A 142,835-nucleotide genomic window follows, 5' to 3' on the forward strand; every position below is an offset into this window, starting at 1 on the left:
GAAAGCTGCAGAAGGGCAGGATGGTACATTAGTAGGCTTCGTGTCAAAATTTATGTATCGCATGGGCAAGGAGATTATTATTCTTTTTCGTTTAAAGTATGATTTCTTCCTATCTCTTGAAGGCACTGGAAGAAATTGATAACATTGATTGCAGAGGGGAACTGGATGGTTGAAGAGGGTGTTCTTTCCCCTCAACATACTTTTAGTTCCTTGCACAAATATTACCAAATGTTAAAAATTAAAAACAAAATTAAATTTCAATAGGGCATATGTAGAGCTCTAGGACTTTTTAGGGGACAGAGTTTAAAAGTCGCACTCTAATATTTGCTTTTATAAATGAGAAGTAACTTAGCAAAGCCACACAGATCATGAATCATAAGATGCCACAAATTTCCCTTCTAGTTCCTGGGTGGAAGAGAGAGGTTCTGTCACCTCCATTTGTCTCCCCTGCCATTTCCTCTTCATTTTGAGATTAACATTTCTTTGATCAGAGACATACTTGGGTTCAAGAAATAAAATCTCCGGTTATTTTTATGCTGGAACCTGCTAGGACTGATACTATCACTTTTTTGTTGCTATTTTTAAGAATGAAGTTGAAACACTTGTTCAAGTCATTTTTCATCTCCACTGACTTATGGACCAGGAAAAGTCTGTGTGCATAGTGAACAACAGCTGGGATAAAGGGGCATTCTTGTGGCTCATGTTTGAATTTAAAAACACCCTGCTCCCCACTTTAGTTGAATAAACTAAATTTTACTAACAGAGGACCAATCTACATTATACACATCACCACCAGTGAAATATTCTTGCCAAAAATGTTTAATTCAAAGCTAGTCAAGCCTTTAGATCTAACTTCCGGTTTACAGGAAATAAAGGAACAAGTTAATAGACACCATGGTGAAACAGTCAGATAGATCCAGAATGTGAAATATATGCTGCATGACATCTAATTTGATCTCTTCAAAAAGTCAATGTTATTTTAAAAAACACACAAGAGAGAGAGAGACGGTGAGACTGTTTTGGATTTAAAATCAAATACAGTGTATGAAACTTGACTAAATCCTGGCTTGAAAAAACATCTATATAACACATTTTGGGGACATTTGGTAGACAGTCTGAATACATGTTAAATATTAGGTCATAGTAGAAGTGATAATGGTATGTAGTTATATAATGAACTATTTAGGGGTGAAGTGCTATGATGTCTGCAATTTCATCTCAAATGTTCAGTAAAAAAGATACACACAAAGCATACATGGCAATGTTTATTTTTGATAATATGGTAGGCACATTGATGTTATTTTATTATTCTTTCTGCTTTTCTATGTTATGAAATTTTCATAGAAGTTGGGGTAAAAAAATACATTCTTGCCACTAACCATTCATGGATGAAGGGCAAAAGCCTGCTGACCCCTGCAGCAGCACAAGTTTTGCCTCCTCCACAGCACCTTCTTGGGTTGGGAAACTGTGGTGAAGAAGTGGATTAGTAGGCAGGCTGTCAGTCTCTTCCCCACCTAGGCCTCCCTAGGCCTCAGCTATCCCTTTGGAAAGTAAAGTTAGATTAGATTCAGTTAGAGCCAAAAAATTCCAAGATCGTAGGTATTTTTATTCTAGTTATCTATTGCAAATTACATAACAAATTACTCCAAATCAGTGGCTTAAAATTGCCATTTTATTATATTTTGGATTCTTTGAGTCAAGAACTCAGAAAGGACACAGCAGGGATGGCTTGTCTCTGCTCCTTGGTGTCTGGGCCTCAGTTGGGATGACTTAAAGGCCAGGGTGCCCTTAGGGCTGGAGCCAGGAATCATTTGGAAGGTATCATGTTTGTCAGGTGATGCTGGTATAGGTTGGGACCTCTGGCTATTGGCCAGAACACCTATATGTGGCTTATCCATGTGGCCTCGGATTTCTTACATGGAGGCTTGTGCTCTAAATGAATGTCCCTAGAGAACCAGGCAGAAGCTGTATGGCCTGTTATGACCTAGCCTCAGAAGTCACATGGGCCCGATTCAGAGGGTGGGAACAGAGACCCCACCTCTCTCCATGGGAGGAACATCAAACCCACAGTGTAAGAGAAGAGCTATGGGTTGGGAGACAATTGTTGAATACTTTGTGGGAATGTATTCTGAACACACTGCCACAGCACTCCCCGGTGCTTTTCTGCAGCTGCTTGTCTCCCAGCTGAGACAGATGAGATTAGAGCCCCCAGACTTTGCCCTCTGAGCAAAGTGGCTCCCCCTTCCATCTTTACAACAGCACTTTAGTCCACATCCTTGTTACTTCCTCTTGGGTTTATATCATACTTTCCCCTAAATGGCCTTCCTTCCCATCTTTATAGAACCGTCCAGCTAAACTACTCCCACTGTGCCACATCCTTTGCACACCTTCAGTGGCTCTGCAACCTTCTGTTTGGCGTTCAGGGTTCCCCAAAGCTGGTTTCCGGTGTATTCCAGTACACTGTTGTGCATTTCCATCAACTGCCCCATTCAGGCAGGTGCAGTCTCTCCCACTGTCCCATGACAACACTGTCTAGCCTCTTTGGGACAGATGATCACATTTTGCCCTGCATTGTAACCCAAAATGATGGCAGAATTGAGGGCTTCAGGAGGTCAGAAGAGCAGAGGAAAGTGTGAGTGGAGATTACGGCTTCTAAATGGTTATGTCCTGTGGGCAGCTGGGAGATGAAGGGGTGAATGGTCTATGTAAGGAAGGTATCTACCTACTATTTTATCTTTTTCCTTAGGTGCAGTGGGGCAAACAGACTGCGGGTTAAGTTTGTTTTGTATCCTTCTGAACTAGTCCAGAAAGCTGTACAGTATTTACAACAAGCTAGAGAGTTATTTATGCCTTTGATAAAAAGAGACTCAAATCCAGAACTAGAGGTGTAAAAAAAAAAAGACTTCAGTGAAAGACTGTTTCATAAATTATAAAAGTACAAATTCAACATAGATTTAATTAAAAAATGGAGCATATCTTACATAAGGATAGTTTGTAAATTAGGTATCTTATACCTATCTAGGTACTACAGAAAATGCACAGACCTTCCACAGCTCATAGAGGAAAGATAAGCAGTTGAGGAAGAATTCAAAAATAGATTATAAAGAGAAGAGTCAGGAGGCAGAAAATGCTTCAAGAGGCACAGTCTTCAGAAATTGTTCTGGAATGCCATTTCGCTCATATCAATGTCATGTTCCTGGATAACAAAATAAGACATAGAATATTTTAGTACAAAGCCTGAATCACGAACTCTGGTTTTTTGGACTTTAATTAGAGATTTCAAATCATCATTAATTGGGACATACAGGTAACTTCTAGCTTTAGGGCTGAATCCAACCCAAGGATCAAATTATCACTACCAGGACAGGGCTTCTGACCACTGCCCATCACCCACTATGAGTGAATAACAAATACAGTTGAAGGCACTGGTGGGAAGACCACACCAAACTTCATACTGTGGCCTTGGGGGCCTGTGCTGCCATGTCACCAGGGTGAGGACTGTTGGGAATCTACCTGAGCCCCCATCCTACATTTCACTGCTGAGCAGCCACATCAATAACCTCGCATCTGGGTTCCCTTCATGGCACTTAGAGCACTATAAATCCTCTCTCCCACTGCACATGGCTCTGAATGAGACAGCCAGGACTGCACTCATCTTGTTCACTGCTATGGCCCCAGCCTCTAGCACCATGCCTGGCATGTATAAGGTGTGCAGTAAAGCACTGCCAAATGAGTACCCAGCAGCTCCAGCCTCCTTCCACTAGAGGCACAGATCCTAACGGGTCTTTCTACTCACATCTAAAATCCTAAGCTTATGTTCTGCCTGCTTAAATTTTTTTTGTTGTTTTAGAGACAGTCTTGCTGTGTCGCCCCAGGTAGAGTGCAGTGGCATCATCATAGCTCACTGCAACGTCAAACTCCTGGGCTGAAGCGATCCTCCTGCCTCAGCCTCCGGAGTAGCTGGGACTACAGGCACATGCCATCATGCCCAGCTAATTTTTATATTTTTGGTAGAGATGGGGGTCTCGCTCTTGCTCAGACTGGTCTCAAACTCCTGAGCTCAAGCAATATCCCCGCCTCAGCCTCCCAGAGTGCTAGGATTACAGGCATGAGCCACCGCGCCCGGCCTCTGCCTGCTTACATTAAAAAATAAAACGCTCTTTTTTCCTACAAAGTAACATATTCTTTATAGAAATTTTTCTACAGAGGGAAAATAAAAATCAAACACTATACATGAGCATAAATATCTTTATGTTCTTTTTTACTATGCAAAATGGATATGTGTATTTTAAAAAGAAAAAGGGAATACCTCTATATATTGCTTTATGGCCCTCTCCCCACCTTACTGTATTGTGAATGTATTCCCAAGTCCTTAAACATTCTTTTAAAACATTTTTAATCTTAAGAATGTACCCTTGGATATTTAACCAGTTCCCTATTGATGAAGATTTTTCTTCTATTAAAACAGTGCTGCACTGAGCATCCTAGTTGATAAATTTGCACATATTGAGGATTTTATTATTAAAACAGATTCTGAAGATTAGAACTGCCAGGTCAAAGGTATATACATATTTTAGGGCTTTTGAAGAGTATTTTAAAAATATCCCCAGAAAAGTAGAACCAATTTATTCTCCTATGAGTAGAGTATGAATGCCTATTTACCAATACTGCTTGGGCATTTAGTTTTAGAAATCCTGTCAAGGGATGGAAAAAAGGAAGGCCGAGCATCATTTTCAAGTTCTTGGTCCTCAGTCTGAGAAAGATGATTTCTACCATGAAGTGCTGACCTCATGTCCTGCTGCTCTATCCTTCGCTCAGTTCTCTCCAGCCACACTGGCATCACTGCTGTTCCTCAAACATGCCAGGCACAGCCCAACCTTAGGGACTTTGCACAGGTTTCCCCTCTGCCTGGGACATTCCTTCCCCAGCTATCTGCATGGCTTCCCACCACACGTTCAAGTCTTTGGTTCAAAACAACTTTGCGGTGAGGCCTGCCCTGAGCACCCTGTTTAACACTCACCAGTCACCACAGCCACACTCAACACACGTGATCCCTCTGGCCCAGCTCCACTTTTATACCACAGTGCTTTTCATCTCCTAGCATACTATATGACTTGCTTACACATTATGTTTATTGTTTACTGTCTGTATCCTCTAGCTAGAATCTAGGTTCTGTGAGAACAGGGACCATTGGCTGTTTTGTTCCCATAGGAGACACTTAATAAATACTTGCAGATTGAATGAATGTCATAAAACACGAGAAGCACAGTTTATGGATGATACCACCACTGGAGGGGCTCCCACTTCAGTGGCCTTCTAGGCTCTGTACCTGGTTCAATTTCTTGAACTCCACCACTTGGAAGAAGATGTGCTCAAGGATATGTTTGGCATCTTGTTGGTCCTTTGGTAGTTTACTGGTTACTCCAAGAATGTCACCACACTTCCTCACATAGAATTCCAGATCTTCTTCAGTACCTAAGCACAGTTTGGATGGTTAGATTAACCCATAACTTCTGCCCTTCCCAAAGTACAGACTTAGTGTGTTTTAGGTATTTCCTATCAAGTTTTTATATCTCTTAAGATCATTCACCTCTTCCTAGGGTAGTGTGACCACAGGACTTCAACAGTGACACACTCTAGAGATCTCTAATGTGCAGCTTTTGTGAATTAGGACAAAAGTGTGACACACTTAACCAGAATAAAGGTGGACTGGTTCTGGCTTTCTTATTCCCCAAATCTGTCATTCCCACATTACAAACAATAAGAGCAATCAGCAGGAAAAACCAAATTACCATTCTCTGAACGCAACAACGATCACTATGAGAAAGGAATATGGGTATTTTAAAACAGCATTTATCATAATAATATTATAGAAAGAAAATTAAAGAAGAAAAATATCCCATAATTCCATCAATAACGTATCTCAGTAAAGCCATTCCCAGCAGCCCTACATAGCATGGGCAGCCATTACTGCCTTTCACACAGTATACTGCAATTTCACCCTTCTGTTTGCATTTTTAAAAATTGTAATAGAAAGTAAGTTTTTTTATTAAGATAGTCAAACATACAGCTGTAACACTCTCATCCTAGCTCTATGCCCACCAATACTACCTAGAACAGTTATTGTTAGATATGCTGCTGTGTGTAAATAGAAGTTTTCACAAAAATAAGATGAAATTATAATAGTTTTATAAGTTGCCTTCATCATTTAATGATTGTGGACATTCCATGTCAAAGCTCATGCTCTACATTTTTCTTTTACCAGATATGTAATTTTCTACTTTATTTAATAATCTTTTTAAACAACCCCTACTGATACATGAACCATTACACTGTTCCCAATTTTCTGAGTGCTATAATATCTATACAGCTGTAACTTTCCCCACCCCCCACCCCCCAACCCCCCTCACCCCCAACACAGGGTCTTGCAATGTCATCCAGGCCGGATTTGAACTCCTGGGCTCAAGTGATCGTCCTGTCTCAGCCTCCTGTGTAGCTGGGACTACAGGCGCACACCAACACACTTGGCTATAGCTATATTTTTCTGTTTTGCATTTCTATGAGGATTTTTGTGGGACAATTGGCTGGAAACAGAAATGCTGAGTCAAAGCATCTGATTCTTCACAGGTCTAATCACTATGCCTTGCTAATTTTTGATTGCCCAGCACCTATCATAAAGCCTGGCATGGAACAGAGATGCAGTGAAGGTGTTTTATTTACATTGAACTACTTCCATTCTTGCATCCTCCTTTCTGGTCTTTGGGCACATACAGATGTTGTTCACAGAGTTGTTATCCTATTGTATGTGCAGTTTTATATCTTGCTTTCTTCATTTAGGTATTCTCTCTTAAATTCGTTCAGTGTCACTCCCTGGCCTTTGTAAACCTCTTTCATAATGACTACATATTGTCCTACTGAATAAGTATGACACAATTCCCCTATTAGTGGACATTAAAGCTATTCCCAAATTTATTGTACTTTTTAGATGTTTTTTAGCTTTCTGCTTTTTTTTTAGAGATAGCGTCTCACTCTGTGTCCCAGACTGGAGTGTAGCGCCACAATCATAGCTCACTGCAGCCATGAACTCCTAGGCTCAAGTGATCCTCCCACCTCAGCCTCCTGAGCAGCTGGGATTACAGGTGCAAGCCACCACGCTCTACTGGAGGCAGTTCATGTCAGAAGGAGTGCAGGGCCAAGAGTCAGGAGGATCATTCACCATGGAGCTATGTCCCCTGGGGCCTCATTTTCTATCCACATGTCAAGGTGGGCACACTTAGCTCTCTGGGATCCTGTCCAATTTGAAGTCTCTAAGATTCTTTTGGCCCCAACTCAATTTCCTTATTTAACTGCTCCTATGACCACTGACCTAGATTTGCTAGGTGGCAGCCAGGGTCACCCTATGGTCACTCAATAGGTCAGAACTAAGGACCTATAACTCACTTAGCTAAATGGCCTCAAGAAAAACAACCATAATCATTTACATGAAATAAACAAGAATCGTAACTTTATACTCCTGTTTGTATTTTATTTTCCCTAAACAAACTCTTAAGCTTTCTCTCACAGAAAATCTCAGAAGTTCATGATTAAATAAATAAAACTCATAAAAGGAAACAAAATTTTAAAATTGGCCAAACTTACACTTATTGGTAATCTGAGCAAGCCGTGCCTTCTCAGAGGAGAATGTCTCATCTAAGTCAAACAGCTCCAGAGGAGGAGGTGGTAATTCCCTGAAACTAGGAGGGAAAACCTAAAAGGAAATAAAGTCTTTGGTGAAGAAGCTTATCCAAAGCCATAACTAACAATGATGAGTCACAGGGGAAATAAGAGGCAACTCAGCCCTTCCCTGGGGATGAACCACTCAAACTCCCATCACGCCTCCTCTACCCTTGTCCATTAGACCCGCATCAAGCCAGACGACTAGCCCACTGTAAGCAACCAAGTGGAACCAGCTCTAACCATACCATGAAACTAACCAAGCCGACACACCAGTGCCATTTAACTCAGCACAACGATGCAAATCTTGGGGCCTAGGTTTGTGTTGAACATCTGATTGTACAACTTGTTGACTGTACAACTTGTTTCTCATTCATTCATTTATTTTTGAGACAGGGTTTTGCTCCGCACCCAGGCTGGAGTGCAATGGTATGATCATAGCTCACAGTAACCTTGAACTCCTAGGCTCAAATGATTCTCCCGCCTCAGCCTCCCAGGTAGTGCGTGTGTGCCACCATGCCTGGCTAAGTTTTAAATTTTTTGTAGAGGTGGGGTCTCGCTATATTGCCCAGGCTGATCTTGAACTCCTGGGCTCAAGCAATCCTCCTGCCACAGCCTCCTAAAGTGCTGGGATTATAGATGTGAGCCACTGTGCCTGGCCCTGTTTCTCATTTAATCATGAGTTCTTCAGGGACAGAAATTATTTGGGGAAGCAGATGTAGACTAGTACAGAAAGTGCCAAACTTGGAGTCAGAATTCGTAGGTATGAGCCAATTGTGTGCTGGAAAATGTTTACTAGCTCTCAAAACAAAATGTTTAACTACTAGCTCTCACCATGGCCAATTTCAAGCTACCAAGATCAAGCCAACTGGCTTATAACATTCCAGAATGTGGTGGGACGGGACAATTTTAAAGGCAAGTTGAGTTAATGCTGGACGGAAGCCAGGCGTGGTGGCTAGTGAGGTAAGGGCCAACAGTGGGGCTCTGCAGCAGGAGCCCCCAAATACACCTACTCACCGCAGGCTGAAGGGCTGGCAGCGGTGTCTCAAACTGAGGTTGTATGAGCTGGAGGGGTTCATGTTTCACGTTTAGCTGCTCGTGAGCCCTGTGTTAATAATAAAACAAAAAAGCAAGGATCAAGATAAGATACCGTAGCAAAGCATATCTAACTGCCCACACTGTTTCACTCTCCATCAGTTTATGGTGGTTCAGTACTATTTTAGAAAAATAGGCAAATGTATTGTTATATCTAATGTAATAATCCTTTCAGGAATCTCTATTGTATCATACAGTATCATTCATTGAGAACCGAAAGGAAAAATTTCTATCGAGTATCATATCAGGTTTCTCCTAAATAGGCTTTTTTTTTTTTTTTTTTTTTTGAGACAAGGTCTTATTCTGTTGACTCAGCTACAGTGCAGTGGCATCATCACAGCTCACTGCAACTTCAAACTCCTGGGCTCAAGGGACTGAAGCCCTAAGAACTTCCACAATCTTCAATCAACACCCTTTCCCATCCACCAGCATCTGCATGCATCTTTCCCGTCTGTTACTGACAAACGAGCCATGCTCCTACCTGAAAGCTAAGACTGCTCACCAAATCCCCTTCCCCATTCTCTCCCGCTTATTCTCATTCTTCACTCCAGCCATTCTCCTTGCTCTTTCCTACGTTATACATTTTTCTCTCCACTGGAACATTCCCACCAATTTAAAAACATCCTGTGATTTCTTTCATCTAAAAAACACCTTCTTGACCTTACTTCCTCCAACTAGCTACTACCCACTGCCTCCAGCCTTGCTCTCTTCCTCTTGGCAGCAAAATACCTCCAAAGAGTTATCTATATCTGCTATCTCCAATTCCTCTGTCACTCTCTTAAACCAACTCCGAACAAGCTTTCACCCCCACATCATCAAAAATACTGTCAAGATCACCAATGACCTCCGTGTTGCTAAATCCAGTGATAAACTCTCAGCTCTCATGCTCAGACCAGAACCCATTTGTCTATCCTCTTCCTGCATTCTTAGTGTCACATAATAGCATTACCAGTTGCTCAGATCAAATGATGGCGACCACCATCTTGGTTTACTGAGTGGGTTCCTTGAACTTGGGACTCTGTGCTAAAACCAGGAAAAGTCTCAGATAAAACAGAACAAGTTTCACCCTAAATGTGTGGTACAGAGCCTGGGACACACAAGGGCTAATAACTGCTGGCAGTTCTGCGTCAACCCTGCATCCCCACCCCAGTTCCTTTATTGACCTCATCATAGATCTGAGAACATGTTTTGCATGTCACATTTGCCGTGACCCTCACTCCCATCCCCAGGCTCATGTTTTCAAACCAAACATTCTGGATGGAGTACAGTGCAGCTCAGAGAGCCACAGGTACTGACTTGATGACCTTGGGGAGGCAGGTGGTATCCAGCTGGTAAATGGACAGGTCGAAGAGGGTGGTAAAGTCCCGTGGGTTCTCATCGCCCTCCTGGAGACACACTCGAAGGCGGTCAGACAGGCTGGCTGTGTCAGGCAGCATCATGTAGTCAGAAATCTGAAAGCCACAAGAGGGTTCCTTTCAGCAGAACAGGAGCAAGAGTTTATCTGTCAAGTCTCCACTGTCTCAGGTCTAAATCTGTAACATTTACACTCTCTTGCCAAGAGATTTCACTGTTCGTGATCACTGACAACTAAACCTTAAATAAGCCACTTTATGTGGAATGAGGAACAAAACTCACTTCACTTGGCTAAACCCCAATGCTGGCTCCAATTAAGCCAGTACTCAGGCAGCTGAACACAGCTGGAGAGACACACAACCACATTGCCTGATCTCCTTTTCATTTCGTGATCTCTGATCTTGAGTGCTCAGCAAGTATATCTCCCTAATCCACTCGGTTTCCCACTCTCCCAGATGATACTTCCCTTTTGTCACTGCAACCATTCAAAACAATTTTCCCTTTCAACATTTTATCGGATGACTTTATTTTCTATTTTAGTGTAAAAATAGAGGCAATCATGAAAGAAAGTCAATAACTTCCCACTATGTGTACCTACCCACCAGCACCTGGGTCACATCCCCTGCTTTCCTCCTGTCAGATGCCTGAGCACCTGTGACACCAGCACAGACAGCCTCTCCACTGCTACATTAGATCCCAGCCCTTCTCCCCTAGCCGAGGACATCCTTCCAGCACTGCTGAGAGCTTCAGTCATGACACATGCTGTGGGTTGGTAACACTAAATGACCAGGAAAACCTAAATGTCTATCAATAGGAGACTAGTTAAATATATTACATTCAGGCTGGGCACAAGGGCTCATGCCTGTAATCCTAGGACTTTGGGAGGCCAAGGCAGGAGGATTGCTTAAGGCCAGGAATTCAAGACCAGCCTGAGCAACATAGCAAAACCCTGTCTCCACAAATAATTTTTAAAAATTAGCCAGGTGTGATGGGTGCACACCTGAAGTCCCACCTACTCATGAGGCTGAGGTGGGAGGATTACTTGATCCCAGGAATTCGAGGCTATAGTGAACTATGATGCCACTGCATTCCAGCCTGGGTGACAGAGCAAGACCCTGTCTCTAAAAAAAAAAAATAAAAAAATATATATTACATTTAAACAATGAAAATACAGTCTTAAAAATAAAACAAAGAAACCTCTATGTATGAATATGGAAAAATCTTCAAGATATATTGGTAATTTTTAAAAGGTGCTATATAGTATGTGTGTGTGTGTATATATATATATATATATACATGTATATATATATACACACACACACAGCATATATAGTACCATTTATATAAAAGAAAGGGGAAGGAGAATTTGCTCATGTAAGTATAAAATATCTCTAGTAGAACACACAAGAAACTACTAAGACTGGGCAAGAAACAATGTGCCTGGGCTGAAAGATAGAAGGAAGACTGTCACTGTGTATGCTTTTGAATTCCCAACTATGTAAATGCATTAGCGATTAAAAATAAATTCAAATTTAAATAAATGCATGCGGACAACAAAAAGTCTATTCCTAATTGCCCTCTGAACTGCATTTAGCCAACAAGGCCAACCTGGTAATAGTTTAAAAACTTGTCCTCTGAAGTCACCTGTAATATACTTTTTTCTACATTCTCTAGCTCCAGCACTGGAGGAGACATGCCTGAGCATTACAGAAATAACTGGTCAAGACAGACAGGCTCACTTTTTTCTGTAGCCCAAAGGTCAAATGTTCCCCCAATCCTCAACCTTTGTTTTAGACAAAAAACGAGAAGAGCATAAACAAATAAATATCCTTCCCAGCATCATTTGGCTGTTTTAGAGACTTCAGCCCACCAACATGACAGCGGGGTGAGGTGAGAGCAACAAGGGCACTGACTGGGCTAGAGCACACCCAGCACTCAACACAGGTCAGTAATGGGCCCAACAGTCCCAAAGATCCTGAAGTTGATTCTCTTATCTCCCTGCACAGAGCCCTTCTGCAAAATCCTAGTTCAGAAAGCCAGCAAGGCCTTAGATGTCCAGACAGAAATATAAAAGAGTGTTTCCAGGACCACTGGCTTTCATGAGTTCCTGGCAGGTTTCGGGGTTAAAATTTGTTACATACATTCTTTTAGCTCTTTTTTGAGCTACTGTTTTATTTTATTAAATACTGTTTGAAACTGAGCTATTGTCTAGGTTTGAAACCCATTCTGATGTAACATGATTTGATCTGAAATCATAGTTAGGAAATTCAGGTTTTTGGAATTTCTCAGTTTGCAATGTTATTGGATCCAGCATTTTATTTTCCAAAGCCTTACTATACAAAGTCAATTTTCTTCCAGGGCTCAAATCTAGAAGATATATGCATGGTTTTAGAGAAAGGCCTTAACAACACTACCATCTTCCACTGGCTTTCCCCTGCCACCTCCCTTCTCAACTCAGTCCAGTGTCATGTGTGGTGGACAGTGAACAACAGAGTAGAAGAAAAGTGACAGGCCCCAGAATCAGCCTCATCTGGGTGTTAATAATGGCTCAGCAAGTATTGATGTAAGTGGGGACCTTGAACAGTTTACTTACTTCAGTTTCCTCAGCTAGAAAATGATGCTGGGAATGACAGACACTTAGCAGGAGCTAAGTGGTGGCCACACAGGACAGGAACAGATGCAGCAGACCCACAACACTCTAAATAGGATTGGCAGCTGCCAAAGATGCCATCCACTCAGGGGTTGGTCCTGTGACATCTGAAAAGCGAAGTAAGTCCCTGTTGTACCCCAATTCTTTTATTTCGAGACCTTACATCACTTTTCAGGAGGAAATTAAACAAAATATTCACATGTTTAACGATTCCACATAGGGAATATTTTAGACGTGTGGCTCTAGCCATGTCCTTAGCTGAGGGAGGACACAGTCAGTGGACAGCCATCTCTGTTTTCTCACCTACCTCCTGCTGCTCACAGCCAGGAAATCATTCTCCTGACATTTCAGAGTTTAAGAAACAGAGAAGCAACTGTAGAATGAGTGGACTTTGAACTAGGAGGCCTGGTTTGGGCCCGGCGCTGCACGTGCTGCACGTGCCTACCATTTGCGTACACTGCAATCTTGCAGAGTTTCATTCAGTTTCTTCACCTGTAAAAATGGGAATAAGATCATCTCCCTCCCAGGGCTGTTGTGAGGATTAAATAAGATGATTTATGTGAAAGTAGATAACAAATAGTGCCTGACATATCATAAACACAAAAGTTAAAAAAAAAGCCTTGTAGATATATAGCACATTTTACACCTTTTAATTTAATAAGTAAATTTCCATCTATTAATTTAGGCCTCACAATCATCCTGTGAGACAGAGGGCACAGGCCTTAGAGCCCCCAATTCACAGATGAGGAAACTAGGATATGAAAAAAGGCCAGAAAGAACCTGTTTAAGGTCCAAGGGCCAGGGGCAGTGCCAGATCCAGAACGTAGGTTACTGGTTCCTATGCCAGTGCTGGTTTCACCCCCTCCCTGGTCTAACGAATATTATCATGATACCTTTAGAACTGTGATTTCTAAGGCAACAAAATTATAGTTTACAATTTAAATTCTGACGATCACTGTTTCTTCATGAAAAAATTATTTTTATATCCTTCATATTTCTGGAGGAAGAATTTTTTTACAAATGTTCATTTTGAAAGTTGGGCCGGAAAGTATATATTTTAAATTCCAATTTTTATATAAATATGTATATATATGGGCTCCCACCCCAATTAATTCTATGATTAATTATAAAATTTATTTACTAACTTTTTTTTTAATAATGTGGCCTTCATCTCCCCAAAAGCATCCCTTCTTTCCCTCTGTCTTACAGATGTGGTAAGACAGACAGACATTCCTCTGGAACTGTTAAAAGTGGTACTGAGAAGCTGGACCCATTTTTTTCCACTTCGTGTCTTTTCATGATTCACAACATCCTACCTCAGGGTCCTCAGCATCAATCTGGTTTAGGTGGATATCTTCTGTCGTGAACCACTGGAAAACAACATCCTGGGTTTAAAAAATAAATACAGAATTAGTTGAGACATCTAAGGGTCAGAATTAGATAATTAAATCAAGAAAAATGATAGAGGGGAAAAGATTAAACCTGTGATTTAAAAAAGGGTAGCTAGCCTTGTCTTGATGAAATCATATGAGAACTTAAAGGTTTTCTTCACCCTAATCCAACCTTTGTTATGAGAAATTTACAATTTATCTTAAAGCATTCTAACATCTTACCACAAGCCAAAATTTATTAAAACTTGTTCACAATTCCAAAGTAATCCCTGTTTAATGTGATGACAGTCTGAACTTACAAGTAAAACTTTTTAAAAGTAGAATATCTAGATCTCCCAGAATGTCTAGAGACACTGAAACTTCATGTAGATTCCATAGAAATAAGATCTTAATTACCTAATGTTACAATTATAAGGCTGAACGAATTTATTTCATTAATGAAAAAGCTTAGCAGCAGCTTCTCCCTCTGGCAGGTGAGTCACTGGAATCACACCAGTGCACAGCTCTGGCATGCACTGGAAACATGTTTTCTCTGTCATCCTTCATCAGACATGCTCGCTTTGCACTATTTTGACAGAGTAGTTGCAATTCCTTTACTTTATTCGCCACATGAACTGGTGACAAGTCCTGTACAGAACCCCTCCTGACTACCGTCATGCCATCAGCCCCTCGTCTCCGTTCACGCCTTCACTACCTTAAGTCACATCCTCGTCCCTTCTTGCCTGGCTGACTCCACCTGCTTCCTCCTAGCTCTAGGCTGCCTCCCCCTTTCCACCTTCCATAACAACTGACAGAGAAGTCTTTCTAAAAACACAGATCTGACTATGTCGAAGGCTGCTAAAGACCCTGCAAGGAGTCCCCAGGGCTTTTAGCATGAAGTTCAAGCTCCTTGGCCTCACACATGAAGCCCTTATGGAGCCTGCCCCTCACCACATTTCCAGGGTCGGCTCCTATCCCAATTTGGCACACTCAGAAATGTCCTTCTGGACTTACTAATTTCTCTCTCTCTTGCTCTCTCTCTCTCTCTCTATACTATAAACTTTTTCAAAGCAGGGACTATGCCTGACTCAACTTTGTATTCTTAGTGCCTGGCATATGATGGGTTCTGAATAGCTAGTTTTAAAAGAGTAAATGAACTTATCAGTATTTTCTAAATGATGTGAAAATCATACTTATACATTATACATTAATGTGGTGAAAGAAAAAGTTTACCATGATTTTGCTGTTTTCTTCTTTGTCCAAATATTGGTCACTGAACATGTGACATGAGCCAAGCACTGCCAGCTTCCCACCTTGGTTCTACTGATAACAAAGTAGTGTCAGATACTCAGATCCCAAAATGCACTGCATATATCCTAGTCCCCAAACACTTATCATTGGAATCATGTTAGCAACTGTCTCATATACCAAAAAGTACCAATTCACATCAGGATTTTAATAGTACAGTCTAGAAATACCAACTACTACACTTTAACCCGCCTCTCATTTTAGACACTTCTATATTTTTCTATTTGACTTTAACAAAAAGTAATATAAATTGATTCTAGAACATTTTCCCATTGTTAGCTATCTTATAAGTGAAGACCATAATTTTTTTTTCTTTTTTTTTTGAGACAGGGTCTCAGTCTGTCACCCAGGCTGGAGTACAGTAGTGCAATCACAGCTCACTGCAGCCTCGGACTCCTGGGCTCAGGCGATCCTCCTGCCTCAGCCTCCCCAGTAACTAGGACTACAGGCACATCCACCATGCCTGGCTGATTTTTTAAATTTTGTAGAGACAGAGTCTCACTATGTTGCTCAGGCTGGTCTTGAACTCTTGGCCCCAAGTGATCCTCCTGCCTCAGCCTCCCAAAGTGCTGGTGTGAGCCACCACACCCAGCCAAAGATCATAATTTTAAAGGAAAAAGATGACAAACCCCAAAACAATCGTACAGTTAAAGACACTTATGAGTACTAATAAAAAGTATTTAAAGCCAGGTGCAGTATGGCTCATACCTATAATCCTAAGTGTACATTAGGTATAATTCTTTTCCTAGTGCCATTATAACTGTGCCTGTTCCCTGTATGTGATATAGCCTAAGCCAGAGATGTCAAGGGATATAAATACACAAGTTCTACAAATTAAAAAAAACTGGCAAAACAAACTTTGACCTATACCATATTAAAAGTAAATGCTTCATAGGAAAAATAGCAATACTATTACTATGCCATAACCATTGAAAATAGAGAACAGGAAGTCAATTTGGTGGAAATCTAAAGAAAGAAAAGGGAAGTGACTGAAAGAACTGTGCTGTGATTTGAATTCACATACGTGAGTAAATACAGGGAAGGAAGTTAGAGTAAAAGACTTTTTTTTTCCTCCTACAACGCACAGTTAGGCTTATATTTTCTTTTCTTTATTTTCTTTTTCCTATCTTGTTTATTTCAAATAGACTATAGATTTTCTTTTAATCCTTTTATTCTTTCCTGACAGATTCTACCACTATCTTCAGCTTCCTTTTCCAGCCATTGTCTGTAATTTGTTCCAATTAAATAAAAGTATGGACCGATTTTCTCCTTCAATATTAACAAGTCTATTTAAGTAAACCAAAGACCTAGAAAGGATCATAAGCTCAAAGAAGGCAATGGCCCCGGGCAAGGAGGCAGAATCTTTGAGTGCTCGCCTGGCCCTGCTCATGGTTTCCAGGAGGATGGAGAGTAGCCCCTCTCTGGTATCACTGGTTCATCTCAGAAACTCAAGGGTGATGGACAACAATCTCTTTCAAGGACTGTGTTTATTAGGCAGGACTGAAATCCTACAAGGAGAAAATGGGCTCTAAATGGCTAGGAATGAGCAGATGATAATCTCATGAGTTCTAGATGAGTCACCACACTTAGCACAGAATTCTGCACCTGATGGATGCTCCATAAAAATCCACTGACTAAGCCAGGTAAAATCGCGATGCACACTTAAGAAATCCAATAATCACAGTTGTAGTATTAAAATACTTGAGGGCCCTTAAAATAGTGTCTCATTTACTTTTGTACCTATAAACAGTTTACATAAACTATTTCTACATCTTGAAAATAATACTTGACTCTAATTTTAAAACAGTATTTCCAGCTATTTGGAATAGGCTGTCTCAATAGCTATATGAATTTTGTTTAAATCTTTCAAACACAGTATAAACATTTACTTCTAAAAAAATGAGGTCAGAGTTTTTAAATAAGGAAGGAAAGATAATACCTAGATTCCACAAAGAAAAATAGGATTCTGAGGAGCTAGAGACATCTATCTATGTTCCTGGAAAAAAAACCTTGAAGGTCAGCTGCTGAATTCTATGTCTTGGTGGACAGAGGAAGGTAAATTCAGCAAAACGTGAATTAAAAGGCAGTGGGAAAGTGGAGTCATAAGGAGGTGGGACCACCTGTCCCCACATTTCTATGGGGTTTCCAGGATGAGAACTGGACAACTAATCCTCTGATATGCTTTCCTGGGATGAACTAAAACAACAGCAATATTATGCTGTGTAATTGTGTGTCATTTGTTAACTCCCTCTGTTCCTGAATGAATTTTCTTTACAATGAGGGTGAGAGCCATAGTCCCACATAGACAGGATGAAAAGTTATTGTAAGAGTTATAGTGTAGGTAGCCTCATGCTACAGTGGAAAAGCTTTGGATTTAGAATAATAAGAGCTAGGGTTAGGCCTTGACTACATCAACTCCTGGACGATACACTGTTTCCCCATAAGTAAAATGTAGATAACTGAAATACTGGTGTGAAAACCAGCGAGAAACATGCAAACCCTCTGGACATGGTAAGTTTTTATTATTTCAACGATAAAAACAACATCTACACGCATATCTAAGAAAGGTTGTACCTTTGAGTGATAGAAAGCTAGAATGGGTCTGTTAAGTGGGAAGCAGACAGAGCCTGTAGACAGAACAGCCACTGCTGGTTTCATGACACTCAATGTGGCACCAAAAGGATAGACAAAGGTGAGAGCCCTGTAAGAGATTAAAGAAACAGATTCAAATTTTTAAAAAATGAATACTAAATGTCTGAAAAACAATCTTAGTGTTTCTTGAGCAATGCTCTTTGATCCACCATCAAACACAAAATTTCTTCTAAGCTTTGTTTTCTTAATACAAAATTGGGACAACTCTAGCTGTAAGTTTAATAAAGCATTTTAACAAACATGGATGTAAATTAACAGAAAAGTATAAATGAGTGTAACGGGGAGAAGTAAGTAGCTTCTAATGGATGGGGGAGGAAGAAAATGGTCATCCCCATGCCCAATAATTTGAAATGCCACTTTTACTATACACAAATAACCCCCAACCTCCAAATATGTTTTAGGTCTGATTCTAATCTATATTATTTACGTTTTACTATTTCTGCTCTAGTGCTATGTTATTTTAATTACTAAAACTTTGTAACATGCTTTAGCTACATAAAAATTTCACCTTCTATGGGGTAAAATACGCCAAAGTAAAAAGGGAAGCTGGAAAAAATATTTGCAACACACAGAGGTCTTATAAATGCATAAGAAAATACAAACCATCAATAGAAAAATGGTTAAAAAGCAATGAACAGGAAATTCACAGAAATACAATCAGCCAATAGACTTTAAAGGCCATCCCATGCGCTAATAAACAAAGAAATACAAATTCAAAATAAGAGACACCAGTTTTACTAAAATACTCCATACCAGCAAGAGAGAAAAAAGGGGTATGTTTATAGGGACCGTAAGTGCTACCACCTGCCTCAAGAGTGCTTTGGCAATGTATCACATTTGGCAAACGCATCAGTGGGAAGACCCTAGACCCAGAAATTCTAGTGCTAAGAATCTATCCTACTAAAATATTAGCATGAGTGCATGAAAATCGTACTTACAAAGATGTTGCCTTGTGCTTTGTTATTTAAATATAATGACAAATATAAAATTATTTATAACAACAACATAGAGTAGAAGTTAAGAGTACAGACTCCGGAGCAGACTGCCAAAGACCAAATCTAAGTAGTCACGTGAATTTGGGCAATTACCTCTCTGTAACTCATCGCTAACCTTCCAGGGTGGTTGTGAGGATTAAATGAGGTAATAAATGTCTATCACATAGTAAATGCTTGATAAACATCAGGTGGTATTATTAAAGCAAAATATTATAAACTACCTAAATGTCCAATACTAAGGGGCCAGGTAGATAAATTTAGATATATCCAATTTAATCCAGTCATTAAAAAGGAAAAAGTACTTATCTATGACTTTATATATTAAAAAAATCTAGAAATCTAAATATACTGTTAAGGCTGATTATCTTCCGAGGGAGAGGCACAGATTTACAGTGCAGAACTCCTACTTTCTTCCCTTTGAACTGCTCAAATATTTTTTTGGTGAGAATTACTTTTGTTATCAAAAACAAAAATTCTTTTCATTTTGGAAAAAAAAAAACTCTTCAAAATGATAAACACGTCCTCCTCAGGTGGCCTCAGAAAACACACTTACTGGGCATTGTTGCCACTGCTTTCCTCGTCAATGATTCCAGGCACCGCCTTTCCTGCAGCTCGGCTAATTTCCCTTAAAGAAAAAAAATAAAATCTAGTAAACAAAAATTTTGGGAATTTCACACTGCATTCATTAATATAGTATATATGAATGAAATGCAAGAATTTTACAGACTTCGAGATACAATTTTTTTAATTAAATAAAAGTACACCCTTACCTTTTTCGGAATCTTGCAAAAGTTAACATTAAAATATTAGAATCAGTTCTCCTCTTTCTCGAGTTCTGAGGAAAGGGTCCATATTCTAAGCCCACATTCTAGACTCTATCCTCAGAGCCAGCAGAATGCCTGCCCCATAGCAAGCTCAAGCATGGAATGAATAATTTTGAACATGGGAGAAGCTCACAGAAGGCATCTGATGTTGCTCCCTCAGACATTCATTTCCTACTTCCCCCAAACCCCTGATTTGTTTTTAGGATCCAGATCTGAGAAAGCTCACTCCATCCCAGGCTCTAGGAGACAACTTTGGCATCAGGACAGTTTGGGATGGGCACTGTGGCCTAGGGCAGCTCAAAAAGAGCAAATCTCCTCACGCCTGTAATCCTAGCACTTTGGGAGGCTGAGGCGGGAGGATTGCTTGAGGCCAGGAGTTTGAGACCAGCCTGAACACACAACATAGCAAGACCCCATTTCTAAAAAAAAAAATGGAAAAATGAGCCAGGCATTGTGACACATGACTATAGTCCCAACTACACAGGAGGCTGAGGCAGGAGGATTGCTTGAGCCTAGGAGTTTGAGGTTGCAGTGATGGCACCACTGCACTGTAGCCAGGGTGACAAAGGGAGACTCTGTCTCAAACAACAAACAAATTAACAAACAAACAAAAACCAACAACAACAAAAAAACAAACAAACCAAAAAAAAGTAGATCTCAGGACTACTTTTGCTGGGAATGCTGGAACCAAGGCATGCTCTCTTGCCCCAGATGGTGTGACATACAGATACGAACTTGGGAACTATTAAAACTGTTCAGCCCACACACACAGGAGAACAGAGCCAAGAGAACTGAAGGGAAATGGAACCAGAGCCTTGATGACGTGAATCTTTCAGTCAATCCATACCCAAAGCCTGCCCCATTTCTGGGTTTTTCAAGTACGTAAATCAATAAAGTCTTTTTATTGTTTAATCCCACTTGAATAGGGTTTTCTGCCACTTGCAACTGAAAGTATCCTAATCCTAACTAACAAAAACGTGAATGTGAAGTAAGGTTTCAAAAGACGGAGGAATATAATTTGATGAATGAATAGTAGTAATAAAATAAATTAAAATAAAACAAAAAAGCAAGAAAGGAAAAAGGGACAGTGAAAAGCACGTGTGAAAAGAAATAATGGAAGATTCATGGAGGAAAGATGAGAGTCACTGGTAAGACACTACTGCTTTTCAACATGCTTACCTGTTCAGGACTCCATCAGAAACTAGAGCTTCTTTAGGATGGAAATACTTGTAATACACATTTCTAACAACAGCATCTTTAAAAGAGAAGAAGGTATATTTCAGGTTAGAAATAAGTTTGATATTATAGACTCAGATAAATTTTGACCCAAAAAGAACCCTGGAACTCTGTTCCAATCCCTCTCATTTTATAAATGGAAGAAGCCTGGGCACAGAAGGCTCAGACCACTGGTGAGACCAGAACACTGAACCATGTACCCTAAGCCCAGGGCTCTTTCCATCGTACCCCTGGGCCTAGAGGGCTATGATATGAAGAATACTATTACTGCTTCCATTTAAAATAATAATACCAATTACCATTATTAACCATGATTCCATATTCTTCTAGTAAAAAGTTGATATTGGTATCGAATCTGGATTCTCCACCTTCTCCTAGCATCACAAGGATACTGCCACCACTGTCAAGGTACTTCTTCAGGACCTCAAACTACACAAAGGAAAAAAACAACCTGTGAATATACTCAAAATACTTTTGTCCAAAATACTATAAGACCTTAAATAGCTGAAAAATAAACACTTCACATCTATAAGGCATTTAAATATAAATGTACGTAAGATAAAATTTACTCTCTACGTAGGATCTCCAAGCTTGTCTTTCAACATAAAGCTCCAAAATACTCAAAATGAACTGACAGTGTCAACATTGACTATCTGGACAGCAAACCAAAAGTGGAAAACTCAGCTAAAGGAAGCTCATACTCTCCATTCAGCAGTACCCCTGATTTCACCTACTAGATGCCAGTTGCACCTACCCTCCCTTAACAACCAAAAAATGTGTTCAGACATTGCCAAATGTCCCCTCAGGAGGACAGGAAGAAGCAGAAACACCCTTGGTTGACAACCATCAATCTAGACAATGCCTCTTCCTCGTTCCCACCAAGAATATCAGGATGAAGGCCTTCCATACCACCTCAAGGAGGAATTCTGTTCAAGGTCATCCACTGACCAAGCCATAGTGAGAAATGAATGTTGTCTGCTTATATCCTGGGAAGCTCTCTCTGGTTTTCACAAGGCTCCGGAGGGGAGAAAAATCTAGGGCTGATCTTGCTGACCCAGCCTGAAAAAACCTGGGGTGGGTGGTCCAGACCACTAGTTTCTCAATTTTCATCAAGCACTTCATCAGAAAAAAACTGAATATGCACATACATACAGCCAATGTATATATATCTGTTTACAAAGTATGCATATTTATAATTTAAAACATACTCCCCAAAAGGAAATGTTGTAAGGCTAAGGAAAATATGAATAATCAATATAATTTCGTTCTGACACTCCACTGCTTCATCACACGCATCCTACTCTGGAAACCACTGGCCCAGATTAGCTTTGCTGTACCACAACCCTCTTGCTCTTGCACACTCCCTGGAGTTCCCTCTCCCCTTCTCTTCCCCACAATATAGAAAACAAATGAATCAATTATTTCAAAATCAAGGTTTTTAAAAAATCAGTTCAAAGGCTATTTCCTCTGGGCCTTATAATCTAGTGCCTCTTTTCTGTGCTTCTGTGGAAACATGGAACTTAGAACATTGATTGTTATTGTTAGATGGTTCATTTGTTTGATTTCCCCTAGACTATGAGTTCCTTGAGAGCAGGGATCATGTACTATTAGATTTTGATTGCTGGTGTCAGTTGTAGGTCCTGGCACATAATTAGGTACAACATAGATCCTTAATAAATATTTTTGGAACAACAATGAAAAAATAAAACAAACAAGGCATAACTTCATTGATCCTGGACTCAGCACAGCAGACTGTATCTCTCCCTAGATTCCATCTGCCTTTTTCTTCCTTTTGATTTCCTATCAAACTCCTTTTCCCAGATAGCCCTACATAGTTGCTATATTCTATAACTGAGAATAGCAAGCCAGGTCTAGATTGCAATATATATATTCTCAGAATTTAGCTTTTACTTGGAAAATCCTACGGGGACTTGGTACTTATGATTTTTGTTCTGGGATTTTCCATGTTGTCTAAATGCAGTGAGTACAGAGCTGGTACTGACATCTACTGTGTCCTATTGGCCATTTGGCATTTTAAGAAAAAGCTATATGAAGGACTTATTGTATAAATAACACAGATGGGCAAAGGTTGAAGGAGTTTCCACAAATGATGACCCAGGATCCACCGATGCATCTAAGTGAGACCCTTCTAACAAAAAACAGATATTTGGCACAAATTAGAGGTTTCTTATTTCTTTATGGCAAAAACAGTAATAAAGATTAATTTTGTAGATTTAAATTTTAGAGACTGATTTCCTAACAGGAATGCATTCACACTGGTAAGTTTTACAGTATGGTGCCAAATGTGGGATATTTCATAATATTTTTGACACTGGATGATCCAGGCCTGTGGCTCTAAGTAGAGGCATTTAAACCATCTTGCAGGTATTTTGGATTGTTATAATATTAATATTTAAGGAGATTTTGTGGTGGGGTGGAGGGGCAGGGATACTAAAGGTCATGCAATGTTTAGGCCAGTTCCACATGGTGAAGAACTGTCTCACAACATTTGAATGTCTTCTCAGATAGTCATGGAGATTTAAAAAAGAAAAACAAACAAAACTTAGCCTACAATCTCACTCCAGTTTATACATAAATACTCTACAAAGTACTTCTTGCATGGTTTAACATACTGAATTCCCAGGTACACACTACCATGTAAACTGAGTGAAACTGAGGGAAGACTTTTACTCTTTTTTTTTTCTTAGACTTTACCAAGAGTTGGTCAGTATTTTGGAAACTCACATTGCCAATGGCACTGTGGCTCATGATTTGAAGGGCCAATGTAACATACCTGCATCAGCCTGCATTGGTACCTATCCCATTCATGGTGATTTCACATATTTATTAACCTTTATTTCAAAATGTCAAGCATAAAGAAGTGTTCTGGTGTATGTATGCCCAAGAATTAAAAAATTGAAATACACATATTCTTCTACTGTATATATGCCTAAGCATTTATAATTTCAAATACATATATTCTTTAAAAAATCATCTTCGTTCAATTTCTTTACATTACAGTTAGGACATTATATTGACTTACTTTTTTTATTGATGGTGGGTTATATTATCTATGCATTTCAATTCAGGATGATAAAGGTGGCACTTGCAATATAGGTGGATGCTGGCCTGAAAGGGTTGGGAAACACTGGTCTGAGCCATGAGGTTACCTGGTAGTAACTGAATCCCCCACCAAGTCAGTGTGATGAGTCAAAGTAGCTGAAGTGGGAAACAAGGGAAGACTTTTCAGCCTAATTTCTAGCCTGATACTAGCATCTAATACCAGACATAGGACGTCTGTCCTGTCACGAAGCTTCTGGAACACAGTATGAAAAAAGCATCACAGTTTTTGAGGGGTGAAGTGACCCCTTTACTTGTCCTAGAAGGCCAGCAGCAATGACAAGGAAGGCAGTGATCTTACCAGCATCAGCCCACTGAAAGAATAAAAACACAAAAGAATGCTGGTTCTTAGAACAAAGCTAAAGGCTTTTCTCCCTTTCCTTCCCACCTCACTCCAACTCTAAAGAGAAGGCATGGTGCCAGGGACTGGCCTGGTGAGAGGACATTTTATTAGACTAAAGTTCCAAAGAACTAAACCTGCCTCTCAAAGGACTTGAGTCTTTTGGAAGCCACAGCCTTCCCTCCCTGGGAGCCTGAAGTAAGGCTTGGCCTGGTGCCCATCCCCGCTTAGGAAAACGCCCAGGCTCTGACCCTTTCTCTAGGTGCCCCTGCTTTCCTGAGGCTACTTGCTCTTTGGTAAAGACCTGGTCACCTCTCTCTTTGGCTTCTCTAGGTGGAGGGGGGAAGTGGAGCCAGATCCCAAAAAGTAATAAAGTATTCCTTTGCAGGCCACTGCCATCTGTGCATGTTTCCCTCAGGGTCTCAGTGGGTAGGGACAGTTGGTCACCTCTACATTCCCAACAGTAATTCCTACTCCTCCTCTCAATTAACCTGGTCGAACAGTTATGTCTCTCTTCAAGCCCCTCCCAGGTGGAAAGTCACCTGGCAATCACATTGAGAAAAAAAGGGAAATAGAAATACTCCCCCGTGGACCTCTACCCACTGGTACCACCCAGAGTAACAGCAGGACACCCTGGCCTGCCTCAACCTAAAAGACCACACTGGCCCTGCCCTGCCTCAACCTCCCCACTCCCTATACTCTCCCTGAACACAAAGGCACTTCCTACAAGTCTCCATGAGAATGGCTCTTTCTGTATTCTGGGCTTCCTGTTTTATTAATTGTGGAAAAATACACCTAACCTAACTTGACCATCTTAACCATTTTTAAGTGTACAGTTCAGGAGTGTTAAATATACTCACACTGTTGTGTAACCAATCACTAGAACTCTTTCATCTGGCAAAACTGAAACTCTGTACCTATCAAACAATAGTTCCCCATTCTTCCCTCCCTCCAAGCCCTGGCAACCATCATTCTATTTTCTGTCTCTATAATTTTTTTTTTTTTTGAGACAGAGTCTCGCTCTGTTGCCTGGGCCAGAGTGCCGTGGCATCAGCCTAGTTCACAGCAACCTCAAACTCCTGGGCTCAAGTGATCCTCCTGCCTCAGCCTCCTGAGTAGCTGGGACTACAGGCATGCACCACCATGCCCAGCTAATTTTTTTCTATTTTTAGTTGTCCAGCTAATTTCTTTCTATTTTTAGTAGAAACGGGGTCTCACTCGGCCTCCCAGAGTGCTAGGATTACAGGCGTGACCCACCCCACCTAGCCGTGTCTATAAATTTGACTACTCTAGGTACCTCATACTTGTATAAATGGAATCATACAGTATTTGTCTTTTTGTGTCTGCCTTTTTCATTTAGCATAACGTCTCAAGGTTCATCCATGATGTAGCATGTATCAGAATTTCCTTCCTTTTGAAGATTAATTCCATTTTATGTATATACCACATTTTGTTTATCTATTCATCTGTCAATGGAAAGTTGGGCTATTTCTACCTTTTGGCTATTTCGAATAGTGCTGTTAAGAATATGGGTGTGCAAATCTCTTTGAGATGCTTTCAATTTGGGGGGACATATACCTAGAAGTGAGATTGCTAGATCATATGGTAATTCTATTTTTAACTGTTTGAGAAACTGCCATACTGTTTTTCATAGTGGTTGCACCATTTTACATTCCCACCAGCAGTGTGGAAGGGTTCCAATTTCTTCATATTCTCACCAACACCTGTAATTTGTGTTCCAGGTCTTAACATTTACCATTCTTTATTCCATGAAATAGAATTTTAAAAAACAGCTTAATGTTAAATGAAATTTTCCTATTTTCAAAGCAAAAACATGGCAAAGAATCATGGCTAATATTTAATTAGCCCACACTATGTGTTTGGCACTTAATGTGGAGTATCAGTTAATCATCACACCTCCAGGATGAAAAGAGAGATGAAGTGACCACCTTAAGGCAACACAGTAAGTGGTGAAGGTGGATTTAAATCCAGGATTTCAGAGCCCATTTTCCTAACCATCTCACCATATTTCTTCTTTATGGATAGTTCCTTACCTCAGCTGCAGTAAATTTTTCCCTTGGCCCAGCTGTAATCCACAGTTTCACCCCAATTAGCTTCTCAGATGTGATTTCATCTTTTAAGCTAGAAATATGATTTTAAAAGCAAATGTTAGATCCATAATTCAGACCAGTTTATGAATTATTTTAGCCTCTCTACTGTATGGAACCAGAGGCCACAGCAGGGAAGAGATGAAGGGACCTGGAAGTACCTGGCCCTGCCTCTCTCCCAAAGTGAGAATCCCCTCTACGGGCCTGCCCCACAGAGTCACCTGGCCTCTGTTCAAATAATTCCAGTGAGCCAAGGTGTTCAAATTAAACCAAGCTAAAGCATAAAGAAGTCCTAAACTACAGATTCAATCAGTTCTACCACTAGTTTGTATGACTACATATCCTCATGCATTAAAAAAAAAAATACATGCATATATACTTAAAGACAGAGATATTCTTATTTAATTCTCATTTTTCATTTTCCTAAAGTACTGACCCAAGTTGTTATAAAATATGGAGAAAGCTCTTAAGATCTTAAAAACTTGTATGTGTGTAACTGGAATAATTTTTTGGTTTGTGCTTTGCAGGACAACTTAGTAATATGCTGATTACCTTTTTCGAAAGAGATGCTTTAATAATTATTTATTTAATTCTGAACAATGTTTAAATTGAGCTTCTCCCACCTAAACAATCTATGTTACATAATAAAATAAAGATTTTTCGTTTTACCAGTGGGCTATCGTTATCACTTAGAAGGGAAAACAATGTACATGGTCATAGTCACCTCTGAATCTTCCAATTACTTCGAAGTTTTTTCTGCACAGATTTATAGCCATTGTTAGTGGTAAATAGCTCCTTTTTGTACGCATTAAATAGAATGGTGCTCCGAAGCTCTTTCTCCATGGTTACCTTATGGAAGAAAGATGAGATCAGAAAAACAATAAAGAATATCCCAAAAGAAAGACTCCAAAACGAATAAATAGTTGCCTTCCACTTCTAATTTATCAAGAAAGGGTATACAACTGCAACCTATCTATGAAACCCCTACAATTCTCAAAGGTTGAGAGTAAAATGCAAAATCATAGCTGCAGAAACCTATGGCCAAACAAAACCCTGCCCACCCTCAGCTTTTGTTTTCAGTCTTTTGCCCTGGCCCTCCCACCAGCCTACACCCAAGGCCCTGACCCACAATCACTCCACTCTTGTGCCCCCAGACCATGTTCCCAACCTGATTCCTCACTATTACTAAGTTTCCAAATTCTTTTTATATATATATTAACTTACAGTTTTATTTTATGAAATAGGATCTTACTATATGCACTATTCTGCAACACATTTTTTCACCTAATCTTGTATATTTGATATTTTTTCTTTTACACTTTTTTTTTGTTTTATCTACAGCTAGAGAGGCCAAGAGTATATTTGATATTGTCCCGTGTCAATACATATGGATCTACCACATTCTTTTAAACAGCTGCACAGTATTTCATTTTATGCATGTACCATAATTTATTTAACCAGTCATATACTGATTAATATCTTTTTTCAATTTTTTGCTAGTAAAACAATACTAAAAACACCATTGGTGAACATGATGCTTCCGTGCACTTTGCATATTTGTAGAATAAATTCCTACCTGTTGAATGGTTGAGTAAAGCATTTCCAAATTGGCCTCCAAAAAAATTGTACTGATTTATACATCCACTAACACTAATACATTTGTTTCCAAACAGTCCTGTCTATTTCTACTCTTTCTCATCTTTGCCAATAAAATAGGTTAAAAAATCCTCATTATTGTTTTAATCTGCCCTCTGAAATTACTGAGATTAGCACTGAATTTCTTCTGATTTTCTTGCTCGAGTACTCTACTCATTTTTCTATTGGCCTTCATATTTTTCTAATTGATCATTAAACAAACATTTTCATGAGTTTATTTGTCTCAAGACTTGGCTTCTGGTAGCTTTTTTGGTTTGGTTGAATTCTGCAGGCCATATAGATTATAAATTTTATAGAGTCAAAAGTATTAATCTTTTCCTTTAGGGCTTCTGGATTGCAGGACACATTAAGAAGAGCTTTTGTCATGCTAAGATTATAAATATACCCAACAATGCTTTCTTCCAGTACTTTCACAATGTAATTTTTTAACATTTAAATTCTGGTCCATTTGGAATGGATTTTGGTGCTAAAGTGGGCTTCAGTATTTTCTAAATTACTAGAAAGCTGCTCAACACCAATCCAACTTTTCAAGGCTGATTTGAAATACAGTACCACCTTGACTATATATAAATCCCTATAGATATATATTTTGGTCTTATTCTGATTTCTATCATGTTCTGTCTGTAAGTTTCTGCTCAGTTTCATACTAATTTAACTGCTATATTTTTGTGTTATAATATCTGGTGATGCTGGAGAGCTAATTCCCCTTATTACCTTTAATTTTTACAATTTTCCTGGCTACTTTCACATATGTATTCTTTTTTATGAACTTTAAAAATCATTTTGTCTGATTGAAAAAAAATCCCCATGATCCCATCACTTGACACAGCTACCTTTTTATGTTCTATTCCATCCATGTGCACACTTGTTGTCCCATTGTGTACATACAATATGGTATTCTGCTTTCTCCAGTTTCCTAAAAGTCTTCATGATTTAGGTTAGTGGTTGTGTGACCTACTGCCATAACGAACTCATCCACTGTCTTCATGGGCATCTTTTTAACTTTTTTCCATCACAGATAGTACTGGCATTTACATATTTCTACTTTGCCACTAATTATTTTTGCCAAAGGACAGATTCGTAGCAGCAGGACTCCCAGGAAAAGGAGAGGAACTCCTTTTGTCATTTCATGGCTCTTAAAGGGAGAGCGTAACGAAAGCTACATTTCCAGTCAACAGCTTATTGTAGCTCAGCCCCTGGGGTGAACAGCAGATCTGGGTTCCTGTACTGTCAGAATTACTCACAAATGAGTTTCCTTAAGGATAGGAAAGAAGTTAAAAACAGTAAAAATAACCAATATTTGGGTGGCGCTGTCCATCCAGTCTCTGTATTTTCCCAGATGAGCGATGGAACGAGCAAGGGTGGCAACAATGACAGGACAGAGACTAAGACCTCACGATTCCTCGTCCAGTGCTCCTTCCTACCCAGCAGGCCAACTAAAAACCCGTGCATCCCGAGGCGATGGAGACGAGGCCAGCCAGACGGCCGGGACTCCGGCCTACACCCCGACTTGGCTTTACCCCCGTGGGCCTAGGATTTTCCAGAAGACCGGCCCGGCGGCCTCGATGGGCGTGGGCGAGGCCCTCACCAGCTCCCAGGCTGCCCCAACGCCCGCGCCGGCCATCGGTCGGAGCCCTTCTTACCTGAGCCCCAGTGGCCGCCGCCTTCACCTGACGCGGTCCGGCAGCCAAGGCCGCCAGGTATCCAAGGCCGCCCGGCAACCGCGGAGGGCCGGCGCCCGGGGAGGCGTGGCCCGGGACGAGGCGCCACCTCCGGAGCGACGCGACGGCGACGCGGCGAAAGGAGCGCTTGGCAGGGGCGGGGCTCATGCCGGACCGTACCATTGCTTTGGATGAGGGGTAAATGCAAACACAACGAGGACGAACTTTTCGCCAAAATAAGCCCACTTAATTTTGTTCCTTAATAGCAGTTATTATTAAAGGCTGATACAAATGGTAGATGCCAAGGGCCCAAGCTTCGCTCCACCCCGAGGGAAGACAGTAGTGAAGGCTGCCGGCAGTGGGGGAGGACCGCCCAGCCGCGGTCCCCAGGGCGCAGGCGCAGAGCGGGGGCCGGCGGGGTCGCACAGCGGGAGCTGTTAGGTCTCGGGCTCCTGGCGACACCTGCCCGGGGGGAACGCCTGGTGGGAGAGGACTGGGAGCCCAGGGGAGACCTCCCGGGAGAGCGTGGGCAGGTTTGGTGGCAAGGATGGTGACAGGAGAGAGTTCTTTCCCTTTTATTAACCCCACATCTTCGAGCCTGGCCGCAGTGCCCGGCCTGAGCACCGGGGAACGTGGCGGTGAACCCGCCGCCCCCTAGGCGTCTTCAGGCAGGGAGTGAGGCCTTGGCCTGCCAGATCCGACAAAAATGTAAAAATATAAACTGTATTGTGGAGTTGTGAGGGGCCCGAGCTGGTCAAAAAGGAGCCCCCGTTGGGCAGAGATCTGAAAGAAAAGTATTCATTAAGGCAAGGGTGTTCCTATCAGAAGGAACTGCTTGTGCAAAAGAGCCATCACCAATACAGGTTGCCCTGCCGTCGCCTTGAAAATGGAAAATCAGATGCCTGCAAACACAAACAGCCCATGTCGCTCCCCAGGGGAGGGCTCCGTGCCTGTCCTGAGGACTGTGGGTGCGGGTACAACGCTGCAACAACCTGGGAGACTCAAACTGATGAGTGCGGAGACTTCTGACACTTTTGATTTACGTTTATGTTTGTCTTCAAAGAGTACAGTGTAGTAGGAGTTTGGGATATTAAAGTACACACACAATTGGTGTTGCCTTTTCACAATACTGTCCCTGCAAATTTAAAAAAGTGGAGAAGAGGGTGACTGAGAATTCTCTTTTGGGGGATGCTTTATTTTGGTGCAAAATTGGGTGAATACAGTCCATATTTAGGGTAAAAAGGGAAGGAGGTATTCCCAGTGGAGACAGACTAGGCTGTTCCACTTGAGGATTGGGACAAGTCTTGGGAATTTTCTGCCTGTTGTGCAGTCATTATTTGCTAAAGCATCTGCCCACAGCACTTCTCCCACCGTTGGAGGTTGTAGAAGAGCATGAGTTTTAGAATCAGCTGCCACCACATTCACCTCCACCAAGTTCAGCTGTGCCAAGTTCAGTTCCTGGATATGCCCAGTTCCTCATCAACTGGGTGACCTTGGGCAAATTGCTTAATCTCTCTGAGCAAATGTTTCCTATCTGCAAAGTGAGGTTAATAATTTCTAAGTGCTGGCTTACTGTATTGTAGATGATGCATATAAAACTTGGAATGTGCTCAATAAACGTAGGGATAGCATGATCAATTCAATAGCCTAGTTTTTCATTTTTATTTTTTATCCTGGTGAAAAATTTGTGATTTTACACCTTAGATAAAACCATTACATGTTTCACAACCAATAGCTGATTGTGTACTTTTGACAGTACTAGCATGTGTCTGACAATTACATTTTTTGCTTTGGGAAGTTGGGGGGATTTTGACCTCTCCCTCATCTTGTTCCACGTTTGTCAATTGACAAGTGCTATTAAGATGGAAATCAGAGTATTTCTTTCAGAGTTCTCAGCACATGTCAAAGCTTAATATTAATTCTTCCTGACCCAGCTTTGATCTCCAATAGGTCAGTGTCACTGGTGTTTTTTCCATGGTCTCCCAGACTTGTCCCCATAATTGCTTGGGCAGGGGACTAGATGGACAAAAATGGAAGGGAAAAAGTGAGACTGAGTTAAGAAGAAAAGGCAATAAAATCACCAGCACACACTGATCCTAAGAAAGTTCCTCCCCTTGTCCCCAAACCCAAAAGCTAATAAGGCCACCCTGAAGTAGGAACCACAGGTTTGTGAAAAATCATTGAAGTAAGGAAGTATGACCCATTCCACAAGTGCAGGGTGTCCTGAATTCATGAGGTGTTATATGCTCACGTTCTGTCCAATCGGAATTACCTTTAGAAATGACTAATCTTCAACATATGGAGCTCCATGGGTGGCCAGGAAGCTCTGGTCACCAAGTCTGCAGCAGTCTCCAGCTCTGTCCAAGGCCTGAGCTCCCCATTTGAGGTGGAGCACAGCATGAACCTGGCAGCCAGGCTCAGACCATGAACAGCATCCAGTTGAATGGCTCCTCTTAAAGACCTCATTTCTCACATCTCTCTCAGTCCAACCAATTCTTGATTTGGCTCTCATTAGAGATTTTAACAGTCATTCTACTTGGACCTAACTAACACCCAGAGTGAGGGGCAGACCAGCACAAAGGTTCAATGTGAGAGTCAAGTATGGCTCCAAGTACCAGCTCTGGCCCTTATTAGCTATTCAACCTTTAGGCAAGGAACAAGTTCTCTGACCCTGTTTCTTTATTGGTAAAAAGGGGATAGTAATAGTTCTATCTTAAGGTTGTTTGGATGAAAATTGGTAACAGCTGTTAAAAAGTCTAGCACAGAAACTGGCCAAGCTAAGGCAGGCGATCTAAAACTGATTTTGGCCAATTAAGCAAAAAAGGAGTGTGTTAAAAGCATCAAAAGCTCTTGACATTATTGGGAAAGCTAGGGAGCGAGACTTGGGGCTTCCGGGAATGACACTGCAGTGCTGGTCTGATGAGGAAACTGCTGCTGTTGCTGAAGCTAAGTACCAATTGCTACAATTTGCATTGTCGCTATTTTTATACCAGAAACTCAGCTTTGTGGGTACTCACCACAATTAACACATGAAAGACAGCTCCTAGTCCCTTCCCTGAGTTAAAGACCAGCACAGGTGCATCCCTAGGCCACATGCCTGGCCCTAGCTCAGGGGAGGGAGGCTAGGAGAGTCAGTATCTAGCATTTCTCGCTACTCTACCTGGAGGTAGTTATTGCCCTTCATGAAGGCTTATAAAGTAGGGTATTCCCTGAATATAGGAAGGGGTTCAGATACCAGGCAACCAACCTAAAACAAATACCCAGTACTACCCACAACAAAGAAAGACACCATCAATATGGAGATGTTGGCTAATACGCTATAAACCTGTTACATCTCTGTCATTTTACACAGTGAGATCGAAATCTAAACACTAGGAGCCCTTCTGGTAAAGAGTGCTTGGTTGCCTATCCAACAGTCTCCCTTTCTCTCTTAGTGTCAGCTGGGTAGTCAGGTCCCCAGCTAATGAGCCACGCAGCCCAGCCTCCAATCCAGGCAAGGGTGTGTGGTTAGTGAGATGCAAGCAATAGTCACTGGTGGGGCTTCTGGGAAAGCTTTTAAAAGTGCCGTTTTGCTCTTCTCCCTTCCTCCTTTTCCCCTGCCCAGAACACAAAAGTGGCGGCTAGAGCTCCAGTAACCGGCTTGTGATAATGTAGCAACCCTGATATTGGAAGCCATTGCCTCTGAGTGTCTGATGACCTGTCACACTCGCCCTGGACCTCCTAACACTGTTCTTTTATGTGATGGGAAAAAAATAAACTTGTTTCTCATTCAAGTCATTGTTACGTTGCATCTCTGTTCCTAGTAGCTGAAGGTAATTCCGTACTAATACCAGCTGGCCTCAGTGGTTTCACAGGTGCTCCTCTTCTAGCAATCCAAGAGGTCGTCATCCTCCTGCGCATAAGAAAATCCCAGGAATGCACTTGAGGCCCCAGAGCTGCTGGCCACAGTGTCAGGGGTGCAGCCAATGGATTTGGACACAGCTTCCTGGGTGAACTCTGGGTCAAAGTTTTTCAAGTCAGCAGGTCCTGCCTGTCAATAGAAGCCAATGATGAGAAGGGAACCCTGGGTCTGAGCTGCCAAAAGAGCACAAAGCCTCAGAGAGGGACGTCAGGCCTGTCCTCCAAGTACTTCCCAGTCACCCATACTTGGCTGTCACTTTCCCATGCATTGACAGTAATCATTTTATTCCACGTGGTTGATTCCTGGCACCCTGCTTACTCCACACCAATCTTTAGTCAGCCAGTCAACGTATACTTACTGAATGTCTGCAAGGCACCGTTCATGGCACTCCGTGCTTTCATGAAGCTTACATTATGAAGGGGATAGGAGGATTGATACTGACAATAAGCATGTATGCAGATAGATAATTTAGGGTGTTGCTAGGTCCTGTGAAGAAGATAACATAGGGCAATGTGGTAGGGAGTGCCCAGGGCAGTTTGCACTACTTTGGAGGAAGACCTGTGTGGGAGATTGCAAAAATGATCACAGATTCTCCACTTCCCATGCAGAGGTGGAGTCTGTTTCTCCATCCCTTTACTATTGGTTAGCCTTGTGACTTGCTTGGGTCAATGGGACATCCCCAAATGTGATGCAAGCAGAGGCCTGAAAAATGCACATTGGGAGTGGTTCTCTCTTGCCGTACTTGGAACCCTGAGGCCACCACACGAACGAGCCCAGACTAGCCTGCTGCGGTGTGAGAGGCCTCAGGAAGGAGAGCTCGGCTGCCCTGGCTGCCTGCCAACTCCCAGACACAGAGCGAGGCAACTCTAGATCAGCAGCAGCCGCCGTCCCGCTAGCTGACTACAGGCACGAGAGAGCCCTGCGGAGACCAGCTGGCCTGGCCCAGACTGAAAACACCACATAGAATCTGAACAAAATAAAAGACTGTTGTTTTTAAGCCCCTTAGTTTTGAGGCGGCTTGTTGTACAGCAAGAGCCAATCGATAGAGTCTCTCTCTGGACGAGGCACAGGCTATGGACATTATGCCACCTAGGTTTTACGATATCAACAGGTGACCCAGCGGAAGGGGCTGTGGAACCAAACGGTTTCCAGTTTCTCAAATAGGCCACAGGGTGCGGTGGTCCCAGCCAGAGGCTCATGCTTCTAAGACCAGATTGTGAATCATGGCTCTGGCCCTTGACCTTGTTAGTTGTGTGGCTCTAGACAAGGCGGGTATTTGTTGTTCTTTTAGAAATGAAGAAAATGATGCTAAAGAAACTTACTTAAGGTCTCCCAAGCGGTAGCTGGGAGCACCAGGAATCCACCCAGCACGCCTCGCTCTGAGATCTGTGCGCTGCTGCACTGTTCCTCACCCCTGCCTGGTACTCTGTGCATCGTTCTCTCTCCAGGGTTTATGCTTGACATGCTCTTCACTATCTTTTTAAAATCCCAAGAAAAAGAAATTTTTCAGGTGCCTGCACTGAGTGTATCCTATCTGACAACTGTTGTCGCAAATCTGGTACTCAAAGACACGTTCATGAACAGGTAAAACATGACGAACACCTGGGTTTTATAAAAATGGAGATAGCGAATCCCCACTGGCAGTGTTTCGGGTGCAGACTGCTTGGGTGGAGGGGGCTGGACGCTGCTGGACCCCGCACCTCACAGGTGGCCGAGACGACCTCACACGTCCACTGCAAATGGGGCTCCTTTCATTCACACTGCTGCTGCTAATTAATGTTTAAACACTAACCACCTTCACCATAAATCAAGGAAATATAAATTAAATCAAAACAATGAGATGCCATTTTTCCCTAACCAAATTTGCAAAGCAAACAACAATAACAACAACACAGGATGCCGCAGAGGGCGAGTAAGACGAGAGCGCTCCAGCAGGCGCCGCTGGTAGGACACACACTGCCTTCCCTCCTGCACAGTGGACAGGCAGTGCGAATCCAGAACCCAAAAACGTTCACATTCTCTGACCTGGCAATTCCCCATCTGGAATCCATCTTAAGGAAATGACCAGAACTCTGGGCAAAGATATATACTTAAAGATGTTCATCAGCACATTATGATAGAGGAAATAAAAAAGGTAACAACCCAAAATTCACAGTTAGGAGCATGGTTGAGTAAATTATGTTACCAACATAAGACTGAAATATTATGCAGCTGCTAAAAATTATATTTATAAAGTTTTCTATGAGATATGGAAATGATAACAGTTTTTAGCCAAAAAAACAGGGAAGCCAGACATGGTAGTGCACACCTATAGTCCCAGCTACTTGGGAGGCTGAGGCGGGAGGCTCACTTGAGCTTCATGAGTTCAAGGCTGCAGTGAGCTATGATGGTGTACTGCACTCCAGCCTGGGCGACAGAGTAAGACCCAGTCATTCAACTAAATAAATAAATTTAAAATGAGGGGGGGAAGACACACACACAGAGAAAGATAGGTATTAAATGTATGACCTAACTATGTGAGAAAAAAAGACACATAGGAAAAAGACTGGAAGGAAACATGCCAGTGGTTTCTCTTGGGTAGTGAGATAATAAGCATTTCCCTGATGCTGCTTTAAACTTCTCTGCTTTACACACGTTCTACAAGGAATACATATTATTTTTGTTATCAGGAAAAAGATAAAACACCTCTGTAGGGCTTGGCTCTGTCTGGGTGTGCTACATGACACAGCACTTTCAAAACCATGAAAGACCCTGTGGTGAGGGTTACTGGTGCTAACGATCAAGGGTGGCAGCTGTCACCCAGGAGTTGAGTTGGCAACCAGGACTTGTGGGTGCTAGAGCCAGTTATGCCTCAGACTTACTGTGTGGCTTTGCACAAATCCATGAGCCTCTTGGCCCCCCAGTTTTCCCATCTGCATGAAGAAAGCTGGCCCATATACCAAGCTCCCACCAGCCCTGGACACCCAGAATCTAGAATGTGGGGACCTCTTACCACATTTGGGTTGAAGGGGGGAGTTAGCCTCTTGTGGTACAAGTCGTCCCAGTTTATGGGGCTGAAGAATACATGATTCTTTATCTCGAGCTGCAGGAAGAAGGTGCTGGTTAGAAGTACCCTCCCCACAGGTGCTCCACCCCACCCCCACATCCGCCAGAGCCCCAACTCTACCAGCAACTGGCTGTCAACTGGAAAGTAACTTGCAGTTCTGGCTGGTCTCCTGGGATAGGAGATCATTCCACAGCCGGGCCTTGCCCATCATCCAGAATCCAAACCCTTCTCCCCCATAGCATCTGTTTATTCCACAGCTATTTACTGTGCACCTTCTCTGAGCTCCTACGTTGTCCTAGGTTTTGCAGGCATGTCACTGAGCAAGACAGCGGAACCTGTTCTGGGTGGGGGAGGGGGAGGGGGAACTCCCAAGGCGGGCTTGGGGACCCTCCCCCCATTCTGCCTCAGTACATCTTGAGTCTTCCAGAATGCAAACCAGAGAAATAGACCAAATCAACTCACTAAGGAAGGTTTGAGAAGTTAAAGCCCCAAGAAAACCTGTAGATTCTCAGAAACTCGGAATTTAGGAATTGGACCTGGGCACGATTCATCATTTCTTTTTGAATTAAAATCAACGTTGGCACCAACTTCTTCTCATCATAGCAGGACCTCCTCTCTATCTGTGTTTCTCAAAAAATGGTTCCCCAACTCTCTGTACCAGAACCCTGCAGTGGGCCGGTTAAAAAGCCAGATCTGAGAATAGCATGATAGATATTGGAGACTTAGAAGGGTGGGAGGGGCTTGAGGGATAACAAATTACTGAATGGGTACAACGTACACTATTTGGGTGATGGCTACACTAAAAGCCCAGGCTAGGCCTGGGTGCAGTGTGGCTCTCGCCTGTAATCCCAAAAGTTTGGGAGGCCGAAGCGGGGAGGAACACTTGAGGCCAGGAGTTCAAGACCAGCCTGGGCAATGTAGCAAGACCTCGTCTCTACAAAATATAAAAATAAATAAATAAAGGCCAGACTTCACCACTACACAGTACATCCAGTAATGAAACTGCACTTGTATCCCCTAAATCTATACTTTCAAAAAAAAGCCTGATCCAAAATATCTCCAGAAGAATTCCCAAGAAATTGGTAACATTGGTTGCCTCTGAACTGAGGGACCTGGGTGGCTGGAGAGACTTTTTCTAGATGTTCTTTTGTACCCTTTGAATTTTGGTGTATAAATATAATTTATTTTAAAAGTCACACATGTTTTTTAAGATGCAAACCTCCACTTGGAAGGAGGCGACCCATCTTCATGGAAGCCCCTGTTCTTTAAGCTGGCCAGGGATGGGCAGGCAAATGCGCTACATGTCACACTTCACAGTACATGGCCTGTAGGGCTCTTGGTAGAAACATTCGACAAGCACTTGCTGTGTGCTCAGCGCTGGTTTAGGTGCTTTGTGTATGTTAATTCATTTAATCTTCATATTATTATAGATGGGGAAACTGAAGCTCACAGAGAGAAATTAAGCAATATGCCCAAGGTCCTGCAACTAGACACTGTATCCCAGGTGTCCAGCCTGGGATCTGGCAAGGAAGAAGCGCTCAGATATTTGTAAAAAGCAAGTCCAGTCCACTGTCTGCATAGAAACTAGAGGAATCTTCTAAAAACTTACACTGGATCATGCTGCTCCCCTGCTCAAAACCCCCTAAAGCTTACCATGCTTCTCATTGCTGCCACAGGACTTTTGCATGTGCTATGCCCTGTGTCTGGGGTGCCTTTGCCCACTCTATGCATGACTGGCTCCTTCATCCTTCAAGTTTCAGCTTATTTGTCACCTCCTCAGAGAGGACCTCTCTGATCACACTGGTGTGAACTTGTCCCCCTCCCATCATTGTCTACCTCAGCTCATTGTTCATTTCCTTCCTGACATTTGTCACACTTTGTGATAAGGGTACATAATGTTTGTTTTTGTCATCCCCCACCCCCACATTTAATAAGGACAGAGACCCAGTCTATTGAATCCCTAGCACCAAGCTCTATAACCAGCACATGGTAGGTGCCCAATAAATATTGACTGACAAAAGAACTAAAGAAAGTAGTCAGCTAGCAGCAGCAGTGAATTTCCAAATGAAATAGTTAGCAGCGCCTGGTTTTTAAAGGGCAGGAGGACACATGTTAAGGTGCTTCTGAGCTGTCTCTGCAGGAAACTGAGAGTGACACGAGGGGCCAGTGCTGTGCTGGCAGGTCACCTACGAAGTCTGCTTTGGAGCCCAGCCGCTGCCTCTGGTCCTTGTGGAGAAGGCCTTCCAGGAGGTCGCAGGCGGCCACTGTCCGGCCCCCAGGGATCTGTAGCGGCTGGTGCAGAATGTTCTCATACATCTGGGACACGTCTTGGCTGTAGAAGGGTGGCTGGTGAGAGAGAGACAGAGAGAGAGAAAGAGAGAGAGCGGCTGGAGGATCACCCACAAGACAGCGGGCACAGGCTCAGGGAGACCTGGAGCAAGCTGGGCAGCTGGGAGGATTCTGCCAGCCCTGTGTCTCGTGCTGTGGCTCACGTGGTGGACGAGAGAGACAGGACCTTCAGGCTCCAGCACAGTGGAGAGGGTTGCTGGGAAGGCCAGAAGTCTCTCCCCACCAGTGTGAGGCTTGTGGACTTGCTGGGAGCATCCCCTGGCCCATCTCTCTCTCTCTCTCTCTCGCTCGCTCTCTCTCTCTCTCTCTCTCTAGCACAGAACATGCAGAGTGACCCTGGCCCATCTCTCTTAATCCAGCTTGTGCAGCAACTTCACACTTGGCCAAGTTTGCACTCTCACCATCATTTCATCCCAGTCTCATAACCGTCTTCTGAGAGAGGCTGGGATTTTTCACATGGGAAGACAAGGCTCAGAGCAACTACGTGCACACAGCTGGGAAGAGAGCCAGGCCCCAACTGTGTTCAGGGTCCACTTCTCTTTCTTGCTGCTCTTCCTCCCACTCCTCTGCCCGCTGTTCCTCCTCCCAACTCCTCCTAGCCTGCTACTTCATACGCACCAGGCTATGTGGGTGAAACTACCCAGGGTAAAGCAGTGTGGCCTGGGGGTTGGTTCCACAATTTATTGTGACATGACCTCTCTTGGCCTCAGTTTACCTCTCAGTAAACTAAAAATAACTCCGTTTCCAGCAGTGTCAACCTCCAAAGGCTATTTTGAGGCACCCAAGGTGAGACAGTGTGTTGTCAACTGTAAAGTGCTAAACTAACATTATCGAAAAAATATGTATAATCCTCAGATCACTTTGGCACCATCTCTTTTAGCCTGGAAGGAAGAGATGGCTTGTTCAGCTCCCCCAGCAGAGCTGCGTAGACCACATGCCTGAGAGACCCACCCCTAGCTCACCCCAGAGCCAGATGTCCCTTGCACATGGCTACATGCCACTCACCAGGCCATGCAGCATCTCATAGAGGACTGCCCCCAAGCACCACCAGTCCACCGCCCGGTCATACGGCTCTTTACGGAGCACTTCCGGAGCCAAGTACTGAAAGAAGGAAACACACTTGTCTGAGACAAGTTGTTCAGCCTCATTTGCCCCATCTGTAAACAAGGCACTCGGAGGAAGATCGGGGAGGGCTGATCCTGCTGTGATGTCCCCGTGGCTCTGCACGTGTTCGTTCAGCATCCATTTGTGCACGGCCCTCTGCCATGTGTTGGGGATGTGGAAGAGATCAGGCAGGAGTGCCCTGTACCAGTGTACATGTTGTGAACTACACAAAAGTACAGCCAAGGGGTAGAGGGGCCTGCAAGCCTGGCTGTGATCCACTCGCCCAGCCATAACCTTAGTTCAGAGGTAAAGGTCTATCTGGCGACTTTATTTTGTTTAGAGGGGTGCTTTTGCTAACTACTCTGCCCAGAGCAGGTGCGTTTTTCTGATTGCACAAAGGCATCCAATGGGCTCTCAGTGTCCTGGGTGCAGGAAAGCCCTGGGAGTACTCACAGTGCAGCGGGGACACTGATGGACAAAGTGTAAGCAAACGTGGCTCATACTTGTGCTGGAACCCTTAGTGACAGAGGACAGGGTCAGGAAAGGGGAGGTGACAGACTGACAGATGGATGCACACCATGTGTCTATGCCCTGCACCAGGAGAGAACCTGAGGCAGAGCTTTGATTCCTGCCAAAAAAGGACTTGATGACCTCCTAGCCTGGTGTCTCCACCCTTGGGAGAGGGGTCTCAGCCACAGGCAAAGCCACCCTGAGAGACCGTGTGGGGCTGGGGAAGGGCAGAGACACACAGCCCTGAGCCTTGTTGGTGTGTGGTCTCAGGCAGGTCTTTTAACTTCCTAGAACCTCGGTTTCCTCAGCCATGAAATGGGGATGCAGAATCCCTCCTGGGGGCTGTTTTAAGACAGGTGCTAATACAGGTGCAGGCCCTCGGACGATGGGAGCAGCCTTGTCTGCACTCCCCGGCACCGCAGCAGTGCTGAGTCATGAAAAAAGTGATGTGTTGGGGCCACATGTCTCCTACACGAGCTTGGGCTCCACATCATCTGCTCCCCAGCCCTAGCAGCACCCAGGAAAGGGACAGCTGGACTGTCAGGCAATGGGGGGCCAGCTTGGTCCAGCAAACACCCCCCCCCATATACAAACACAGACACTGGCTCCTGCTCAGAGGTGGTTCTAGGGTCCGTTGGCTACCTAGGAACAAAATGGAGGGGCCCATCAGATCCAAGACCCGGCTTTTCAAGCATATGGGGAAAAAGAGAGCAGCTGAAGACCTGCCCTGTTGCCAGGTGGGGAGGAGCTCCCCAGTCTGCAGCCTCAGCCCTCCAACCCCCACCCTGACGTCTGTCCAAGCCACCGGGGGACCCCTTCAGGTCCAAGGTCCAAGATTGGTGGGAGTTCAAGGAAAGGTTTTAACTCTAGGGTTACAGGGAAGCCTTGGCAAGACAGAGAGATGTGTGAATTACCTCTGAGACCTGCAAATTTTAACCCTCCAGGCTCTGAAAGAAGAAGGTGGACCTGTGTTTTGCACTTGCAAGCCCTGATCTTAACTCTCAGGCCAGGCCCTTCTGTTGCACATGGACTTCACCCACTAGCCACACACAGCTATCCAACACTTAAAATGTGATTGGTCCAAACTGAGATGGGCTGTAAGTATAAAATTCATGCCAGATTTCAAAGACTTAGTTAGAAAAAAAAATAATAAAATATTTCAACAATTTTATATGATTGTATGTTGAAATGAGAATATTTTGGATATACTGGATAAAGTAAAATATATCATTAAAATTAATTTCAAAGGTCAGGTTTTACTTTTTATTTATTTATTTTTTTAGAGATGGGGTCTCACGCTGTCACCCAGGCTAGAGTACATCCTTGAATGCCTGGGCTTAAGCCATCCTCCCACTTTAGTCTCCCGAGTAGTTGGAACTACAGGGTGCGCGCCATCATGCCTGGCTAATTTTTAAATTTGTTTTAGAGTCAGGGTCTTGCTATGTTGTCCAGGCTGGTCTCAAACTCCTGACCTCACGTAATCCTCCTACCTCAGCCTCCCAAAGTGCCGGGATTACGGGCATGAGCCACTGTACCTGGCCTTTTTACTTTCTAAATGTGGCTGCTGAAAAATTTTAAATTGTGTCTGTGGCTTGCGTTTCTGTTTCTGTTGGATGACAGAACTGCTGTGGAGCTTCGCTGGCAGCCAGCTGGCTGGGTCTTGGCAGCCCTAGGGCTGGTGTCCTTATTATTACACAGATGAGGAAACCAAGGCTTCGTGCACAGCCAGCTCAGGGGAAGCACTCGAGTCAAAACAGTGAGCTCCCTCAGCTGTAACCCGTTGGCTGTAATCAGGATCTGTGGTCCCAGCCACTCTGACCTGCCCTCTCCTGGCGTGCGTACGCTTACCTCGGGGGTGCCACAGAACGTGGACGTGGTCTCCTCGGGCTCGACACCTTCCTTGCAGAGGCCAAAATCCGTCAGCACCACATGTCCCTGAGGATGAGGGTGGGTAGGGACAGGAGGGTGGGCTAATCCAAGGGCATAGCCAGGCATAGCCCTAAATACCAGATGCCACACCCCAGGGCAGCAGCGGTAGGATCTGATGCCCAGGCACCGGTCGGAGGCTCCACTCAGACCCAGGGCTCCCAGGGCAGCACAGGGAACACGGCATTTCACTGTCTGCTCCCAGCTCGTCACAGTCTCAGACCCACCCCTACAACAGCGGCAGCTCCAGGATGTCCTTGCTGGACAGCAGCTCCCTTAACAGACGGCTGGGGACTCAGAAAGCAACCACACCTTGTGGCAGCCGGGCGGGAAGGTAGAGTGAATGAAGACTCCCAGGTTTTGCCCAGATCCGCTCTTCTGAGGCTGCCATGCCCATCCCCTGCTGCGAGCACACTGCCTTCACCCAAAGCCATGCCCTCTCCCCAGGAGCAATCCACATCCAGTGACTGGTCGATGTAGGGGCACGAAGGCCCAGACTCTTTGCCTCAGTGTGGGACAGTCCTAAGGAGCCATCCCAGCTCAGGCCCCGGGGAGATCAGATGAGGCCTCACTTGCAACCATGATGCACGTGAGCTTACTCCTCTACCCAATTCTGTTTTCTTCACCCCCTTAAAGGTATTTTCTCTCTTGAGAGTGTTCCCCAATTAACCTTCTGCTCTCACCTCACCATCTCAGCGTCTGTTTCCAGGGAAGCCAGTCTAAGATGAACTCCACTAGCCTCCACCTGGCTCTGCCTGCCCCACACAGACCTCGCATCCACATGTCTGCACGTCATATACACATCTACAGTCTCATGTGCACACAATGCACATACACATGTGTGTACACGTGCACGGGCACACATGCACACACGTACTTGAATGTATCCTCTACCCAGATGCATGCATGTACAATGCACATACACCCATGAGCACAGACTCATGGTCAGCACACATGTGTAGCCATGTCCACACACACACCAACCTGGCAGTCCAAGAGAATGTTCTCTGGTTTCAAGTCCCTGCAGAAAATAAGAGAAAAGAGCCCTTTGGTGTCTCAGCCATTTAGTGTGAGGAGAGTTGGAGACTCGGGGTCCTGGCAGGGGGACCATATGTGGAGGCTCCCAAGATGCAGAGGAAGAGTCCAGGGAGGCTGGGCACCGGGCTCTAGGAAAGAGGAAGCCCCCACCTTCACCCCAAACAAAGGACCAAGGTCACTGGGATTCCATCAGGATTTAGGGGTCTGTACAACCCCTGACTGTTAGAACAAGAAGAATCCAGGCTTGGCTCTGAGCCGCAGGTACGCCTCACCTGTAAATGATGTTGAGGGAGTGCAGGTAGCCAATGGCGCTGGCCACCTCTGCAGCATAGAAGCGGGCCCGGGGCTCCAGGAACCGGCGCTCCCGCTGCAGGTGGAAGAAGAGCTGGAGGGGAGGAGCGTGTGTGAGGAGCTCTGGGGGCTCCAGCTCCTAGAGTGCAGGGCAAGGCCCCCAGGACCCCACCCTGTGTAGCTGGCCACGTCCCCCTCTCTGAGCTGCCATATATTCCCTCCAAACAGAGCATGCTGGCCCCCGCCCCACACAGCTGTCCTGGCTGTCCAAAGTGTCAGCAGGAGAAGAGATTAATTAGCATCAACTAAACACCTACTGTGTTCCAGGCTCCCACTCAGGACCTTTTACATCTCTTAGCTCATTTAATCCTCACAGCAACCTTCAAGGTACAAATATCATGCCAGTTTCAAGTAAGAGGAAGCTGGCAGGGTTCAGAATGGTTAGGTGACTTGCCCAAGGTCACATAGCTTGTCATTGGCAGAGCTGAGATTTGAGCCTGGGTGGTTCAGAGATGTGCTTTTCCTCCAATCCAGGCAGTAAGATGATTATGGCCGTCAAACTGAGCCCAGGTTAGATGTACCTGTGGGCCAACCGCTTTAGTCTACTTTGCGGGCATGGAAAGCACTTCACTTAGGGATGCAGGACAAAAACTCCCTGTGGGCATCAGACTGAAAGGCATGCAGTCACTCAGGCTAAATCTGGGGTCACAGAGTGGAGCCCCCCTAGACTTTGCCATCTTGCTCAGACAGATCGAGTGAAGTCCAGGAAGGTGCCCTGCTTGTCCCAGCTGGGCTTCTGGGTCACAGGTGGCCTCGAGTCTCTGTTTACCACAGTGACCGGTCAATCCCACCCTGTGGCCTGTGGTATAAAATGGCAGCACTGGGCATCCTGACCACAGAGCTCCTCTTGGCATTGACCTTTCCCAGGTCTGTCAAAGGGAGTCTGTGGGCAGCTTGGGTGAAGGAGCCAAGAAAGCGCCAGGAGAGGCCGACAGACCTGCATCCACGTCCTGGGTCCACCAGGTATGGGCTGCGTGGTCTTGAGCAAGTGATTCACTCCCTAAGTCTCTGTTTCTTCAGCTACAAAATGTGTCTGTTGTAAGGATGAGCTGAGATCATTCCAGAACTTTCACGCAGTGGGCATGTGGTTTGGATAGCTCCCAGCCAAGAGCCGGCCCAGGGAAGCCTCCCTTCGGGCCCACTCACCTCTCCCCCATTGACATAGTCCAGCACAAAGTAGAGCTTCTCAGGCGTCTGGAAGGAGTAGCGCAGGCCCACGAGGAAGGGGTGCCGCACATTCTTCAGAAGCACACTGCGCTCTGCCATGATGTGGCCCTGCTGTGGAGTCACACAGACAGGGGGCCATGTCACAGCCCCTCACAGCTCCTGGCACAGCCCACACAGCCTTGCTGGTGGGAGTTGTCCTGCCCAAGACTTTCTCATGACCCTGCTCAAACACCCATTATGGCTCCCTACTGCCCTCAGAGCCAGGCCCAGGCTACTTGCCTAATATTCAGGGCTCAGTGTGGTCAGCCTCACCCCCAGCCTCTCCATGTGGGTGCAGCTCCAGTCCCTGGAGCCCCTGCCCCCAGGGTGAAACGCAAAGTGTATATGATAATGACATAAATGAGTCCCAAGGAAAACCTCTGAGAGAAAAGAAGCCCAGCATGATCCACATTCATGCCTTTGCTCATGCTGTTTCCCCTGCCTGGACATCCCACCCTCTTCTCAGACCATTGGAATCCTACCCTCAAGGCCAGCTGCAAGGCAGCCTTCCTCCGGGAGACCTCCTCTTCCCACCCCGATGATATCCTTGTTAGCATCAATCACTTTCTTTCCTGAGTCCCCTGACTGCACAGTCAGTCCTCTCTCTGGGCCTGCTCTGTCCTATTAATGGGGCTGGGTGTTACAGGGACTCGAGTCAACAGAGGCATCAAGCAATCCAGGATGGCCTTGGCTTGAAGAGCCTTTGGAGAGTATAGCACAGACCCCACACTGCACTGTTGGTGAGCCTGGCACCTGCAGAGGGCAGAAGACTTGTCCACTCGGGGCCCTATATCTCCCAGGGGAAGGCAGAGGCCGGGACAGGTCTTCCTGAACGCCCTGTGGGCGAGGTGGCTTAGCCTCCTGGGCATCCCCTTTCCCCCACCTGCCACTGTGACCACCTCTGCACCCAGACTCAAGGACCCTTAGAGGTGGGACCCATCTTTGGAAGCCACCCTAGGCTGGGGGTGGAGAAGCAGGAGAGGAAATGTCTGTGCCTAAGCTCTGGTACCTCCTTCTTCTTTAAGATGGATTTTTTCTGCAGCACCTTCACTGCATAGAATGTCCCGTCGGACTTGTGCTTGGCCAGCAGGACCTGAGCAGAAGCACAAATGCAAGGCCTTGTGGGTGACTTTGAACTTCCCGACGGTATAGGGCCTCCTGCTAACCCTGCTTCCTCCTGCAGGTGTGTGGCAGGCAGGGGCTGGAGGAGTCACAGCAGGGAGACCCGGCCCCCCCCCCTCCTCAAGTCATTCACCTTCCCGTAGTTCCCTTTGCCAATGACTTTGAGAAAGTCGAAGTCCGTGGGCCTGGCACTAAGGGAAGAGGGAAAACTCTGATCAGCATTGTCGAGCTCCGGAAACCTGGCACCCAAGAACAAACCCTGGCTTCTCTTTATCAGTAGAGCTGGGAAATGCAAGGAGCCTTCCAGGAGCCACGTGCCCTTGCCCCTGAAGAACGCCAGGTTCTCCCAGCCAAGAGAGGGCTTGTAAGACTCACTCCTGCCCCAGAGGAGCTCACATTCAAGTTAACAACAGGCAAGGTGGAGATAAAACCAGACGCCCTGCAGAGAAGGCAGGGATCTGCCCCCAAAACCCTGAGAAGGGCCTCAAGGGTGGGAGCTGCTAACAATGCAGACATTTGGGGGGCACTGCAGGCAGTGGGGTGGGGTCAGCAAGGGCAAAGGCTGGGGAATTTGTGGGAGGTAAAGCTGGAGGACTGTCCTGGGCCCAGATGGCAGAGGGTCTTGAACACTAGACCAGAGAACTTAGATTCTATTCTCAGGCTGGGGAGTCAGGTATGAGGGGAGCCAGGTAGGAAAGTTGCCTGAGAGACCCAAACTCACTTTGGGTTGGCTGAAGGCCCCAGGTGGACGTTCCCATTGGCCGTGGAGGGCTAAAGACAGTAAAGAAAGAGTTGACTAAGATCAGCAAGACCCTCCTCCCTGGCCCCCTCCCTCCCCCGTCCCCGGCCCGGGCCCTGATCCCTTCTCCAACAACTCTACTAGGCTTCCTTCCTTTTCTCCTTCCTTCCTTGTTCCTTTCCACCCATCTACCCACCCACCTACCACTCATCCACCCCACCGTCCACCCCACCATCCACCGTCTTACCTGCTTTGCACAACAGCCTTGGGAGGCTGCTGGCAGTTGGGCCAATTGCACAGGTGAGGATACAGGCCCAGAGAGTTGTCCAAGGTCTCACGGGCAACCAGGCTGGGATTGGGACCCAGGTGTCCTCACCACCAAGCCCATGACTTTTCTACACCATCGACTTTTTTTTTTTTACCAACCATATAATTTCAAAAGATTCAGATTCTTTTTAATATAATACTTTTTTCACAGTGCAAGCTGTCCATATCTGAATTAAATATTTGTTACTCTATTTTTTAAAGTTGTTTCTAACATTCTGATGGGATTATCCTTTAATCTAGATCCTAAGAAGTTTGAAAGAACACCTTGGTTCCTCGAAGAAAGAAGCCCATCTATTTCTTGAAGCCCTTGCTCACATCTCTTCTTTCTTCACCCTGCGAGAGGCCCAGTCCTATGTGCTCACGGTGGCCTCTGTTGGCCCCCAGTCCTGGTCTGGGACAGCCCGTGGGGCTGGCTGGTGTCTCTACAGATCCTCAGCCTTGGGAGGAAGTGGAGCCCCCTGGTGATGGGTGGGGGACCAAGAAACACTCACCTGTGGACTGGGGGCCCCGGCCAGGCTGGAGTCCATTCTGTGGCAGTGATCAGGTGGGGTCTCTGGGGGCACAGGGAACAGCAGGCATGAGAGAGCTGGTGTTGTGGGTTAATGTCACCCCTCCAGGACTTCAGGCACCACTGTCCTCTCAGTCCTCCCCAAACCCTGCACCTGCCGCAGCCTGAGCATCTCCTACCCCAGGGGCCAGCAACCCCTGCATGGATGAGACAAGGAGTGACAGCTCCTGGACCCAACCTCTCTTACCAAACATAGCAGGAGGGCTGGAGGGGCACGGCCCCTGCCAGGCTGAGTCTTTTCAAGAATTTGGGACACCCAGGGCAGCAAGACCCCTGTGAGCTGGGGCAGCTCCAGGAGTCCGGCATGGTCAGGGCTGGAAGGACCCTTGCAGGGCATAAAGTCTGACCCCTTCCCCTCACTTCACAGGTGGGGAGCCCGAGGCCTAGTAAAGGACTTTCCTAGGGCCACACAATATGTGGGGGGCAGGCTAGGCTCCCCAGACTTCCATACAGACACGTTGGCAACCCTGAATTACTGTGAACAGTCCCAGCTGGGCTCCGTGTTGACTATGACCTCTTTGCCACAAGGAATGGAAGCTGACGTGGGGGCCTTGGGCCAGAGCCACAGAGTGACCCAAGACTGGCCAGGGTCTATCTGGGGTCAAACAGTGGAGGGTGTGACCAGCTGTTCTATGCAGCCGGGAACACAGTGTCTTCCCTGCCCACTGCCCCCAACTCCAGTGGAGGAGGCCAGGGTGCCCAGACCCTGGCTCAGAGTATTTGGGGTCCCATAGCCTCATCTTTGCTTGGAAGGCCAAGGCCAAGAGCAGAGATCTCACCTGAGAGCCCAGTTACTCGCAGGGGCTGCTGGGCACTGTTCACGGGTTTGGCCCACTGTGGGGCCTGGGCTGCAGCCCACCCCCTCTGGCTAGAGACTGCCCTTCTTTACAAGGGGGTTCCTAGATGCACCCCCACATGGCTTCCTTGGGAACTGAGAAAGTGAAGGGCACGGGAAGGGATCCCCCGCTGCCAAGCCCTAAAAGAGCAAGCTGTAGAACTGCCGAATAGGGCGTGCAGCCTGGCTCCAGCCATTGCCAGCGGCCCGAGCTCCTGCACACAGCCCACCACGCTGCCACACCCTCTCCTGGGCTGACCCTGATGGGCTGCTGCCAGGCCCTGCCCTCCCTGGCCCCACGTACCTGCACAGCCTGAGAAGCCTCTGGGAGAACCAGCAGTTGGAGCAGAAGACGGGCGGTGGACAAGAGAGCCTCTCTCTGTTTTCCCAACAAGGGCCGAAGTGTCCGTGCCTGGTGCCGGCCTGGCCCCAGCACAGAGCTCGCAGCTCCCGGCTGACGTCACGCGGGATCCAGCAGCGCTTAAGATAGGACCGGAGACCTCTGTTCCCTGGGGGACGTCATCTCCCCTGAGGGGTGGGCTGGAGGGGGTGGGCAACAGCCCCAGGAGAGCCCTGGGGACGCTGGGGCTTGTTAGAATGTGTGTGACTGTGCGAGCCAGGGTGTGTGTGGTGTGCGGTGTGCGTGTGCCAGGGTTGTGTGCACAGATGTGATTCGCCGCACCAGTCTGGTGTGACAGTGTGGCCCCGTATTTCAGGTATTTATGTTGGCGTGTGAGTTTGTATGGAAGACTGCATGTATGTGTCAGTGTGACCACGTTTGTACTTTTACGTCAGTGTATGTGCACAGTGACTGTGCATCATTGTGTTTCTCAGCATATGTAGTGTGACAGACCTACACACAAACCACATTGTTTGTACACAGGCACGTCACGGTTTGTCTGTGTTCATATTGGTGTGTCTCCGTCAATCTCTGTGCGAGTGGGTGTGTGCACGTGTGTAGGGGGCCTGTCTGTAAGAAGATATGATAGGAAGGCCTGGTAAAGACCACCCGGGATGAAGATGAGGTCCCACAGACCTCGGCCACGGTGACTGAGAGCCCTCCATCGCCCAAGACCTGCAGGTGTTTCAGAGGAACCAGGAGCCTGGAGTCTGGCTGAGTCCGGCTGCCTTGGTCTCTGACTGCTGAGCACCTGGCCCTTCAGGTTTTTCCCTGTTGGCCCCTGAAGGGCTCTGGCCCCGTCCTCAGGGCAGGCCCAGTTGGCCCCCAGCTCTCCTGCGGTGTAAGAAGCAGGGTCCCAGCGGGCACCCTGACTCATGAAGGCCTTGCTGATCGGAGCAGTCACTAGGACTCACGGCGACCCTTCCTCTCCCCAGGAGCTCGAAGAGGTGGGCAGGTGTTCTAGGGAATGAAGGGTTTGATGGGCCTAACACAGCCTCTGCCCTTGTGGAACTTTCGGTGTCGCTACACCACTCCAGGCGGAGGACCCATGGGGCTGGGGCCAAGGGGGTTAGTCAGGGTGGGAATTGAGCCAAATAGCCTCAGGGGTTCTTTGCAGGCTCTGAAAGGCAGGGGACCGGGAGGTGCTGGCCAAAGGACACCTGAGTGAACAATGTCAGAGCCTTCTATCTTTCAACAAAACAGAAATGTTGACCAAAACACGATCCGCAGGATGTCATGTTGACAAAATACACACCCAGAACAAGGACATTTCTTTTCAAAAACAAGGCCCTGATGGGGCCTTCATTCAGCAGCACTACTGATAACAGCAAATGATAGTGATAACAGTCACCTGAATGTCCCACCACAGGGCACTTCAGAATATCCGAGGCTGTAACAGCCCTCCCTCGTGACCCCACACCCTGTCCAGATACTGTCCCATTCCTCTGTTCCCCTTTTCAGTTAAACTTCTTGAAAGAGTTGTCTGGACTCATCATCTCCACTCCTCTCCCTTTTCTCTTTTGAGCCCATTCCAGAGGCTTTCATCCCAACACTCCAATGAAACGGTGGACCAGTGACCTTCACGTGACAAAGCCAGTGATGCATTCTTCATCCTCATCTTACTCAGCTTCTCTAAAGGATCTGGCACACTCACTTTACCCACTTGGCCTTGCAAGCTCCTGGCTTTCCTTCTAGCTCACTGACTGCTAGCTCCACCTCTTGTGCTGGGTCTTCTCCTTTTTTAAATCGTTAAACACGGGCCTATCCCAGGGCTTGGTCCTTGGCCCTCTATCTACATTTGTCCCCTAGTTGACTGCAACCAGTTTAATGGCTTAACCAACCATACCCCACAGTTCCCAAATTTATCTCTCTAGTTCCAGTTCACTCCTGAACTCTGGACTTATATATCCAACTGCTTCCTCGACAATTCACCAGTTAGATTTCTAGTGACATCTGTCTTCACATGTCCAAAACAAAGGTTTTGTAGGCCTGGCTCGGTGGCTCACACCTGTAATCCTAGCACTCTGAGAGGCCAAGGCAGGAGGATCGCTGAAGGTCAGAAGTTCGAGACCAGCCTGAGCAAGAGCTAGACCCCCATCTCTACTAAAAACAGAAAAAATTAGCTGGGCATGGTGGTGCACACCTGTAGTCCCAGCTACTCGGGAGGCTGAGGCAGGAGGATGGCTTGAGCCTAGGAATTTGAGTTGAGCTAGGCTGATGCCACGGCACTCTGGCCTGGGCAACAGAGTGAGACTCTGTCTCAAAAAGAAAACAAAACAAAAAACAAAATAAAACAAAGGTTTTCCCTCACATTCCTTCCAGTCTGCCCCAGCCTGCTCCTCCCTCAGTCTTCTGGCTCAGTGACAGCACTACCGCCTGCCCACAAGTTCAAGTCAGCAACTTGGAATTCATTCCAGAAACCCTGTACTCTCACCCCACCTGCACTCCATTGTGAGATCCCATGCAAACCACTGATGCTCACCACCATTGCTGCCGCAGCACCCTGCCTGGGCTTCCGTCCTCACTTGCATGGATTATTGCAATAGATTTTCACTGACTCCCTGCTTCTCTATTCTCTTTTTTTAAAAAAAAATTGTTTAGAGACAGGATCTCACTATGCTGTCCAGGCTGGCCTCAAACTCCTGGACTCAAGCAATCCTCTTGCTTCAGCCTCCCGAGTAGCTGGGACTACAGGCACGAGCCACCGCACGCGGCTCCTGCTCCTATATTTACCCACTACAGTCTTTCTCCACTGAAAGCCTGGGTGAGTCTTTTAAAACGTAAATCATATCATGTGTCTTGGTAGCTCACAAACTCCAGCCTCCATCAGCCCCTTCCTGACTGCCCTCGGCCTCTCTGGCATTCTCTTACTGTCTTTTAAACACATAAAAGTGCCCTCTGGCCTCCAACTCCTCGCACTTCCTCGCCCTTCTGAGTAGAACACTCTTCCCCAGGCATCTGCATGGCTGGTTTCCACTAACATCACAGAGGTCTCTGCCTAAATGTCCCCTCTTAGAGAGGCCTGCACTGATTACAGGTGACAGGTCATCTCGGTTTGTCTGGGACTTGGGGGTTTCAGTGCTAAAACTGGCATAGTCCTGGGCAAACCAGGATGGGTAGTCACTTTACAATGCCGGTCCTGCTCATTCCACACGCATTTCTTCTGCTTTATATTTTACTTTGTAGCACTTATCAGTCTCTGATGCCTTTTATGCAACTATTTGGTTTTGTCTCAAACTAGAACGTCAGCTCCATGAGGGCTGCTATTGAATCGCCAGCACCTAGCACAGGGCCTGAAATGTAGTAGGTGCTCAGTACACATTTGACTAATGAATCAAGAAATGAATTGATAAATTTCGGTGCAAATACCAAATGAAAAATCACACAACCAAAAAAATGACATATAAACCTACACAAATCAAACAGGAACATATACATGATACAATGTCAAGCAAAAAACAAGTTTCAAAATGGTAGGTGTACTAGGAATACCAGTTCTGTAAAAGAATAAAAAGACACACATGCACATATACATTGTGTGTATAGCCACAGACACACAAAAAAGGCTAGAGGATCACACCTCCAGGCAACAGTGTGTTCTTGGGTTAGGTTATTTTTATTTCTATGATATCTTCATACTATTGTGTAAAATTTTTCAAGACATTGCTGTGCAGTTAATACTTCAGTACAAACTCCTAGTGGGAACATAGGCATGCCTGGGGCCCGTCACTACCCTCTCCCATCACCTTGACTGTGACCCCACACCTGCACAGCTCTGTTCCTGAGGCTTTCTTCTCTCTTGCACCACTGCTTTCTGATTTTTCTTGCCAGAGGCTGGGCATCAATATCTTCTCCTAACTCTTCACACCTATAGAGGCCCCTGTGAACTCCCAAGGGGGCACCCAAGCCCCTCCATAAGCCCTCAAGCCTGTCCCTCCCCTAACTTGCTGCAGCCTACACTTGTCTCTCTGTCCCATCACTGCATGGACCTGCTTACATCTCCCTGGACCTGCTGCATGGGGTGGGGAATGGTGGTGTCATGCAGTTCTCTCTCTTTGGAACATTCCCCCAACTGACCTGGTTTGCTGGGCTAACCCTTTCGTCTGATCTCATTTGCCTTCCCTGGAAGCCAGACCACCTCCTGATCCCATGAGCCCTCTTCTGTTGTTGCACCTGTCTTCACTCCACCTGCCAGCCCAGTCCAAAGTGCCAGCTTGATCTTACTTTGTTGCTACAACCCCCTGGGACAGGAACTATCATCATCCCTGTCTTGAGGAGGAGAAAACTGAGGCATGGAGATGGGAAGTGACATGATCAAGACACATAGTTAATAAATGACATAACTAGGATTTGAAACCAGGCAGCCTGACTCCAGAGCCCAAGGCCTGGAATTTCAGGAAGAAGTTAGAAAGTTAGGAAGGAATGCAGTTAGTGGAGACTGAGGATGTAAGTTGGTTAGTTAAGGAGGAAGAAATTTAGGCAGCTGAGAAAGCAGAGTTGGTTGGGAGGGAAGGAAATAAAGGAGGGAAAGGGGACAGAAGCCAGGCAGGAAGAAAGGAAGGAAAGAAAGTAGGTAGTTAGGAAAAAGGTTAGCTAGGTAACTAGTTAGTCAATTTGGCAGACCAATAGGCTAGCAGGCAGGTGTCCTGCTCACAGGTGAGCCTCTCACCTGAAAGCTCTGAGTCCAGCTAAGGTCCTGGGGACCAGCCGCAAGCACAGCTCTGCCCTCCGCTCTCTCTGCATGGTCCTCTGACCTGAAACCCAATCCTGCCGTGCACAGCAACCTTCCCAGTCAGTAGCGACCTGTCACCCATTCGTCCAGTCTCCCAAACCGGCTCAAGTTCAACCTCCCAGCCCTGCCAGCTGGGAGCTGGCTTCAGAGCCCTCTGGTTACTAATTAACCATTGGACCTGGATTACTATGCTGGCTGCACCCACTAGCTTCTGGACGGCCCTGCCCTAGGGACCCTCTGAACTTTTAAAAGCTACTGCACAATTCAAGTCATGTGACCTTGGGCAGGTGACTTCAGTTCCCCGAGCCTCCTGCGAATTGGTGATGATGGTGTGTGTTCTGCCTCGAGGGAGGGTCTCTGACGTTCCTTTCAACACTGGAATCACCCCACCCTCTCAAGGTCCAGCGCAAATGCTGACTCTTCCACACAGCCCTCCCTGATTCCACCCGCTGAATCACCTTCCCTTTCCCTTAGGACCTGGAGAGCTGGCAATCGAAGGGCCTGTCGCACACAACTCTCTCCTCCACCCCTCCCCTGATGGGGCCACCACCCTCTCTGTTTAGCCCTTTCAAGGACCCTTCCAGGGATGGGCAGCTCATTCCCTTCCAAGCCAGCCTCTGGCATCCTGTTGTGTTGGGCCAAAGGCTGCCACATCTGCTCTGGCCCTGCCCTGGGAGGAGAATCAAAGCTGAGCTGAAACCTATGCCCCACTCTGCCCTGCAGAAAGCCGGGGATCAGGGACCAGAGCTCAGCTTGCCCCTGTGAGCATGGAAGGAAGGCTTTCTCGTGGTGGACCCAAAGCTGCCCTGGGTTCTAACTCAGGGCAGAGGCAGGGCCTGGCCCACTGGACAGGTAAGAAAAGCTCTGCCCAGTGATCCCTCCTCAGTAGGCACCTCAGAGCCTGACTTTCATACTGCTGCTTCCATTGCCTTTTTAAAATTAATTAATTCAAAATATTAAGAGGGTACAAATGTTTTTGTTACGTGGACACCTTTTATAATGCTTAAGTTGGGGCTTTTAGTGTGCCTATCACCCGAATAGTGTTCACTGTACCTGGTAGGTTTTTACTCCTCCCTTCCTCTGCCCCTCCCCCTCTTGATTTCCAATGACCTTTACATCTCTTTGTGCCCATGTGTGCCCATCGATTAGCTCCCAATTATTAGAGAGCAGAGAGTAGGTGTGATGTTTGTTTTTCCATTCCTAGGATACTTCACTTAGGATAATGGTCTCTGGTTCCATCCAAGTTGCTGCAAAAGACATTATTTCAATCCATTGCCTTTTCATTGAACTGTCTACAACTTTCCAGTCATTCTAATGCCTTAAAAGCAGGTTGCTGTAATGTGCTCCAGAGGCGCCTGTATGGCCACACTCCCCACCTCCACTAACACACACGTGAGTCAGCATGTGTCTGGCTCCCACCCAGAGAGGGGAGGCAGCCCAAGTGCACAGAGCAAATCAGAGCAGCGCCCAGGCTCCTGCCCCTCTCCAGAGCTCCTGCTGCTACTGCTCCGCCAAGCTCCTCCTCACCTTCCAGCACTGGTTTTAAAAAAAACCCACACAATGGTACTGATTGCATAAACTGCAATCAAAGAATTCCAACTTACAGAACAATGTCTAGTAAAAAGTGAAAGCTGTTTTTTGCACCCTTCCTTGCTCTTTTCCTGCTACGACAATGAGTCCAGTCATCCTCTGTGGCGTATGTATCATGCTCTGTAAACCTGTATCTTGCTCTTGCCCTACAATCCTATCTTTCTCTCAATAAATCTCATTTTCCTGCAAATACTAGGCAGACACTAGGTTGGAAACACTCAAGCTGTCTCTGTACCTCACTTCCACTTTCTGTCCAGAAATAGTGCCTCCCCATGTTGGGGAATGGAGTTCTCTGAAACTATTTGGGTCTGAGGGCTGCCCAATTCTTTAATTGTACTTTTGTTCGATTAAACTCTGTTAAATTAAAAAAAAAAAAAAGCGAAAGCTTCCCCTCCAGCCCATCTTCAACCTCATTTCCAGAGGTAGCTGCTGTTAACTAAAGGGTGACAGTTCTTCCAGACGTTTGTGTATGTTCTAGTCTACATACCTGCAGATTTTTTTTCCCAGAAAACTAGCCATACTATATATATTGCTCAGCAATTCACTTTTTTCCCTCACATATATCTTTTCATGTCACATAGAAAGATTCAACTTTTTTTTTTTCTTAGCAGCTTCATCATACTGCATACATGGTGTGGGGTTAATTTCGCTATCCCTATCGCTTATTCTCTGTTCCTTTGCTGATGGACATTTAGGCTGTTACCAATTTCACAATATTTCCAACAAGACTGCAGAGAACATCTTTGTGTTAATATCCTGTGGCCCTATGCTAGTATTTCCGTCTGATAAACTCTTATTAAGGGAGAGTGCTAGGTTAATTTTGACCTATCTACCAAGTTACTACAAAAGGTTGTGCCAACTGACACGGCTACCAGCAGTGCTAGAATGTGCCGTTTCCCCTCAACGATGCTGCAGAAAACTGCCACGGCCACTCGCGCAGGAGGCCACTGCAGACCCGCGTCTCCTCCCGACTTCCTCTCTTCCCTCTTCTTTCCCCTTCCACCCTGGCTGGATTTCGTTGTCTGGGCATGAAGGTCAGACATGTCCAAGGATGAGAAGGGGGAAGCAAGAGACTGAACCAACAGGAACACACCTCCATGAATATTCCCTTCACCTTGACGTTCCTCAGCCCACTTTTCTTTTTTCTTTTTTTTTTTGAGACAGAGTTTCACTCTGTTGCCCAGGCTAGAGTGAGTGCTGTGGCATCAGCCTAGCTCACAGCAACCTCAAAGTCCTGGGCTCAAGCGATCCTCCCTCCTGCCTCAGCCTCCTGAGTAGCTAGGACTACAGGTGCACGCCACTGAGCCTAGCTAATTTTTCTATTTTTTTTTTTTAGTAGAGATGGAGTCTTACTCTTTCTCAGGCTGGTCTCCAACTCCTCAGCTCAAGCGATCCTCCTGCCTCAGCCTCCCAGAGTGCTAGGATTACAGGTGTGAGCCACTGCACCCAGCCAAAAATAAGATTCTTTAAGACCCCTAACTCACAGCAAAGAGAACAATTTAGTTTCTTCAGTAATAACACTGATAATCATTTTGTGTTTTCTGGATGTTTTACCATAAAAATAGATAAAGACACCAGCTACATATCATCCGTTGTTCAAGTTTATTTAAGTTGTTTTGATACACTGACAAATAACATAACATTTTGTTTATAACTCTCCCTCAAGAGTCAGCTTAAGCCAGAGATCCTCTTAAAGCACACACACACACATACACACACACACGTGCACACAAGAGAGGCAAGTACAAAAATGTAATCCCACCAAAGTGCATGTGAATGAAAGTGCAAAAAAGACTTCATTTTCAAACTCTGAGATCATTCTCTCTGCTTCAGAAATTAAACAGAAAGGTCTCCCCTGCCCTAAGCCGGAGCTGAGCAGGGGCAGGGCGAGGCTGCCAGGGGCCAAAATGTAAGTGGCACCTGTTGCTAGAGAGCAGGGCAGAGGGCAAAGGGCAGAGGGCAGTAGGAACTGCTGCCAACCCCCTCCCCCTCTCTGTGCTCCCAGGTCAAGATGCAATGATCTCATCTGGGGACAGAGTGGGCATGAAGGGACAGTGGGGTACACAGAAGGCAGACTTCTTTCCACGTATTAATGATTTGGTTTCTTGACAGAAAGGTTGACATCAGTGCAGAAAGTGCCGAGGCATCAAAGTCTAGGGGCCTGGGGACGACTTCTCCACTGCCCTCAGTCCATCTTGCCTTTCCCACAGACAAGCATCAGGAGCTTGGCAGATCTGCAGGGCAAAGGCTGTCCAGCCCCTCCCCGGAAGCTGTGAGGCCCCACAGCACCAGCCTTAAGTACCTGCTGCCTTCTCCTCACACCACAAAGTCAGTGCGCTTCTCTCCTTTTGTGGAGGAGCAGACTGAAGACAAGGAGCTGATGAGTTTTGCCACCACGTAGGCAACCAAGATAAAAGAGAGGTTTAGACTGGCTCCTCTGTACTCTTGGCCAAGGGGGCACCAATGCCACCTCTGTACATCCAACCTTCGCCCTGAGGAGCTCCCAGGAAGGCTGTGCTCAAAGCCACCTCTCAGGGTTGAAAGGGAAAGAACATCTGAAGCCCTGTGGGAGCTCAGCAGGGGGCTGAATGGCTGTCCTCAAAAAGCTGTCTGGCCTGTGTGAGAGAGGGGTCCCTACTGGGCCATGGCAGGAAATCAGCAGAGCTTTGGGTTTCCCACTTGTAAGGAAAAAATAAAGCTACACTTTTTAATGACAATAGCCCTTGATATTTTCCCAGCACTGAGCTTCACATCTGCACCCTGTCAAACACTTCTGAGAGTGCCACACAGACACACATCGCACACGATTGAGAAAAGGGGTCTGGGGAAGGACAGCCCCTGGCCCCACACCCTGCAGGCTCATGTCAGCACCTGGGGGCACAGGAGCTTGGCGGTGGCTCCTCACCTCCCTGTGGGGCTGGCTCCTGCCAGGGGCTCTGGCCCTTCCCCCCAGGCTGGGAAGCAGGTTTGGCAGTGGCTCAGTGGAGGCTGGGCCCCCACCCCAAGAAGTTGAAGTCCCAGAGCCCGAGCAGGAACCCAGCTGGCAGTGCAAGACAGATGGAGAGTGGCAAGGAGGGCTTAAGGGACCTAGAGAATTCAGATAGAAGAGTTCACCTTCCCAACTCCCAACTTTCAGTGGCCTTTGTAAGACTTCTCAAGAGCAAGTGGTAAACATTTAAGAGCCAGACTGAAGGTGATGTCATGTGGGGAGTGTGCTAGACAGAGTGCTATATTCTCATGGCAGGAGGCCTGGCAGGCCTGGGGCCCTCACCCCATGGGCAATACCTTGGCTGAGGCCCATGGCTGCAGAGAGGATGCTATGCCCAGCTTTGGACACCACCATGCCTACTGGAGCTGCCCCTCTGGTCAAAGACCCAAGATTGTCTGACATACCCATGGGCTGGTCTCCTGGCCAGGCTTCCTCCTCCCCAGACACAACACGGGAAGGGTGTGTCGGAAACATCAGTGGAACCTCAACCTCTGTCAGTTGTGAAACAGGCTCTGACCACCTGCTCATCTGCTGGAACTAGGACTTGACATGGGACACAAATGCCAACTAGTCCAGCACTGGGCCTGTTTAAGAAGGCCTCTTGGCTCAGAATCCCCCATTTCTGGGCAAAAGGGAGAAAGGCAGCCAGAGACTCCCAATGGATCATATGAAAACATGTTTCTGAGGTTCACACATCTAAGGGGGAAGAACTAGTGGGTTCTGGCTGGGGGTATCACCCAGGAAACCAGGAAGCAGGAATGAGGGCAGCAAAACAGGCAGATAGAAAGGGAGGAGGTGACTTCAGGTGTAAATATGTTCATGGCAGGGTCACTTCTTAGGAGGAAAGGAGCCAAGGAGAGAAAAGTGCGTGGAGATGCCAAAAAGGGGCAAGGACCTCAGATCAGAGGACTCCTGCTCTACCAGACTCCTCTTAACCATTAAGAAAAAGACCCTTTGGTGATAAAACAAGTCAGCTGGGGGTGTGGGGCTACCAGAGGCAGGGCCTCCAACCTACTCTATCAGTAACACCCCGGCCAGTCACACTCTCACTGGTGCACCTGATGGCAAATGAGCCCCAGGACCCCGGGGCCAGGATCCCACCCTCCCTGGGCTCCTCTGCTCCCATGCACCTTCTAGGAAGGACCAACCCTGGTCAGATACAGAGGGTGGGGGCACAGTGGGGTATAGGGATGCAAGTCAGGGAGGAAGTATCAGCTGGAGAGGGAGGCCCAGCAAGGAGGAGGGCCCAGCCCTGGGCCAGTCACTTTAAGGTGTCATCAGCATTTTTGAACATGAGAATGGCGTTATAGATCTTCAAGGCTGGGCCCAGCTTGACGCTCATGATCTTCACAATGTCCGCCTGTGTCAGCAAAAGGAAGGCCTCGCCGTCAATCATCTGAGGGATGGGGGAGGGAGGTGGAGAGTGGAAAAGGTGGGAGGGTCGCAGAGAAGGGGTGAAGGAAAGGTGGGGATATGCATGGGGAGTGGGGAGGGGAGGAAAATGGGCGTAAAGGAGGTGGGGGGAGGGAAAGAAGAGGGAGGAGGAAGAGGGAGGAGGAAGAGGAAGGGTGAGGAGAAAGGAGGAGGGAGGTAGAAAGGAAAAAAGGAAGACAGCAATGGGGACGGAGAAGGAAAGAAAGATAGCCACTGGTTTCCCCATGCTCTCATACACGTACTCTCTCTCTCTTTCTGCTGACTGGTCTGAGTTTCAGCATTTGTATTTGCAAAATGTCTTTTGAGTACCATGGACAGTGGCTTCGAGAAACCTGCTGCTGTCCCCATGTGACCCCATGGTCAATCTTAGTGTTGCTAACAGCAAGACAAGCAGACACTGTGTGGATTGTATGATGTAGCATGAGGTACACAGAATCATCTATGAGCAACTTGCTGAAAGCCGGGGCAAGGGAGAGGGAGAGAGAGAGAGAGAGAGAGAGAGAGAGAGAGAGAGAGAGAGAGAGACAGAGACAAAGACACAGAGAGAAATTTAATCTGAATCTAACCAAGCCTTTGGATCTAACTTTCAATTTATAGGAAATACAGGGGATAGAGGAACAATTTAAGCGACACCAAAGAAAGCAATGAGACAAGCCCAGAAAAGCACATTCTTCAAGACTTTAAAAAGTGTCATTAAAAAAGGAAGAAAAAAAGAGAGAGAGAAGGGCCTATTCTAGAATAGAAGATATTTAAGAGACCTAAAAACCAAAATGAATTATGTGGGCCTTATTTGGTTTTTGGCTCAAAAACTGCAAAAAACATTTTGAGACCACTGGGGAAATATGAATATAGACTGGGTATTGGATAATATAAAGGAGTTACTGTCAATTTGTTAGGGATAACAATATTGTGGTTATGTGAGACAGTCCTTAGTTTTTAGATGCAAGCTCAAGCACTCAGGGGTGAAACGCCATGTTGTCTATAATTGATTTAAAATCATGTCATCCAAAAATGGGTGAAGCAAGCATGGCAACTTGGCAACTGTCAATTCTAGCAGATCAGTACGTGGGTAGAGTCAGGGAGGGAAGAAGCCAGCTGAGGAGGAGGGAGTGGGATGACAAGAGCTGGGGAGGAGGATGGGGCCGAGCCAGGGGACCCCATTTTTGAGGAGGTGCCATCCTCCTATGCTCAATCCTCAAGAATCACAGCAAATGGAACACTTCTATGTTATTTCTTATGTGCCAGGCACTACTCTTAAGCACTTGTCATATATTAAGTCTAAATTTAATTCTCACAGCAACCCTACGAAGCAATATTAATATCACCCCCATTTTACAGATGAGAAGACTGAAGCAGAGAAGCTAAGGAATTTGCTCAAAACACACCTAGCTTGTAAGTGCTGTCCTGTGCTCTTAACTACCATGAATGTGGGTAGGGACTCCTAGGGACACGATTCATCCACCTCAGAGGGTGATATTCTCATGGGCCTGGCGCGGTGGCTCATGCCTGTAATCCTAGCACTCTGGGAGGCCGAGGCAGATGGATTGTTTGAGCTCAGGAGTTCGAGACCAGCCTGAGCAAGAATGAGACCCTGTCTCTACTAATAAAAATAGAAAGAAATTAGCTGGACAACTAAAAACATATATAAAAAAATTAGCCAGGCATGGTGGTGCATGCCTGTAGTCCCAGCTACTTGGGAGGCTGAGGCAGAAGGATTGCTTGAGCTCAGGAGTTTGAGGTTGCTGTGAGCTAGGCTGATGCCACGGCACTCTAGCCTGGGCAACAGAGCGAGACTCTGTCTCAAAAAAAAAAAAAAAAAGAGGGTGATATTCTCTCCAAGACTGGCCCTGCCCACAGTTCCATGTGAGCCTTCCTTACAGCCAGTATCACAGACTGGACGACAGACCCTTCCCCAATCACTGGGTGTTTTCTTCCTTGGACCTCTATGCCCCCTGGCCCCCTTCCTGGCAGGCCTTCCCACTGTCAGCATGCTGGACCCCAGTGCTTCTCCCGCCATTTGGAATTGCCCACTCCTTCCTCCTTGCCTAGAGCTCTCAGAGTTCAACAAACTCCACTGAATTGTACGAGTTTCTTCATCTGTATTCCAGGAGCACAAGAGGGCTGCTTATCTGACATGTGTGAGTGCTCAGTAAATCCTGAAAGAACAAATAAAAGGATCTCTGGGCTGTGGTGACGGCAGGCCTGTATCTCACAGAGGCTGGCAACCTTAGAGATTAAACGAGGTGGGGGGCAGCAAACTTCTTACGTCTGTCCCCCAGCAGCTCTGAGAAAAGTTACCTGGTCCTTTCCTATCCACTAACCAAGGAAGCTCTGAAAACTGGCACTTCTAATGGCTAAACACCTTCCCAAAGAATGAAAGAAAGAAAATGCCTAATAGCCAAATGCCCCTGATGAGATTATCTGCATTATGCTTCCTTTCAAACACCCTAAAATGACCAACTCAAGTGAAAAGGAGCCTCCCTGGTCTAAGATTTCTCCCTGTTCTCACAGAGTCTGCCACTCCATGTCTCTCCAGTGCTTCCTCGATGGGGAGAAGGGCCAGGATCCTGAGAGCTGTGGGGAGCACCTGCCAGCCAAGTGGCCATCCTAGGAAGCAACCCCCCTCAACCCACGGCGACCTCTCTGCTGATCCCAGGCAGATGTGTCTGCACAGAAAACACCCAGATCCAGACACCTGTGCTGGTCAGGCTCTGGGCTTCCTTCTTGATGGTCCCACTGAATCATAAAGCCTGTTCCAGGAAGATGTCAAGGCTGTCACCTGTAAGTGACTTTGACATCCTGAAGTTCAGAATATGAAGGAAAGGAACTCCAGGCAGAGTTAAGTATGGATTCTTCCATGAGTTCATTTATCATCATCCAGAGGGGTGGGGAATCTGCAGGATGTGGTCCTCCAGATCCCCAAGTAGAGCCCCTCGACCAAATCCAAACTTCACAGAACAAATCCCTTCATTAACATGTGTCCTGTAAAATTTGGATTCAGTCAAAAGGCTGCACTCAAGGATCCAGAAGGCTACATGTGGCCCCAAGGCTGCAGGTTCCCCACCCCCACTTGGCAGTTTGAGGCCACGTAAAGGGACAATGGGATCACATCAGAAAATATAAGATGTTGCATGAGTGCTGATATGTATGGGGAACTCTGAGCCATATGATCAGGAAAAAGGTTATGTTCTGACCTTGAAGATGAAGTCAACAGGAAAATGGACAAAATGAGCCAAATGCTCCATCCTAAGCAATGACCTGCAATGCTGTGGAGTCCTATCCACGGAATTTCTACAAATGGAGGTAACCTGGAGAGATCCATATGCAGAATGTTTAACATCAGCCAAGCTAAAAATCTAATCAGTACCTCCAAAATTTGATTGATGAGACTTCTCTGTTATCACAACAGAAAGGTGTGGTCCACCAGGAGCCCAAGGTAAAGGTACATTCCGGGAGCAAAAAGCAGCCAGTGTTCATCTGGCCACACAGCCAGCAGAGCCCATTGGCCCCTCAGTTCCCCTCCTCCTCTGAGCTCCTAGGACACCCCCACACACTTCTCTCAGAGCCCTCACCACACTCCACCAGAAGCAGCAATTTATAATTCTGTGCCCCCTACTATGCAGGGAACCCTAAGAACAAGGACCTCTTCTCATCTACTTTGGTATCATACCAGCTTATACTGGGGCAGGCACAGAGGTTTGCTTACATTAGATAAATACACAAAGGCCACAATAAAGATAACTAAGAGAGGAATGGACAGACTACCCTTAGGACCCTGGGTACAGACCACCTGTAAGACCATCTATCTGCTTTGCTCTAATTTCTCACTCATGAAGCAACCCTCTGATGACTGGTCTGTATTCTGGATGGAGATCATCTTGACTGGTGTCCCTGAATGTCCAAACTCAGTTAAGCCAGAGAGAGCCCGCTCCCTGGAGAACAGTCCTCCCTGGGGGTGGGCACTGATGACGTGGAACAGCCCCGGGGATGGTAATCCTCAGGCCCCACAAAGGTCCCGCTCCACTCTGAGACTCATTTGATGCTAGTGGTCCACCAGTACACCTCCCTCCTTGGCCGTTGTTTTTTTGTATCACAGACCATGCTGAACCAAGAGAAATAGCAGATGTTCCTAGAAGAGACATCCCTTGTCCCAGGAAGGGGAGAAGGCAAAGGCAAGCACAGGTTGGAGAATTAACTCTTGTGTAGTTCTACAGTTGGCTGAACAACTATGCTTAGAAAGTGTTGATTTATGACCTGTAAACCTACAGGAAGATCTCAAATGGGGTACCATATTGTTCTTTTGTCTCATTAAATGTATGGCAAAGACTTGGACAAAGATACAGAAGCCTTAGCTATTAAATGTGCAAGTTGTAGGAGGTTGGAAAGGCTTACTGTCATAGATGACGGAATCAAGATTTAAAACAATAAAGCTATGAAACCAACAAGATAACATTTAATAGGGTAGATGTAAAGTTTTATATTAGGTTAATTTTTTAAAAGCCCAGTAGTACAAGGACACACTGGAAAACTGGGTTTGACTATAGTTGACATGAAAAGCACTCGGGGACTTCGTGATACCCAAACTAGTGTGATGTGGCTGTAATAAAGCTAGTGCAGATTTAAGTTTTGCTAACAAAAATATAGGGTTTAAATCTAGGGGAAGAGAAAACAACCCAAATATTTGTTAACAGGAGAATATTCATATTCATAAAATGGAGCACTACTCAGCAATAAACAAACTATGGGTACATGTAACTAAATGGAAAAACCTTAAGAACATTACAATGGGCAAAAAGAGACAGACCCAAAGGAGTGTATGCTATATGATTCCATTTATATGAATTCAAGAACAGGCAGACTTATTAGTGGAGAAAAAAATTTTAAAAAATACATAAAAATTTCTCCTGAGGTCTTTATTGGAGAAAAAAAAAAAAAAAAATAACAGGCAAAGTTAATATACAGTGCTAGAAACCAGAACAGCGGTTGTATTTTGGGGTGGGGACTGACTAAAAGGGCCTGAGAAAACTTTCTGGTATGATGGAAATGTTTTATATCTTGATCGAAGTGTTGGGTTCACCTTCAATAAAACTTGTGTAATTGTACTTTTAAGATATGTGCATTTCACTCTACATACATTTTATCTCAATTAAAAAAAATCTAGTGCAGTGGCAGCTCAAAATGTGTTCTATGTTGCCCAGAGGGCATCAGAAACAGGCAGTTCAGCTTTGGGCACACACGTGAAGACAAGAAGATCACCAACCGAGATGGCAAGGAAGGACCTAGAATGAGGAGGAGTTTAGGACCTCCACCACACAAGGACTACATGAAGAATCTGGCTGTGCTGGGCCTAGATAAAACCCTCTTCCAGGGAAAGAGGAGCCGGCTACTTTCTTACAGGCATCTGACCTGGAGTGGGAAGCTATGGGCAGCTGAGACCAGCTTCCTGGGTAAGGGGGATGCACAGGAGGGATGTTTGTATTCTTTGGAAGGAAGCCCTAAACAAACTCAGGTCCCTTCCAGTTTCAAACTCTACAAATGAGAGTCATGATAAAGTTCTTTATTTAAGGGCAACTACGCATTAAAAGTCAGAACTACCACTTATTGTGCCCCCACTGTAGCAGGCATTCTGGTATAGTGAAATGATTTATATATTACTCCATAATATTGCTATATAATATATATACTAGTGATATACAAGTCATGTGCCACATGACGACATTTCAGTCAATGATACACCGGATTTATGACAGTAGGGAGCATATATAGAAACTTGATATGTGGCACTTGATATGGGCACTGTAGATCAAGTAGGGGAAAACTTGATATTCAGTAATGTTGGGACATTTGGTTTTCCATATCTATATCTATATAATATAAATACCATCTAGGTTTATATAAGTGTACTCTATGATATTTGCACAACAAAATTGGCTAACGATGCATTTCTTAGAACATATCTTCATCACTAAGTGATATGACTATAGTTACACTAGAAATTCTGGGATGAGATTCATTCATCATTTCCAATGCTCACAATGGCTCTGCAAGGTAGACTTCATTATACCCACTTTATCTCCATTTTACAGAGAAGAAAATACAGGCTTAGAGACAATAAACAGCTAAAATTGGCAAAACTGGGATGCAAACCCAGACTGTCTCCAAAGTTGGTGTTCCTTGTTTATCTACAACTCACTACTTTCTTTTTTTTTTTTTTTTTGAGACAGAGTCTCACCCTGTCACCCTGTCTATAGTGCAGTGGTATCATAGCTCACTGCAACCTCAGACTCCTGGGTTTAGGCAATCCTCCTGCCTCAGCCTCCCAAGTAGCTAGGTCTACAGTTGTGCACCACCACGCCCAGCTAATTTTTCTATTTTTTGTAGAGATAGGGTCTTGCTCTTGCTCAGGCTGGTCTTAAACTCCTGAGCTCAAGCAATCCTCCTGCCTCGGCCTCCCAGAGTGCTAGGATTACAGGCGTGAGCCACTGCACCCAGCCATACTTCTTATCTTTACTAAGCTCCTAGGTCTTGATTTTAAGTGTGTATTAGGATCCTTGCTGTGATAGCAATACCTGCGCCATTCAAAATATGCTTTAATTACCAGTCATACTGGATTAGAGAAAAAATATACTTTAATTTCTTGGAGCATCGCCGATGAAGCTATGTTTGGCAAACAAAGGACTGGGCAGAGGAGTAAATGGAATCCTATCTCCAGAATGTCTTTTCCTTCCTGAAGATGATCTGAACACACAGGGTCCCCAAGCTGGGCCACAGTCCATACCAGATTTTTCCCAGAGATATGGGTCACTCTGTCTAGTCTTGCCTGGTGGGGCAACAGGGGTCCCTCCCTAGCTGGGGCAGTGCTGAGGAGGGCACCTGCTTCCTGCCGTCTCAAGGACACAGTGACCCCAGCTTGATCTCCCACTCTGCACTTGCACCTCACCTCATCTTTGAAGACGCGTGCTTGGTCCTCACAACCTGTCAGGGTCTGAACAAAGCCGAAGACCTTGGAAACCAAAGAAGACACATTGACCAGGGGACAGGGTTTGGGAGTGTGGGGAGGGGCTGGCCTACACGGCCTGGGTGCCTTCTGGGCTGTGCCAGTACAGCCTTTTCTCGTCAGCCTATGAGGATCCTTGGGTCTCTCTGCAGGCAATTGTGCAAGGTGGGGCCCCTTGCTCCTGAGGCCCAGAACTGAAGCCTGCCCCTCCTGCTGGACATCTGACCGGACTAGCAGCATGGCCCCATCCCCACCCACCACGGTGGGCCTATTGGGCAGTGTCTCAGTCAGCCCTGCTGGGCAGCCAAAAGGGACAGGACAGGAAGGACATGCAGGAGGTAGTGTCAGGAGTGAGACTGGGCCCTACCTGACCAGAGCCTTTCCTGGGCCCTCCCATCAGGGCATGGTGAGAGGGAGAAGGAGGGGAGAAGGACAAGGAAGGTCCACTTGCTCCTCACCTCATCGATGGTCCATTTGGTGACTGTCGAGGCTGAGATACCTGCCACTCCTGGCAGGAGCTTGCAGTGCTGCTCCCAGCACACTGAGAGTGAGCGGTCAGGGTGGGCAGACAAGGCAGACATGAAGAGGGACTGTGGCATGACACCAGGGGTGAGTGCTGGAAAGCAGAGGCAGAGGCTGGCGGGCTGATGCTGAGAACTAACCTGGCGTCTGAAGCCTGCTCACACCCAGGCCGCTCAGGAGACTGGCTGGAAGGGCAGACAGGACCATGGGCCCCTCTGATAGTCAGCAGAGCCAAGAGGGTGAGCCACACTCCTGACTCCCCACTCGGTACTTGCTCGCTCTGGTCAAGTGGGTCCCTTACTTTATAGAAGCTCAAGTCAGCTGCTTGGAATGACCCTCAACCCCTTCTCTCTGAGGCTGTACCACTCTGGGCTCTACAAGGATGCTCCCTTGGAGCTGCTGCAGCATCTCCAAAGACATCATTCTTTAGATATCATGCATCAAAATTGTCCCCAACAGCCAAACAAGCTCAGCCCCAACGTCAGAAGTCCATTATTTGCCCTTCTTTTTCAAAATCCTTTGGGGCCCCGACCAACTCTCTCAGAGCCATGGTGATTCTGTTTCAGAATCACAGTCACCCTGACCAGTCTGAAGGCCATCCCTCCAGCCACTGCCACTGCCCCAAGCTCCAGTTCCTCCTCCCTCCTCTACCACTCTGGTCTGCACTACCACCACTCTGGCACTAGAGGGTCCCCTAGACCCACCCACCCTCAACTCCACGATGCCTGTTGCTTTGCTTCCTGATCTGCTTCTGGGATCCCTGGCTCCTGACCTCTGGCCTCAAGTGTCTCTACAAGGCTGCTGACTCAGCTCAGCTGGGCCTCGGCCTCCTCCTCCTCCTCCTCCTTAGCCAGGCCTGGCACTTGCCCGCTTGGACTTCACCCATGTCTGATTACTCTGACACTCCCAGCCCCGCCCACCTCTACCAGCCTTGCCTGGCCTTTGGCAACAGTGCCACTCTCCCATGGGGCTTGCCCAGCCTCTGCCCACAGTCCAGGAGAGCTTGTTCTTTCTTATCCTCTTAGTGCTGATTCCAGATGTTTATAAATGCAGCACCTCCAGCACCCTCTTCTCAAACACCCTCGCTGCTGGCCAGACTGTCCTGCCCTTTCCCCTTGGTGTCACACCCTTTCAGTATGGCTCTTCTGCCCCTCACACTCACCCGCAGAGCCTCTGGGATTCCATCTCCAGCCCCACTGACCACTCCTCTCCTGTGGCTCTGCCTCCCTGCTGCCCTCACTGCAGACCATCTAGCTGTAGGTCAGAAATGGCTGCTCTGTTTCCTTTCAGCAGCTGATACTCCTGGGGCCTGAAGACTAAGCCCAGCCAAACCCTGTCCTCTCCAGGCAGCCCTCCCCATGGAGCTGCTCACCCGCAAACCCCAGAGCCTAAACTGCGAAGGGCTACCCCCGGGTGCGTGACAAGCTGCCTCCAGAACAAAACCCAGAGTGACCAGTGTCCCTTCTGTGCAAGAGGTCCCTTGCTTGGGCAGAGGAGCCCTGAACAGAGTCAGAGACCTGGGTTCTGTCCCCTGCTCTGTCCTTGAAGCTCTGGGTCAGTCTTTCCTCTCCCTCTCCGGCCAAAGGCTCAGCCTCTGGCAAGTCGTAACTTCCCAAGAATTCTACGGCATAATTTTGGGATGAACACAGTAGGCAAGTGCCCTCTGATGGTCAGAACTGAGTCCTGCCGTGGAAGCTGACAAGGTGTACCAGGGGCAGGTAGAAATGCCCGCTGCAGTTTGATCCTCAGAAGTACTCACTCTGAGGGCCTGGGGGCCAGCTGAGACCCTCATCTCTCAGGCCTAAGGCTGCAGAAATTACTTCTGTTTCCACCAAGAGCAGAGAGTACCGAACAGCAAAAGGAGTCAGGCAAGAGATTCAGACTGCTAACACCAGCAGGGAGCTGTGCTAAGCACTTTCCATGGATCACCACACTGCAGCCTCTCACCACATCACAAGGTGGGTACTATGATCACATAAGGTGGGTACTATGATCATCGGCAGTTTACAGATGAGGAAGCTGAGGCTCAGAAAGTGGTATCACCTGCCTAAGGTCTCACATCCTGTACAAAAGCAGTCTGACTTCAGGGCTGTGCTTTTTTTTTTTTTTTTTTTTGAGACAGAGTCTCGCTCTGTTGCCCAGGCTAGAGTGAGTGCCATGGCATCCTCCTAGCTCACAGCAACCTCAGACTCCTGGGCTCAAGCAATCCTTCTGCCTCAGCCTCCCGAGTAGCTGGGACTACAGGCATGAGCCACCATGCCTGGCTAATTTTTTCTACATATTTTTAGTTGTCCATATAATTTCTTTCTATTTTTAGTAGAGACGGGGGTCTCGCTCTTGCTCAGGCTGGTCTCGAACTCCTGAGCTGAAAGGATCTGCCTGCCTCGGCCTCCCAAGTGCTAGGATTACAGGCGTGAGCCACCACGCCCGGCCCCCAGGGCTGTGCTTTTAATCACTAGCTTACACAATGCCCATGTTACAGAAACTGTTTCTGAAGAAGAAATGGAACAGTCTGGGTCCTGCCCAAGGGCACTGACCCAGGTGATTTCTCAAGGTCTCTTCTAGCCTTAAAACGACAAGCACTCAGTTCAACTGCGGCAAGACTGCCAGCTTCCTTGCTGTGTATCAGGCCTTATACTGGTGGCTAAAGACATGAAATAAATTTGCCACTCATCAGAGAGCTCACTCACTCTGTCCCTACCCTTGGAACATATTATGGCCTGAACTGTGTCCCCTCCTAAATTAATATGCTGAAGCCCTAAGCCCCAGTACCTCAGTATTTGAAGAAAGGGTCTTTAAAGAGGTAATTAAGTTAAAATGACGTCATTAGGATGGGCTTTAATCCAATCTGACTGGTGTCCTTATAAAAAGAGACACTTGGACGTACAATGAGATACCAGGGATGCTTGCACACAGAGCAAAAACCATGTCAGAACACAGCAAGAAGGCAGGCACCTGCAAGCCAAAAGAGGCCTCAGAAGAAACCAAACCTGCTGACAACTTGATCTTAGACTTCTAGTCTCCACAACTGTGAAAAACAAATTTCTGTTGCTTAAGCCATCCAGTCTGTGGCATTTTGTTATGGCAGCCCTAGCAAACTATTAACATAAGGGGGTTGAGGAGTGAACTGACATTTGAGTTAGTTGCTTTATGTCTATTATACCAGCAGCAGTAGAAGAAGTCAGATCAGATCAGAGTATGAATCCCAGCTCTGCCCCTCATAAGGCTAATGACCCTGGACAAATGACTTCACCCTCTGAGCCTCACATTCCTCCTCTCTCAGAAGGAGAGAACAATACCCTTATTATAGGATGCTCGTGAGCATTAGAGACAGTCCATGTAAAGCACCTGGCACAGTGCCTGGCTCACAGTAGGTGCTCAGTAAATGGTAGTAGTAACCACTATTAATTCAGGTATTGACACCTGAAAGGCAGGTTTTACCCACGGTTTCAAGTGAGGAAACTGAGGCTTAGAGATGTTATGTGACTTCCTCAAGGTCACACAGGTAGAAAGTGACAGCACTGGCCTCCTTCCCAAGAATCCTAGAATCAGGGAAGAGCACAGCCAGGGGCATCATCCTGCCTGACAGTGGAGAACCAGAGGCCCAAAGAGGCTCTGGCCTTTGCCACTGACTCTCACCAGGGGGAAATGAGACTGGAACCCACGGGCCCTTAAGGCCCCTTCCCATGCTCTTGCTACTGCTCTGTGCTTTCAAAGGACCTCAAACAGAGAGGCAGCCTTCCTTCTAGCTTCTCCCACTCTAGGCAACCCTGGAGTCTCATCCCACCAATTAGAGCACTCACTGTGAATACTTTGTGTAGGACATGGGAAGAGATGACCTGAACTTACTCTGGAAATCTTCCTGCGGAATCTTCTGAAACTTGGGAGGGCGTCCAATTCTGGAGAGAGAGGGACCAGGTCCATCACAAGGAATCTGGCCCAAGACGACACGAGGCCCCACACCCAAGAAGCCCAGGCCTTGACTCCCTGGCCTCCCTACCGGCCGTGATGGCGAGGCTTCTTCCTAGGGGACGGGCCTGAGAGATTCCTCTTGCGGGCTGAGGCCTCTGTGTCAGACAGCTCTGCTTTCAGCCGGCTCTGGTTCCTCTCGGCCAGTGGGCAGCCCGACAGGCAGTGGTGAGCTGTGAACTTGCCTGTGACATGGCCAGAGCCGTCACAACCAGGAGTGGGGCACTTCCTGGGGAAAAAGAAGGCTTAAGTTGGGCTGAATCCACTCGTCCCCACCGAGGCCTCCCCAATCCTGGCTCCATCTGGAGGAGTCTTGGTGAACCCCAACCAGCTGTGCACAACAGGTACAAAGCAGACCTTCCTTGAACAACAACGAAGGAAAACTCCTCTCAGCAGGAGCCCTTCGCTCACCGGTGGTGAAAGCTGTATTTGGAGGTCCTAGTGTTGGGCAGGTTCCGATAGCTGAGAGAGGGACAGTTCCCAGGAGAGGCAGAGCTGGACTCTCTGGGGCCTGGAAGCACAGAAAGAAAAGGGTCAGCATGAAGTCCTGGGGACAAGGAAGGGCAGGGAAGGAATGGTTTCCATGGGGGAGATCAGCACAAGGAACTAGTTCCCCAGGGATGGGGGCCCTAAGCTAGGCTGTGATACCACTTTCTGCTCCTAGATACCTGCCCCTCTTTGGGGAAGGAGGGCTTGGCTCTCATGTGCTTTGATGAAACCTATAGGCCATGCCTTCAGTCTCTGACAGGAGAATCCTCAGGAAAAAAATCAATGCAGAGATGGTGTGGGCATATTTGTCCCTTAGAAGCCACATCAGGCAGATTCATTTTATCATCAGTTCTTTTCCCTGTTTTCATCTCCAAGGATTTGGTAATTTGTTTAAGGCTCTGCTCATGCTTGGAGGAGAACATTCAAGAAGGGTCAACACCCCACGTGAGACAGATGTGGTGGCAGCAGGGAAATAAGGGGAATCCTGAGGTTGAGAATGGGTCTGAGCAGTCCAGTGACCTGAACTCTGACCCCTGCCTGTGTAAAGGACCAGAATTTTACTTAAGGAAGCCAGTATTTCCTTAGCAAACCAACGCATGCTCGGTGTAGCTCTGCTAGATGCTGAGAGAAACCAAGTATATAAATACCCCCTAAGCACTTGCAACCATGTGAGCTTGCCCCTTCACACCTCAATACCCCAAACCCAACAACTAGGGTAGCCAGAAGCACTGCTTAGTGAAGCAGACAGTCCTAGGGTGGGACAGATGGGGGATCCCGGAGCTCATGGTGGGCACCAGAGCCCTGTGTCATACCTGGGCAGGAGCGTCAGAGCCTCCTGGGCAAACTATAGGAAGGGAGGGTTGTCAGAGCTTGGGGGGAAGGGAAAAGGTCAGAGTGCCCTAGGGGTACACACGGAGAGGAGGCTGCAGGGGATGTCCTGTCTTGGAGCACCAGCCCGCAGGGTGGATGTCTGGGTGGTCAGCGTCGATCCAGAAATCATAGCCATGACTCCAGCCATCAAAATGGAGCTGGGGAGAAAGGTCCTTGGAGGTCAGGTGTTCCTCATAGAGCCCAGCTCAGCCAGGAGGTCCTCTAGGCTCCAGGAGGCTCTCCCCATCCCCAGGGCCTGTCAGAAGCAAGATTCTGGATTGAAAGAACCAGGGAGCCAACCCTACAGTAATTGGTCTTGGCCACATTTTCCAAGGGCTTCACTCATTAAGTCACTGGCATCCCCCATCAATCCTTGGGTGGGACAAGGATTATTAGACCCATTTCATAGATGAGAAGGTTAAGGTTCAGAGATAGGTCTAAGTCAGCAAAAATAAGTCACAGATGAGGTGAGAATGAGATCCAAACTCTTCAGCCTCGCCTCTGTCGTGCCATGCTCTTGACCTCTAACCAGTCTACAGGATTCCTGCCCAACTGGTCTGTCCACTCCCCTAGCCCTAGGGTCCCCAAGCCACCTTTATCCGATGGTCTTCCACATCTTCCACGCTGGCCACACGGATCAGGGCTGGGTTCCTGCGGTCCACAGCCTCCAGCTTCATGTTGACCAGGAAGCTGTGAGGGGGTCGCTGCAGGGGGACAGGTCCCTTCAGGTCAAGGCCCAGCCCAGCAGAGCTGAGGCCCTGAGAAGGGAGCCCAAGTGCTGTGCCTGGGGAATTGTGGCCTGCCCAAAGAGGGAGGCCCGGGCCCCACCCGAGCTGGCCAAGTACCCCACATCTTCCTGAGCTCAGCTCTAGGGGACAGAGTGCTGACTCACCACCTTGAAGGCCCAGGTGGGCACAGCAGAGGCCCCAGTTTCTTCCAGATATTTCTCCCAACAGAAGCTGTCAGGGTCTGGGTAGTCTGGAGGAGAGGATGAGAGCAACGCTGAGCCATCCAGGTGTACTGGGGGAGCTCCCTGCCCCTTACACAGGTCCAGGAACACAGAAGGGGCGGAGGCCCTGGGAGTAGAATCTCCCCCAACACCCCCTCAGCCAACTCCTTGCACTGGGCTCCTGAGGCAGATGGGTAGAAACATGTAAGGCGCCACCACAACAGGTGGTCTGGGGACTCTGGCTCCTGTCACCCTTGGCCTGCTGCTCCCACTCCAGCCCCACCTGAACCTTGATTGCACTCGGACCAGTGTAATACTCCGGGGAGGAAGGACACATTTCCTTCGCTTTAGGCTCCTTGCTCCCTTGCTGAGATGGTTATCTAACTTTCTTCCCCTGCACTTCAACAGAGTCAGGGTTTGACAAGACTCTATTAAAATCAAAGCTGAGGCTCCAGGGCATATCTGTCCTCTCACCCTGACCCTAAGAGCCAGCTAATGAGGCACTAGTAAGGTGTCGGGGAAGGGGACCAGGCCTGGGAGAGAGCCTTGCTCAGCCTGCAGGGTCACCTTGTGGAGGGGTAAGGGGCTTTCCTTCCTTCTGGCACCAGCCCACCGGGTGGATATAGGGGCTGCTGGGATCACACCTGAAACCCAAGAATACGTCATTGTCCCAAGAGCAACTTTAAAGCCCTGAGCCTGCTGCCCTCTGACAGCATGGCCCAGGGCCCACCCTCTTCCCATTTCTTAGTGAGAGGGAGACAGATGGCTGATGACAAAGTTAGAACATTGCAACATTAACTAAAAACTCTAACACTACCATAATATCTAAGGGAAAATCATGAATCACAGGGGTTTGCTCATCTTAACCATGGTATTTTTAGATGAAACATTTATTACTGAGCAATGTTTCTCCTGATACAGCTCAAATCCATTATCCCCCACCCCAAACAAGATCTGCATGTTGGGACTGGACCAAGTGGGCCACATGGTGCCTGAGGTGTGAAAGCAGCTGCCCCTGTCCCCCACCCCCAGGCCATTGGGCCCTCCCACTACCAGTAGTCGTAAGTATCATCCCAGTTGTCAAAGTGCACCAAGAAGCGGCTGTCCACCACGTCGGTCACACTGGCCACACAGACGAGGGACGGGTTCATGCGGTCAACAGCCTCCAGCTTCATGCCCACCTGGAAGCCCAGGGGTGGGGGGCTCTACGGGCAAGAAGAGGGGCTGCCATGGCCAGGGCTAGGCTGGCTGGCACTAGCCCAGAGCCCACTGGCAAACAAAGGAGTAGGTTCCCTAGGAGGACGGCCTCAGGCTGGGAAGTGGGGGGGGAGGAGGGAGAAATAGCTAGGAAAGGGAGTCCCTCCAATGCAGAATCGTAACCTGAGCTCTGAGCCACTCAGGAACTTCTGGCCTCCAGAGGCAGCCTGACTTGTGGCAGAAGCTGAATGCCTGGCAGGAGGTAATGCATTCACCCTGAGAATCTGGCAGGCCAAGTACAAGTCTTCCCTACCTGGACAAGCCTGGCCTAGCTTGGTCTAAGGTAGCTGTGGCAATACCGGGGTGGTTGGGGGAGGGCTGACACCTATGGCACAGAGTGGGGAGGAAACCAGCATAAACTGGACACCTGCCATGTAGCAGGCAGAAGTTCCCTTGACCTTTACAACAACCCTACTACATAGATATTGTTATTCTCATTTTAGAAATTAAATAACTTGACCTGGAACACAATGCTAGTAGTCAATGGCGGGGCCAGGATTTAAACAGTTTGACTTAAAAATCTGCATTCCCTGTCACAACAGCAGGTGGGACTCCACCTGTTCCCTAAGAACTTTCAGGTATGGACTCTGGGGCTGGAATGAGTTGGGGGAATAACTTTCTGCCTGGACAGCATGGGGGAGTCTCCAGCCCATGGGGACCCTGGACCTTCAATATGGTAATATTGTTAGTGGGGGTTCCCTATATCTCTGACCTTTTGCTTGGGGTTATGTGAGATACTTCAACTGCTGGATAAGCTGACAGCTGCCCTGAACAGAGGAAAGGACAAGGAGTAAGGTGTTGGGAATGAATGGAAGAGCCTCAATGTGTGTCAAAAGGGAGAAGAAAGAAGCTTCCAGAACAAAGGCTTTGACTTTATACCAAAGAAATCCAGAGTGAACCAAAGCAAGAATATTTGAGCAACAACATCTCAGTGCCAGGCTGAGGCACTGGGCCAGGGGCTCCAGGGGGTGTGTGCAGGAGAGGATTTCCACAGTAGGGAAGGAGGGAGGGAGATGGGGGAACACCTACAACCAGCTTCCACCCTGGGCCCTGCCCAGCTGTGCGTCTCCCATCTGATATGAGAGACCAGAACAAAGCTGAGAGAACAAGGGGACAAGTTCTCTTCTGATACATCAGGTACTCTGGGCCGGCTGTAGTAGCTCTGGCCCAGAGGGTGATGTCCACTCTCACTTGGGGGCACTCACGTGGCTCTGGCTCACAAACAGGTGCTTGGGGGCAGCCTGAGCTCTTGTGTTGCGCAGGTACTGGCTCCAGCTGAACTCCTCCTCCTTGTAACCTAGGCCCCTCGGGGGGGAAAAACAGAGCACCGTGCAGAGGCTGGGCCATGGCGAGGGCACCCCACACCGAAGCAGTAGAATCAGGCAGGCCTGAGGACCCTACAACCCTCAAGAACTTGCCCAGAGACCTCCTGCCAAAGCAGGACCTGACCTGGGTGGACACTCAAAGGCAAGGGCAAAGCAGAAGCCCTGGGGCTTCTAGCCAACTTGGCCCTGGGGGCAGAGTCGTATCAAGATGCAATAAAGAGAGGCTGGCTTTGGAACAGGGTACAGGGTGAGAAAACCCAAGAGCTAGAAGTGGGGACCCAAGCGGAAGAAGGGATGAGTCTGAGGACTCACTGCTTCACCATGACCAACCCAGCTAGGCCTTACCTTTGGGAGGCTGTAGCTTGTGCCCAGTCTTCTCAAACCAGCCAGCAGGGTGAATGTCAGGGGAGTTGGCATTGACCCAGAAGTCATGGCACTCGGAATACCCATCAAAGTGCAGACGTAGGCGGTAGCCACACACCTGGCCCCATGAGGGGAATCACAGGGACTCCAATATCAGCATTTGCCCCACACCCTGTTTCCCACCTCTCCTGGCCCAGCCTCCTGGTCTCAGGGGCTCTAATGCCAGGAGGTTCCCCAACCCCACCTTTCTTTGCCCCCAGGTTTCCCCATCCTGAACTCGGCCCCACACTCTCCATTCTGCAGTGAGGACAGTTCATGTACTCATGAGCCCTGAGTGCCGGGTGCAAGACAGGTGGACTCTATGACATCCTCCTGCCCTTTGAGCCCTGGACAGAACTTTAAGGGCACTCACCACAGCTCAGGACCCTGATGACCTGTCCTCCTCCTACTGTCCCCCACTCACACACTGTGCTTTGGTCTTGCTGAGCTAACAGCAATTCCTCGAACGTGGCGGTCTGTTCTGTGCCCCAGAGTCTCTGCTCACTTTGCTTCTTCTGCCTGGAACTCCCTCCTCATAACTCCTCTCTCAGGACTCAGCAAAGGCGGCCCTTCCTCTAAGCTTTCCCTGTCCCCTCAGGTAGAACTGACCACTCCTTCCCTGTGCCACCCTGCTCATGTCTGTCACCACCCCCGTGGCATGTCACTGACGTTTATCTGTGAGCTCCTAGAGGACAAAGACCTTGTTTGACTCATGTCAACATCCCTGGCCCTTGCATTTCCTCAAGGGCTCCCAGCATGGACGGCATATGCTCATTCAGTATCAGCACCATCCCCTAATACTTCATCTGGTTTTTGTGCTTTTTGTTAAGCTTTCTGTGTGTTCCAATTTAACCTCCTACTAGACCATGTATGCTCTGAGGGCAGGGCAGTGCCTCCCTCCCTGTCCCCAGCAGGCTCCATCACTCTACCCCGAGAGCCATCGTTAACAAGGTGGTACCATGCCCCAGCTCACCTCAGCCACGGTGAGGATGAAGTACATGGACGGGTGCTGAGGGTCAATGCCTTCCAACTTCATCCCCAGTTTGAAGCCATTCTTGTTATGAGTGACTGCCTGGGACTGTCAACGCACAGAGTGGAGAGGACCCAGCTTCCATCCAGCCTTAGCCTTGCCTAGTGGGCTTGGGGTGAAGGAGCTGCCTTTAGGCCCCACCCGCCTGGTATTACCACGGGGGCAACTTATTTGGGGATCTTTACTGCAGGGAGCCTGGGAGGGACAGAATAGCTCCCAGGTCCCTTGAAAAATGTGGGCTGAGTCAGGGCTGGACTCAAGGGCTCTCTCTTGCTCAAGTCATGGAAAGTTCAGTGCTGAATTGAGTTGAGTTGAGTTGAAGGCACCAGGATTCAACAGTCTGCAGGTCTGCAGGCCCAGTGATGGGTAAGCCTAGGTTCCATCTCCCTATTTCTTCCCACCATGGCAGCCTCTTATGGCAGGCCCTTGTCCACTCTGGGCCCTAACCAGTCTCTCCCTCTTTCATTTGGCCAGTCCATTGAGGAATGTCAGACACAGAACACATCAGAAGGTCTAAGTCTGGTGGTAAGTCCCCAGACTAGGAAGATAAGCTCTTCCTATGTGGAAATCGTCCAACTCACGTCCTGGAAGAGGCTGACTGGGGCAGTGATGGCCTTCTGCTCCTCTAAGTAGGACTCCCATGACCAGCCTTCCTTCTTCTCACCTGTCGCTGTGGAGAGGAGACAAACAAGCTGATGTATGACTTTCCTTAATTTCCCTGACCAAATTCTTTTCTTTTTATAGACAGGGTCTCACTGTGTCACCCCAGAAAGAGTACAGTGGCACAATCACAGGAGGTCTTGAACTCCTGGCCTCAAGTGATCCTCCCACCTCGGCCTTCTATCTTAACCTCCAAAACAAACCTTTGTCTTTTGTAACATGTACCCTCTGGTCCCACACAGCCATGATGGTGCCAGATATGGGGGCTCAGACCTGAGGTGAGGCTCAGTCTCAGGTGAGGCTGTCCTAAATCCTGCCCGTCCCTCCCCGAACCCTGGGCCACTGTCAGCAGTACTTTGTGGGTTTTTTTTTTTTTTTTTTTGAGACAGAGTCTCCCTCTGTTGCCCGAGCTAGAGTGCCGTGGCGTCAGCCTAGCACACAGCAACCTCAAACTCCTGGGCTCAAGCAATCCTCCTGCCTCAGCCTCCCGAGTAGCTGAAATTACAGGCATGCGCCACTATGCCCGGCTAATTTTTCCTACATATATTTTTAGTTGTCCAGCTAATTTCTTTCTATTTTTTTAGTAGAGACAGGTTCTCGCTCTTGCTCAGGCTGGTCTCGAACTCCTGAGCTCAAACGATCCTCCCGCCTCGGCCTTCCAGAGTGCTAGGATTACAGGCATGAGCCACTGTGCCCGGGCAATCAGCAGTACTTTGGATCACACAGCAACTAACTGAGATTACAAAGTCTCAGCCACAGAGAAACCCTGCTCTTTGAGATGTAACATAGGACAAAGCTGAGTGACAAGTCTGTACTGAGGACTTAATCACATTGCCACCTAAGCTCAAAAAGAAAGGAGGAAAAAGAGAAATGAGAGGGAAAACAAAGAGGAAGAAATGGAGGAGAAAAGACACAGAGAAATAAGAAAGATTTTTTTCAATTCTTCTTCCTCTGAACACTTATGGGCACATACAGAGACATAAACAAATGTACATATGTGTGCTCGGTGGGCCCCCACAGTGGACGGACTGATTGTGCAGCCCTTCCAGACATACACACGCTGTGCGCGCACACACACACACTCAGGTGCACACATTATGGTCAGGGCCTACAGCCAAGGTCCTGCCCATACCTCGGAGTCTCAGGCTCCTGGGGAGGGGAGATGGATTCCCCCCACAGAACCTTCAGTGAGCCTGAGATGAAGTCCTAGCTTCCAACACAGAAGGAAAATACCCTTTAAAGGCTAGAATAGACAGTTACATGTAAGGTATGGTGACCAGGTCAGCCTGAGATGCCTTCAACTAAAGGCCACAGATAACTAAAGAGGCAATAATTCAAAAGAATCAATGGGTATCACTCGGGTAAACAGCTCCAGCTTCTTCTGGAAACTTCTATGTCTCTACTTTGTCACCTGTAAAATGTACATAATTTCATCTACCACAGAGGGCCATTATGATGATTAAGAGATGCTGTGTATAAAAGATCCTTATGAAATACACTCGTGTTACTGGTCCTTCCTGAGTCTTCATTAAGTCTGCCTGACTTGGATTCTAGCTCCGCCTCACCCTGGTTACCCCTTGGCTACTGCCCTGGATCACTCAGGCTTAGAGTGGTTTGTCTCTCAGAAAGATGCTCTTTTCCTTTGTTGAAATCTAAGTGGCTAGAAACATCTGTCTTACAGCTACCTAAATTTCTTGCCACTGTACCAAACCTTGAGATCCCAACTACCTGATCCAGTTGGGCCAAAGCAAGTATTTTGTCCATCAGCTGATCAACTGAGCCATCAAACCCTCTCAGAGACACGCCAATCTAGTGCACATCTCTTCCGACTATCCTCTGCCCTGAGTGAAACTTGGATTGTCCCTTAGAACACATCACCTACTATGTTCCCTCAAAAAACCCTCTAGTTCTCCCATTCAGTCTTCGTCCATCCTTACTGAGCAGGGAAAAGAGAAGAGAAAGTAGACTTCAGGATGCCAGGTTAGCATCGCCTTGCTGTTTCTTCCCACTGGGATTCCACATTACCCTGCATGATACCCCTTTACTGTTTTCAAATCTCCACTATGACCAAGCCCTTCCCAATACCCATTTCTTCTTCCCTGGATGACATTCTTCTTTCCTTCACTCTTCCCAACCCATCACATAAGCTAAGGAGCTGACTACTTGCTAGAGTTCTCAGCTCAGGCACCTCTGCTACTCCTTGGTGCTTCAGTTCTGAGTTCACTTTCCCTTAGCCATACTCCAACGTGGCCAAGCTTGAGACCCCCAGGCCACAGCAGGCACCTCTGACCAGCATACCCTCTCTAGTACCATCTTTTACCCTACCACCCCCAACTTCCCTCCCTGGGCCTGTATCATCTTGATATTCTCACTAGTCATAACACATAAAAAGTATAGTCTTCACAGTTTACCATCATACACCACTTCATTTTACCTTCACCATTCCTTTTACCACTTAGTGCCAGAAACTAGGGGTATAGAGATGCCTCAGAGATTTCATACACATGTCCTCCTTTAGTCCTCACAATGCCTTGAGGTGATAGGGAGGGCTCACAGTAACCTCTTTCACAGATGGGAAAAGAGATTAAAAGTAATCTGCCGGAAATAGGTCTGACCACTAAACCCTCCAGTAATTACTAGATTCCTTTCCTGACCAAGCCCCCAGCCAACTCCAGTTTCCTGCATCCTTTTTCTAGTGGTGAACAATGGATTGTCCCCTAGGCATGTCCCCAAGCCCAAATAAGACCCAAAGCTCCTGTGCATGGTTGTGCAATTTGTGCATTGTATAGATGCCCAGCCAAGGGGGTGAACTGGGGCTGAAATCCAGCCTGGGCTTCTTGCCAAGCCATGTGGCTGAGTCTACTGTGAAGAAAGGTTGCCTTTTTCTATAATGATTGGTCTGCTCAGAAGAGGCACCTTTTTATAATTTGTACAAAGGCACCATATAGACTAGCTGTGGCACTGATCCTCTTTCAACGTCCAGAAATGCTCCTCTGATTATTCCTGCTTCCTTACACCAGATGCTCTTGGCTAGCACTTTCTTTGGAAAGCTCAGCCTGTCCAAAACCAAACTTGTAACTTCTCTGCCAAAGCCTATGGCCCCTTCATATTCTTTATCCTAGTCAATGGTACAACCATCCATTCATGCAGTTGCACAAGCCAAAAACTTGGAAGTGATCCTTTATGCCTCTTTTTTCATTCCTTAGGATCTTTCAGTCCTGCTGATTCTAACTCCTAGATAGCTCTTGAATCTACCCCTACTTCTCCACATTTACTGTCCTTGCTTTGAACCTAGTTTAAAAGTCTCTTAACTGATCTCTCTGCCTCAGATATTTATTCTATTGCCAGAATATTTCTAAATTAAAAACGTGTTTATCTTTGCTTTAAGTTCCACAGTGGCTTCTCATTTCCAACCAAAAATAAAAAATCTAAACACCTTTCTATGGCACACAAAGCCCATGGTGAACTGGCCACTCTATCACTCCAGTTTCATCATGCATTTCCATGCCCCTGTGTCTCTGGGCCTTTGCACAGACTGCTACCTCTGCTTCAAAGATCCTGAGCCCGCCTTGTCCCATCCTCCTATCTTTTTTACATTTTTTAACACTCAGTCATAGCTCCAGCACCTAGAGAAGAGGTGGTCAACAAATGTTTGTTAAATAAGGATGGATGGATAAAATTTCACCCCACTTACCCTATGAAGCCTTCCTTGACTCTAGGAGGCAGAGTTTGTTCTGTGACAGTCTCTTGTATTTATATATCCCAAACACAACACATATCATACTGTTACATAATAACTACCTGTGTACTTATCCATTTTACACCCTACACTCTGAGCTCATTAAGTGCTAGTAATGTGTTTTGTATACTCTGAACTCTTAGCATCTATTTCAGTGTCTGGTACTCTGGTACAGAGTAGGCACTTGTGATTGTTAAATAAAAGAACAATAATGAGGCCGGGCGCAGTGGCTCACGCCTGTAATCCTAGCTCTCTGGGAGGCTGAGGCGGGTGGATCGCTAGAGGTCAGGAGTTTGAGACCAGCCTGAGCGAGACCCCGTCTCTACTAAAAATAGAAATAAAAATTATCTGGACAACTAAAAAAATATATATAGAAAAAAAAAAGAAGAACAATAATGGAAATACTACATATCAAAAACTGTGAGATGCAGCAGTACCTGGAGGAAAATGACAGGTTTAAATGAACACATTAGAAAAGAAGAAAGGCTGAAATTAATAAAATTAGTCTCATGAAGTTAGAAAAAGAAAAGTGAAATCAACCCAAAGAAAATGTACGCCAGGCATGGTGGGTCATGCCTGTAATCTCAGCACTTTGGGAGGCTGAGGCAGGAGGACTGCTGGAGACCAGAAGTTCAAGACTAGCTTGGGCAATATAGTGAGACCTCATTCCTACAAAAAATAAAAAAATAAAAACTTAGCTGGGCGCGGTAGCCCATGTCTTTAGTCCCAGCTACTTGGGAGGCTGAGGCTGAAGGATTGCTTGTGCCACACATTTGAGGTTGCAGTTAACTATGATCATGCCACTGCACTCCACCCTGGGAGACAGGGCAAGACCATGTCTCAAAAAAAAAAAAAAAAAGAAAATTGAAGTAAAGAAATAAAAAAAGGAAAAGACAAATAAGATTAATAAGCATCTAAAACCAGGTGTAGTGGCATGCACTGAGTAGTCCCAGCTACTCAGGAGGCTAAGGTGGGAGGATTGTTTGAACCCAGGAGTTCAAGTCCAGCCTGGCAACACAGCAAGATCCAGTTTCTTAAAAAAAAAAAGAAAAGAAAAAGAAAAAGAATAAAGAAACAAATAAAGAAGGCATAGATAATAATAAGAAACAAAAAATATCCTGCAGACATTAAAAAAATAAAGAGAGCCAGAGAGCTAGGTATGGTGGCAGCCTGTAGTCCTAGCTACTCAGAAGGCTTAGGCAAGAGGAATGCTTGAGCCTAGGCATCTAAGGCCAGCCTGATCAACATAATGAGACCCTATTTCTAAAAAATATAATAATAACAAAAACTAAAAGAATAAGAATAAAAAGCGGATATTATTAACTTTACATTCTTTTGACAAATTCCCTTGTTAATCACCCAGTGTCATGCCTACCTCTACACACCAGGGAAATTGCTCTCTTGAATTACTAGGGTCAAAATTCAGTGGCTTTTTCTTATTCCTCAAAGGTCGCTCTCTCTTTTTTTTTTTTTTTTTTTGAGACAAGGTCTTACTCTGTCACCCAGGCTAGAGTACAGTGGTGCAATCATAACTCACCACAACCTCAAATTCCTGGGCTTAAGCGATCCTCACACCTCAGCCTCCTGAATAGCTGGGACTACAGGCACAAGCCACCACACAAAGCTATTTTTTTTTTAGAGACAGGGTCTCACTATGTTGCTCAGTCTGGTCTAGAACTCCTAGCCTCAAGCTATCCTCCCACCTTGACCTCCCAAGTACTGAGATTGCAGGTGTGAGCCGTGGTGACTGGCCTCCTTAACTCTCTTCATGGTCATCTGCTACCAACTACTCATTCCACCTTGGCACTTCTTTCTTACTACACTCTCCTAGTTCTATTCTTCTTCCTTGTCTATTTCCATTACTGGTTCTTCCCTCCCCTGCTGTAACCCTGCTCTTCAATGGTGCATCCCTAGAAATAAACACAGTAATTTCCTCCCATCTCTCTCTCCTTGCTGCTCACTCCCCTGGGAAGCTTCTTCAGCATGGTTTCAGTTATTTCAGTACAGATAATTCACCAATTAATGGTTCTAGTCAGGCCTTTCACTACAATGTCTGTAAGAGAAACAGCAAACATAAAGAGAACAGAATGCCAAGGTTCTAGAACAACTGATAACAAGCAGTAATCAGGGTAGCACCATGTACTGGGTCTTTTTGTTTTAAATATGTTACAGATATATCTTTGTATTTATCTATCTCTTATAGAGCATAGTTAGCCAATTCATAATCAGTTCACTTTAAGAGATTGAAAGTTTAATCAAAAGCCTGGTACATGTGTTTAACATGTGCCTCAAAGGGATCTATGCCTGGGAACACCAAACTGAAGACGCTAGGCTCCCTAATGCTATGGTGTATTTACCCAATCACAGCCATTAAAGTTGTCTTTAGCTTCTTTTTTTTTTTAAAGTAGAGAGTTTATTTGGGGCAAGTTTGAGGACTGTAACCCAGGACCATAGATGCAAATTGCCCTGAATATACACTACAATTAATGGAAGATACAAGTATATTTATTATTATTTTTTAATTTTATTTTTTAGAGAAGGTCTTGCTCTGTTACCCAGGCTGGAATACAGTGGCACGATCATAGCTCATTGTAACCTCAAACTCCTGAGCTCAAGTGATTCTGCCTCCTCGGCCTCCCAAAGAGCTGGGATTATAGGTTTGAGCCATCATACCCAGCCACCTTCAGTTTCTAGGAAGCATAAAAGGACCCTTTTGAAAATCTAATGAAAGCTATGGATCATCTTCCCAGAAAATGAACAATTCATAGGGTTTTGCATGTAAACATAGATTGGGGACCTCCATTAAGAAACTTGCTAAATTTAAAATAATAAAATATAAAAAAGCATTGCTGTAAGTGGTATACTGATCAGTGTTGGGTACTGAATTACATACTCATATTCTCAAGTTGTTCACCAACTCCATATGGCACTCCTTGTATTTCAATATAAAATCTGTTTTGTAAACCCAATGAAAAAATGGGCAAAGATCTGAATAGACATTTCTCCAAAGAATATATCTAAATGGCCAATAAGCATATGAAAAGATGCTCAATATCATTAGCCATCAGGGAAATACAAATTAAAACCACAATGAGATACCACTTCACACTCACTAGGATAACCATAATAAAAAAGATAGAAAATAACAAGCATTGGTGAGGATGGGGATAAATTGGAATCCTCATATACTGCTGGGGGGAATGTAAAATGGTGCAGCCACTTTGAAAAACAGTCTGATAATTCCTTAAAAGGCTAAACACAGAGTTACCATATGACCATATCTCCTCCTAGGTATACACTCAAGGAAAAACATGTCCACACAAAAATTTGTATACGAATGTTCATATTAGCATTATTCATAATAGCTCTAGAGTAGAGGCAACCTATATGTCCATCCACTTATGAATAAACAAAATGTGGCATATCTATACAACAGAATATTATTCAGCAATAAAAAGGAATGAAGTACATACATGGTAAAACATGTAAACCTTGAAAACATTGTGCTAAGTGAAAAGCCATTCGCAAAAGACCACACGTATGACTCCATTTATATGAAATGTCCAAAACAGGAATATCTAATATACAGAAAGCAGATTGGTGGTTGCCGAGGGCTGGAGGGAGTTTGGGCATTTGGGGGGATAATGGCTAATGGGTACAGGGTTTATTTTGAGGGTAATGAAAGCATTTTAAAATTGAATTGATGGTGTGGTGATGATTACAGAACTGGGTGAATATACTAAAAAACCACTGAGGTGTACACTTCAAATGGATGAAGTACATGGTATGTGGAGTTATACCTCCATAAAGCTATTAAGAACCTGTACCTTATAAAAATGTATGTATAGGCCGGGCGCGGTGGCTCACGCCTGTAATCCTAGCACTCTGGGAGGCCGAGGCGGGCAGATCGTTTGAGCTCAGGAGTTCGAGACCAGCCTGAGCAAGAGCGAGACCCCATCTCTACTAAAAAGTAAAAAAAAATTATCTGGCCAACTAAAATATATATAGAAAAAATTAGCCGGGCATGGTGGCACATGCCCGTAGTCCCAGCTACCCAGGAGGCTGAGGCAGTAGGATCGCTTAAGCCCAGGAGTTTGAGGTTGCTGTGAGCTAGGCTGACGCCATGGCACTCACTCTAGCCCGGGCAACAAAGCGAGACTCTGTCTCAAAAAAAAAAAAAAAAAGAAAAAAAAATGTATGTATAAAGCCTGAACCATTAAAAAAATTGATAAATTGGACATCAAAGTGAAAATGTTCTGCTGCTCAAAGACAACATTTAGGAAAAAAAAAGCAAGATAGACGAGGAGAAAACATTTGTATATATACATCTGACAAAGGACTTATATGCAAAAAATACAAAGAATTAATAAAAGGATAAATAACCCAATTATGCTTGTTTAAAGTAACTACAGTGTTACTTTAGACAACTAAATAGAATAAATAAATAGCATTATTGAAAGATTGCTCTGAATCTCAAAACACTAAAACAGGCTGATCTGAAGAGTACCACTAGAGATACTTGATCTGGATGTGGGCAGAATGAGAGATGACATGAGAATATCAGTACAGTAGTCCCCCCTTATCTGAGGTTTTGCTTTCCGCAGTTTTAGTTACCCACGATTAATGGTGGTCTGAAAATATTAAATGGAAATTCCCAGAAATAAATAATTCGTAAGTTTTAAGTTGCGTACCCTCCCAAGTAGCATGATGAAATCTTGCACCATCCAACTTTGTCCCTCCTAAGACAAAAATTATCCCTTTGTCTATCATATACTTTATCATACCTTTATCACAGGTATGTGTGTATAGAAAAAACATACTATATAGGGTTCAGTACCATCTGCAGCTTCAGGCATCCACTGGGGGTCTTGGAACATATCCCCCACAGGAAAAGGAGGACTACTGTAACTGTTAACATAAACAGAATAGTATTAATGACTAAATAAATTGTAAAGACTTGCAATGGTGTGTCAGAAAATGATCATTCACACAAAATGGCTGTTGAAAAGGTAAAAGAGATATATATGAGAGAAAGTCCAAGTGTGTACATGAGTCACACATGTCTAACTCTTGAACTACTGTAGTACTCCACCAATACTAGATTATGTCAGGTCTGTGGGACGTGAATTGAATAGGTGGCTATCAAACTGCATGGGAAACTCGAACAATCCCAACACCCATCCCTACCCCAGATGCTTCCATCAGAAGACCTAGAAAATGAGTAGAAAACATTTTCATCATAAATGCAAACTTCCATCTACTCATAATTTCTTTCCTTGAAAAAAGAAAGCCATGCTTGAAGGTGCAGACCCGGGGAGGTGGGGGGGGGGAGGGGATGGAGGTATGACTACATGATGAGTGCCAGGTGCACTGTCTGGAGAATGAGAACGGACGCGCTTGGGACTCTGACTCGGGGGGATGGGTGGGACATGGAAAATGTATATAACCTAAACTTATGTACCCCCATGATGAGCTGAAATAAAAAAAATATATATAAAATATATATATATATATAAAATATATATAAAAAAATAAAAAAAATAAAAAAATAAAAAAAAAAAAAAGAAAAAAAGAAAAAAGAAAGGGAAAAAAAAAAAAGGAATGGAAGAAAAATACCCAGAAACCAATGTCACATTAATGTTCATAGTTAAGATGATGAGTGGCATGAATCAAAAGATAACTTTGTGCTGGTCAACAGAACCCAGCTAAACGAATGCTGATTTATGAATCTATTTCCCTAAGTAAGATAGAGCACTTGAGCCAACAGTAGTTGGTCACTGTTTCTTTCCTCTGTGTGTCTTAAGAGACCATGAACTTAAGAGAGAACTTTGCTTTCTGATGTGACTGCCTTAGGTGAACACAGCAGTGAAGTTTTGGTTTGGCTATAATGGGCAAAAGTTGGAAGAAGCACTATGAAGTTCAGAACTCTGGACACAGACTGCACTCCTCCAGCTGGCACTGGATCCATCAAGAGACAGAAGGACATCCTAAGAATTGACCTCACCTTTCTGGTTCTCTCTGGGATGGGAAAGACAGTAACTCAGGCAACTGAGCATAGTCCAAGAGGAACCACCAATATACACATCATTCATTCACCTACTGAACAAACACTGATTGAGAACCTGCTCCACACCAGGCTCTAGCACTAAGTATACAATGATTAATAAAACAGATTCAACAGCCAGGTGAAGTGGCACATGCCTGTACTTCCAGCTACTCAGGAGGCTGAGGCAGGAGGATTGCTTGAGCACAGAAGTTCGAAGCTACAGTGCACCATGATCATGCCTATGAATAGCCACTGCACTCCAGCCTGGGCAACATAATGAGAGACCCCGTTTCTTAAGGGAAAAAAAAAGAGGCCAGGCACGGTGGCTCACGCCTGTAATCTCAGCATTTTGGGAGGCCAGGGCGGAAGAATTGCTTGAGCTCGGGAGCTGGAGATCAGCCTAAGCAAGAGTGAGACCCCATCTCTACTAAAAATAGAAAAATTAGTTGGGTGTTGTGGCACATGTTTGTAGTCCCAGCTGCTTGGGAGGCTGAGACAGGAGGATCCCTTGAGCCAGGAGTTTGAGGTTGCTGTGAGCTATGATGACACCACTGCATTCTACTCTCTGTCTCAAAAATAAAAAAATTTAAAAAAAGAATAAAAAAGAAAAAGAAAGAAAGAAAAAAAAAGAAAACATTTCAGTCTCTGTGCTGATGAAATCTAAGTCTTGAGGGAGGAAGACAGACTAAATAAATTGCTATAGAGTATCTAGGTGATTATAAGTATGATAAATGCTAATAAAAGAGTCAGAATGGGGTCCCAAAGAGGAAGGTCAGACCAATAAGTAGGGCAGGCTTGCCCATAGCACCAAAGAGAAGCAATGCCATGTGGTGCCAGTAAAGGCTGCTCAAACCTTCAGATACTGAGTGGAGACCTCCCTGGCAGTGGGGCCTACTCATAATTGGATAACAGAGGATAAACAAACACATGATATAACCGCTAAGAGCAGACATATACTAATGTATACACCATACAGTCTCTCACTGTCTTTCTCTCTTTCATACACACTAACCCACGCTCATCTATATATGCATAAGACACCATCACATTCATAACCCACACTCCCAGCCTCACACCTCCAAAAGTATACACACCTCACACGAATATATACACACAGGCCACCATACCAGGCTGGCTGCTGCTCCACTCCTCACTCTCTGGGGTACTAGCGGTGGGTTGTCCCTCTGGATCCTTTCCTTCTTCTTGCTTCTCCTGTAGAAGACAAGCCTGATGCCAGCTTCCTGTCCTTATGAATTAGGGTGAAGCCCTAGCCTCTGATTCTGGCCCCTATCTGGCGCTCTGGCCATGTGGTGTTCTACCCCAAAGAGATAGAATTTCCTCTAGGCTACCAGTAGAAATACAGACAACGCCCTACCACTTGGGCACACACTCATGTGAGTACACAGATCCTGGTTACACAGCCTAACTACAACTCTCCTTATTACCAGGTAGAGAAACTAAGCACACAAGTCTGCTCTGTGCTGATTTTACATGTCCAATAGAATCTTCATGCTTTGTCTCTTCCAGCTTATGCAGCTAAAGCCCTGTGCTCCCTGGCCTCTGGCCTACATACTGGACTCCAGCAGTGGAGTTTTCCACCTGCCTGAGTATCAATTTTGGGTGCCAGTTCACGTGACTATGTCTTAACCATGACAGTGGACTAAGATAGGAGCTCCAGAAAATCAGAATGATTAATTCATTTCCTTCTTACCAGGTATAGGTAGGGACTCAAGATAGGACCCCAAAATATGATAAGTGAATCATTATGAGTATCTTCTCTGGCCTAGTCTCAAGACCTGGATTGACTGAGGGGACTGTGGGAATTGCAGCATAGGCTCTAGCTTCCCCCTTCCCTGCCCACTGCCCTCTTCTTACCATGGCTTCTGGCTCAGACTCCTCCTCTGATGGGCTGTGGTATTCCCTGTGCTTCCTCTTCTTCATGGGTTTGAGAAGCTCAGAAGCGCTGCCACGGCCTGAGGAATTCTCCACTATGACTGACCTGAGAGAGGGGCGGCCTTAGGAGAAGAACCTCCTGCCCTGCACCACCCAACCCCTCTCCTAAGCCCTGAACAGGAATGGGGCTGAAGTCAGAGCAAGTAGGGCTGTGACCTCCTCCCCTTACCGCTCCTGGAAGAGCTGAGGGCAGCCATCATTGGAGGAACCAAGATCTGGACCGGCGCCTTGCTGAGGCCCACAGGCCTGGCACTGGCAGGAGCTATCATCCTCGAGGGAGTCCTGAGGGGGATCTTCTGGAGGATCCTGGGGGAGGTCCTCTGCGGAGGCCAAATGGGCCTCAGGCCTCCTACCCCATCACGACCACACTCAGGCTCCACCCACGCCCCCTCAGGCCCTGCCTCCATCTTGGTCCCATCTCCGCACTGGACATCCTCCCCAGTCTTCACCTGAGGCTCTACCCCGGGGTGCACCTGTAGAAACCGCCCCGGGCCACGCCCCCCACCAAGGCTCCTCAGGGAGCTCAGGCCTCGCCCCAACCGCGCAGGGTCCCAGCTCAGGGCCCGGGGAGAGGGACTCCTACCGGGCTGTTGGGTGCCCGCATCGCCATCTCCTGCCGGAGGCCCGCCATCTTCGTATTGGGTCACGCTTTCCCGCCTCAGCTCCGGGCTCTGGGGCTGCTCCACTCCCACCATGTTGAGCGGCGTGTGCTCGCTTATCCGGAACTGGAGCGCAGGAGGGTCCGAGGATCGCGACTCCTGTGCCGGCCCTTGACCCACCTTGGAGTCGGCACCGTCGCCTTTTCGCCGCCTCATGCCAGCTCGCGTCCCCCAGCACGCCCCGAGACTTGGCCCCTGGGTGCCTCGCTCCAAGCTACAACCCCAGGGCCCCTCGCACCAAGCCACGCCCCCAGGCACCTGCAGACCCAATCCCAGGATGCCCCACTCTAAGCCACACCCCCGACACACATGGGCCCAGTCCCAGGGTACCTAACTCCAAGCCACGCCCCTGGGCAGTTGCATGTCCAGTCCCAGGGTACCTTACTCCACGCCATGCCCCCAGAGGCCCTCGGGCCTGAGAGTGCTTCCACCCAAGCCATGCCCCTGAAGTCCTTCACTCAAAGCCCCACCCCAGCTTCGCCCCCTTCTGCCTCAGGCCCAGCCTTGGGCCTGTAGACCCCGCCCCGCAGTTGTGGCTCCGGAGGCCCAGCCAATCCCCAGACACTGACCCGCAGGCCGCTCCCAGGGGGCGGGACTGCAGCCTCCGTCCACTCCAGAAGCCGCACTGTGCTGGCGCTGGAGCTGGCAGCCGGCCCCGCACTGAGCTGCGGCAGAACGGTGGCGGTAACTGGTTCGCTGTTGGCCACCTGCTCCGGGGCACCTATGTGGATTGGGTCCCGGGGAAAGCAGGACACATCCAGGGCATTGCTGGGCAGGCCCAGGGTGGCCGAGCTGGCTGTAAACAGATACAGACACGACACGGGTGAGCCTAGTGGCCCTCCCTCAATCCTACCATACATGTGTGGACAGTTGAAAGAAGGCAAGTGTAGGAAAGTGAAAATATCATCTGCTCTCCAGGATCCACCATAGGGATGCTCCTCCCAGACTTCTGGCTTGACCTACCTGGAATGATGAAGGCAGTTGCCGGCAGATGAGGACCGGAACCTGGGCTGTCTCTGGCCACCAGGTGCACGCTGACCTCCCCTGTGGAGGGCCCCGTCAGTGTCCTCAGCATCTCCATTTCAGCATGCCCCTCCATCCTGGTAGGCCTACAAGCCAAACACAGACCCTAGGGCGATCGGGAGGGGACCTTTGCTATGAAACCAGTGGAGATGGAAAGGGAGGGGGTTTCTCAAAGGAGATGGCCACCCTCAAGCCAGAAACCTGCAGAGAAAGGCCTCAGTCTTGAGGGGAGTAGGGTATCTTAAGAGACCAGCATCAGGCTTGGCTCCTGGTTCCACCCATGTCAGCGGGTGGGCTTTGGCCAAGCTCTACATTTCCCTTAGTCTCTGTAAGGATGGGCATGATGGCATGTGTAAGGGTATTTTGTAAACCGTGACATACAGCACTGACTCTAGAGAGCATCACTCAGGCCAAGGTTCTTTCTGGCCAGTTGTCTTCATGCCATAGCCCAGGACACACCCAAACTCAAGTCTTTCTGGACCCCTCACTTCCATTCCCGCTAGAGTCATTCCCTTCTCCCTCTGAAGATTCAGAGACCTCAAATGCCAGGTTTTCCTTCACCTATACAGGGTTCATCTTCCTGGGAGGTGGTATCTTTCCTGATCATGTTCTTCTATGCTGCTATCCTCCCCTCCCTCGAACCCTAAGCACAGAAGGGGCACTCAAACATCTGTTGAACAAATGCATGCATCTGAGGAGCAAAGTGGTAGTGTATGAAAGAAAACCTAGTCTGTATATGAGTTTGTTTTAATAAAGCAAAGGCAGTATAAGGATTTAATAAATAGTTAGTTCAACACGTAAAGACATGAAAAAAAAAGACCTAGAGATGTAACAAACATACTTAATAGCTACCATTTACTCAACTCCTAAAATATGTTGTCCACTGTCCTAGATGCCCACCAGCATTGGTCAGTAGAACTTTTTATGATGACGGAAATGTCCTACTCCTAAGCTATCCAATACAGTAGCCACTAGTCATATGTTGCTATTGAGCATTTGAAATGTGGCTAGTGTGACTGTGGAACTGATTTTTTATTTTATTTAATTTTAAAGAAATTTATATGGCCACAGTAGCCGGGCACAGTGGTGCATGCCTATAGTCCTAGCTACTTGAGAGGCTGAGACAGGAGGATTGCTTGAGGCCAGGAGTTTGAGGCCAGCATAGGCAACATAGTGAGACCCCATCTCTGACAATAAATAAACAAACGGCTGGCAACAGGGGCCATGACTATTGTATTGGACAGCTCAGCTTTCTACATATGATAATTGGCCTGTTGGCGCCTTCTCCAAAACACATTTGAAAGTCTGACCACTTTCCATCTCCATTGCCACTATGCTAGTCACAACCACCATCAGCTCTCCTTGGACTTCTGAAATTGCCTTCTAACCCATCTCTCTGCTTCCTCTCCTGTGCCTCTAGAGTCCATTCTCCAGTAAGAGAAAGCTTTAAAAACATAAACCAAATCACATAATTTCCCTATCTAAAACTCTTCAAGGGTTCTCCATTGCTCTTAGAATAAAATAAAAGTGCATCACTCCCCAGAATCTGACCCCTGCCTCTCTCTTTGACCTCATCCTCCCCACTCTTCAAACTCTGGTTTCCTTCTATTGCCTGGCAAAATTTCCCACCTCAGAGCCTTTGCCCCTGCTGTTCCCTCCACCTGGAATGCTCTTCCCCAAGCTCTCCACTTAGCTGGCTCCTTCCTGTCCTCCAGGCTTCGGCTCAATGGCCATCTCCTTGGAAGGGGTCTTTCCTGATTTTGTAATTCTAAAGCAGCACATCCCTCACCCCATCCCACCACTGTCTATCTTATTACTGTGCTGACATCCTTCATTACAACCAATAATGATCTTCATTTATTTCTGTTTGTCAGTCATCACCACATAAATGCAAAGACTATCTGTCTTGTTCACTACTATATCCCCAGCACTTAGAATAATAGTGCCTGGCACACAGTAGGTGCTCAATAAGTATTTGTGTTGGATTTCAGTCATGTGAACTTGTTAATAAAAAATACTGTATGAGTGATTGATACTGGTTGATTTAAGGTGTTAGAAGTACTTGACAGGGGCTTCTGGCACACAGATTAAAGGAAAGAACATGGGCCTAGGCTTAAGACAGACTCCAGTTCGACTCTTAGCTCCCCCACTTAGCTTACCCTCTCTGAGCCTTGGTTTCCTATGTGTAAAATGAAGGTGGTAATGGTATCTGCCTCAAAGGGCTCTGGCAAAGATTGGAAATGGAAAAAGTATGTGAAGTCTTGATATCAACAGGCCCTCAACAAACACCAATCCACTCCCTTTTACCAGAAATTCCAGGGAGCTTGGCAGCTTCTGGCCAGTAACATTTTATCTGCCTGCTTGCAAAATCAGCTGGCAATGGTGGCAGTTTATCCTACCCTCCCTCCCTCCTGCTGTTCTTGTGTATTCATTTACCTTCCAGCTTTTCCTCCCCAAAATACAGAGTCTATCCTCTATGTTATAGACATTTATAATAATAAAGTTATATACTAGACATATAATAAGGCAGGCAAAAGCTAGATATATAACCTGATTAATTAAGGCAACATTCAAAGCAACCAAGACATATTTTCCCATTTTTTAATATCATAAAACATAATTCCCAGAATTTGAATTCCAATTATTTTGCTCTGCACAGGTGAAGTACTTATACCATTTTAAATTATTTTAAATACAGTCAATCTTTTGGGGTCTTTTTGTTGCTGTTGTTGTTGTTTTGAGACAAGGTCTTACTCTGTCCCTCAGGCTGGAGTGCCGTGGCATGATGATAGCTCACCACAGCCTTGAACTCCTGGGCTCAAGAGATCCTCCTGCCTCAGCCTCCTGAGTAGCTAGGACTATAGACACATGCCATCACATCTGGCTAATTTCTTAAAAAATTTTTATTGTAGAGACAGGGTGTCTCTATGTTGCCCAGGCTGGTCTTGATCTCTTGGCCTCAAGTGATCCTCCTCCCTCAGCCTCCCAAAGTGCTGGGATTACAGGCATGAGTCACCACATGCATCCAGCCAAGAGTTAATCTTTTTATTCAAAACACTGGCAGTCATTAAGAGTGAATGTGGTTACTTCTGAAAGAATTCCACTCTGTTTCAAAACCCATCACATGTTTCTTGTCTATCAGGGAAGAGTGATTTGCCACCTTTTTTTCAGCAAGGCCAACTAGGTGTCAGCACCATTCTGTGCTCTGGAGATAGTCACAAACATGACAAACTGTTCTCACGAAGCTTATATTCTAGAGATAACACATAAGGTTGGGAATGGATTTATAAATTTGAAAACCAGCATGTGGGGATGGCATTTAAAACCACAGAACTGAGTCTAAATAAAAAGTGGAAGCCTTGCAGCACACTTCTTCTTGGGAAGAAGATCTAGCAGAAGAGACCTAGAAGGAGTTTGCCATGAGGTGAGAGGGAACCCAGAAGAGTCATGGGCTTCTGGAAGACACGGAAGAAAGTTTTCAGCCCTCAGCTGGCCGCCCAAGCACTCTCTCCTGGAAGCAGCCACCCAACGGTTAGTTGATATGGGGTATAAAGGCCCCACCCCTTGCCTTAATTTGGGACAACTCTGCAGGGCCATCTCAGTTTCAGGGCCTCCCTTGGGTCAGGCTGAGGCCTCTGTTGAGAATACATCAGCAGTTCAACTCCTTCCTCTGCCCAAGCCCTGCGACCCGTCTTCACTCCCCTACAGGTGATTTTCCCAAGGGCACTCCAATTAATCTACACTCAGACCTCCCTATCAGAGTCTGTTCCCAGGGAACCCGACCTAAAACAACCATTGTATCCCCAGCCCAGGGGGTGCACATAGCAGATGCTCAATAAACATTTATTGAATGTGTACACGTGTTTTCTGTCTGCTAAGGTTTCCCCATTCCCTGCCCTCAAAGACCTTGTATACAAAAGTGCCCAATAAATGCTCTTGCTCTAGGTGCCGGGGGTGAGGACCTAGTGCCCTAAACAAATACCCTGAAGCCAACACACACACAGCCCCAGGGAGATTTAGCGCCACAAACTTGGGGCCTCGGCCCTGCCTCCCGCTGCAGCTGCGGCTGGGACGCGGGCGCGGGTGGAAGCCGCCGAGTGTCGGGACGCGCCACCCGACTCCCGGGACTACGACAGACAGCAGCGGGCGGGGCGGTCACTGATCCGTCAGCTCCGCAGAACGGTTACTTTTAAAACACCAAAATGGCGGAATTCTTTTTATTCTTTCTTTTTATGTCAAAAAAAGAAAAAAGAAAGAAATTCCATTTTTCATCATAAAAACTGACAATTAATAGTAGGAAAGTTTGCCAAATGACCCATTTCCTAAGAAAACCAAAACCCCGCCTTCTCTGCCCTGCCTTCCATTAATGAAAAACTCTTAATGGATTGCATTTCTCTGCAAACGAAGCCTCCGCCCTCCCCGCCCCTCCGGGCCGCAGCCCGCAGCAACCCCGCAGGACCCGCGAGCCCTCGAGCCTCGCGCCCGCCCGGCCCCCCGCACTCCGCCCCGCCCGCGGTCCCCGCGCAGCTCCCGAGCCTCCTCCCGGCCGCGCCCCCAGCCGGAGGCGCTCGGAAGGGGAGAGGCGCAGGGCCGCGGACCCGAGCACTTGCCGCGCTGGGCGGCGCCGGTGGCGCGGCGGGACGCTTACCTGCCAGGCCCGCCGGTGGCCGCCCGGCGCCGAGCTGCGGTCCGAGCGGGGCGCGGCGCGCCTGCGCGCACAGGGGGGCGGGGCCGCCTTCCCGCAGGACGCAGAGCGAGGAGTCAGCGCGCCGGGCAGGTCCGCGGGGCGCAGGCCCGGGCTCCCGCGGCGTCCGCGCCCTCTCGCCTGCCTTCGAGGCCCTAGCTGTGCGGACCTAATGCCGCCTCCCCCTGGGGCCGATTGGCCGCACCGCCGAGGCGGCCCGGGATTTTTCCTGCCCCTCACCCCCTGCATCACAGCCAGCCACGGGCAGCGGGGCGCGGGGACCACCGAGCTGGAAGAAGGAGCCTGGTGGGCCCCCGATCTGAGTGATGGGTGACAAAGACAAGGCTGCACCCCAGCCGAGTGGCCGCTCAGCCCAACGCCTTCCAGGGCACCTGCCCTCCGCCTGGAGAAGGGGAGCCCTGGAGGGTCAGAAAACTGCCTCGGGGAAGGGTGAAGGGCGTGTGCGACCGAAGGAAAGGACACCCGAGGGTGTCGCGTGGTTTCTAGTCCTGGCCCTGTCTGGCATAAAGGGCGGCATCAGCTGCGCCTGCATTTAGGTGACCCCACTGCCCTTGGCTGATGGTGTGACCTGGGGATATCTCTTTATCCTGGTCGTCCATTTCAACAGTTGTAAAGATTGTCATCTAATTTATAGCATAGGGTTGTTTTCAGTAATGGTTCCGGTCTTGGTGTTGCCTTGAGCGAGTTACAGCTCCTTTGGGCTTCAGTTTCTTTGACTGATCTCTTTACCTAGTCAAATCTCCTTGTTATTGGTTCTGGTAACACATAATACCAGTCTTTCTTACACATACCACAGCTGTAACTTCACAAAGATTTGAGTAATTCAAGAGATTAAGAGAGTGCAAACTCCAAGAAGGAAGGAAACACTAGTTTTTGTATCCCTAGCGCCTAGCCCAGAGCTGCGCACAGAATGAGTGAGGGCTCAATAAATATCTGTTGATTGATTAAATGATGTAGTGCATGCAGATGACAGTAGGGCAACTCTTGGTACAGTCCAGAGTCCGGCCCGCTCTCGCACACTAATGATTTAGTTTAATCTCTTATTGTTACAGAAAAGGAATTTGAGGTCTATTTGGCCTTAGGTCATGGCCACAGGTCAGACCTCCAGGCTCCTGACTTCCAGTTTAGAGAAAAGTGTTCCTAATTAATTGTGAACAAATTCCCCAAATTGCTGTGATCAACAGGTTTAAATTTATGCAGAATTGTAACTATTCTGGTTGCCACGCCAACGCATTGCGTGTGTTCTTCCTTGCTGCAATGTCAATTTTTAATCACATCTCGTATTATTGGGAACAGGATTGCATCAGTCAAGGATGCTGGTTGCCATAACAATGGAAGCCTCTTTATACACCAGTACACACACAACCATCCGCCCAGTTTTCTCTCATCTCTACCCAGACTGTGCTTGTTCTGGATTCCAAAAGGTTTATTTTAGGTATTGAGAAGATTAAAAGAAAGTGGGGAACCTACACAAACACATGGCTTCTCAGGAACAAATGTTTCTTTTAGATAGTGATTAAGACAGACAAGTGGAATTTGAGCTAGCAGGGCCTAGGAACAAACAACTAACACGGATTTCAGTTGCTGAGACATTATTTTTCTGCCTATTAACAGTATTTTGGTGGTCTTTGGTTTTTTGTTTTTTTTTTTTAAGAGATGGGGTCTATGTTGCCCAGGCTGGTCTCGAACACCTAGCCTCAAGTGATCTTCTCACCTTGGCCTCCCAAAGGGCTGGGATAACAGGTGTGAGCCACTGCACCCAGCCTATATTGGTGGTCTTAATGTCTGGCATCAAGCATTTCTTGCTTGAACGCCTTCAGGAATGAGGAGCCCCTCCCAAGTTGAAATGATGTGGGGAAGGTTCTGCCTCATATAGCCAGAATTTGCCTTGCTGGTCCCAGTCTGTCTTCAGGAGCAAGTGAGCAAGTCCAGTCCTTCCCATAAGTGATGGCAGTACATAGTGGCTCACGCCTGTGATCCTAGCACTCTGGGAGGCCAACGTAGTTGGATTGCTTGAGCTTAGGAGTTCAAGACTAGCCTGAGCAAGAGTGAAACCCCATCTCTACCAAAAAGAAAAGAAAAGGAAAAAAAAACAAAAACAAAAAGCAGCTAGGCATTGCAGCATGCACTTGTAGTACCAGCTACCTGGGAGGCTGAGGCAGAAGGATCACTTAGAGCCCAAGAGTTGGAGGTTGCAGTGAGCTGCAATGATGCCTCTGCACTCTACGCAGGGTGGCACAGTGAGACTCTGTCTCAACAAAAACAAACAAGGAAACTGAGCACCCCTCCTCACAACCCCCTACCCCTTCATATAAAAAAAATTTAAAAAAATCAAAATCATACCATGTATCTCCTCAGCCCACAGCAGAATAAAACTAGAAATCAAGCACATGAGAAACACTCAAAGTATTTCTTTTCCTACACAAAGTCATGGAAATTAAACAACCTACTGCTGAACAATTATTGAGTTAAGAATGAAATTAAGGATGGAAATCAAAAAATTCTTTAAGCTGAACGACAAAGGGGACACAATCTATCCAAATCTTTGGGACACAGCAAGAGCATTCCTTAGGGGGAAACTCATAGCCTTAAATGCCTATATCAAAAAGACAGAAAGATCACAAATTGATAACCTCCTGAGGCAGGAAGATCACTTGAGCCCAGGAGTTTGAGGTTGCAGTGAGCTATGATGACACCACTGCACTTTAGCCCAGGCAACAGAGAGAGACCTTGTCCCCCCCCCCAAAAAAAAAAATTTCCCAGAATAGACAAATTGTGCAGGCATAGGGGATGTGGGTCATATAAATGTCACGCTACTGATCCTAAGGTTATAGATGGCAACTTGGAGAGCTGCAAAGCACGAGGTCAGGATGTTTCCAGAGTGTGTGACCCCAGAAGCTCTTGACAGCTCAGACAGCTCAACTCATATAAGCAATTTTGTGGGCAACTTTGTACTACAGGGTGTATCTCATGGCAGCCAATGGCCCTGCAAAGGTTGAAGCAGCATTTGATTTGACAAATTCCTGTTTAATGAAATGACTACATAAATTTTGCACAACAGGATTCAAGCTATGTGATTTAATGAGACAGATGAAATTAGATTTCATTTGTAGAAGACTGAAGTATTTTGAATAGCATAATGTATAAACCAGGAATTTTAGGGCTGTATTTCTAAGGACATAATTTGAAAACAAACAAAGGATGAATGTTTGGGGAAAGTAGCCGGAGGTGCCTAGTGGGGAGAATTCCAAGCAATTTCCCTACTTCAACCAGAGTAGCAGCTTTTAAAAAAATCAGTTTTACTTTTTTTTTTATTTAAATAGGGCATTTTGCTAAGGGTCTTGGAAATGTCATGGTCTTGTCCTGTGTCAGAATCCAGGACACAGTCCAGTTCTACAAAGCAATTTTATACTTTGTGCTTTTAATCCTCACCAGTTCCCTGAATTTTGATTTTCTTTTGTTTTTGTTTTTTGCTTTGTGTTGTTTTTTGAGACAGGGGCTTGCTCTGTCACCTGGGCTGGAGTGCAGTGGCGTGATCATAGCTTACTGCAACCTCAAACTCTTGGGCTCCAGCGATCTTCCCGTCTCAGCCTCCCAACCAGCTAGGACTACAGGCACGCGCCACCACACCTGGCTAAATTTTTCTTTTTTTTTTTTTTAGGGACAGTGTCTTGCTATATTGCCAAGGCTGGTCTGGAACTCCTGACCCGAAGCCATCCTCCTGCCTTGGCTTCCCAAAGTGTTAGGATTATAGGTGTGAGCCACTGTGCTTGGCCCTGGAAGCTCCATTTTAGAGATGAGAACTGTGAGGTTCACAGAGGTCACCAGCCTTACAAGCTAGTACAGAGCAAAGCCAGGACTCAACCCTCTCCCTATCCTCTTCAGCTGCCTCTGCACTACCTGGGGTAGTTTCTGTCACTGTCGCCTTCCCTACCTCCACCATCTCAGCTGAGACCTCAGGTCACTAGGGAGTAATACAGGTAGGTTTCCCACAGCATTAGAGCATATCAGAGGTTCCTCTTAAGGACTTCCAGAAACTTGGAATCCCTGGGTTAGCAGGTACAAGGGATATCCCAGCAAAAGGTAGGTATTAAAAATGGCAAATATGGTGTCAGGTGAGTTTGATAAGAGTTCAAGGAAGCAGGGCTTTGCTTTAGATTGAGTGTTGTTAGGAAGAAGGGGTAATTGCATGACTTGGTATCTAAATTTTTTCTAGAAGGTAGTAAATACAGAGCAGGGATACACCTAAAATTGGTAAAAACATCTTGTGACTCATAGTAGCCAGCCTAAGGGTATGTTTGGTCCTTTCGAGGTTTAGACATGTTCTTGGTTTCGTTTGTGTTCAGACATGATTATGGAATAGACTTGCTTTTGTCTCATTCCATTGTGGTCTTAGAACAGTCTTGTCTGCTGTTGGTGTTCTGTGAAAATGTGTATATTCAACAGAACACCAAGGCCCAGCAGTGAGTGCCAGGCCAGCTCCCGGCTGCCAGGGGCTGCTTGTCTCTTTCTTACTGTTTAGTGAGATGAAAAACCAAAATTTCAACAAATTTAGTTTAAAGATCTAATTGGCTTTTATTGGTGATTCATGAATCAGGCAGTGTCTCATCTAAAGATTTAGAAAAGATGCTCCACTGGGCATGACAGAATAGTCAATTTTTATAAGGTAGCTTGGGTAGAAACAAGGAAATAGCATAATACAAAAAGCAGATTGGTTAACATCAGGTTACTTTCCTTGTAAGGGTTAAAGCAGAGGGAACTTCCTTGTCATACAGGCTAACACTGGTCTGTTTGGGGATTTGGCCGTCATCTCTCTCCTGATATCTTGGAAGATCAGAAAAACAAGTTAGTTGTTCAGTTTGGTGACATAGAACTTCAGCATTAGTAATTCCATTTTGGGTTGGTTTTGTTCTGTTGGGGCCCAATGCAGGAGCTAGTACAAAACCCTGGCCTCCCATAAATTTCATTTTAACAGTGAGATTAAGTCATTATGGGTCTTACAGCGAGAATTTTGGTTCCTGAGCCTGCATTCGTACTGGAGAGACTACAGCGCCTTGTTTGAACCCACAAGCTGCTTGAGTCTGGGAATCTGAGTTATTTACCTGTTTTGCCTAATGCAGTACAAGGTACATGAACAAAAGAACAGAGGAATCAAAAAAGAGACAATGGTGTGACAGCCATGGCTCAGTACAATAAAGCCCTTTATAATAACTCAGGTCCTTAAAAAAATGCACTGTGTGGTTCCAGGTATGATGAGCCAGATAAACAGAATGGATATAAAGAAGCAATAGCCAGCTGAGTGCGGTGGCTCACGCCTGTAGTCTCAGCACTTTGGGAAGCTGAGGCAGGAGGATCACTTGAGCCCAGGGGTCCGAGGCACTCTAACCTGGGTGACAGAGTGAGATCCTGTCTCAAAAAAAAAAAGAAGAAAAGAAAAAGTAAAAGAAAAGCAACAGCCAACTGAAGCATCAGATAAGAGTCAGGACAAGGTGATGGTAGAGATTTACTCCAGCCTGGAGAATCTCAGGTGCTATTTCTGAGAGTCTTTATTTGGTACATTGCACAAGGTCACAAGCTCCCATTGTACCTGGTATTTCCAGTAGCAGATGAATAGCAAGCACCTGGCACAAAAGAGGCTCTCAAAAGAAAAGTTCATTTCTTCCTTTCTTTGAACTTTAAAGTAACTTTCATCTAACTTTTGATTTGAACTTCTACTTTGCCCAGGAAAGACTACAGTGAAATAAAAACCATTAAAAGAATCTACCTTTGATAAGCAAAAAAATGGATCTCTCCTTCTTTGGATTTCTTGTTTGCACATGGAATGACAGTGGGTATGAAGATGCAATCTACTGGTTTGCTGGCTAGTTACAGCAGGTCCTTGCATAGCATCATTTCGTTTTCACATCGTTTTGTTATAAGGTTGACGAAGACAAAAATCGATTCCCAGCTGGGGCTGCTGTCTGTGTGGAGTTTGCACATTCTCCCCATGTCCTCATGGGTTTTCTCTGGGTACTGTGGTTTCCTCCCTCAACTCAAGGATGTGCACGCTGGGTCCACTGGCCTGTCTAAATTGTCCCAGCCAGAGTGAGTGTGGGTGTGTGAGTGCGTCCTGAGTTGGAATGGCGATTTGTCTCAGGTTGGCTCCAGCCTTGAGCCCCTGAGCTGCTGGGATAGGCTCTGGCAACCCATGACCCTGAACTTGGAAAATGAATGAATACAAATTATTGTAAAATAAAAAATCCATAAAGTTTATAATAATCATACAAATGCATGACACTAAACAATGTGCCTGAAAGCAGCCTGTCCTGCTTGTGATTTATTTTTTTCCTTTTCTTTTTTCTTGTAAATGTCAGAGTTCTCAGCTGGACTTGAAAACAAACACTTTTAAACAAGTCCTTGGCAACATCCAAATTATTCTTGGTGATCTTGATATCCTTCTGGCCATATTGTGGACCACAGGGGCATATAAAAAGATTGCCTTTTTAAAAAATTTTTACTTATGTATTTTTTTAGAGACAGGTTCTCACACTGTTGCCCATGCTAGAGTGCAATGGTGGGATCTTAGCTCACTGTGACCTCAAACTCTTGGCTCAGCCTCCAGAGTAGCTGGACCATGATGTGTGCCACCACACCGGGCTAGACTGTATTTATTTATTTATTTATTTTTATAGAGATGGAGTCTTGCTCTTTCTCAGGCTGGTGTCGAACTCCTGAGCTCAAGCAATCCTCCTGCCTCAGCCTCCCAGAGTGATAGGATTATAGGCGTGACCCACTTCGCCCAGCAATTGTTGGTTTTTGACCTGTGTTGTGGAGGAGATGCCCCTGACAAATTTTTTTTTCTGGTAGAGACAGTGTGCGTGTGGGGGGAGCGTGTCTTGCTATATTGCCTGGGCTGGTCTGGAACTCCTGGCCTCAAGGGATCCTCCCACCTTAGCCTCCCAAAGTGCTGGGTATGAGCCACTGCTCCTGGCCCTGACAAGTTTTGCTTTAAAACATTTATTCCTTGATTTAATCCACCACCACTACGACTGCCCTCACTTACTGATTCACCAAAAATCAGGTTAATCAATAATTCTTATTTGTACTTATTAATCTTTCTTAAATTATGTATAGCTCACATTCATCTCAATGTTTAATATCAGAAGTGTCCTGGCCTTTACTTAGAAGTTTAGTGATGTTTTTGTGACCAGGAACATGCTGCAGGAACTGAACTCTTGTTTATATCAATTAGCCTACAGTAAAAGTGATTTTGGTTTAGCTTAAAGTTGCAATTTCCAAAAACCTATCTGCACAGATTTTTTTTTTTTTTTTTTTTTGAGACAGTCTCACTTTGTTGCTCGGGCTAGAGTGAGTGCCGTGGTGTCAGCCTAGCTCATAGCAACCTCAAACTCCTGGGCTCAAGTGATCCTCCTGCCTCAGCCTCCCAAGTAGCTGGGACTACAGGCGCGAGCCACCATGCCTGGCTAATTTTTTGTTTCTATTTTTAGTTGACTGGCTAATTTTTTTCCTATTTTTAGTAGAAATGGGGTCTCGCTCTTGCTCAGGCTGGTCTCCAACTCCTGACTTCAAGCCATCCTCCTGCCTCCACCTCCCAGAGTGCTAGGATTACAGGCATGAGGCACCGCGCCTGGCCCTGCATAGATGTTAAGTGAGCACTTACTGTAGTCTTACCCAAAGTAAGGAACCAGCCAGCCACACCCAAGAAACAGGATTTAGGAACTGCAGGCATCATTATTCCCCTCCCTTTTTTAAAACTCACTATGTGAGGTTTTTGTTTTGCTGATGAGGTATACAAACACAGGGAAGAACTAAAGGGCATTTCTTTTTTCTTTTCTTAAAGAAAGAGAGGAAGTGGCTGAGTTTAGAAATAGAGCTATCAGGCCCTTGTGGTGGGTGGCTCAGACTGGGTGCAGTGGCTCACACCTGTAATCCCAGAACTATGGGAGGCTGAGACAGGAGGATACCTGAGGCCAGCAGTTCCAGACCAGGCTGGGCAACATATCAAGACCCTATCTCTACAAAAAATAGAAAAATTAGGCCGGGTGTGATGGCTCACGCTTGTAATCCTAGCACTCTGGGAGGTGAAGGCAGGAGGATGCCTTGAGCTCAGAAGTTGAGACCAGCCTCAGCAAGAGTGAGACCCCGTCTCTACTAAAAATAGAAAGAAATTAGCCAGGCAATAACAACAACAACAAAAAAAAAATTGAAAAAATCCCCTGGGTGTGGTGGTGCATGCCTGTAGTCCCAGCTACTCAGGAGGCTGAGGCAGGAGGATTGCTTGAGCTGGGGAGTTTGAGGTTGCTGTGAGTTAGGTTGATGCCAAGGCACTCTAGCCTGGGCAACAGAGCAAAACTGTCTCAAAAAAAAGAAAAAAAGGAAAGAAAAATTAGCCATGTGTAGTGGCACATGCCTGTAGTCCTAGCTGCTGCTTCGGAAGCTGAGGCAGGAAGATCACTTGAGCCCAGGAGTTTGAGTTGCAGTGAGCTATGATGATGCCACTGCATTCTAGTCTGGGCAACAGAACAAGACCATGTCGCAAAAAAAAAAAAAAAAAAAAAAATTCCTGCAGGACTTAAAGGTTTTTCAATTAGAAAAACTCTCCATGTAATTAATACGTTAAGCAACTTCTCTTTTAGGTCTACTTAGAATTGTCATGGTTCTTATTAAAATTATCCATGATGATTAAAAAAAAAAAGCCTGTAATCCTAGCACTCTGGAGGCCAAGGTGGGAGGATGGCTTGAGGTCAGGAGTTCAAGACCAGCCTGAGCAACAGCGAGACCCTGTCTCTACTAAACATAGAAAAATTAGCTGGGTGTGGTGGCACGCACTTGTAGTCCCAGCTACTCGGGAGGCTGAGGCAGGAGGATCACTTAAGTGAGCCCAGGAGTTTGAGGTTGCTGTGAGCTAGGCTGATGCCACGGCTATCAAATGGGGACTTGGGGGCAGGGAGGAAATGCTGTGTGCTACTGATGTAATTGAACCATATTTCCCTCATTAATGAGTTGTCGGATGTATGGGATGTGGCCTCAACATGGGCCCAAGGTGCTGGCACAGACTGCTCATGGGGATGATGCTACTATTGTTTACAGAGCAATTGCCCTCAAAATTTGAGTGTGGTTCAATTTGAGGATATAGTTCTTTGTACTGCTCTGGTATTTACATGTCCAAATTGTCCTAGCAGGAGCGTGGGTATGTGTTTAAGTACAAATAAGACTAGTATTTACTAGTCTATATGGGTTAATGAAATGAATTGAACATAAAGATCTGGTACACAGTATCCTCAGGTTACTGATTTTAAAGATGTTATATACTGTGAAACACCACATTAAAGTACTCTAGTCTTATTAATTTCTACCATTTTTGAGTCCTCTAGTTCTCAAGGCTTACATGAAACACTGACAAAAGGCTCTCTCCTTGACCAAATTTGCTCCCACCCACAGTCATCATCCATCCTGTCCTTAGCCTGCCTAGCCCAGTTTTAATAAGAATCCTGATAAGTCATCAAATTAAGTAACAAATTTGGTGGCTTAAAAACAACACAAATTTACCATCTTCAGATTCTGGATGGAGATCAAAAATCTGACATGATTGTCTTTCAGATTTTTTTTTTTGAGACAGGGTCTTGCTTTGTCACCCAGGCTGGAGTGCACTGGTGTGATCATAGCTCACGGCAATCTCACTCTCCTGGGCTCAAGTGATCCTCCTGCCTCAGCCTCCTGAGCAGCAAGTACTACAGGCGTGCGCCATAATGCCTGGCTAATTTATAAATTTTTTGTAGAGACAGGGTCTCTACTCCTGGCCTCAAGCAATCCTCCTAGCTTGGCCTCCCAAAGTGCTGGGATTACAGGCATGAGCCACTGTACTTAGCCTTTCAGACTCTTAAAAAAAAAAAAAAAAAAAATTCTGAAATGGGTTTCACTGGGCCAAATCAGAGTGTTGGCAGGGCTGCGTTCCCTCCAGAGCCTCTCGGGGAGAATCTGTTTCCTTGTCTCATGGCTCCTTCCATCTTCAAAGCCAACAGTGCAGCATCTCTTTCATACCAACTTTTTCTTATTTTTGATCCTTCAACCTCCCTGTTTATAAGGATTCTTATGATTACACTGGGCTCAAACAGGCAATCCAGAATAATCTCAGTTCCAGACTTTTTATTTAATCACATCTGCAAAGTCCCTTTTACCATTTAAGGTTACATATTCACAAGTTCTGCATATTAGAATGTGGACCTTTTGGCAGATGCCAGGCAGGGCACCATTCAGCCTACCAAATATGTCATACCTGCTAAAATTCCATTGGTCAAAATCAAGGGATGGGACATTCTCTGCTCATAAGGGTGGAATGTGGCGACAGTAAGTATTTCTGACAGTAATATCTACCACACATCTGGTAAGGTCTTTAATAAGTGTTTACTGAATGTGAGTCTGGACCATGGTGGTTCAGGGTGCTACACTCTTTGAGGGCTTCCTGAAAACACCATTGAACACTGATTATCTTATTATAGTCATAGCCACACTGTTGTCTGGGCTTAAGTTCCTGCTGGGTCTGCAGACAATGTCATCTATGGCAAAAGGTGGATGAGCACTATAATTTAAGGTCTTAATTACTCATTCCATTCATAGTGCTGTTGTAGACCCTAGCCTCACATCGCAATTTAGGCTCTGAATTTTCCTTCTTCCTCTATTCATTACCCAGAGCAAGATGATACATTATCTGCTTTAAGCCCTCTGAAGGTGCAGAAAAGATTTGACAGGGATCTTAGAGAAACAGTTTCCTTTTTATCCCCTCACCACTTTGCCAGAAATGGCCCAGAATTCAGCTGAGGAAGCATCTGTTACGGCAGGGAGGCCACATACTTTGAGGAGGTCAGAGCAAAGCCGGAGTGCTTTGTCTACCAGTGGGCCCCACTCTGTGAGAGTACAGGAAGACAACAGATGGTTAGGGGATTCAAAACTGCTTCACAGACACAGGGCTGAGGGGGTGTTTAGCTTAAAGAGGACCTTCGGATGACCAGAAGGTAACATGATCTGCGAGGCTAGAAGGAGAATCAGGCAATGGTTTCCCAGCTATGTCCACTGAAAAGGCCTGTGACCAAACCAGTAGCAATGAGTACCCCCAGGGTCCAGACTGTGGTTGCTAAATACCATTTCCAACTAAAAATAACCAGGGCTCCTTGGAGAAATGGCTAAATTCAGATCTGAGACTGCAAATGTACAAGATGAGCCTGTAAATCTTACTAAACCAGAAAGCAAGGAAACTAACAAGATTAGGTCTGCTTCAAATGAACTCGGGAAGCATGTTCACTTGAGTCCCCTGACTGAAGAATACGGTTAACATTGGTAAAGACAACTGTAACGGACTGAAGTAAATGTTTAAAGCCATGTGTCCATGGTTTAATGAATCTAGGCAAAGACAATCAATAGCTGCCATTATGACAAAAAGTATATGCAAGTAGCCTTGAAAAAACTTGGAATTTGATAAGGCCCCTAGAATAGTGGGTCTTAAATTTTAGCATGCACCAGAACCACCTGGGGGCCTTGCTGGGTTCCACCCAGAGTTTACTTTTTTTTTTTTTTTTATTTTAGAGATAGGGTCTTGCTATGTTGCCCAGACTAGAGTGCAGTGGCTATTCACAGGTGCAATAGCCTTCACCTTGCCTCAAGCAATCCTCCCACCTCAACCTTCTGAGTAGCTGGGACAACAGGCACTCGCCATTGTGCCCAGGGAGTTCCGATTCAGAGTCTGGGGTGGGGCCTGAGGAATGTGGTATTTCTAACATCTGACATCCCAGATAATGCTGAGACTGCTGGTCTGGGAACCACACTTTGGAAACCGTTTTTCTAGGTCTATCAATTTACAGGAAATGAGAGAGACAGGATTACACGCTTAATGACACCATGAGATTGCAATCAGCAAAATCAAGGCTGGAAAATGCTACAGGACAGTGACCTGACTTCTCCAACATCTAAAGATGAAATGTCTAAGATTTCCTTCAAAATTATCTGGCGAGGAAGTGGACAGGTGTCTATTGTTAAAGCTAGACTAGTACATGGTGGGTACATCATACTATTATCAATGGTGTTTGAAATTTTGTATGATGAAAGTAACAGCAATGAATTAGTATATTCAGGCTGTTCATGAATAACTAGCAAGTAGGGATAGCAGAGATTTTAATACTTGGGCACCACCACATTCAGCAACTCTGCTTTGACTACCTTTTTCTTGGTCGGATACAACAGTATTAGAGTTTAGCTATTCTATTTATAGAATGTTTTCATGATGGCAGCTACTATTTAACGAGTCACTGTGCCACATGCTTTGATAATACTGTTTACTTTTCACAATATTAGAAGGAACTGTTTTATTGATGAGGATGCAACTTATTTTCCCTTGCACATGTCTCATATAAATGGTGCCACCTCCCCATCCCTTTTGGCCCTGGCCTAGGGGACTCACTCTCCTGTTTTCAGCAGTAAATTCAATCCGACACCACCGAAGTTTTCCCTTCCAGCAGCTCTTTCTCAATCTCCAAAATGACTGGCTCCTTCCTAAAGACAAAAAAAACCCTCTTCTTTCAACCTTACTTTTGAATCAGTCTACCCATTAGAGAATGCACTGCCTTTACAGAACGCCAACAGGTGCAATCATAGCTTAGAATACCACCAATAAGTGTACATAGTAATAAGTGATAGCAGACAGGTATTTAATAGCCTCTAGTTATCCCCACAGAAATTAATTATAAATGAAAAGTGACTTTATAGTGATCCAGGTTATTGCCATGAGCCACTGGATATGATGCATTGAGGAAAGTCTCATTCTTGTGATAGTCCTCCCAAAAATGCTGTCATATAGAAACATGAGACACACTCAAATTGAGAAAAATTCTACAAAATAACTATTAATTTTTTTAAGTTTTTTTTCCCCCCCAGAGGTGGAGTCTCTATAAAAAGTGCAGTGGTGGGACCACAGTTCACTGCAACCTCCAACTCCCAGGCTCAAGGGATCTTCCTGCCTCAGCCTCTGGAGTAGCTGGGACCACAGGCTCGAGGTACTGTGCCTGGCTCTACTCTTTCCCTTTTAAAAATGACAAGGTTAAGAAAAAAGGCTGAGGATGCATTCCAGGTTAAAAGAGACTAAAGAGCCATGAAAACGAAATTTAGCAAGTGATCCTGAACTGAGAGAAAAAAAATAGAAAGGTGATAATGGATGAAATTTAAATACGAACTGTGTATTAAACAGTATTACATCAATGTTAATTTCCTGATTTTGATATTATCCCTGTTCCTAGGAAATACACACATTTTTAGGCATAAAAGAACATGATGTCTCTGACTTACTTTCAGATGATTCAGGAAAAAAAAAAAATCGAAGAGATAGAGTCCTGCTATATTACCCAGGCTGACCTCAAACTCTTAGGCTCAAGGGATCCTCCCACCTCAGCATCCTGAAGAGCTGGGACTACAGACCCAGGCTACAGAGCCAGGTTCCAAAAAAACAAAAACAAAACCAAAACCATATAAATGAAAAGTGAAACAAAATATAATTGGTGAATGAGAAAATAACAGGTCTCTGCACTATACCTGCACCTCCTTCCCCATGTGTGAAACTGTATCAAAATAGCTACCCCAAGGCCGGGCGCGGTGGCTCACGCCTGTAATCCTAGCACTCTGGGAGGCTGAGGCGGGTGGATCGCTCGAGACCAGCCTGAGCAAGAGTGGACCAGCCTGAGCAAGAGTGAGACCCCCGTCTCTACTAAAAATAGAAAGAAATTATCTGGCCAACTAAAATATATATATAGAAAAAATTAGCCGGGCATGGTGGTGCATGCCTATAGTCCCAGCTACTCTGGAGGCTGGGGCAGGAGGATCGCTTAAGCCCAGGCGTTTGAGGTTGCTGTGAGCTAGCTAGGCTGATGCCACAGCACTCACTCTAGCCCGAGGAACAAAGCAAGACTCTGTCTCAAAAAAAAAACAACCACAAAATAGCTACCCCAAAATTCTATTTTTTGAGCCTTCTTTAACCCAATTTCTTTCAAGAGATTTTCACTAAGAGGAATTGAGTCTCTGAAACAAGCATTGAATTTTAATGTTTTAAGGCTGTTAGGAACTCAATGAGAATTTAAACTGGGCCTCTGTTTAGAAAGCCTTGTTATACCGCAATGACTCCTAGAAATAATCTCCAAAATAGGGGTAAATACATGGCCGTATTAATTATAAACAGCTTCCTAATATAAGCTTTAATATTACTTTTCCTTTGTAAAATTCAAATGAGTTATGTGATGAAACTATCAGAGGAATGTGAATTTTTCTAGATTTGCATAAAGCATCTCCAGAAGGACACATAAGAGACTAGTAGTCCTGGCATCCTCCAAGGGGTCAAAGGTGGGTCTTACTGCAACACCTCCCGTTTGTATCCTCTGAAAAATCATGTTTCAAAGATCAGAAAAGTGTAAAAACTTCACCACTTCATTAATTGTCATACTGGGAGCCATCTGTGGGACTGCTCTAAGATAGCCAGGCATATCTAAACAAGCTATTTAAGATCTAGAAAACCAATTACACTAACTCATCATCCTTTTAGTAAATGGATGCATACATCATCTTAAGGATACAAACACACATCTTATTCAAAATGTGGTCATTGTTAGGTCCTGGAACAAACCTAACAGTCATTACTGGCTGAAAAAGCTCAAAGATTAGCACGTAAATTGATAATTATTAATACTATACTAGGTGCTACACTGTAAGAGCTCTAAAAAATTTTTGTATAATATTGAATGTCGAAAATAACTTTTTAATTCATGTTGTTACATAAGCCAAAGGATTACTTAATAGACACTTTTTCTGAAAAAAAGATTTATTCATTCAACAGTATACTAGTCAGTCATTTGAAGTAGATCTCCGTATTAGCATACGTTAAGTAAAAACAAGTTGTAGAATACTATTCATGGCATGAACAAATTGTTGACTGAAACTGGGTGCAGCCACAGAAATTAAAGTGGGAAAACCATGCTCCCTGAAAGCAAAGTAAATAAAAGTATGATGGTTTCTAAATGTAAATGACCAAAGATTAGAGTGTTATAGGTCCAAATTAAGAACATTAGATTAAGAATTTAGGAAAAAATGATTATAGTTTCCCAGTTCATCTGAGAAATAATTGCATTGGAAAATGTCCAAACTATTACAAGATATACATGAGTAAATTGTACATGAAAACAAAGCAAGTTAATGCTAAAAAGACTTAGTATATTTAATCCTTCACAACAGCAGCTAGAATTATGGTATTCTAAGAACTTTTCATATATCAGCTTTTAATCTTCACACTGCTTGCATGAGGTTTTGTTTCACCAATGACCTTGAAGCACAAGGGCTAATGACTCATTCAAGATAAACCATCTACTATGTTAATCCCAAACTAGTTTCTGAAGAACTGAAAACAAGATCCCTTTCTCACACTGGAGACAGGAATGGCCTGCAAACTGTCAACTCCAATTCAAAAAACCATTTGCCAAGAATTTGGTGCTAAATGGAAATACACAATAAACTCAAAACAAGCCTTTCCCTCAGAAAGTATTTTATTGATAAAGCATAAAATAGGTTAACAAATTGGGAGAAAAAAGACACCAAGATGAAAGGTGGCAAACACAAGAATGGGAAAGTCAAAGTCAAAGTAGGCAGGACTCATACTGGCCATAAAGGCACTACGGCATGTCAATAAACACTATCAAGTAAAAGAAAACGGAATCAATAAGTTCCTCAATTCTCTTTTGCTCTGTATCAGCTTGATACTTCATCTAGCCACTCATGAGTGTGTGGCATATTGTCAACTCAGATTCTACTGACAAGTTAGCAAGGAACCAAACATTTTTGTCAACTCTATGTTCTCAAGTGGGCCAATGTTATACAGTAGTTTAGTGCCTCCAATGACTTGGGTCTACAGGCATGGAATAAGACTAGACTTTTTAACAAATTGGTCTTTGCTATTACTAGAAAATGTTTACGGGTGCAGGCATTTACCTATACAATTACCCACTTACTGGGGCAGCTAACAATGTAGTCAAACCTGCCCATTACCACGTGATGTCACATTAACAGAAGTGAGCCCAGCTGAAGGATGTTGCAACACTTTCAGAAAGCCAAACTTCACATTTTAATAAGCTCCCCCCTTCCTTAAAAGGCTGTGTGGTTCAAAAAGCTTTTATGTTCTTTCCCTGAAAACAAGAGAACTTTGGTCAAAACCAATTTTTAAAAGTCATTACTTCTTTCAATAGGCAAAATAATGAACTATAATAAGACATAATTTTCTTCCCTTAACTTATAAACTTTATATTGGAAAAATAAACCCATTTTTTATAAACATCCAAAACAAAAAGTTATCAAAGAAAAAAAAATAATGGAAACATCAACCTTTTGGGGCATTGTATTTCTAAGGTTAAGATTTTTAACAGGAAGCCTAGTAATTTCTTAAAAACAAAGCTTTTTTCACATTATCAAGTACTCTCGCCTACTGTGATTGACACCTAGATATTTGACTCCAATTTTTTTCACTCAGCTGTTTATTAGATATGTTTCTGGATTAACTGAACATACAAACCAACCCTACAATATCGAGCTTTCTAGTCACACCTGTGGCACAATGAGCAGTGTACACACCATGCCCTACTACAATCCAACCCTTGGCACCCTTAACCAGGGACAGCTCCTAACATTAAAGCTGAGCCAATTAATCTACATCTTGGTTTCAGATCAAGGTTAATAAGTGCTTTTAAATGAAATAATCTGAACAAAAGGTCATAAGGTTAATCCACTTCTTGAACTGCAATTTCAACTAATTAGGCTCACGAATGAATGGACTAACTGCTAACCTAGTAACACCTACAAATTTGCAATATTCTAATTTGGTTTCCACAGTATTCATTACACTTCATCCATAATAAAGTACAGAAAGTTTTTAGTTTACCCATGTTTTTCAAACCAAACTACACAAAGTATAAAATTTACAAAGATGATCTAACCGATTACCACACGACCCCACTAACTACAAAGTGGGGGAACGACTGCTGGCTGTAACTTTGTTTTTTTAGACAGAGTCTTGCTCTGTTGCCCGGGTAGAGTGCATTGGCATTATCATAGCCCACTGCAAACTCCAACTCCTGAGCTCAAAGGATACTCCCGCTTCGGCCTCCCAGAACGCTACGACTACAGGCGTGAGCCCAGCCTAATTTTAATCAGCAACTGACTTCACCAAGGCCTATCTGTTGCATAAATGTAACTATCTTTCAGCAGAAAAAGCAGTATATGCTTTTCTATTTTGAATACACTAAATTTCTGATCAAACAAAGACTACTCCTGTTTTCATATAACATAAAGATCACTGAACCATACTTCAACAACACTAATTACACTGACTTCCAGAAATTGGATTATCTAAAGAAGATCCCAAGCATTAGGAGCTGTTTCTTGAATAGTTAAAATTAACATTTTTGAAAAGTTTCATTATTTAAACATTAATCTAGGCAAAATTCTTAACAGATTGACTACAAAATATCTTTTATTTTTAACCCGGTTTGTTAAAGGGGCAGATAAAGACTTTGGCAAATTTGAGTAACAGCACAAAATAATGTTATCCAAACTGAATAATTTATTGCTGGTCTGAGGCTTGCCTTGTTTTACACTTAAGTAGAATTTACACTGTTTCCACAAATAGCAGATATCAACATTTAAAGGAATTTAATAGTGACCTATTCAAATAAGGCAATCATCTTGGTAGCAAACTTTTATTTAAATCTTACATAACTCAAGCTTTATAAAAAGCCAACATAATTGAAAATTGGGTTCTTCCTCTAAAGCCTTAAGTATTCAAAGCTTGAAACGGTTAATTTAAAAATAAGCAAACAAACAAAAAACCCCTGCAGCAGATCCTGCTGAAATACTTAAAAAAAAAAAATCTAAATGAGCTTAATCTTTACAAAAGTTATTTTAGCTCAAAAGCTATAAAATCAAATTTATCTTAATTCTACAAAGAAGGGAGAGGGTCTCTGACTTCATGCCACCATTTCTTAGAATCTTATCTTTTTAATCAAATTTGGCCACAAATCAAATTTCTCTGTGCCCCTGTTTTCAAGAGATTCTTCTTGCAGAAGAGGCCAAGTATAAACATGGAAGAGTAACTGCCTAAGCAAGTAGGAAAGTGTTCTGTAATAGTGTGCAAAGAATGTAGAGTTCTGGGTTAATCTCTGGAACTCGATCTGGACCTTGATCTTGACTTTGAGCGAGATCTAGAACGGGATCTTGAAGCTCTTTTTGGTGGAGGGGACACAGAACGAGCCTTTGAGGGTGGAACAGGTAGGGGTGAATTGGAACGAGACTGGCTCCTTGATCTGGATTTTGACTTTATATCACCTTTTCCATTTTCTTTGGGGGATCGAGACCGTGACCGAGACCTGCTTCGAGATTTCTCATACTCCTTAGATCTGCTTCGGGAACGAGACCGGGAGCCCCGATCAGACTTGGGCTTAGACTTGCTCTTTGACCTAGATTTTCTCCCTTTTGATCGAGAACGTGATCGACCTTTGCTCCGTGACCTGGATCTGGACAAGAAAAGCCAGATTTTTTTCAATCCTTTCAGAACATACACGTACTCCACAAACTACAGTAATATTCACAAAAATCCAACACCACATTGTTTACCGGGAGTGACTTTTCGAGATACTCCGAGATCTACTGCGGCTGCTCCTACGACTCCTACTTCGTGACCTTCTTCTAGATCGTGACCTATAGGAAAGACAATGAAATCTTAATCTCCAGTCGAAATTACTCAATTATATGCTTTTTGTTTGTAAATAGATTCCTCCCCCTCCATGTTCTTTAACACTGTTACCTAGATCTGCTTCCTGAGTAAGACCGCCTATGGCTTGTGCGTGGCTTATCTTCAATAAGCCTAATGTTTCTGCCATTTATTTCAGTACCATCCAGTCTGTCCAAAGCACGCTTCATGTCAGAGTAGGAGCGAAACTCAATTACGCCCTCATTTGTGCGTTCCTTATGAGCATCCGCATAGGTTACTTCACCTGCTTGTCGCATAAAATCCTAAAACAGCAAACAAGACTGGTCAGACCCGGAAATCTAATGATAAAAATTTACACACTGTACTTGATTCTCAGAAATAAAAGTGTAAAAAGAGCCTACCTTTAATGCACTAGTAACACAATTTTGATCTCAAATTACAACACATACCTTTAAATCTTGCCAACTGCAACGACTAGAAAGGTTTTCTACAATAAGCCTGTACTCTGTACGAACAGGTGGTCCATATTTGTCTCTGCCAGAAGTTCTCCGACTGCTATATCCGCCTCCACCACCTTTATCATATGAAGGGAATGATTAGATGCTTTGTAATGATAAAAATGCATAACGTTTTTGAAAGTTAGTACAAACATATCAACTTTTATTTACTGGAGTAGGACTTTGCTATTATATTGCTAAACCTTTGATACATTTGTGATTTGCCATAAATTAAATTAAGGGCAAGTCAAATAAGACTAAATCCAACTAAACCTCTCCTACAATCTGTTAGAGAGTGACTGCTCCTTTATTCAATTTACCTCGCTAAGTTTTATTTTACAGAACATTGTAAAATATAAAACTTAACTGATTACATGCATTTCTACATTTTACAAAAATGTTTACTAGTTACACTAAGTACTTACATCACAGTGTGAGGTTTTTGGTGGTGGTTTGGCCACAAAACACGCAAGGTAACAGTCACCTAGTTCAGATTAACCAGTTTTGTCTAACCCTTGGAATCCTCACCATCACCCTGCGTCTAATGGCAAAAGGCTGCTGTCGTCATGGCTTCCGGTAAGGTCAGCCAAAGGGTCATAGGGCAAGGGTCACACAATGTATGGAAAAGCCAAGGCCAATCAGGAAAGGCAGTCATCTTAGCCTCAGTGGACACAGCCTCAGCCCCATTGGTCACTTTCAAATTGAAACATCAAGGACTTGTTAAAAAGTTTGAATTCAACATGCAACAATTTCAACATCAAACATTTAACATAACCAAAAATCCCCCCACCTCCTCCCAATAACATGCCCCAACTAGTTTAAATACAGCGCAAGGCTTTAGATTTACTTTGTGGCACAATACCACATTACTTTAAAATAGTATTTCTTTGGCCCCCATCAATTTGAGTAACTCTAAGACCTACACCCTAGGCTCCTCCCCTTCCCCCCGTACCCCACTTCACCCCACCTCCACCCCAGCCTGTCCCCAAACTTCCACATTCCTAGCTAATGTTCTGACAGGTAAGTAAGGGGGATACAACAAATACAGCCAACCCTTACTTCTTTCGTGGGTAGAACCCATGGCACTGCTGACAAGGGACCAGCAGAAGCCACCCCCCTCCCAACTTGGCCAAAAAACAAAAACAAAACCAAACACCCGGACCCAATCCCCGCGCTCCGGCGTCCCATGGCTGCCCCGGGCAGACGTGAAGGCAGCAGGGCCCGGGGACACCCGAGTCAAACGACCCCCGGCCCCCGCGCCTGCCCGGGCTGGGAGGCTCCAACCCGCCCGCCCTAGTGCCTGCGCCCGCCCCCCAGGGTCCCCAAGGGCGCGGAGCTCGCGGGGGTGGGACTCACTGCGGCTTCCGTAGCTGTAGCCGTCGCGATCGCGGCGCGGGCCCCGGGCGTGCTCCACGATCACGCGCTCGCCGCAGAGCTCCTTGCCGTTCAGCTCGTAAACGGCGTCGTCGGCATCGCGGGAGTCCTCGAACTCCACGAAGCCGTACCTGGGGGCGACGGCGAGCCGGCGCCGGCGGGGGCGTCGTTAGCCGGGGCGCGCACGTGCGCGCCCCCGCGCCCCAACGCGCACTCCCGCGGCTCCGTGCTGCCGCCATCTTGGAGGCCCTGCCACGCGGCGCCGCGGCCTTGGCCGCTTTTCCTTGGGGTGTCCCCGCCGCCGCCAGCCCCGGGACGCTGGATGCGGACATGGGCGCCCAAGCGCGACTCACCCATTTTTGAGGTCTACTTCAAGGAGGCGGCCATAGCCACTGAAAAAGCGCTGGATGTCCTTCTCCCGGACGTTGTAGCTCAGGCGTCCTATGTAGACGCGCGGCATGTCCGTGGCTGGCAGAGGGCCCAAGGGCTGGCTACCGAACACAAGACCGCAAGACGGGAGCCGCGGTGCGGGTGCGGGGACGGCAAAAGCCAGAACACGCGCCTCACACCGCAGCAGCGGCCGAGTCCAGCCACACAATGGTGCGCGCGCGAGCCAGGGATATGCTATATGGGCGGTCGGGGGGCGGGGCCTAGCGTGTGACGTCAGCGCGCAGCACGTACGCTCCCGCGCCGGGGCCCTGGGCTAGGGGGAGACTTGCGAGTACGCCGTTTGCGAGGATTTGGCGAAGTACTGTCATGCTCGCTTCCAGAATTTTCTCCAATCTTCTTAGCCCATCTTTGTAAACATAACATCCCATAATCCAGCTGCGGACTTGTCTTCTGATTTGTACCTTTAAAAAAAGCCGTTCCTCTGTGTGAGCTCCTCGGGAGAATCCTAGGTTTTTATTGGTTTTCGAGGTTGTCATAATAGGTCACCGCGGTCTCTGATTGGTCGCTTGAAACGAAGCTGCGACTTTCCTCCACCGATTGGCTCACGCTCGGTTTGGTGGGGCCCGCGCTCTCGGACGCAGTTGATTAGCCAGTGTCACAGAATCCGAGGATTAAGCTCTGAGGTTGTGCTGACCCGACCAGGGTCGCGTTAGGAGCGCCCTGCCCCGCCGGCTTCAGACCCTTGGGGTGTCTCTCACAGCCTTCGTGGGTCTTCACCGCCTTTCTGCACGTTCCCCGCTCCCTCCGTGGATCTTTCTTGAAGTTCTGGCAACTTGAGTCAACTGCGGAAGGGCACTTCGCTGAGAATCGTACACTCACTGTAGGTGCTCAAAAGGGAGCACGGCTAAGGCTCTTGGCACCAAAGGCAGTGCCCAAGAAGGTTGAGCAAGAACTGGCAGCCCTCTCACAGCACTGACCTTTATTTCTCCACTATGTGACGAGTCCATTGTCCCAATACTATCCTTTCCTCCATTGGCTTGGAAGGCACCTTATTTATGTGCAGATATACATTTGTGAGTTTAGCAATAGAGGTGCCACTTAAAAAGCTGGAGAGCTAGATGAAAACCCCAAAGGAGTAAGTTTAAGTGGAGAGCAGAGGTCCCAGGACCACGCCCTGGGCTACTCTGAAATTTAAGTACAGGAAAAGAGACTTCGAAGGAGTGACTCGGGAGGTGGCAGAAGACCAGAAAAGTGTGGTGTCACAGAAGCTAAAAGAGGAAAGGTGTCTCACTGAGATAACACCGGCTCTTTAGTTGTTTCTGTATTCTGCTCTTTTTGCATGGTGTAATCTCAATATTCTTCAGCTTCTAGTTGAAAAGGGGCGATTTTGCTTTCTTGGGGATGTTTGGCAGTCTGGAGGCATTGTTGGTTTTCACGACTTGGGGAGAGAGAGATGTTAATACTGGCATCTAAGGAGCTCAAAACTAGCCTGGGCAATAGTAAGACCTCGTCTCTACAAAATAATAATAATAATAATGATTAGCTAGGCATGGTGGTGCACACTTGTAATCCCAGCTACTCGGGAGGCTGCGGCAGGAGGATCGCTTGAGCCCAGAAGTTTGAGGTTGCAGTGAGCTATGATGACGCCAATGCACTCCAGGCTGGGTGACAGAGCAAGATCCTGTCTCAAACAAAACAAAACAAAACAAGACACACACACAACCCTCCCCCCCACACACACACACCAAAACTGGCATCTAATGGGTAAAGGCTATGGTTAAAGTTAGATAAGTAAAAATACAAGTAGACTTAACATTTTTTAAAAAATTCATAGAAAATTAGGGAAACGAGAACTCACCAATGTGATAGATAACATTTTTACTGTGAAATTGTCAATATTTTAAAATTTGTTAAAATTCATTATTGGCAAGAGGTTAACCAGAAAATGGCATTTGTATAGTGTTGGTGGGACTGAACATTCCTTTTGAGGAAGAAATGGGATAGTCCTTATTAAAGGATGCATATGAGGAGTGGGCTGTTGCCACCTCTTCTTGTAGTTCATTTATCCAAAGAGAAAGATGGAGTTGATATCATCTTTTCCTCACCTCTCTTACCTAGAGCCCAGTGGCTACTCTTAACAAGAAACCCAAGAGCACCTGCTACAGAAAAGTCTCAAATGTCATCATCAAGGGGGTGTTGGACCATCAGCATTCCGTGGAGTCTTGCTGAGGATCCAACTCGGCTGACATTTTGGAAGAACAACTCAAAAGGAGAGATGATGGATGTGCAGCATGGGAGCTCATTTCTTTAGACATCTACAATTACAGCAGATAAAGACCACTCCATCACTGCTTATTCTACAATTACGGATGTGGGTGGCTGCAGGAGTCTGTCAGCAAGAGAGGGAGAGTCATCTCAATCTGATCCATATGGTGTTAATAACTTCAAATTCATAATGACCCAGATTGTATTATAAAAGGCACTTTAGAGTACATAAGGATTGTGGTTTTCAACCCAGTGCATGTTCTTACATATGTTAGCTGGAAACCAAAGGGATTGTCCAAGTACCATGTGATTTGAAGTGGGTATAAACTGGGTTCTTTTTTTTTTTTTTTTTTTTGTGAGACAGTCTCTCTCTCTCTGACAGCCTGGGCAGAGTGCCGTGGCTGACGCTTAGCTCACAGCAATCTCAAACTCCTGGGCTCAAGCAATCCTCCTGCCTCAGCCTCCCAAGTAGCTGGAACTACAGACACGTGCCACCACACCTGGCTATTTTTTCTATTTTTAGTAGAGATGGGGGTCTCACTCTTGCTCAGGCTGGTCTCGAACTCCTGACCTCCAGGGATCTGTTGGCCTCCCAGAGTGCTAGGATTACAGGTGTGAGCCACCTAGCCCGGGCTGTAATCCCATTTTTGTAAACAACCACCACCCCAAACCCTAAAAACCCTAGCCCACAATGTGACTATATATCTGTGTATTGGGCTGTGTTTGTGGTTGCTTTTGGACAGCAGCAGGAGTGGGTCCTACATAATCATGTCCTGCTAACTCTCTCACTGCATTCCTTATCCTCCTTCTCCCACCAGTGTCTTACTTGGATGTGCCCAACATATACCCACCTCAGGGCCTTTCCACTGAACAATTAGTTCCCTGTTTCTGGGAACTATCTTTTTCTATGGTTTGTTCCCCTTGCTTCCTTTTAGCTTCTGCTCAAAGTTATTGCTATGGTTTGAATGCATCCCCCAAAAGTTCGTGTGTTGGAAACTTGATCCCAAACATGACAGTGTCGTGAGGTGGGGCCTAAGAAGCGGTGATTGGGTCATGAATGGATTAATGCCCATTCGTTACTGCAAGAGTGGGCTGGTTATGGAGAGAGTGGGTTGTTATAAAGCGAGTCCAACCAGTGCCTCTCTGTCTTGAGTGCTCGCTGCCCTCCCACCATGCTCTGATGCAGCTGAAAGCCCTCACTGAGGCCAGCACCGTGCTCTTGGACTTCGCAGCCTCCAGAACTGTGAGAAACAAATTCTTTTTCTTTAAAAACTACCCAGTTTGTGGTATTTTATTATAGCAGAAGAAAACAGACTAAGGCAGTTTTTTTTTTTTTTTTCAGACGGGCCTCCTCTAATCACCTATTTAAAAATAACATCCTTCCCCTGTACTCTATATCATCTTATCCTGTTTCATTTTTCTTTGTAGAACTTTTCGTCACTTGACATATATTTATTTACCTTGTCCCCCATCCACCCCAGTAGAAAGTAGGTTTCATTAGAGCAGGGATGTTGTCTGTCTTTTGGCTCCTTTATCCCCAGTGCTTAGAAAAGTCCAGACCCACAGTAAGTGCTCAATGAATGCAGCGCCACCCTGGTAATTGTTCAGAGTATGTGAAGGGAGAATCTTCATTCAGCAGATATTAGTGTGCTGACGGCCTTGTTGGGACGTGCTGGTGGGATGGAATTGTTCACCTTCTGGTTAATGTCCACCCACTAGTGCTGCCCAGACATACTGCCCTTCCGAGGGCTCAGAGGGGTGCAGGGATGCCCTCTCCAGATCGCACATTTCCTCCACCAATACTTATCTAAACAGGATATTCCAGTGTGGCTATAGAGCCACTGGAACTCTCCCACATTGCTGGTGTGAGTGTAAATTGGTATGATTACTTTGGAAAACTGCGTGATAGTGTCTACTAATATTGTCTCCTAAAGCTGAAAGTGGTAGTGGCTACCCCTGTGACCTGGCAGTTCCATACCCAACAGAAATGTGTGCATATGCCCTGCAAAAGAAATGAATTAGAAATTCACAGAAGCATTATGAGTAACAGCCCCCAAACTGGAAATCACTCAGATGCCCACCAATAGCAGAATGGACAAATAAATCGTGGTACAGGTTGCGTTTCCCTTATCCCAAATGCTTGGGACCGGAACTGTTTTGGATTTCAGATTTTTTTGGATTTTGGAATATTTGCATATATATAGTGAGATATTTTGGCTATGAGACCCAAGTCTAAACAGGGACTTCATTTATGTTTCATATATTTTACACACATAGCCTGAAGATAATTTTATATACTATTTTAAATAATTTTATGCATGAAACAAAGTTTGTGTTAAGTACTTATGTGTGAAATTTTTCATTAACACCTGTGGCATCATGTTGGTGCTCAAAAAGTTTCAGATTTCGGAGCATTTTGGATTTTGGATTTTTGGATGCTCACCCTCTGTGTTCACACCCCTATGGTACTACACAGCAGTGGAAGTGAACGCCAGCGATGTACAGCAAAATCAACGAGTCGCACAAATGGTGCAGAGAGAGGACACGAAGGAATTCACACTGCATGTACAACTGAAAAATGAGCAAAACTAATCCATGATGTTAGAAGTCAGCGTGGGGGTCACCCTTGAGGTGGGGGTGATTAGAGTAGGCCTCGGGGAGCCACAGCCACGAGTCCTGGTCACATTTTGTTTCTTGAGCTGGGTGGCTGGTTATGCAGGTGTGCTGTGTTCGTGAAAATTCATTAAGCTGTACACTTATGATTTGTGTATTTTGCTGTATGTATGTTGTTCTTCACTGGTAAAATTAAAATAAAAAAAAGGATAATAAATCTCTTAAGAAAAATTGCAGCGACTGACTTGACCAGGAGCCTCTGGGTCTTGCTGGGGACTAAAGCTCTACTGAGAATCTGATTTACCTACGAATGTCAATTTGTCTGAATCAATGAGTTGTTTATGTTTTTTGGCGGGGTGGGCGGGGGAAGGATGTTGTTTTCCAATGAGGTGTTCTGTAGGCCAAGCAGCGCTCCCTGGCGCTGAAGGTGTGGCTTTTTCGCCACCTGGTGGTCGTCAGTGTGACTACAGTGGTGGAGAAGTTACACTAGCCACCTCATTCCTGCATGAATGAAGTTCAGAGACAGAAGGTGGTTGAAAGCCCTTGAAATCAAATCTTCTATTTGTTAAGCCTGTTTTTCGCACAGGAGTTTCTAGCCCTTACTTGACCATCACCCCAGTGGAGAGTTCACTGCTTAACTAGACATCCAAGTGCATTGTTCGGCATCTTTCACTGTGTGTAAATTATTCTTCATATAAAGTAAAAAATTGCTGTCTACCCATTAATCCTAGTTGTGCCCGAGGCTGTGCAAATTCCACATCCGTTTCCCAGAATTGGGTCTTTCAGATATCTGGGGGAGCACTCAGATGCTCTGTTCACATCCTTTCCTCTGGCTGAATGTCCATGGTGCCCCAAATATCCCTTCTGTGACCTGGTTTCAAGTCTGTTCGTCATTCCAGGTGGCTGCTGACCACTCGTGCTCAGGCTCATTTGTGGTGTGACACTTCAGGTGTGATCCTCAGAGCTGACCTTGGTCTGGACATGCCTGTTGCTGCTGCCGCCGTATTGTTCTCTAGGTCAGTTAGGATCTGTGGCTGCTGTTTGTGCAGGTGACAGCTGGTACCTAGTTCCTCACTCAGCCCTACTTCTCCCACTGCTTGGAGCCACACTGGGATCAAGAAGTTCCTGGAATAACCCATGGTGGCAAATAATGTTTGTCTTTAGCATGGAAGCAGGCCAGGCAGCGGAATGGAAATCAAGTACTTATTGGCAGGCGGACTCCGGGTCCTTGCTCAGGTTCCCGGGGCAGTGGGGAGACAGAAATGCTGGTGAGGAGAATCCTGGTTGGCCGCATGCCAGGTGAAGAGCGTGAGGACATGGGGAAAATCTGAAGACGTTACTCACAGAGCCCACAGCACACTGTAGTTAGTACCTTGGTCCTCAAGCCTGCTGGAACCCCGAGGGGGGCAATGCTGGGGCTCCCTCCCGGCTCTTTCCGGAAGCTGGTACAGGTAGGTTTCTGGCCTGGCACTGAGCTGTGGCCTGCAGACATTTTACCCATCGTTAGTTCCACATGCTGGTATTTGGACAAATTTAAGCTGAAGCACATTCCAGAACATCTTGTGGGTGCTCATGCTTTGCACCGTACCCCTTATTCTGGCAGCAAAACTGCATCCGATGGTGGTGGTCCTCTGATGTCACAGGGCAGGAGAAGCTGGGTGGAACTGTCACCTGCCAGAAGTACAGAACCCAACTCCTTGGAGAGTGAGGGGAACCGAGTCATTTTTAGGTCAAATGGTCCAGGCACAGTGCTAGCTAGTCTCAGGGGACATCACCAGGAACAAGACACACCCACTTGGGCCATCTGAGAACTGTAGTCCCAAGGCAGTGGTCCTCAGACATTGGCGAGCACTGTTTAAACACACAGACATGTGGCTCTGCCATCAGAGTTAGAGTCACTGGGGGAAGCAGGGCCTGGGGATCTGCATGTTAAAATCCTCCTGCAGCACTGTCACGGTCAGGTGACCACACTAGAAAAGGTAGAACTGAAGGGACAGAAACTAGATTCGGCGTGGTTGCCTGGGGCCAGTGCCTGGGGGAGGGATTGACTGAAAAGAGACAGGAAGGAACTTTTTGGAGTGAGGGAAATGTTCCACATCCTGTGGCCCTCCAGATCCCCAAGTATGGCCCCTCGGCTGAATCCAAACTGCAAAATTTGGATTCAGTCCAAAGGCTGCACCCAAGGATCCAGAAGGCCACAGGTGGCCCCAAGGCTGCAGATTCCGACCCCACCTCCTGGCCTTGCTCCTAGCCTACAAACCTGCACTGCATGTTACAGTACTGAGTACTGTAGGCAATAAAACATAATGGGAAGTATTTGTGAACCTAAACATTCCTAAACATAGAAAGGGAACAGTAAAAATACAGTATTATAATCTCATGGGACCACCGTCGTCTATGTGGTCTGAAACGTCTTTATGCGGCATATGATTGTATATCTCTGGTGCTAGACTGCTTAGATCTAGCTAGCTGTGTGACCTTGGACAAATTTCTTAACCTCTGGTTCACGCCTATAATCCCAGCGTTTTGGGAGGCCGAGGTGGGAGGATCACTTGAGGCCAGGAGTTGGAGACCAGCCTGAGCAACGTAGCGACACCCCGTCTCTATAAAAAGCATCATCATCACCAAAATAACAGGCATGGTGGCACATGCCTGTAGTCTCAGTTACTTGGGAGGTTGAGGCAGGAGGACTGCTTGAGCCCAGGAGTTTAAGGTCATAGTTTCCTTGTCTGTAAAGTGGAGAAAGTAATAGTACCTATTTCAAAGAGTTACATGAAAATTTTAAAAAGTTCTTTCTTTGTAAACCTTTTAGAACAGCAGCTGGCATATAGTAGGCGTGAAATAAGTGTTGGCTGTTATTATTTAATAAAAGCTAATTTCATCCGTGCTGTTTCCCCCCCAGTTTTGCTATGGAGATAATTTTTATGGAGAATTGTTAGTTTTCCATCTTTTATGACAGGCTGATTCTGGGTCAGGCCAGTCCCATTCCAGCTGTCTTGTCGCATGGAGGACTCTGGGGGAAGGACAACAAGTGAGGTGTGCCTGGAGCAGAAAGAGCTGTAAGGCTGGGGCTCAGCCTGGGTCTGGGACACTTGCCCTCTGTGGTCAAGAAGACAGGCTCAAATCCCCTCCCCCAAGAACCTTTCTTGAGCACTCTGGCCTTGCTAATCCCTAGCAGGTGGGGAGTCCATAGTGGGTGAGGGTTCTAGTAGCTTAAGTTCTATGAGCCCCTCTGTCTCCACTTCAGGGCAAGGGGGTGAGGCTGGCTCCCAGGGTGGTGGGGACTCGATGAGATGGCCTGAGGAGCTCTTGGGGCTTGTCTTGGTTTAGGTTCCTCCGGAAGCAGGCTCTGAGGCAAGAGTTAAGCACAAGTAGTTTATCTGGGAGGTGACCCCAGGAAACATGACTAAGAGAAGATATGGAACTAGGAACGGAAGGAAGTCAGTAAATGGGTTACTGGGCTGATGACAACTGGAAGCAACTGGAGCTTAGCACCTCTGGGAACCACAGGAGATAGTGCAGAACATGCCACGGAGGGAGGGAAGAGAAAGGCCTTTTCCCAACTAAGGGGGAGGAAGCTGGGGCACTTATACATCTACTGCCCAGTTGTCATCGGTGGAAGGCTGTTTCCAGGAGCATTCATTCTCTGCCACTTAGGCCTGCCTGAGTGGCCAGTGTTTTCCTGTAGCCAGAATTCACGCCCCTGGCAGAGAGGCAGGTGTTCCCGGCAAGCCCACTTTGGCTTGTGGTGGTGAGTGCTGGGAGGACAGACGGCTGCAGACACCATCTGCTACAGGCTGGCAACTCTTGGAATCCCCCTGTCCACTAAGAACATCCACTTTTGTCATGCCACACACACCAGTGGCTGCCCCAGCTCCTCCTTTGTATGCCAACCTGCCGCCCGCCCCATTTGCCCCGCATGCCAAAGGTTTAATAACAACACCAACAGATCATTCCACCACCCTCACATTCCCGATGAATACATGAATGCCTGTTTACTGCATGAAAGGTCTTTTGGTAGGAGAAGAGCACCCATCCAGGGCTGGGGACCTGGCCAGATTCTGCTGTCTCTAAAACCAACTTGGCAGATGTCAGATGGTGGGGAGAGTGGGTGCCAAATGGCCGATCTAGTGGCCCACTCTTGTTGGGGGTTGGGGTCCAGGGGGATGGCCCAGTGGCCCACTCTTGATGGGGGGTTGTGAGCTGTTTCAAGAGTGAATGCCAATGTTTCACAACATTGGCCGCCAAATGTTTTTGATGTGGCTCCTTGCAGGGGAGGATGTAGGGCTTGGGAATTTATCCAACTTTATTCCTTTCCAGCAATGTGACAAGGCATCTTCTGTCTCTAAGCCTCATTTCTCATCTGCAAAATGGACACAAAAGTAGGAAGCCTTATGGAGTTGAGTTGAGAAGTAACTAAGATAGTGCATCATCAGCGCCTGGCATGGTGTAGACCTGGCATTGGCAAATGTTTTCTGTAGAGAGCCAAGCAGTCAATACCACGGCTTTGTGGGCCATGTGGTCTCTGCTGCACCTACTCACATTTGTAGCCCTAAAGCCACCAGAGGCAATATGTAAATGTTATAAAAACAAGTGCTGACTCCTTGTGTAGAGAATGGGTGGAAATGGATGGAGTGGAGGAAATTTTATTTCTCTCTCCTGGAGGGAAGAAATGTTTCTTATTCATCTTTGTGTCCTTTGGATCCACATGGGGCCTGGCACATAGTAGGTACTCAGGCGATGTTCACTGAAGGATGAAAAAGCAGCCTATGACCTGGGGAAGAGAATGGCCTTTGGAGTCAAACAGACCTGGGTCCAAGTCAGCTTATTTTCTTTGTGGCCTGGGCTAGGACCCTTCCCCCCTCTGAGCCTCTTCACCTATAAAATGGGTTTAATAATAACACCTAGAGCGTGAAGTTGTCATGAGCATTAATGGGCAAAAAGCGTGCATGCTAAAAAAATACTTTTTAAAAAGAAATCATGAATAAAGCTCCACCTCCCATGATTTTTAACTCATGGCACTTAACCCTTAGTTTCTCTGTATTGAGGGCCATTCTTTGTCTCCTCCAATCTGCACAACCTGCCTCCTCTGCCCCCTCTTGGGCTCTGGGAGGAGGAGGGGGGAGGGCACCTCTCCAGGGGGGAGGGGTGGCCCTCTGTAAAGAGTGTGTGTGTGTGTCGTGAGAGTCGAGCTTCCTGTTCTGAATTCAGGGCCACGCTGGCAGTAGCTGCAGACAATCAGTTTTTGCCCCAAGGGCTCCGTGTTGCCTGTAAAGAATTAATGTCCAAGAAAGGTGTCTGCCAATTATTTTTCCACTCAAGGTGCAGAGATTACAGAAATGCAGCCGAGCCCATTTCAGATCCAGCCCTCCCAGCACTGGCTGGCAATTATCCCCCTATAGACCTTCCTTCTGGTGAAAGTGCCCTTTATAAAATTAATAAAGGGCCACGAAGTGGGAACTGTGGTAGGGGAAATATGTATATATAACCAGCCATTATTCCCCAGCTTGCTTTCCTTTAATTAATCGCTTACTACTTGGGAGTCGTATAGCTGATGGTCATCAAGATTCTTAGCTTTCTTCATTACTCCCATAGATAACATCACCGTTGTGAAACCTAAGGCCAGTTTTTGAAATATCTTCCAGGCCCTGCCTTCAGTGGAACGGCTGAGCCTCCCAGACCAGTGGCCCGTACTGATGAACTGACTCAGCTGGTCTTGTGACCCCCACACAGGACCTGACTTGGCACAAGAAGACAATTTCTACACCCCTGTGGTTCCACCCTGAACCCAGCCAATCAGCAGACCCGATTGCCTAGCCCTTTGCCCACCAAACTATCTTTAAAAAACCCTTCTCCCAAGTTCTCAGGGAAACGGATTTGAGAACTTTTTCTTTTCTTGGAGACAGAGTCTCACTCTGTTGCCCTGAGTAGAGTGCCATGGTGTCAGCCTAGCTCACAGCAACCTCAAATTCCCAGGCTCAAGTGATCCTCCTGCCTCAGCCTCCCCAGTAGCTGGGAGCACAGGTGTATGCCATGATGCCTGGCTAATTTTTCTATTTTTTGTAGAGAAGGGATCTTGCTCTTGTTCAGGCTGGTCTCGAACTTCTGAGCTCAAGCGATCCTCTGGCCTTGGCCTCCCAGAGTGCTAGGATTACAGGTGTGAGCCATTGTGCCCAGCCACACCTGTGATATTAAACTCTTTCTCTGCTGTAACTCCTGCTGTCTCAGAGTGTTGGCTTCTTCTTGAGCAGCAGGCAGTGGACCTGGTAAGGGCATAACACCAGGAGAGTGCTGGGAGTTGGGAGTCTCTCCTTCAAGGGTACGCTCAGAATTCCAGGTGTGTGCAGAACATTCTGTGTTTCCACAAAGCAGAGGATAAGGAAAGGAAGGACACATGTGTCTCTGGGATTGGGTTGTGCTAGAAGCAGGCCCTGAGACAAGGATTCAGGTGCACACAGTGGATTTGGGAAGTGACCTCAGGAAACACCATTAGGAGAGTGGGGAAGTGAGAGGGGGAAGAGACGGAGCATACAGTTGTGTTACCAAACCAGTTACACTGTGGGCAACTGGAGTTTAATCTCACCTGGACTCTGGGAAGTGATGTAACATTTACATCTCAAAATGATCACATATAAGGGGTGAGAGAGCTGGGGTATTTTTACCCCAGCTCCCAGGATTAGTGGTTGAGCGCTGCTCCAGGGGTGTTAATTACCCAGAACTTGAAGCCTGTCTCACTTGGTGGCCAATAGAGACCACAGGCAGGAAATGCAGGTGTTGGCAGCTGGTGTGCCCTGAAATAGTAGGACCTGGGAGACAAGGCAGATGCCACAGAGTCTGTTGCAACAAGGGTTGAAGGTCTATTCTGGTCCAGGCACTTAACACCTGAGATCTCATTTATCCCTGTGTATATCTAAGACCGAATCTTAGTTAACCTCCTTTCCCCACACCTACTCCTTGGGGCTGGGATTGGGTGAGATGAGTCAAGCCCCCATCCCCAGGCATAAAATGTAAGGGGGCACCAAAAGACACAGCCATCACATAATATTTTAATGCAATATTAAAAAAGAAATAAATGAATGCAAAAAAAAGTCCATAGTGAACAAAAGATCAACATTTTTAATCAAAACAGGAGCAGAAATAGTGCTGAGCTGAGCTGTATTGAAGCCCGAGGCAAAAGGAAAAATCAGTAATACTGATTTTGGTCATCATGGATCTTTTTTGCATTCATTTTGATTTTTTAAAAAAATTATTGCATTAAAACATTATTTATCTTGATTAATTTTTTTTTGGCACACCCTTACGTTTGGTGCCTGAGGCGAGTCCCTCGCTTGCTCACCCTGGTCCTCCTCCCCCCATCTGCCCATCTTCATGCACAAAGCTCAGTGGACTCAACTGCTCCATTGGAAGTCTGGGGTCCCCTTCGGCTTCCCTCGCCCCCCCCCCCCCCGCCCCACTGTACCTTTCCTGGTCTTTCAGGTCCTCCTCCGAGCACCTCTCATATCCGTTCTCTGTTCTCATCTCCACTGCTACAGCCCCTCCGCGAGGTCCCCATCCACCATCTCCCTTTGGCAGACGGGAATGGCTTCGTGGATTTTCCTGCAAGCTCTGATGCGTCCACTCACGTAACCGCAGACACGATAGTGGCTGTTTCTCTGGCCCTCTCTGATCTCCTTCATGCCTCTAAGTCCTCCCACATCTGTGTCACTTCTCGTTCCAATATGAAATCTCTTATTCCAGAGTGCTCGTGGGGCTGTTTTCGTGACTACACCCTGATGGACACCCCAGGCCTCCCGCCCTTTTTCTGCTACCTTGGCTGTTCCGTGGGGGCACCCTGAGGCGCCGTCTCAGGGCTTCAGCAGAGCAAAACACCCTCTGATTTTTCCTTATCCTCTGACCTCCTGGGATTTCAGTTTTCTTACCTTCCCACGTTGGGGCCAGGGCTGAGGAAGGTGGCGGCATTGTGTCCCTGAAACACTCAGGCAATGTCTTTCCTCTGCTCACATTTTCTCTGTTTTTATTATCATTTTATTTTATTTATTTATTTTTTTAGAGACTGGGTCTTGCTGTGTTGCCCAGGCTGGAGTGCAGTGGCATAATCATAGCTTACTATAAACCTTGAACTCAGCTCAAGCAATCCTCCTGCCTCAGCTTCCCAAGCACCTTGGACTATAGGTGTGAGCCACCACAGCTGGCTAATTTTACTATTTGGGGTAGACACTGGGTCTCAATATGTTGCCCAGGCTGAATAAACTCCTTTTGATGCCCAGAACACACCCACCTTGTTCCCACCTCAAACCTCACCACCAGCCCCCAGTCCCTCTGTCTAGGTGTCCCTCCCCCTCCTTCTCACGGCTCCTTCTCTTCCTTCAGGTCTTAGCTCGCACGACCCCTCTTCCGAGAAGTCTTCCCTGACCACCTTCTCTGAAGGGGACCCTACAGAAATTATTTATTACAGCACTTCACTTGCCTCCTTCATACCATCTGTCATGATCTGTAATTATTTTAAGCTGTTTTTTGATTTGCTTTTCCATCCCCTCCACCAGCTTGTACACTCCATAAGGACAAGAGCAATTTTTGTCTTGTTCACTGCTCTAGCCTCAACACCTGGAATAGTGCTGGCACATAGTAGGTGCTTAATAAATATTTGTGGAATGAGGGATCCTCACTTCCTCTTTAGTTCTGTTGTCTTAAATGAATTTCACAGACAGCCCAGTGGGCCACGTGACTGACTCACTTTGGTAAGCATTTTTGGGGCCACGCCCCCTCCTCACTCTTTAGAAGCAGCTGGGCTTGGATCCTCCAACCTGTAATGCCCCAGCTTCCCTGGGAGGAGTCCTGGACCCACGTGGCCCGGCTGCCCCCAGCAGGCTGCTTTCTCTCTAATAAGCAATTCTCCCTACGTCTGGGGAGGGCAAGTCAGAGAGGAGAAACTAGTCTTCACTCAGAACTTACCATATGAAAACTGTGTGAATTTGGACAAAATAATCTCCGTGGGTGGCAGTTTTCCCATCTTTAAAAAGAGAATAATAGTAACAGAGGATTTCTCAACCGCAGCACTATTGACATTTTGGGCTGGATAATTCTTTGTAGGGTGATGTGTGCGTGTGTGTGCTGTGCAGTGTAGAATGTTTAGCAGCATCTACCCACTAGATGCCAGTAGCAAACCCAGTTATGACGACCAGAATGTCTCCGGACATTGCCCCATGTTTCCAGGGGGCAAAAGCCTGTCTTCCCCCAACTTTCCCCATTCAGAACCATTCCAGTACTATCTGCCTTATGGGATTGTTGGTAGTTTAAATTAGATAGATCATGTTAAATGCTTATTATTATGTCTGACATAGAGTAAGGATTTAATATGTATTTAAAATCTATTATTGTTATTATTAACATCATTACATTGAAGGCTGCAGGAGTTTCTGGGATGAGACATGCATGTGGAAGGAAGGCAGACCTAGGAAAATTCACTCCTGTGCCAATGGTGTGCTGGAGCTGTCTTGTCCACACTTCCAAGAACTGAGTGCTACATTTTCAGGAAATTTGCAAACAAGTTGTTAAAGAGCCGTCCTTGAAATTGGCAATGGTAGGAGTATTTACACCATGGGGATCGGCCAACGCTACGCAGCACAGCTTTATTTTCTGGGAGCCACCTGACTGCCACCCTGCTTCTTTATTAATGCATGAAATGACAAGATCTCGTGGTGGGTCTATTAACTCCTGACATTTTCAAGTAGTGATGAACATCAATGATACTTTGAGATATCAGCAACAACTGTAATATGATATGAAAATCTGTGATTTCTACTGGTGACAACATCACAGGTACTGGTTTCTTGCCCACATTCAGATTTGAAGGAAATGCTAAACTTTAGTTAGAAGTAGGAGAAAATAAAGATGCAATTTTTTTTTCATCCATGGACTCCCTGAATTCTGTCCATGAACCTCTGTTCTAGTGGACACATCTGGTGGTAAAATGGAGATAAACCTGGGCCGTAGAATCAGTCAGGCCTGATTTGAAACCCGAGTCTGCCAGACTGACTTAGGTGGGGAAGCCTTAGTTTCCTCACTCTCTAAGATGGGAATCTCAACCTCACAAGTTGTCTTGGGAATTAAATAAAAGGATGTAAAGCTCTGTGAGAAGGGCCCGGATCCAGTAGAGTGTGTGTGTGTTTTGTGTGTGTGTGTGTTTTGCGTGTGTGCCTGTGTGTGTCTGTGTGTGTGCACACATGCCCGTGTGCAGAGGTCTCCGGATTTGAGCAGCTGAGGCTAGTGACAGATCACACCCCAGATGGCGCTCCTGGCTCATCTTTACTTTTAGTTTCTGTCTGGATGAAATATTTGTGATGTGTACACTGGAAAGGACAAACAGAATTATGACTCACTTTTCACGAATTGTGTAGTGGATTTTATGTACTTTCATGCTTGATTTCCCACCAGGTTTCAAACTGTTAGAAGATGCTCCCCTCCTTTCTTTGGGACATTGGGGCATGTGTCCCCGTGGAGAGGGGGCATCCTATGCCCTCCCAGCCTCCTCCCTCCTCGCCTTCCCCACGGCACAGCAAGCGAAGAACCACGTTCTCTGCCTCCCTCAGCCTGGAAGCTTCCCTGTTCCCAGGCGCAGGACCATTTTTCCAGCTCATTAGAGTCTGTAGCTGAGATAAAGGAGGACGGAATCATTAGGTAGCAATTTATATGTAAATGTGGAAGTTATCGAAGAAAAAGAGTTGGCTCCTGTTCTTTAAGAAACATTCACATTGGGACCTTCTGGAGAGCCGGCACCAGCGTCTAGAACCCCGAGTACACACAGGAGCTCTGACGCACCCACCGCTGGGCTCTGAGTCTGTCTCTCTGTCTTCACCCATGGGGGGACTGGGGCCCACAGTGAGTAACGTGCAGGGCCAGTACTTCAAACCTGTAGGTGGACCCCAAAGCCAGTGCTCAGACAAAAGGGGGGGCCTCCAACAGGGGGGCCTTTGACCAGCCTGCAGCCTCACGCCCTCCTTCCTCCCTACTTCAGCCTGCTCAGCCTGTCCAGGCCAACAGAGACTCTCTCCTTTGACCTAAACTGTAGGAGGCCTCTGCCCGCCAGGCCTGACCGTAGGTTCCCTGTCTATCCTCACAGAATCCAGTTTGAGCAAGAACCTACCAACTCTGCTTAGCAACCAGCCCCACCCTTGGCATGTTGTCACCCTGGCCTGCCTTCAGCAAGAGTTCTGTTGAGTTGACTAACAGAATGCCCCCTACCCCTGATGTGTCCTCTTAGCAATTTTCCACCCACTGGCCCCCTCCCTGCTCCCTGGCTGTAAATCTCCACGTGTCCTTGCTGGAGTCAGAGTTGAGTCCAATCTCTCTGCCCCACTGTGGGACCCCTTTGCAGATGTCGCTGTACCTAGTGCCATGGTCCCTCGGCAATAAAGTTTGGCTTATTGTCCTTAACAAGTGTCATGAATAATTTTTTCCTTACTAAGCCTGACCTTCTGGCTTGGGAGTCTGGAGGTGGGGGGGAAATGTATACTATACACTCCACTAACAAAGATTTAAATAAACAGCTGTTGGGTCCAGCGCTGTGCTGTGGATGTGTGGGGGACAGTAACTAGCAAAGGAACCCTCTGGCCTTGGTCCCCAGCTCTGATATCAAGGTGTCAAGCATTAAAATGGAGGATGCTACGAAGAAAGGCCAGAGCAGCACCTTCTCCCTGAAGCTAAAGAAAATTGGGCTTTATCCCTAGTCTGGGCTTTTATTCTCTGTGGTCACCAGCCCATTGTCCCCAACCTCTTGAAAATGACAGAATCAGAGGGACAAGCGGGAGATGTCAGGCTAGTGCCCTGGGTGGGGGGCATCCTCAAGCCCTTTTAGTTTTTCAGCCACCTGCAGAGTAGTTTTCTGAGGAGGGAAGGACATCCTCACCTCTGCCAAATGCTCCAGCTCTCCCACCTGTGCCAGACACTATTATGGCTAAGTGCCCTTTGCCCTTGACCTTGGCCCACCACAATGTTCTTGCTTCTTAGATACCGGGTGAAGACAGAGATCGGGGCTGGAGATGGGTGTGTTGGGGGAGGCTGAGCATATACTTAAACCAACATGTCGTGTTTAAGAGTTTGATCTTGGTCTTAGGAGCAATGAGAAACCTTCAAAGAGTTTTAAGCAGTGAAATGATGTGGTCAGATTTGTGGTATAGAAAGATCCCTGTGGCATCTGTGGGGGATGCGTGGAGGGCAACGGACAGAAAGATGAGTCAACGGCTACCGCAGTCATTTAGAGGAGAGATGGTGGTAGTGGCAGTGGCAGTGGGCACAGATGAGAGATGGACTGATGGAGATCCAGGAGACAGAATCGATGGCACTTGGTGAGTGACTGGATGTGGCGTAAGAGTGAATGACGATGTTCGGCCTCAAGGCTTGTGCAAGTGGTGGGTAGTGGGTGACATTTTCTGAGATTGGACTGCAGGAGGAGAAGCAGTAGGTTTGGGGGGAAATGATGAGATTAGTTTTGGCCATGTTGGGTCTGATGACCCTGAGGGACATCCAAATAAAGATGTTTGGTTGGAGCTCAAGACAGCAGTGTCTATTACCATTAATAGATGGTAATTGAGTTGAGAAAATGAGAGATCTGAGGACAAAATGATGATGGGAAGTATGGAAAGAGGAAGATGAGTTTACCAAGTTGACTGAGAGGTGATGGCCAGAGAGGCAGGAGTGGGGAGCAGGGTGCTGCAGAAGTCGCTGGAAGAGAGTATTTCAAGGAGACGTCTACCAACGAGGTGAAACCCTGGAGAGGGGTCAGATGAGATCAGGACCTGGCAAGAGTAGGAGTTTAGGAGAGAACGGGAGGTGAGGGTATGGAAATGCAGACTGTACACTTCTTTCCTTCCTCCCTGCCTTCATTTCTTCTTTCCTACAAAAAGAAGGAAATGAGAGTCACCTGGAGTCCTACCTCCTGAGACGACCATTATGAACATTTTGGTGTCCAGCCTTCTGTGCATCTCTTCCCGTACCCACCCTGCATACATGCAGAAAATTTCACTTGAAGGAGATGGTAGACCTTCCCACAAAGAAAGTTTCATGTATGTGCTTTCACCAGTGAATTTTAAGATGGAATTAACACAAAAACTCAGAAAATGGAAAGAACACTTCCCAACTCATTTTTTGAGACCAACACAATCCTGATGACAAACCTGAAAAAGAAATTATACACACACACAAAATTCCAGACCAATATTCATCATGAACATTGATGCAAAAATCCTTCACAGAATATCACTAAATAGAACCCAGCAATATATAAAAAACAAATAGAATCATGACAAAATTGGATGTATCCTGGAAATCCAAGGTTGGTTTAACTTATGAAAAGCCAAACAATGTAATTACACATATTAACGATCATATACTCATTGAAATAGAAGCAGGAAAACCATCTGAAAAAAAAATCAACATCCATTCATTTAAAAACAAAACAACTTTCAGCAAACCAGAATTAAAGGCAAATTTCTGGCAATTTAATTAGTGACATCTTCAAAAAGCCTACAGTTAACATTATACTTAACCAGTTGAATATTGAATGATTTCCAAGATTGGGAATAAGGCATGTATATCCATTTTTACTACTTCTGTTCAACATCGTATCAGAGATCCTACCCAGTGAGGCAAAGCAAGGTAAAGAGGCACATGACATGCAGATTAGAAAGGAAGAAGAAAAATTGTCTTTATTCACAGATGAAATGACTGTTTACATAGAAAATCTTAAGAAACCTAAAAACATGTACTAGAACTGATAAGTAAATTAGCAAATTTGTAGACACAATGACAATATACCAAAATCAATTATACTTTTACTTTCTAGCAGTGAAAAATTGGAAAATGAAATTAGAAACACAATTTCATTTACTGGATTGTCAAAAACATGAAATACTTAGGAATAAATTTAACAAAAGAAATGATCTTTACATTTAAAACCTCTGCATTAAACACTTCTACATCAAAACCCACAAAATATTACTCAGAGAAATTAAAGAAGAGTTAAATAAATGGAAAGATAAACCAAACTTATTGATTGGAATATTTAATGTTTTGAAGATGTCATTATCCCCAAAATTGATCTATGTATTTAATGCCGTTCCAACCATAATTCAATCCAACCATTTTGCAGAAATTGACAAATTGGCTCTAAAATTTATATAAAAATGCTAACGATCTAGAAATAGCCAAAGCAATCTCGAAAAAGAAGGACAAATTTGGAGGATTAATGCAAACCTGACTTAAAGACTTACAGTGAAGCTACAGTAATCAAGGCATTGTGGTGCTGGCATAAATATAGAAAAATACATCAATGAAATAGAACAGAGAACCCAGAAATAGATCCTCATCTGTAGGGTGATTTGATTTTTGGCAAAGACACCAAAGCAATCTAATAAAGAGAGGAAATACTTTCAACAAATGGTTCTGGGACAACTGGAGATCTAATATGGAAAAAAAAAGTGACTCTCAACCTTTACCTCCTCATAATATAGGCAAAAGTTAAACAAGATGGATCATGGACCTAAATATAAAAGCTAAAACTATAAAACTTCTGGAAGAAAAGATAAGAAACCTTGTGAACTTGGGGACTAGGCTTCTTAGGCAAGATTCTTAGGCAGTGCTTAGAAAGCAATAACTATAAAAGAAAAAATTTATAAATGGATCCTACTGAAATTTAAAACTTCTGTTCATTAAAAAACACCTTTAATAAAATGAATACGCCAGGGGTGGTGTGCACCTATAGTCTTGGCTACTCCAGGAGGCTGAGGCAGGAGGATCACTTACATCCAGAAATTTGAGGCTGCAGTGAGCTATGATCATGCCACTACACTTCAGCCTGTGTGACAGAGTAACACCCTATCTCAAAAAGAAAAAAAAAAAATTAAAAGAAAGAAAAAATGAATATGCCATTTTCAGACTGGGAAAAAATTCACAAAACATATATATCTGACAAATAGCCAGTATTCAGAATATATATATATACATATATATAATGAGTGCGATGAGCACCATCTAGGGGATGGACACGCTTGAAGCTCTGACTCAGGCTTGGGGGGGAGGAGGGCAATATATGTAACCTAAACGTTTGTACCCCCAGAATATGCTGAAATAAAAAAAATAAAAACACACTCTTACAACTCAATTAAAGAAAAAAAGACTAGCTTATTTAAAAATGGGCAAAAAAATTTTAACAAACATGTCATAGCAGAAACTACAGAAATGGCCCATATGCACGTGAAAAAGGGCTCAAAATTATTCATTAGTCATTAGGGAAAAGCAAATTAAAATCACATCAAGATGCCTCTACATATTTTCCAAATGGCTACATCTAAAGACTAACTCCAGCAATTGTCGTTAAGAAGGTAGTATAACCAGAACCTACATATTATTGAGGGGAGTGTAAAATGGTACACTTTGGGGAAAAAAAAAAATCTGTCGGTGTTTTGTAAATCTAAACATACACCTGTCCTATGACCTGAAATCCTACTCCTAGGTATTTACTCAAGGTAGAGGTCCCAGGGCTTTTTGGATCCAGAAAGGAAAACATATGTCCACAAAAAGCCTAGCACACAAATGTTCATAGCAGCTTTATTCATAATAATTAAAAGCCATAAACAGTTCAGAAGAATGCATAAACACACTGTGGTGTATTCATAAAATAGAATGATACTGAGCACTAAATAGGCATAAACAACAATATGAATAAATCTCAAAAACATGCAGAATGAAAGAACCTTACAAAAAGCATGTATACTGTATGATTTTATTTACATGAAATTCTATAATAGGCAAAACTAATATGTCATGAAAAAAATCGGAACAGTGGCTGTTTTGGGGAGGGATTGACTAGGGAGGGGCATGAGGGAACCTTGTGGAGTTGATGTTAATGTTCTATAATTTACCTGGGACTTGGGAGACATAAGTGTTTGCATTCGTCAGAACTTATTGAAAGGTACACCTAAGATTTGTGCCATTTACTTTATATTAAGTATATCTGAAAAAAGATGTGTAAATAAATATTGAACTAAAATGAATAATATGCATGCTGAAGTCTTTAGAGGTTAAATGATGGATTTATAAATGAAAGGATGAATAAATAGATAGGTGATAAGGCAGATAGCAAAAGGGCCATTATAAATATAAGCCATGGGTATATCAGTATTAAAAGGTACAACCTGTGTGGTGGCTCACACCTGTAATCCCAGCATTTTGGGAGGCTGAGGAGGGAGGATCACTTGAGCCCAGAAATTTGAGACTGCAGTGAGCTATGATCACACTACTGCACCCCAGCCTGAGTGACAGAGTGAGAGCTTGACTCTATTGAAAAAAAAAAAAAAGACTCCTTTGAGCATTTCCTGTAGGGCCAGTCTAGTGGTGAGGAACTCATTTAGCATTTGCTTGTCTGGGAAAGACTATTTCTCCTTCACTTATGAAGCGTATTCAGGCAGGATATAAAATTATTCGCTGACAGTTTTTTTTTCTTTTGGCACTTTGAAAATGCCATCTTATTCTCTTGTAGTCTGTAAGGTTTCTGCTGAGAAGTCCACTGTTAGTCTGATGGGGCTGCCTTTATAGGTGACTACATACCTTTCTCTTGCTAAAAAATTCTTTTTTTCACTTTGATTTTAGACATTCTGAATATAATATGCCGTGGTGAAGTCCTTTTTGCAATGTATTTTTCTGGGGATTGCTGGGCCTCCTGTATCTCTATGTCTAACTTTCTTGCTAGACTTGGGAAGTTTTCATCAATTATTTCCTTAAGTAGCTTTTCTGAACTTTTTAATCTCTCTTCTCCCTCAGGAATACCAATAATTTGTAAGTTCGGTCACTTTATGTAGTCCCAGATGTCCTGAAGGCTCTGTTCATTCTTGTTTATTCTTTTTTCCTTATTTTTGTCTGACCAGATTATTTCAGAAGACCTCTGTATTATTGAAGCTTTTGAATGTATTTTGTATTTCCTTCACTGAATTTTTCAGTTCCAGCATTTCTGTTTGGTTTTTTTCTTAAGCTAGCTATTTCTTTGGTAAATTTCTCATTCATATCCTGAATTGATTTTCTGATTTCTTTGTGCTAGTTTTCAGATTTCTCTTGCATCTCTTTGAGCTTCTTTAAAAATCAGTACTTTGAATTCTTTGTCTGGCATTTGGAGGAATTCTTTTGGTTGAGACTGTTGCTTAACCAATGTTATGATCTTTTGGAGGTGTCATATTTCCTTGCTTTTTCATGTTTCCTGTGTCCATCTGTTGATATCTGTGCATCTGATGTAGTAGTTGCATATTTTGATTTTTTGAAATTGCTTTCAAAGGGGAGGATTTTTTTCTGAAGATGTATTTGTTGTTGGTTGAGTAGGACACTTTGGCTTTGATTTTGTGTGCCTGTGGTAGTGCAATCTTTGTATGATTTCTTCGGCAGTACAGAGGATCAGTGGTATCTGTGATTTCCTTGGTGGCATAGGGTACAGTTATCAGTTGAGTCTGTGGTAAAATGTTACTAGGGACTTGGATGTCACCTGAGCCAGTCTTTAGGCCCTGGTGGTGGTGGCAGTGGGCTGAATGTGCCTGATTTTAGTCCTCAGAGCAGCTTACACTGGCACCAGTGTTAGTGGGTCCTGGAGGGCCAATTCTTGGGCCTCCAGGTGGCGTGCTTAGAAGGTAGTAGTAGGAGCAGTGGGCCAGGTGTGCAGGTGAGTTCACAGGCTCCTGAGAAGCTGGTGTGATGTGGGTGATCATAGTAGTGCTGGTGGAGCAACCCACTGGGACCGAAATGATCCACATTAGTGTTGTTGGTAACTGTGGTGGGTTGGGTGGGCTGGTCCCTAGTCCCACAGCTGCCCATAGCAGAGTGGTGGGTATTGTCCTAAATGTGCTTAGGAGAACTTGCTCTCCTTTTTCCCTCCCCAGTTAGGCAGCAGCTGCCCTCCATGGAGGAGGCACGTACTACCTAACAGCACATCTCAATTCGGACTAGCCACAATTTGTGTTCAGTAACTGCATGTGGCTAATGGCTACTGTATTATACGGTTCAGTCCCTAGAGAATCAGAGAATGGGGGTTGGGGACATCTGACTGACAACATCCAGAACTGAAGGAACACACAGTAATTTCTTTGCCCTATTTCCAAGTGTTGGCTACTTTTTCCTTAATGTTGTCCTCTGCCCATGAACTGAAGGTAGAAGCTGGTAGAAGAGAGGCTAATAAAGAGATGACAGAGCATAAAGGACTCTGAAAGAACAGGGGTATCTGAGGTTTTGAGCTCAGAGGCCAGGATCTCCACTTGCCTATAAGATATCTGTTTAAATTTGAAAAATGGACCTTCCTGGGTAAATGAATTAGAAAAAGCATGCATGTCCTTCTAGGGTGTAGGGTGCAGGGTTTGGAAAGCACAAATGGGTTGGATTTCAGTTCCTACTGGCACCTTGACTAGATAGCCTTGCACAGTGCACAACATGCACAACTATACTGGCAGGCCCCACAAAAGGCCTCAGATTGGGGAGTGATGAAGCCTTTCCTACTCTGGTAGGAAGGAGAGTGGGGGAGTGAGGAGGTGTGGCCAGGAGCAGGACAGAGTGAGAGGTATGGAAGGAGGTTGAGGGCATTATTTTCTCTGTGAAGAAGGAGAGATAGGCTAAGAGTGAGGGTAAGAGCTTTGATGGGAGAGGCAGGTCTGATACCGTCTCCATGAGGAAGGCAAGAGCATGGACTATGAAAAACCAGAGGGTTGATGAAAAATGCCAAGGCCTGCCAAACTTTTCTCTGGAGTGGAAGGCAGAAGTAGGCAAAAGTTAAAGAGTCTGCAGTGAGCTTACTGGGGAAATGGACCATCCTGAAGTGCAGGCTGGAAGAAAAGGAAGACCATCTGTTAGCCAGACATCAGAGAAAACTCCAGTGGCTTGCGTTCATCAAAAAATGTATACCAGTCCCTGTTCTAAGCATTTTACTAATATTAAGCCATTTGATTATTAATTATTACTCCCACTTGGCATATGAGAAAAGCAAAGCACAGAAAGGTTGAGTGACTTGATCAAAGTCACACAGCTAGTTAGTGGCAGAGCCAGGATTTGAACATGGGCTTTCTGGCGCTAGAAGCTACGTGGGAAGGATTCTCTTGGTTCTGACTCCACCCCTCTCAAACTATCAGGCCCTTCCTGATTTTTCTAACGGGGTGTCTGTGAGGTTGTGGGATCAGTTTCAAGGATGGGGCAAGGTGATTTTTTTAAAAGCCCAAAAGGTAATCATTTGTTTTGTTGGGTTGGGTCTAAACATTCTTATATCCAAATGCCATGCACCCTTGGAGAGATCTGGGAAACCTGACCAGGTCTGCTTTCTGCTCCAGCCTCAGGGACAGCCCACCCAGGTGGAGGTTGAGTGACATCCATCTTTATTCATATTGCAGGGTTTATTTTTTTTGAATGAGTCAGCACACTAAATATTTAATAGTGACCGTATGGAAACAATGTGCCCTGCCCCCCATTGTTTTTTATTTATTTATTAATGAGATTTTTACTTTTTTTTTTTGAACTAAGTCTTTGAAACCAAATGCATGTTTTACACTTAGGACACATCTCCATTTGGTCTAGTCACATAAGTGCTCAGCAGCCACTTGTGGCTACCTTTTTGATCAGTGGAGTTTCCAGAGATCAAGGGAGCAGGGACTAGAACATAGGAAACATCTGATAAACCACATGAAAGAGTTGGGATACCCTGAAGTCAGTGGTACCATTTTGATGAGTTTATGCAGAGCAGTGATAGGTTGGGATATTATTAAGTTCTCTCATTCTGTGTGTAGGAGGAATGGATTAGATGGAGACAGTCTAGAAACATGACTGCTTTATCCTTTTTCCATCTCACATTCTGTGCTACTCCAGCCCACAGGGATATAATCTTGCCTTTAGATGCACAGCACTTATTGTCCATACCATTAGTTTATTAGTCATACATTGTCTCGTGACATCTTTGATGTTGACCTGTCATTTTCCAGCATTTTTCTTTTCTTTTTTTCTTTTCTTTTTTTTTTTTTGAGACAGAGTCTCACTTTGTTGCCTGGGCTAGAGTGAGTGCC

At 45.8% G+C, this 142,835-nt stretch overlaps 4 protein-coding genes across 9 annotated transcripts; all 4 read right to left on the minus strand.

Moving 5' to 3' along the window:
- Positions 1-1,250: 1,250 nt before the first annotated feature.
- Positions 1,251-30,197, minus strand: IFT52 (intraflagellar transport 52). Its single transcript, XM_045528897.1, has 14 exons — positions 30,064-30,197; positions 27,489-27,613; positions 26,711-26,798; positions 21,496-21,625; positions 21,140-21,215; positions 19,690-19,761; positions 18,064-18,190; positions 15,415-15,501; positions 14,128-14,196; positions 10,105-10,259; positions 8,731-8,818; positions 7,639-7,747; positions 5,330-5,475; positions 1,251-3,196 (listed from the first exon to the last, which is right to left on the minus strand). Exons 2-14 carry the CDS (start codon positions 27,605-27,607, stop codon positions 3,149-3,151), a joined length of 1,314 nt encoding a protein of 437 aa, XP_045384853.1. The 5' UTR covers positions 27,608-27,613; positions 30,064-30,197; the 3' UTR covers positions 1,251-3,148.
- A 1,073-nt stretch (positions 30,198-31,270) lies between these two features.
- On the minus strand, positions 31,271-54,338 carry SGK2 (serum/glucocorticoid regulated kinase 2). 2 transcript variants are annotated; one of them, XM_045528898.1, is made up of 14 exons: positions 54,173-54,338; positions 49,408-49,583; positions 48,192-48,253; positions 47,356-47,405; positions 46,768-46,825; positions 46,522-46,605; positions 45,453-45,584; positions 44,228-44,340; positions 43,902-43,938; positions 42,840-42,926; positions 40,383-40,478; positions 39,219-39,374; positions 36,975-37,064; positions 31,271-34,111 (listed from the first exon to the last, which is right to left on the minus strand). In XM_045528898.1, the coding sequence occupies exons 1-14, from the start codon at positions 54,244-54,246 to the stop codon at positions 33,947-33,949; spliced, it is 1,380 nt and encodes a 459-aa protein (XP_045384854.1). In that variant the 5' UTR covers positions 54,247-54,338; the 3' UTR covers positions 31,271-33,946. The 2 variants fall into 2 exon arrangements, with proteins under 2 accessions (XP_045384854.1, XP_045384855.1); XM_045528899.1 differs by lacking the exon at positions 40,383-40,478.
- Positions 54,339-57,412: 3,074 nt separating this feature from the next.
- On the minus strand, positions 57,413-96,829 carry L3MBTL1 (L3MBTL histone methyl-lysine binding protein 1). Of its 5 annotated transcripts, none has more exons than XM_045528904.1 (22): positions 96,787-96,829; positions 92,079-92,224; positions 91,685-91,911; positions 91,040-91,181; positions 90,626-90,776; positions 90,379-90,502; positions 89,631-89,715; positions 78,640-78,728; positions 78,002-78,106; positions 76,972-77,107; positions 76,507-76,598; positions 75,098-75,249; positions 74,612-74,688; positions 73,988-74,073; positions 73,689-73,799; positions 73,139-73,253; positions 72,148-72,247; positions 71,768-71,965; positions 71,617-71,666; positions 67,704-67,861; positions 67,189-67,251; positions 57,413-60,174 (listed from the first exon to the last, which is right to left on the minus strand). In XM_045528904.1, exons 2-22 carry the CDS (start codon positions 92,212-92,214, stop codon positions 60,076-60,078), a joined length of 2,496 nt encoding a protein of 831 aa, XP_045384860.1. In that variant the 5' UTR covers positions 92,215-92,224; positions 96,787-96,829; the 3' UTR covers positions 57,413-60,075. The 5 variants fall into 5 exon arrangements, with proteins under 5 accessions (XP_045384860.1, XP_045384859.1, XP_045384861.1 ...); XM_045528903.1 differs by having other exon boundaries at positions 57,413-60,210; XM_045528902.1 differs by lacking the exon at positions 57,413-60,174 and adding an exon at positions 67,908-67,952 and having other exon boundaries at positions 66,824-67,251; positions 67,704-67,786.
- A 17,541-nt stretch (positions 96,830-114,370) lies between these two features.
- Positions 114,371-118,147, minus strand: SRSF6 (serine and arginine rich splicing factor 6). The gene is made up of 6 exons (XM_045528906.1): positions 117,849-118,147; positions 117,478-117,626; positions 116,074-116,198; positions 115,718-115,926; positions 115,528-115,611; positions 114,371-115,427 (listed from the first exon to the last, which is right to left on the minus strand). The coding sequence occupies exons 1-6, from the start codon at positions 117,953-117,955 to the stop codon at positions 115,067-115,069; spliced, it is 1,035 nt and encodes a 344-aa protein (XP_045384862.1). The 5' UTR covers positions 117,956-118,147; the 3' UTR covers positions 114,371-115,066.
- Positions 118,148-142,835: the final 24,688 nt, after the last annotated feature.

This window comes from Lemur catta, chromosome 17, assembly GCF_020740605.2.
Source record: "Lemur catta isolate mLemCat1 chromosome 17, mLemCat1.pri, whole genome shotgun sequence".
NCBI classification, from domain to species: domain Eukaryota; kingdom Metazoa; phylum Chordata; class Mammalia; order Primates; family Lemuridae; genus Lemur; species Lemur catta.

Coding starts and splice junctions, on each gene's coding strand:
- IFT52 (XM_045528897.1), bottom strand. CDS start 27,607: ATGGAGAAAGAGCTTCGGAGCACCATTCTATTTAATGCGTACAAAAAG. Junction 21,626..26,710: donor AAAAATTTACTGCAGCTGAG/GTAAGGAACTAT, acceptor TCCTTTGTGTAG/TTTGAGGTCCTGAAGAAGTA. Junction 15,502..18,063: donor TAGCTTTCTATCACTCAAAG/GTACAACCTTTC, acceptor TGTTATCAGTAG/AACCAAGGTGGGAAGCTGGC.
- SGK2 (XM_045528898.1), bottom strand. CDS start 54,246: ATGCAGAGAGAGCGGAGGGCAGAGCTGTGCTTGCGGCTGGTCCCCAGG. Junction 44,341..45,452: donor ACTATGTCAATGGGGGAGAG/GTGAGTGGGCCC, acceptor CCTCCCCTCCAG/CTCTTCTTCCACCTGCAGCG. Junction 37,065..39,218: donor TGGGCTCCAAAGCAGACTTC/GTAGGTGACCTG, acceptor TTCTTCCTGCAG/CTCGAGATAAAGAATCATGT.
- L3MBTL1 (XM_045528901.1), bottom strand. CDS start 92,214: ATGGAGGGGCATGCTGAAATGGAGATGCTGAGGACACTGACGGGGCCC. Junction 91,912..92,078: donor AACTGCCTTCATCATTCCAG/GTAGGTCAAGCC, acceptor ATCTGTTTACAG/CCAGCTCGGCCACCCTGGGC. Junction 78,729..89,630: donor GTGGAGCAGCAGCCAGCCTG/GTATGGTGGCCT, acceptor TCCTCTCCACAG/CGACAGGTGAGAAGAAGGAA.
- SRSF6 (XM_045528906.1), bottom strand. CDS start 117,955: ATGCCGCGCGTCTACATAGGACGCCTGAGCTACAACGTCCGGGAGAAG. Junction 117,627..117,848: donor GAAGTAGACCTCAAAAATGG/GTGAGTCGCGCT, acceptor CGTCGCCCCCAG/GTACGGCTTCGTGGAGTTCG. Junction 115,612..115,717: donor TACTCAGGAAGCAGATCTAG/GTAACAGTGTTA, acceptor TCTTTCCTATAG/GTCACGATCTAGAAGAAGGT.